Source organism: Peromyscus leucopus, chromosome 5 (genome assembly GCF_004664715.2).
Source record: "Peromyscus leucopus breed LL Stock chromosome 5, UCI_PerLeu_2.1, whole genome shotgun sequence".
Taxonomy (NCBI): Eukaryota; Metazoa; Chordata; class Mammalia; order Rodentia; family Cricetidae; genus Peromyscus; species Peromyscus leucopus.
Window position 1 is genome coordinate 65,811,384 of NC_051067.1, and position 144,179 is coordinate 65,955,562.

Here is a 144,179-nt window from a genome sequence, read left to right on the forward strand (position 1 = left end):
TGTGCCATTTCATGCAGCAGCGGTAAGAAGACTGTTGAGGGGTAGATGATTTCTGTGCCATGTCCTGAAATCCTAATAGTATTTTATTCCTGGAAGAGAATGCCACTAAAGTTATATATAAAATCTTGTGCCAGGTTTTTCCTATGCTAAAATATTGTAATTGTTTATACCAAAATCCAACTTGGCTTAGATGCTCTCATGGAAAATACAGCATTTAAAGCAAAACTCACTCCTGAAATGCATGTGGACACCAAGTCATGGGCGCACTTACGAGGGAAGGAAGGGAGTAGCTTTAGAGTAGACAGGATGAGGCTGATGTAGTTTCGCTACTGGCCCAGATGGCTGCCACCTAGCCCTTGTGTTGATGGCCGAGTTCACAGGGCTCTCAGGTAAGCCAACCTTATGCTTCTATTCACATTGCTCTCTGACTCTGTGAGGAACATTTGGTTTGAAGGCTTGAAGGTAGAAGGGTTTACAAGCTTGTTGACTGTGAGCCACTAATGTAAAAGTGCAAGGATGTAGTTAAAGAAAAAAGTCTTTATTTATGGTATGAAGTGGGATCATAATAAATAATGCCATATGCTAATGTAACAACGGCTGTTCTCATGCATTTACCATGCTTATAAATATACAAGAAAGCTGGCTTGAAGGGACAAAGGTGGAGAAGTGTATTAGCAATACAGTGAAAGTTACAGTGTTCAGGGCTCCTAGCAAACATTCTCTCCCCTACCATTGTAAAAAATACATTCCTATGCACCTGTGAACAAATGGGAAGTTCCCACATAGTTTCCATTTTTTGTAAACATGCTAGAGGTAAATTAGTTACCAAAGGACCAGGGCTGATAATTTGTTATTTATTAGTATTTCTCATGGAAAACAGATTTTAGCAATGAAAACAAAAATTAACTCTGCACATTTGGTGTGGAGGCTACTAATAATAATACAATAAAATGAACCTGAATGAAATGAGATTCCAGGCGGGTTTTTGTGACTGAGTCTCATTATAAAAATGCTATAATATTGTGTTTATAATCTGGTAAGTAACAACCAATTACCCAACTGAAGAAGTGATGAACTTTAATTAAAGCTTAATTTTGCTAGTAAATTTCATAGAAAGGATTAAAATAGGATAACCTTTAACATAAAGCTTTAGAACAAATAATTTAAACATATCTTAAACACCGAAAGTGTGTTTTTAATTGTTATTTACAGTTAATCAACAATACCAGTGTTTAGCTTAATGTTGCCAGTTGTGAATCCCCCTTTTAACACCTGTTTTTACAATCTTCCTTCTAAATACTCATGCAACTCAGTTGAGTGAAGGAGAGCGCTCTGTGGTCCACAGTAACTCAATGTATGGCCATTTGGTTTGGAGACAGCGTTTGATAGGAGTGTCATCTGTTTGGAGCATGGGGTCTTCAAAACCCATCACCACGGCAGTCCCTTCCACATACATTACCTGCCAAGAGGAAAAGCCAGCAAGGTCAGTTAACATTTGCAGCAAATTCTCATGTGGATACAGACAGCTTCACAGGCAAGTATGTTTCTGAGACCTCATTATATGGGGTTTTACTTCTAACAGTTTTGATAGGAATTATACTCAACTATAGCATCTGTAAAATAAATTTGTAAGATGGTGACACAAATTTTAATTGTTAGTTAACAGGTAAAATTTAGAATTCAAGATCAAGACTAAAAAAAAAAAAATCACAAGCCATATACTTTAGGTAAAGAAAACCTCACTTTTCAAATGACGGACAGCAGGGTTTCTTCCCCTAGAGTCCATATGGCATACTGCGTTGCCTCTGGCTGGGCTACTGAGGCAGTCAGCTGTTCCTGCTTCTCAACAGAGCTGTGCACTCTGAGAGGATCCCACCTTCCACTTTCAATGTAAGGACTGCATGTTCAGATCTGAAGATGATTGGCATGCTTGTTAATGGAATCTGCTGGCTTTGGATTTGAATGTCTTGAGTATATTTTATGAAAATCATGGAAAAAAAATCACAAAAGATATGAGAACAGACACACAAGTCATGGAAGGATGACAGAGCAAAGTAACTGTGGCAGTGATCACAGTAACTATAATTTAGTGGGAAGACACCAGAAAACATTTATTCTGTTTTTTTTTTTTTTTTTTTAAAGAATATACTTAAAATTATTTGACATACCAGTAGAACCCTAATTCACTATCAAGGATTCAGTGTGTACATTAAATGCTATGTTATTAAAAGGAGTGGCTATGGACTGTTCTCTTCTAGAGTACGTATAATTATTTTTACCCATTCAGTGGATGATACACATGATTGTAATTATGTTCTTCTAACATAAAAGCCATAAGCCATGTGACCAAGGAGCCAAAAGAAACAAGTTTTTATCAGCCTTCAACAATAGTTCCTTAAAAACACAACTGATATAGAAATAAGATGTTCTATTATAGGTCACATAATTTGGTTTATAAACTTTACTCTTTAGGGAAGTCCAAAGGCATTAAGGTGAAACACACTTTTCATATTAAAATTACAACTCATATTTCTCAATCTCAAAGCAAAAGTGCCACTTTCTAGAAAGCTGTCCAAAAGGACTATACCTCAGTAGAGGACCTGTTTCTCCAGTTGCTCACAGCATCAGAACATGAACACTGTGATCTCCTCTGTGCTCTCCACTAGTGTCTGATGCCTTGCTGGGGGCTGCGGCCCAGGCTAGTGGTGTTCCATTTCCCCTGCTATCTTGAGTGGTACCTGACTGAGTACTTGGCCCTGCTTCCAGCCCCTGCATAACTTCAGGACTCTCCACTTCTGTAAAATGACATGCATGCGCTGCTTTACGGTTGTTACTTAGTATGTCATGTTAATACTCTGTATGTCTTCATTTCTGATCTTGTGTTAGTATGTCAGACGCTTGTCACAAGCATGATTTGAAAACTTACTATATACAGGTAGCGTGGCCAAGCAGACCAAGGACAGGATTGGGAATCAGGAACTCAGTTCCAATCCCTGCTCTGTCAATGACTTGCTGTGTGACTCTGGGTGAGTCACTTAATCTCCCTGTCTCAGAGGCCTCATCTGTAAAATATGGATAATATTTGACTACCTGGCAGGGATTGTGGTAGTGAATTAATATTTAGTGATGACGAAGCTAGGCAAAACTTCCACAACTAGATGAAGTACTCATTAACACACAATAAATCATCTGGGGTTTCTTACTGATTATACTCTGTTACAGATAGCAATAAACTGGTGAAAAGATTTTTGGATATATGAAAGGTTTTGACTTATATTTTGTTATGAAAATAAAAGTAATTTTAGCTTTTTTAGTTTGGTTTTACTAAAGTAATGTATCCTCTACTTTCTGTAGCCACCCTCCAGTTTAGATCTCACAAGGTAGCATGAGGTCAAATTGGAAAGGCATCATTTCCCCACTACTGGCAATACCCACTGTGGTGTTCCTTCAGTAAATGCAGACTTGCCACAAAGACACACAAAAGTGGCATTTCATTCCAAGAGTGAAGTGCTCAGACAAAACTTTTGCTTGAATGAGGCTAGTATACGCAGACTCAGGCATCTGTGTGCCTTTCTTTGTCCATGCTTAGAGAGGAGAGGCGCAAAGCACAGGCTCTGGGCTTGGGCTACACTCGGCAAGTTTCAATCCCGGCTCTGCCATTTCCTGGCTCTGGACAAGCTGCTTCTCTGTGCTTAGGCCCCTCTGCAAAGCAGACACATACAGACAATACTGACTTCAGAAGGTCGTGCGAAACTAAACACTAAATACACCAGTAAACGTTCAATAAAGCCATTTTGGTAAATTAAAAAAATTCGCAATTAAAAGATCTCAGTGTTATCTACTTCTGCATTTAAATGGATGAGTAACCATCTTCTGTGGATTAAGCAGAACTGCTCATTCGAAAATACCTCCACAGTCTAGAGTAACACTGTGTACACAGTAGACACAGTTATTTTGTCCCAGTGAAATTCTTGCCCCATAGTTCAGTGTACAGCTTGAAGGCAGATTATGTACTAGTCAAACTGAATACAGCCAATTTTCACACATGTGTGGCATTAGAGAGACTTCTGGAACACTCTCCTTAAGTAGCAAATGCAGGGGACTCAGACATAGTCATGCACACTCAGCTGAAGACAAATTACTATGTGAATTCTCATACCTTTTCATTATAATTTGACTGCTTCAATCCATTGTAGTGGTAGACAGTAAAAGATTCTGGACCACTGGAGCCCTATTATAAATAAAGGACTATTAAGTTATCTCTTTTCATGAAGCAATTTCTAATGAGCAATGAATGTAAAAATGCAAATCTTTTAAGTCTTGATTGTTATTGGGGAATCACTTGATAAAGACAGCTTGTATAGTTAAGTGCCAGGAAAGCTGAGAAAGGAAACAGCTGCTTCTGGAAGCAGGAAGCCCCGACCTGCACAAGCTCCTTTGCACTTGCTTATGTCTCTACGTAGATGTATTCATTGCATTAAAAAAGGACAAGCTCCTAACAAGTATCTCCTAAACTACATCACTGTGAGACATTTGCTTCTCAGTGTGGAACAAAGCAACAAATACTACCTCTCCTTAAACCACAAATAAACATGCACCAGATCATCAGTTTGGTCCACAGTATTGAATCAGAAGTTTCCAGTAAAAAAATCATTTCACAGAAATCAAAACATGTTATGTCTAATAAGACTTTATTACCACTCAAAGTGCCTGGGCTCCTTGCTGATTCTCAGCAGGCAATTTTCTATTCCTACATCTTGTCTTCCTGGCCATTCTTGACATAAGGATGGACAGGAACCAAGCGGGCCAGAGTCACTCCCCAGGATCTTTTCTACTTGGTGGGAAGGGAGCTGCTGGCAAAAGACAGGCTGAGAGGATGCAGCTTTACTGTGGGAGGGAAGTGGGGCGGGGTGGGCTCTGCTCTAGGCTTGAGGCTAAGAGCAGCCCCCCTTCCCCAAGCTCACTCTTTCAGTTCCTGGGAGCTGTGCCTTCTCCTTTGAGTGTTTTTCCACTTATGCCAAGAGCAAAAAAAGATCTCCAAAACAACATAGGCCTCAAGCTGCCCTTCAGTCTGACCCCTAAGTTCTGAGTTCTGCTTCAGACAAGTATGACACATTTCTTTCTAAAATGCCCCTTTCTAAGATCTCACCCAAATCTGTGAAGTTTCCTCTGAGCACACCAGCTGGGTTTCTTACTACTCTGGGAGCTTTAAGAAAAAGCTGACTGAATTAATTTGAGACTAAACCTCATGTGACTTTATATCATTGCTTGATATTCTGGAAGACTACAATTTTTTTATATTTTACATTTGCTTTTAGCATTTCCCAACTAAAATTTAAGCTCTCACAAACTGAACTTAGGTGATCATTTCATTGATGGTGCACATGAGTCATTCTGGTTACTTAGGTGAGTAGTTTGTTCTGGATTTTCACAATTTACTTTAACTTAACAACATACACTCTCCTTACTTGAATCCTATGTGTATTCTCAAGGCGGAATAACTAACCGGCACACAGAAACACCACAAAGGCAGTGCAAAGCAGGAAGGACTTTGGTCGGGTTGCGCTCTTGGGTCCGTCATGTAACAGTTGAATGACACCAAGCATGTTTCTCAAATTTTCTAATCTTCACTACCAAAAACGGGGGGCTAACTGCACTCAGTTACAAGGCATATAGGCTATTCTCACTGCAGACGGCTGCTCCTGCTGCTCTCATGGTGAACCGGCTGCCCTGCTTAGCTTCTACCTCCTCACAATGCCATGCCCGTCCACTGCGGCGTGCTAAGTCAGCACGAAGAGGGCTGCCTTCAACATTTTCTTCCTAACTTGTTTCTGTAACTATTTCATATACTCTTACGTTAACTGAACACATTTTACTGAACTACCCTTGTGTTCATTTGTTAGGTCCAGAGCAGACTAAGGATGGTGGCAAAGTGGGCAGCCGTGACACAGGTCATACAGGGAGGTGAAGGTGGCAGAGGGGTCTGAGTTCTCACATGATGTGGGAAAGGTCTCCTGTGGGGCAGCTGTTCTAAGTCAGACCATCACTAGAGTCACCTAGAGGTGCTTCAACATTGCTGCGTTCTGTCTCCAGAGCTCCCGATTCCCTAGATCTGAAGGGAGACTTGATGGTTTGCATATCTAACTACTCATATACTACATCTTCAGAACCTTCTGCTCAAAAGGAAATGACTGCAGGGTCACATATGTTGGGTAAGGAAAGAATATAAATTCCATAGGGGCAATGAGAAAACCAGGAGTGGATGGACTTTGCTCAGAGTAACAGGGAAGTGAGCAAATAGTAAGATGGACTCAGAGCACAGTACTATAATTAGAGAGAAAGGTCTGTTTATTGTAGAATAGAAGGGAACTAGAACATTCTTCTACCATCTGAAGGAACACTATCACAAAGACAGTACCTCTTACTGGAGTCAATGGGTCATTAAACCAAATCACAAAAAGAGGACACACAATTGGGTGAGCTGGGAGGAGTTAAGGAGAGGAACTGGGGTGAATATGATCAAAACACACTGTATGAAATCCTCAAAGAATTAAAACAATATGAAAACAACATTAAGTCCTCGAGCTAATAAGTTATACTAATATTAAGCATCATCTTGCAATTAACACACATGCAGCCAAAAGAACTGGGAACTGTCTTACACTGCCCAGTTTTCAATCCCCATCCTCATATGAGTGTTTCATATTGAAAACTAACAAGCAGTATTTCTAGGAATGTCCTGGCAGCATCTTCTTGAAATAGATCACAGCCTCAAATACTGCTTCAAAACTTTATGATGCTCTAATAATCACCCACCCACTGACATATCTAAAGGAACTTTCAGAAAAGCCCAGTAGTTGGAATGCTAACACACTGGACACTACAGTCCAACAGCGCCTTCCCAATGTCAGAAGGCTGGTTTTTTTTTCCCTTTTGTTGTTTTTTTTTCATAAATTATTTGCCAAAGTTTAAAAAAGTTCAATTTACTATACTGTGATAGATAGCATTGGCTGCTTCCTGAATTTTACCGCTCACCTCATTTACTCAGAATAACCAAAAGGAACCTGTTTTCTAAACCTGCATTAACTACTAAGATTGAGTGTCAGGAATGCTGATTACTCTGTTCAAGTCAGATATCAAATTAACAAGCATATCAAAATTAAATAACTACATTTTTTTCTATAATAGTTTAACAAAATTGGCATTTCTATTGGAACAATTGATACTGCTGATATTTGATAACATGACCACGATTATTAAGCTGAATAATTCAGTTCAGTGGTTAAATGCTTCACTTCGATTAAAGAAAAGACAGTGCAGGATACAGAAATGGCTTGCCACCAATGCAGGCACAACTTAAGTGTGAGAACTAGCAGAACCCTGTTAACTGAGGCAAAGCCCAATAGGAGACACGTGCCGCTCCACTGAGAACAACTGTCCTGTTCACCCTTTGCTTCTGGAACTTAGGCTCATCACTAGGAGCTCCTCCCTTCCCCCTTGTGGCAGTGTCCTAAGACACACTAATCAACAGGTTCCTGAGAGAATGAGCGTAGAGACAGAGTGTTGTCTATTTCATGTAGTTCTAATTTTATCCATTTTAAAGGATGATACTCTCTTCTGCCACCCATCAGGACTCAGAGTATTGCATTAGTATTGGCACACTAACACAGCACACACCCAATGAGAGGGCACGTGGCTACATCAGTTCACATTCACACACTCCTCTGGGCACTGTATCATTGTACTGACACATGCATGTTTTCTAAGCACTACACTGCCATATGAGCTCATACATGTCCCTTCTGACCTCCACGTGAGAAGCCTTTAGTAAATAATGTTTTCATAGTCTTACATCTGCATTTTAGGAAAAAGGAAAAATAAGCCCTGTTCACAGACAGTCATCTCAACATAACAAATTAATATTCTCTTGGATATGTTACCTGCTCAGGAAAAAATTCTTGAAGAAATGGACCCAATAATATGATTCCTAATCCTTCTGGATCTAATTTGTTCTTCACCTGATTTACACTATAAGGAGAAAAAAAAAAAAAAAAAAAGAAAGAAAGAAAGAAAGAAAGAAAGAAAGAAAGAAAGAAAGAAAGAAAGAAAGAAAACCAGTGAATACCAAAGGAGACAAAATTCCACAAAGCGATTTCATTCTTTTGTGATTAAATTGCTGGTACAATAACACATTTAGATGTCAAAATCCTAAGAGCTGTTCTTTTTAGAACTTTAATGACAAATACACAGGAATGACTTTCAATTTGCCAAAACTTGGCTATTTTTAAATCAGAGTAATCTGTTACTATTTAAAATTTAAATTATGATGATGACTTTAGGACATTGTTCCTTATTAGGTAAAGTAATTTAAAAACCAAGGCTTATAAACTCAGCCTGTAACCTCCCAAAGGCAGATTCTCTCTGCTCCCTAGGTATGCATGAATTCAACAAGCAAATGGAGCATTTACTTTTCTAAAACTATTTTAGGCCCTAGGAGTTAGAAAGAAACAAGCCAAGAGGTACTGGGACATCAGATAATAAAAACCATTTTTCAAAATGTTACTTTGAAGAACTAAATGAGATAGATGTTTAACATCCTCGGACAACCTGACTTGCAGGCTACAGACATAAGAGCTTCAGTCTGGTAATTAAAGCGAGTGGAAAAGCCCTTGCTGGTCCAGCAGCAATCGGAAGTGAACAAGCTCTGTACCACACTTGCCCTTTGGGTGTAATTGAGGCTGGTGGAGAGTGTCATGTATGAGCAGATCAAGAAGGCAGGGAAAAGGGGGGTGCAATTTAAAGGGTTTCAAAACTGTCAGTGTTTTTTGTTTTTTGTTTTTTTTTCCTCCAATGCCAAGTTAAACTTAGCCTATTATGTAACAAGCAAAGCACCATGTTTGGGAGTTGTGGGGCATTCTGGCTGATCAACCTCCCCAGTATACTTCCCCAGTACTCAGGGTGGAGTCTCTGTGGCTCAAGCTCTTTAGGGATGGACAGCTGGAGCAGGGTCAGGCCAGGGGTACGAGGACTCCCTTCCTGGGAAGGCCTCTGTTAGATCATTCTCAGAGTTTGGTGGGTGTCTGTGTCTCTCCCTTTCTTCTACCTGTGTTTAGACTAGATCAGTTCCAGAGTTTTTGTTTGTCTACTAGAAATGAAATCTGAGCAATGTGTTCAGGGGTAAAACTGTGTTTTTTTTTTCTTTTCTTTAAAGGTTTCATGAAAGTTACAGCTGTGTGAAGTCTCTGGCCAGGTTCAGTGACACACAGCCTCAGCTCTAGAAGATGCTGGAGCATGGTCATATAGCTTCTCCAGCCCTGGCGTCATCTGAGTGCCCTATGAAAAGATCTAAGTTTCAGGGGGTCTGAGGAAGGCCGTTAGACTGTGATCTAAAACAAAGGCCATTAGACTATGATCTGAAAGACTTATTTTAACAAGTGAGACATCAATGGTAAGTGAAAAAGCAAGACCATGATAGACAGGTTTATCTGTTTTCAGATTGGACTGGGCTTTTCCCCCCTCAATTGTTATTGTTTTGTTATATAGGTTTAACACTTTTTTTTTTTTTAAAAAAGGGGTAAAAATGTATGTAATGTTTCAACTTAATGGAATAATGGAATCTTTTTTGAATGATCAAAATAACACTTCCAATTCTACTCACTACTGGAGATCTGAAAAAAGGTTCAAGGCTTTCATCAAATCTGGTAGAAGGGAGTCAGCTATGAATCCATTATCTGGAAAAATATTAAAGAGAAGTTAGAATAAGAACATTTCTGATCAGGATCTAGTGAGGAGAGGATCACATTACAGGAGTCTAAGGAGTTGAGGAACTATATATATTTTCGCTGTAGAGGTTATTATGCCTAGGTACTTCCTCAGATGAAATTTCTTAGGCACACAAAGACTTATCTCCAAGGGAAATAAAAAAAATCTACTTAAGAACTACAATTAAACCTTAAAGTTAAATTATTTTCTTTTAAAGCAGTTTCACAAACCTGAAAATGGGTAAAAATTCTTTCCACTTAAAATAACAATTCAGCAATTACATGAATCTTTAAATTGTCAGGAAGAAATCTAGTGAAAAGAATTCTTTACAACAAATTGTTTGTTCCAGTCTCATTTTATTAAAATGTAGTGATCTGGTCATATTTGGATAACTGATGGTGTGAAAACAAGAAAAAGGAAAATCTTAAACAGGACTGGTACTAATAGCTACAAAGTTCAATTTTAAAAAAGGTTCAAACTAAACACCCACACGAAAAAGCTAGAATGCACAGTGGAGGCAAATGTTGACAACGACAATTTCACAGAAAACATTTTATGACTTAATTAAAATAATAGTATAGAATTTTTTTTTTTTTTTTTTTTTTTTTTTTTTTTTTTTTTTTTTTTTTTGCACTGCCAGAGTACTCCACATCAAGTGTCAGGGTCTAGCAAGGTTAGTCTGCTCAACCTCCCCACCTCATAGGTCTAGGCCGGAACCCATATCTAATGCCCAGGCCTCATCTGGACACCCTTGGTTGTGCTGCTCCCAAATCCCAGGTTCTACATAGGAGCATGCCACCTGTCCACAAACTGTAGGTTCCTTCTATTCCATATTCCACCTAGGCAGGTCCTATTCATCTTGAACCAGGGTCTAATCAGGTGAGTTTACCTCATGGTCTGTTCCATGCACCTCTCCCAACCCCAGATCTGCCTCCCAACCCCAGATCTGCCTCCCAACTCAAGACTAAGACTAGAACTCACATCCTGTGTGCTAGCCCAGCTCCCAGGAATTCACCTGACCTCAGTCTACCTAAGCCAAATCCAACCTTCAGGCCCAATCTGGTTCACACATCCTGTGCTCTATCCTAATCTACTGTGTCCATATCAGATACAAAATTAACAAAAGAAGTCCACATACCAAGATCTCATTTGCAAAAATACAATTATGAAAGATCAATGTAGTACTTAATCTCCTAAATCCAGAAGTCCTATAGAGATGTTCTCCAAAGAGAAATAACTACATGAACTTCAGGACACAGGATTTCAAAGAAGAATCATAAACTTCATTAAAGAATTCAAGAAGCTTGCATTTAATAGCATAAAACATCCTACGACAGCTACAAGACTCCAAAAGCAAACACAAAAAAAAAAAAAAAAAAAAAAAAAAAAAAAAAAGAATCAAGAAGTTTTAAGAAGATAAAAACCAAAACAAACAAACAACCCCCAGCAAACAACCCAAAACAACAGCAACAAAAAACCAAACCCATCTCAATGAACTTGAAGACAATGAAATTCAAAGAATAAACACCTGACTAATGCCCCATCCCTCAAAACCAAATATATAAAGCTTATGGAAATAATGAAGACAATATTGGATTTGAAAACTGAATTCAATAGAGAGATAAAAACATCAAAAAGAAAACCTGAACCTGAAGTGAGGATGGAATTGAAAAGCTTAATAATCTAACTAGAAAACTCAAGGGAGAACATTAAGTAGAATGAATCCAGCAGAAGATAGAATATCAGGACTCGAAGATAGAGTAGACAAACCAGACCAAAACAAAGATTACAAAACAAAACAAAAAAACAGATACACACACACACACACACACACACACACACACACACACACACACACAAGTAACAGGCAGGAAATGTGGGATACCAAAAAAAGACTAAACCTTTCAATCATAAGAATAGAGCAGGGTGACGAATCCCAGGTCAATTGCATAGACAGGATCTTCAATGAGATTATAGAAGAAAACATCTCCAAACTAAGGAACGACAAACCCATACAGATACAAGAAGCACACAGAACAACAAATGGACAAGATGAGAAAAGAAAATCCCTAGGGCATATCATACTTAAAGAGTATTGAAAAACCGCCAATCACATAAAAAGGAAAACCTATTAGAACAACAGCTGATTTCTCAGAGGAAATTTGGAAAGCCAGAAGAGCCTGGAGCAATGCAATCCAAGTTCTAATGGACCAGGATTACAATTAACCTAATGGACCAGGAACAATTAACCAAGAAGACATTACTATGCTAAACATAAATGCATCAACTCTGGGGCAGCCAATTTCATAAAGTACACCTCTAGAGTTAAAGACAGAGATCATCATCAATCCATTAATAGTATGTGGTTTCAGTATCCTACTTTCTCCAAGAGACAGGCCATCTGATGAAAAAATAAACAGAGAAACATCAGAATCAAACAACATCATAGATCAAATAGTCTTAACAGATACCTACAGATATTCCACCAAAAAGCAAAGAATATACACTTCTACTCAGCAGTTCAGAGACAACTTCTCTAAAATAGACCTAAACCTGGGACACAAATCTTAACAAATACAGAAATATTGAAATAATTGATGAAATTCAACAAAATTTAAAAAGTTAAGCGTCAACAACTAAAATGGTGGTGTGTGTATATACACAGAATAGTATAGAAAGTGACTCAAACTCTACTGATGCCAAAATTAATGACACATGACACAAACAAAACCCCTGTAGGATAGTTAAAAATGACAGCATTTCTGAACAAGTCAGTTGCTTGTTCCCTTCCATGCACAGTGTGCAACTACTCATTCCCAAAGACTGCCTCTACTTTAAATTAGCAGCCAACATAGTCTTTTTCAGCGATTAGAGAATTAAACAAAAACAAAAACAACTTTGTCTAAAAGTCCTACTCCTGTAACAAATTTCAGATAAAGTAAGCAGTTGCTCACTCTGGATGCCTAATTTTAGTCTAGTAGTCAGGAAAGAGGCTAGGACTATACAAAGGCCTTTTATATTTGTAATCATCTTGAGCAGTAGTTTACCCTTTTCAAGATAGATTGACCTTGACTAAAATGCTCCAGATCATTTGTGAAAATTAAAAATGCATAGATTTTAATGTGAAGGGCTAGTGTAACTACAACTTGTCCAGCTACAACTAATTGGAGGTCTAAAGAATAAAGTGGCGGTACAAGTTTGCACTCCCATCAATAGTGGAGGAGTGTTCCCCTGTTCCACATCCTCTGTAACATAAGCTATCATCAGTGTTTCTGATTTTAGCCATTCTGACAGGTGTAAGATGGTATCTCAGAGTTGTTTTGATTTGCATTTCCCTGGTGACTAAGGATGCTGAGCAATCCCTTAAATATCTTTCAGTCATTTGGGATCCTTCTGTTGAGAATTCTCTGTTTAGACTGTAGCCCATTTTTAATTGGTTTGTTTGGTATTTTGCTATCTAGTTTCTTGAGTTCTTTATATATTTTGGAGATCAGCCCTCTGTCAGATGTGAGGTTGATGAAGATCTTTTTCCATTCTGTAGGCTGTTGTTTTGTCTTATTTCCTGTGTCCTTTGCCTTACAGAATCGTCTCAATTTCAGGAGGTTTCATTTATTAATTGTTGCTCTCAGTGTCTGTGCTACTCGTGTTATATTAAGCAAGTGATCTCCTGTGTCAATGCATTCTAGGCTACTTTCTACTTTCTCCTCTATCAAGTTCAGAGTAGCTGGATTTATGTTGAGGTCTTTGATTCACTTGGATCTGAGTTTTGTGCATAGTGGTAGATATTAATCTATTTTGCAACCTTCTACATGTTAACATCCAGTTATGCCAGCACCATTTGTTGAAGATGCTTTCTTTCTTTTTTCCACTGTACAGATACAGTCACTCTGGAAATCAGTATGGCGACTTCTCAGAAAATTGGGAATCAATCTACCTTAAGGCCCAATGATACCACTCTTAGGCATATACCCATGGGATACTCAATCATACCACAAGGACACTTGCTCAACTATGTTCATAGCAGCATTATTTGTAATAGCCAGAACCTGGGAGCCACCTAGATGCCCCTCAACTGAAGAATGGAAAAAGAAAATGTGGTGCATATACACAATGGAGTATTACTCAGCTGTAAAAAACAATGGTGGCATGAAATCTGCAGGCAAATGGATGGAACTAGAAAAGATCAATCTGAGGTAACCCAGACTCAGAAAGACAAACATGGTATGTACTCACTCATAAGTGGATACTAGAGGTAAAGCAAAGGATAATCAGACCATAACCCACAGCTCCAGAGAAGCTAGGAAACAAGGAGGATCCTAAGAGGGACTGATGGATCACCTTGAGAAGGGGAAACAGAGATCTCCATGAGTAAACTGGGGACTGGGGGAGGGCAATAGAGGGGAGGAGATGGGGGATGAGAACATGAGGGAACAGGATGGTCTAGCTGGGGGAGGGACGGGACGGAGTGGGAAAACAATGAAAGAGATATCTTGATAGAGACATCATGGGGTAAGGGAGAAACCTGGTGCTAGGGAAATTACAAGGAATCTACAACAATGACCCCAGATTAGACTACTAGCAATTGCTGTGGGATGGCCTGTATGTCAAATCTGTTGCTCTGATTGGTCAATAAATAAAACACTGATGGCCAGTGACCAGGCAGGAAGTAGGTTGCCAGGCAGGAAGTAGGTGGGACAAGGAGAGAGGAGAATTCTGGGAAGCGGAAGGCTGAGGAAGAGAGACACTGCCAGCTGCCGCCATGACCAGCAGCATGTGAAGATGCCGGTAAGCCACCAGCTACATGACAAGGTATAGATTTATGGAAATGGATTAATTTAAGCTATAAGAACAGTTAGCAAGAAGCCTGCCACGGCCATACAGTTTGTAAGCAATATAAGTCTCTGTGTTTACTTGGTTGGGTCTGAGCGGCTGTGGGACTGGCGGGTGACAAAGATTTGTCCTGACTGTGGGCAAGGCAGGAAAACTCTAGCTACAAATGATATTGATGTAACCAACCGTCTTATTAAATAAGAAACACAGAAACAATGTAAAAGAGAAAGCCAAGAGGTCAGAGCTCAGAGCTAAAATCTCACCCTTCCTCCTGCTGTCCCAGCTTCGCGAAAAGAGCCCTACTTCCTGTCGGTTAGTTTTTTTAAAGTATGTTGTTCTGCCTTCTCATTGGTTGTAAACCCAAACACATGACTGCCTCGTCACCGTCTGAATGTACAGCCCCCTAGGTCTTAAAGGTATATGTCTCCAATGCTGACTGTATCCCTGAACACACAGAGATCTTATGGGATTAAAGGCGTGTGCCACCACCGCCACACTCTTGCTATGGCTCTAATAGCTCTGACCCTGAACACACAGAGATCTTATGGGATTAAAGGCGTGTGCCACCACCGCCACACTCTTGCTATGGCTCTAATAGCTCTGACCCCCAGACAACTTTATTTATTAACATACAATCAAAATAATATTTCAGTACAATTAGATTACCACCACAAGCAATAGTGGAGAGGGTGCCTGAACTGGCCTACCCTGGTAATCAGATTGGTGAATACACTAACTGTCATGATAGAGCCTCCATCCAGTAACTGATGGAAGCGGATGCAGAGATCCATAACCAGGCACCAGACTGAGCTCCAAGAGTCCAGTGGAAGAGAGGGGAAAGGAAGTATATGAGCAAGGGAGGCGGGGGGATGGGTTAAAATCATGATAGGGAAATCTACAGAGACAACTGAACCAAGCTTATAGGAATTCATGGACTTTAGATTGACAGCTATGGAACCGGACAAGACCTTCTGCATATGGGAGACAGTTGTGTAGCTGGGTCTGTTTGAGGGGCCCCTGGCAGTGTGATCAGGATCTACCCCTGATGCATGAGCTAGCTTTCTGGATCCTATAACCTAAGGTGGGATACCTGGCTCACCCTTGAGGCAGGTGGAGGGGCTGGGTCCTGTCTCAACTGAATGTATTAGGCTTTACTGTCACCCACATGGGAGAACTCACCCTTTTGGAAGAGGGAATGAGGGGTGGGATGGGGCGAGGGGGTTAGGCGGGGGTGGGAGGAGTGAGAGATCTGTAGTTGGTATGTAAAATGAATAAAAGTTTTTTTTTTAAATAATAAAAAAAGAATAAAGTAACTTGTTTGAAAGCACTTTTAAAGACATTTAAGCCTGTAACCTTGCTTTGATTAATTAGAAAGATAGAGAAAAAAAATTATTTTGTTTAGTTAAGTCACAGCTATATGGAATATTCCTTTACACTGTATGAATATATGTCACTGTGATTGGTTTAATAAAGAAGTTGACTGGCCAATAGCTGAATAGGATAAAGTTAGGCGGAAGAGCCAAATTGAGACTGCTGAGAGGAAGAGGAGCAGAGCTGGAGAGTCACCAGCAGCTGCAGAGATAAGCAAGATGAGAATGCTGTACTGAGAAAAGGTACCAAGACACATAGCAAAGCAAAGATAAGAAATATGGGTTAACATAAATAAATGTAAGAGTTAGCTAGTAATAAGCTTGAGCTATTGGCCGAGCATTTACAATTAATATTACGTTTCTGAGTATTTATTTGGGAGCAGCTGCTGGCACAGGAAAATTCTTGTGCCTACACAGCTACAAGCCCAGAATCTCTAAATGTGAAACAGATTTTATTTGGCCACCAGCAGACAGGAACAGAAATCTGGAAAAGTCTCTGTGCTTATTGGCTACCACAGATCTCTACTTAATATTCAGTATCTTAGGAAGTACAATATGAAATTCTCTGTTGTCCCTGTCTGGACACTTTCACAAGTCTAGCTCCATTCTTTTAATTTTATTGTTATTTTACAATCCCAGGATAGCACATACCTGAGAGCAAAGCCTAGATCTAAATATTTTTCTCCACAAAATGATCAACAGATAAAACTGTGGACTTCCTTAAAAGTTCGTGCTTAATGGTTTGCCGCCTAATAAATTGTTCTCATTATGTTCTGAGCAGTTTTTATTATTGTCATTTCTTAATTTGTGATTTAATCATGAAACCCTGCCAAGTAATTAAAGTGGTATAATAAAGCATTGCTAAGATTAAAATTTGACAGCATTCCAAATGAGAAATTAGCAATTCAAAAATATACTTTTGATCTTATAATTTTGTTTGACATCAAAGTAAGTAGGTTTCTAAAATCCTGAAGAATCTAAAATATAGATTACTGTAATTGTTCAAGCAAAAGGAAAATCAATACCAAATTATTAGCAGCAGTCTAATGTCAACAACTTTAGAATGGCGTGAGTATTTCCATGACTTTAGCTGTAAAAAGGACATTGGTAATGTATAGAAGGGTCCAGACTGGTTGGTCTAGATCATCTAGAATCTACTCTTGGTTCTTAGAAATACATACATACATACATACATACATACATACATACATCTTGGTTCTTTGAAAGTGATGCACAGAGTTAGTTTAGAAACTTTGCAAAAAATGAGAATTATCTTCTAGGTTCATAGCAAAGTTTTTTGTGTGTGTTGGTGTGGGCGTGTACATGTATTCATGAAGGTGTGTGTAGGTCTGAGGTGGATGTTGGGTGTTTTCCTCACTCCCTCTCCACCTTACTTTTGAGGCAGGGTCTCTCACTGACAGAGCACGATGATTCAGCTTGGCTGGCTGGCAGTCTTTTAGGTTCATGGATCTTCCTGTCTCTGCATCCCCAGTAGTGGGATCACAAGCACACACCACCATGGTTAGCTTTTTATGTGGGTGCTGGGAAGCTGAGTTGAGTTCCTTATGCCAGCAAACAAATACTTCCCTAACTGAGCACCAGTCACATGCATGGCACAGTTTGTTTTAACATCTTCATGGAGGTAAAATGTTTTCTAAATTGTAATGCTACCCACAAATACCAGTGTCTATTATGTTTCGAAGATGGAATATGTAGGGGCTGGAGAGATAGCTCAGTAGTTAAGAATACTTCCTACTTTTGCAGAAAAGGTCAGGACTCCTATTGGGAGACTCATGAGTACTTGTAATTTCAGCTATAGGGCATCTGAAACACTCTTTTGGTCTCGGAGAATACCTGTATGCATGTGGTATTCTCACATACATGTGGCATACACACAGACACACATATACAAAATAAAAATAAATCTTAAAAAAAGAAAGCAGGTGCAGGATGTGGTCTCACAAAAGATGTGCTACCAGAGGTGGCTGGCCTGCCAGTAAAAAGATCACCCATTTACTGGGTTATGATTGTGAGGAATGTAATACAATCCATATCAAGTAATATAGTTCCAAGTTCTACTAAAGGAAGAAACTTACTAAGTCAAAAGGTTTTCATCTCCACATTTGTATGTGTGTTCGCTTGGCAAGGCTATCTAAACTGAAGTATTAAACAAGAACTAAGCAAGCAAAATGGGTTCTTCTTCCTCTAATAGATACTGCTGTCTATGTAGAGACTACACGATTGACTTTAATGAAGATGACTTTTCTTTTCTCGTCACTGCTCTTGCTAACTAAGCTGAAGGATTAAGCACAGACAGGAATTGTCGTTTTCGGTCTTTTCAGTCATTCACGAACCAATCTGCTCCCTGGTGAGGCAGTACCAGCAGAGGCATGAGAAAGAAGCACTGTAAGAGCAAAGGGCAGATTCTCAAGAGTAAAGAGCTTAAAGGAGAAGACAGAGAACCCAAAGACAACTGAAGCTCTTCAGAGCTCTGAAGGAAACCCTGATCTAACAACTTAGGTTTCTATGTGGTAATTTACAACAGAACTTAGGGTGTTCACGGAGAAGTTGTCTTTAAGGGAGGGAGATGCAGGGTTAAGGCACTGGTTTCCTCAGCACAGAAACAAAAGGCCATTGAGACTCCTCAGGTGACAGTAACTGTAGACAGTTAAATGATACACGTGTGAAGTTTTCAGTAGAATAAACACAGGCTCAGAAGGTGAAGGATCAGGATGATATTCTTCCACATGAAGATTTTTTTTCAATTATTTTTTATTGCGTGTGTGTGTGTGTGTGTGTGTGTGTGTGTGTGTGTGTGTGTGTGTAGGCCAGAGGTGTCAGATCCTCTGGAGCTGGAGTTACAGGGGTACTGGGAACCACACTTGTATCTTCTGCAAGAGCAGACAGTGCTGTAAGTGCTGAGCCATCTCTCTAGCCCCTCATCTGCTTATTCAGTGATCATTTGGCTCAGTTAAATAAGGAAGAATAGTACTTCAGTGAGCCCTGGCTTTTGACATCACGTATCAAAGAGAAAATCACCTTTAATTCAGGATACCAAGAAACACAATTGATCAGTGGCAGAATTTGATGGGAGCCACCACAGTCTGCTATCTTTACTGTTCTGTTTTCCATTTTTATCACTTTCCCTAAGTTTTTCGTTTTTTTTTTTTTTTTTTTTTTTTTTTTTTTTTTTTTTTTTTTTTTTTTTAATTAAGAACTGACAGTCATCTTCCATTTAGTAATCCAATCATCTTTTGAACAAAACCTGAGTATCAATATAGGATGTTTTACCTTCTGGATCGTAGGTTTGAAAAACTCTTCTGGCTTTCTCAGAAGCTGCCTCGGGGGCAACTAAAGCCATATCCTAAAAAATAAAACAAATACTGTCAATCAGCTGCAACGTCATGATATTATCAATAAACATTAGGGGTGAGGTGGAGAAATGATGGCATTTGGAGTCAGAAGTCTTTGAGTTCCAAATGTAGCACTGGTGAGTGGCCAGAGAAACCACCAACTCTCTCGGGTGCTTAATTTTACTTCTGAAGGATGGAAATGACACTAACCGCAGAAAATTGAGAGGATGCCATGCCAACATCATAAAAGCAATGAATATAAAATACAGTATGCAAAGAACCTGTGATTTGTAAGTGTACTGTATATTACTGTATATGTACAGAAATACATAACTTCAAATATCTTCTAATTGTCAACAAGTCAAAACTAAGACAGAAAATGTAACAGAACATACTCTAGTTTTTAAGGAATCAAAACTATGAGATTGTAACTATGAGACTGTTCTAATAGCAAAGACTAAAAGAGACACTCACACAGAGTAATGTAATGGCAGATACCACTTTATAAGTGGGTTGTAACACATGCATCAGGTTCTGCATGTCTAATTAACTTCCAAGGAGACATCTTATGACAGAGTTCCTCCTCTTCCCTCATAAATCAAGTTTCCCCATCACAGGGGGCATCACTGCTCATGAGAACTGCAGCACAGAGGCCCCGCGCTCTCCTGCTGTAGTCTCTCCATCACAGTGGACATCACTGCACACGTCTAAGCCATTGTGAAATCCGATTTCTGACGGACAAGAATGCAGAATTGAGGCCCTGTAGTTGATGTCTGGTCATAGCTCTTGTCTAAGCTTTTATCAAAATTTGTGTTCAGTGAGTCACCTCATCAGAGAAAAGGCATTCCTTCACACATTTCAAATCCTTGGTCAGAGCTACAAAGCAAGACCATATCAAACCAGAAAACAAAACCCAACAGTCATGAGGTATAAATATTAATATTGACAATGTTTTATGGACAAATCTTTAAAGAAAGACACTCTTAACTTCTATCTGCACCCATGCTTATCTCATTTATAGTAGAAGAACTAAAGAAGCAGTAAGCAAAATTCTTTCCTGACCCTGAGGTCTAACCTCCTCAGGATTGGACAGCATGTTCTGGTTTTATGAAAAGTCAGGAATGGGAGTCAAAACAAAGCAACCACACAAGACCTGATGTATTTTTATGTATTAAAAAAAAAAAGATGAAAAAGAGGACTTGGTATTTTGAATGATTCGGTAATATAGATATTTCCTGCTTTCTGTCCCAGACAGAGGCCTTTTATGCATTTTCTGCTATTTTGAACATATGCACACGCCATGCCTTCTTTGGTTTCACTTTTTTTTTTTTCTTCTTTTTCCTTTTTTTGGTTTTTCGAGTCAGGGTTTCTCTGCATAGTTTTGCATCTTTCCTGGAACTCATTCTGTAGCCCAGGCTGGCCTCGAACTCACAAAGATCCACCTGCCTCTGGCTCCCCAGTGCTGGGATTAAAGGCGTGCGCCACCACCGCAACTTTCAATGCTGTTCTGAATTCACGATTTAGTTCCTTACTTGCTGGATAAATGGGCTATGTCTAATCTTTTGCTATCAAAAGCAATGCATCAAGCAAATGTGAAGGTATAATTTTATGTGGGCTTAATTATATTTGGAAGAGAGATCTACAGTAGGTTACTGGGTCACAGGAAGAATGCATGTGTAATTTTGGTAGAGTAGAGACTTGTGGATTCTGTTTGCTTACTTAACTTATTTGAAACAGTGTTTTATTTTTGGACAGAGTTACAAATTCATTATGAAGCTGAGGATGATCTTGAACTTCTGGTCCTCTGGCACCCTCCTCCTGAGTGTTGGAATAACAGGTATGCACCTCTCTCCTGGTTATAACATGCTAGGATTGAATCCAGAGCTTCCTGCATGCTAGGTAAGCATCTATTCACTGAGTCATGTCACCAGCCTCTCAAACAAGATTTCTTAAAACTCACATCACCAATACAGTCTTTGCTCTGGGCTTAAGCTAGGATTGTATTCCAGCTCTCAAGATTCAGGGAGTGCCAGGCGGTGGTGGCGCACGCCTTTAATCTCAGCACTTGGGAGGCAGAGGCAGGCGGATCTCTGTGAGTTCGAGGCCAGCCTGGTCTACAGAGCACCAGAACGACAAAAAGAAACCCTGTCTTGAAACTCCCACCCCCACCCACCCCCCAAAATAAAGAAAAAGGTTCAGGGAGCAACCGTTAACACTGGAAATATTATTCCTTAGCTGTCTATATTCTACATTTATTCTAGTATAATCCTTACAATCCTTGAACTATTCCTAGCCTTCCTTCTTTCTTCAGTTCTCTTCTATGGGAGTCTGTGTAAACCTGTGGATGAATACAAGTGCAGTCCTGGCCAGGAACAGCTCAACAGTAGTGGAACCAATTGTGTTCCTATTCACCTGCTCCACTTAATCTTTTGTAGTATCAACTAGTGATGAGAAGATGAGTTTGGTGTACTTCAAAATATTCCATAGAATTTCTAAGTATTACAAAAAACTATAATCTAAATAGAGGAAGAAAAAAACAATCAGGCTTTTGTCTAAAAAACAAAACTCTTGATTTTCCAAATTCATGACTGAAGGGCATCTTCCCATGTATTTGTTCCTTTAATTTCTATCATTGATGTTTCAGTTTCCAGTGTACAGATCTTTCAACTCCTTGTTTTAATTATTCCTGGGTACTTTCTGGTAGCTATTATAAATTGAGGCTGGTCCCTTGTGTTTTCAGGCAGTCCCCTTGCTATACTTCTCAACTTCACTATATTTGTTTGCTCGTTTCAACAGTGTTTTCCTGAAGTCTGTAGTGTTTCCTATGGAAGATCATACCAACAACACAGTGACTTTGCTTTCTCTACTCCTCTTTGGGTGTCTTTTCTCAAGCCTGATTGCTCTGGCAAGGACATTCCACACTATGGTAAACATAGCAGAAGTCTTTGTTCTCTTCTACAGCTAAGGGGACAAGTTTTCAGCATTTCACTGTTGAGAATCCATGGGCTCCTTGTATATGGCCTTTGCTGTTCTGAGGTGAGTTCCTTCTATAAAAATCTTGGTGAGAGTTTTTAATCATCTAAACATACTGAATTCTGTCATATGCTTTTGCCCCTCCCCCCACATCTAATAAGATAATCATATAGTTTGTATCCTTCATTCTTTTGATGTGATATGTCACATTTATTGATTAGTATATTTTGAAACACTCTTGCATGCCAGTAACACAATGCACTTGGTCATTGTGGATGCTGTTTTATGTGCTGCTGAATTGCATGTGCTCATGTTTGTTGAGGAATTCTATGTACGTCAAGAACACTGGCTTCCTGCCTTCCCTCCATCCCTTCTATTGTCTTCCTGGTCTGGAACCTAGGCTCCTCTTCCCCCAGCCTCCCGTGTACTGGGATCACAGGTATGGACCAACCTTGCCTGACTTTTCTTGAGCTGTCATTGTCTACTTTTGAAGTCAGGGCAGTGCTGGATTCATAGAATTTGGAAGTATTCCCTCCTCTGATCTTTGAGTTTTTACTTTTTCATGAAACTAGATAGTTGTACTTGTCAAGGTCCTAAAAGGTCCACAAAAGGTCCTAAATAGCCAAGCAATCATGAGCACAAAGAACAAATGGGGACAACAGTATGGTACTGGTAAAACAGTGTGGCATAAGACAGTCATACAGAACAGAGAGCTGAGAATTAATTCTGGCATGCCTAATGATTTGAAAAAACACCATCTAGATAGATCAGGGAGTGAGGCACTTACCACCAAGGCTGAGAACCTGAATTCAATCTCATGAATTACATGGTGGGAGGAGAAAACCAACTCCTGAAAGTTTTTCTCTGACGTGTGTGTGTGCGCGCGCGCGCGCGCACACGCACACATGCATACAAAGTAATAATTTTAAAAAATAGGCAGAGAAAGGTTTCTTTAACAGTGTAGAGAAGACTGGATTTCCACCAGTAAAAAGAAGGTAATTGGACCGTTAGCTCACATCACATATGAACATTACTTAAAAGTGGATAAAACATAAATGTAAAAAATGAGAACTTGAAAACTACTAGAAGAAGACAATATAGAAAAACTAAATGACACTGGCCATGGCAGTGATTCTATAATCTCACTCAAACCCCCCAGAAACCAAAACCAACAATAGTCAAATTAGATCACATCAAATTTAAAACCCAAATATAGGATACATTTGCAAGCCCTGCATCTCAAAAAAAAAAAAGGATTACTATCCCAAATATATAAGGATTCCAACTTAGTAGTAAGAAAACAAAAACTCAACTTAAAAAGTAGGAAGGTGCACAAATAAACATCTCTCAAGACACACAAAAGGCCATGAAATTTACGAGAAAAGAAAAAAAAGCTCAGTATTATAACTCAAGAAAATGCAATTCACAGCCAGACTGGGAAATCATCTCACCACTGTCAGAAAAAGGCAAGTGTCAGCAAGGAAGTAAAAATAAGCTCTTGCTATGGTAGTTAGGAGTTAATGCAAAACAGCCAAGCCATTATGGAAAACTGTGCAGAAGTTCCTTGAAAGAACTACTTAAAATGCAGCAATCTCACTCTGGGATAACCCTAAAGATTCAAGGTAAAAGAGTTATCTATACTGTCATGTGCAGTATAGATACATGTTACAGAAAAAAGCCAAATGTCTCGCAAAAGATAAATGAATAAAAATTGTAGCACATAATGGACTACTACTCAGCCTTACAAAAAGAAATATAGTCATTTCCATCACTACACACTGGAAATGTGAAACTATTATACTGGAAATAGAACTGGAAACTATTATACTACATACTATTCAGGCATAGAAGGGCAAATATTTCTTCTTATTAAGATGTAAATTCTAAAACAACTGAATTCAGAAGTATATAGTAGAAATTTGATTACAGAATCTAGGGGTTAGGAGGACTGGAGGACTGAGATCCAAGGAGGAAGAATCAGACTGAAGGAAGGTTTCCCTTTCAGTTCTAGTACATACTATGATGAGTACAGACAGTAGACAACTGTACACTGCAAACCTGTTAAGACGGTAAATCTTAAATAGTCTCCCCAAAATATGATAAGGACTGGAGGTCATGGACACTAACTAACTTGGTCTAAGTTATTCCACATTGTGTTGACAAATTATAACATTACTTTACATTCTACAAATTTATATACCTATAAATTAACAATTTATAATGACACAGTAAAATAGTATTTTAAGTAAAAACACAAGCAGAATACTCCATTTAGGGGAATGAGCTGGTGGATAATATAAGTAAAGCATTATGTTAACACTCCTCTTAAGTGAAATCTGAGAAATGTATTCTTATTGTTTGTAAAGTTGAGGGAAGGAACACAGAAGTTTTACTGGTACAAGAAGGGTTACATTAACTCTCCAGCATTATAAGAAAAAACTTAAAGAAAACTACCTGATGTCTTGTGTCTAAATTCTAAGCATCAATAAATGCAAGCATATTCCATGCTAAGCCAGCAAGGTATTAGACTTGAACAGAAGAGCACACTGTGTTCTCTTGGTCCTGCTGGCAACCTTCTTCCCTAAGGATGCCACAGAGAAGCAAAGATCCTAGCACAGACCCATGGCTGAAGGATCCACACAGAAAACTGGGCTGCATGTTAATATTCAATGTATTTGTGCCCCAAATTTGGACAGAAATATAGAATCTTACTTCATTTTGAGTGTTTTGTAATCCTAAAGGAAAATACTTCAGGGAGGGTATCATAATTCTCAAGTTTCAAGTTTTACATCGAGGCACTAAACTAGAACTTTCACGAATAATTCTCTAAGTCTGAAGAGGACTCCATCCTTCAGATTTTCTACTTCTAACATTTTATTATAGTAAGAGCCCTTGGGCTTCACATATAGCAGATTCCCAATCTCTCCATCTACACACCCATAGTTTCTCATTTTTCTTCCCTATTTCTTACTTTGGCTCATCTATTAGTTGGTAAAGAAAGACTTAGTCTTTGCACTTTAGGTCACAGTCTAATAGATGTAAGAGAAAAATATGTTACTTAAAACATTTTCACAAATACTTAATTATCTTAACAAAATTACCTTCTAAAATGAGGACCAAATATATACACTAACCCTCAAATCTCCCATTTCAACAGTGAGTTCTAATTAAAGGAATTGTAATGATGGAATTCTATGTCACTCAAGTTATCAATTACTTGTATTTTCTTCGCCTCTAATTTAACCATTTAGGAAAAAGCTTCAATATCAGAAGCATCTGCAACTCTAAATTCTCTTAGGAGGAAAACATCATAAACACAAGAGTCGAATAAATTCAGGTACAGTTACTATCAAAGTTATTTTGTTCTAAAATGAAATCTCTATATTAGTAGGACATAATCAGATGCTTTGACCATAGCAATGTTAGGGTGAGTCATTTGTTTATAGCCCATTTACTAGTCAACAAGGATTACTGGAGTACCCAGCCTTTAAGACCATCTAGCCTCATCCCCATTTACTTAACTGGTGCTGTCCTGTAGCAGAGTAACAGGGACTAAGATGTAAAGAGAATACTCAGTATCCCACAGTTAGGAATCCGAGCATGTGTCTCTGTTCCATGCAGCATTTTATGTACTATCAGCGTAATTTTGATTGCACTAAGTCTTTTTAAAATGTAACTTTACCTCTTCTAAATGTGTGTAGAACTATAAGGCCTGTGTTGGCTAGGTACCAGTAGAGTAACTGAAGAGCTCTTTAACAATCTACTCATCACACCTTTTTTCATTATCAAGAAGAATCTGCTGCTGTAATCAAAGAACTTCCAGAAGGTCACCCAGTGCAATGACTGGACCCATAAAAAAATGCTATTTTAGCTTGCAGACATTTTATATTGCCATTTAGGTCCCTCTAAACAATAAAAGAAATACAAATATATATCTGACCTTTCAGTTTGAAGTAAAATTTACAGCCACTTTATAATCTATTTTATACTGACTCTGTCTTGTTAACTGTACTTAAAATGATTTGAAAACTATCAAGAAACAGATTTTAATTAATCATTAAATGTTCTCAAAACACACAGTATCATTTGAAGCTAGAGGTCTTTTTGTTTTAGTTTTCATTTTCTTAATAACATACAAAAGCCCCAGGGGCTGTCTCTATAACAGCCCATTGCTGTGTGGTACTTCATCCTGTTGTATCAGCAGTCAAAGTTATCAGGCTAGAAATAGCCTTTAGGGGTTCCTCTTCCATACAGCTCTAGGCTGTACATGTACAAGTGGAAGTATACACAGCAAAGGGAGGAACCATCTGAGGGATAGGAACTCCAGTACTATGAAGTCATGAACAGTGACGAGTAGCCTTTTCTCATTATTGTGCACCGGCAACCCACTTGAACCTCTTTTCAGTCTAGTCAGAAGTTTCACTTCTAATGCCCAAGGTGCCTACTTTGTAATAATTCTTCTGTGTGCCAAGATGCTACTATATTTGGACTGTCTTTAGGGAAATTTAGAAAATAATCTTTCAAGTTATCCCACTTAACATGAATACTCCAGTTAAGAATTAAAAAACAAAACAAGACAAGAATATCCAGTCACATTGCCAAAGATGTCACGGCTAGACCAAAAATGTTGGCCAAGATTCAATAAGCACACTAAGGAATGGTCATACATTAGATATGTAAGATTTTTCCTTATGTATCTTATAGGTACATAAAGTCTGTTTCCTATAATAAGCTCTATTGACTACACTCTTTTCCCTCAAATAGCCAGAGCTGTGGACTCAACTGCTGACAAGAGAAACAGACTGATCAGGATGGACAGCTTTAAGGCCCGTCTATCCAGGATGCCTCATGATTCTTTAGGCAACCAGTTGGCCTCTCTTATGACAACTGATAAGGGAGGCAGGCACTGGTCCTAGGAAGCAGGTAGACTGAGACTGAGAAGTGTTGTAGTTATCCACAACAAACAACCCCCTGCCCCCGCAGTCAGAGTAGAGCAGTACAAATGAAGCTGCCCTCCAGGCAAGGACACTGCTACTGGACCCCGGATTCCTAGTCAAAGTGGTCAAAACAAAGTCTTCCTTGTTTTGTGGTGATACACACCACCAGCAGAATCTTAAATTGCTAATGGGAATTGGCCTAAAATATGCCAAGCAGTTAGGGAGGCTTATGGTTAATACTTCATGTTTTTAATGCCAAAATAATCAAAAATGGTTAATTTGTATAGACTTCTCATCAAACTTTCAAGGAATTTCAATATTTTCAAAATTATTTGTTAAGTTTATTTCGGAAGACAGATGTTAAGACACACAAATTATGATTTAATCTAAAAAATAAATGCATGTTTTAAATCTATTCCTTTCCTGTAGTGGGTAAGTTATGAAATGTAAATAGCAGAAATAGTAAAATCTAAGACAAATGGATGGGATGACTAAACTTGGTTAAAATACAGAAGTAAATTATTACAAAATGCCCATGAATTAATCTTTATGGTTTTATCTAATAATTAAAGATATATAAAAGTGAATTTTCCTCACAACACTAAACATTAACACTATAAAGCATTTTACTTATTTTTAAATTTAAATTCAAACAGAATTGGACAAATTTAAAACACGCCAAAAAGGGATCTCTCTCACACTTATGTGCAGTGGTCTTCCTAATGCTACACAGAGCACCACCCAGAAGCCAGGCCCTGTGCATCCCACCCCAGACATAAGGAAGAGGGCCGGGGAAGGAACGGCTGCATGCTGCGTTTCTCCTTTGCATTACACTCCTCTTATGTGTATTTTCTGTTGAAATGGTAATGTGTATTCTTTTTTTTTTTTTTTTGGTTTTTCGAGACAGGGTCTCTCTGTGTAGCTTTGCGCCTTTCCTGGAACTCACTTGGTAGCCCAGGCTGGCCTCGAACTCACAGAGATCCGCCTGGCTCTGCCTCCCGAGTGCTGGGATTAAAGGCGTGCGCCACCACCACTGCCCGGCTAAGGTAATGTGTATTCTTATGCTCTTACCTGAGAGAAAAAGTACTTTCTTATAGGAAAAGTCAAAGATGAGACTACAGAGAGAGAGAGAGAGAGAGAGAGAGAGAGAGAGAGAGAGAGAGAGAGAGAGAGAGATATTTTATAACCCCAAACCAGAACAAAATCAAAGCTATAAAAATCACCCCAACCTTGAAAGGAAATTTAAAATGACTTTAAAAAGAATTTAGTCCCTGTTTCTTTGAAGACAAAACTGAGGACATAGGCTCCTACCATTTTTAAAAAATATTGAATTAGCAATGATTAGCTCACATTTAGGTTAAAATGCACAATAAAAAGATCATCTAATAATATCTAAAGTAATTTATTTTAAAATGTAAAGTTCTGTTAACAATGCAAATTAACTCCATAATTAATTCTCAAATAAAAAATTAAGAAAATGCTCCAAGTAATTCATTCTTAAACCCAATTATGAAAGAGATAGAGTCACAAGTGAAAATGACGGTTAGAAAAGAGCAAGCTAAGGGCAAATGCCCACATGCTCAGCCTGGTACTCCGTCCACACACGTGAATGAGAAGACCGGCTCTTGACTACAGACACTGTGATTCTGAGAGAACTGCACTGCTTAAGAAAGCATGGTGCAATAAGGTCCACAAAGAAAATACTGAACATCCGTTATTATTCATTAGGCAGCCTTGTTGAACAGAACTAGCTTCATGTTCAGATATGAGAGGGAAACAATTCAAAAGGACAAAGTAAAGTCTAAACATGGTTTCATAGGACTCGCTCTTGTGCAGTGAGTTTGCAAGTTCTCAACACCATCAGAGGTACCACAGAGGGATGTCTGGAGACCCATGCCCACAGGCATATTCCCTTTGGCAGATCTAAAGGTTTTGTTCTGTCAAAGCTCAGATAGCTAGCATGAAAAATTCTCCATTCAACTTAACAGGAGTTAAGTTTCTTTCTTGAAAGGCTCCATTTACTTACTGCATCTCTCCTGCCTACATCAGTCTTAGAAGGCCCTGTGGGAACTCTGCTGCCTGCCTACTCTGCAGTTCCCATAAGGCTTCTGCAGGGAGATTCGATGATATTTCCCTAAGACAAGAATCAATCTCCAATCCACATAAGGCGGCTTTAGTGAGTTTCTGTAGCAGACTCCCTGAGATACTGTGTCAGTGAAAGCAGTATCACCTTCGCTCTTAACACAGGCTCATGTTTAGTTAGACTTTTAAAAAGATCACTAGCATATCAGAAAAAATGAGTTTTAAAACACAGTGGAAAGTTCAAATTTAAAATCAGAGAAAATTCCATAAAATGTGTAATAAATTTTTAATATGGTTATGTAATGTGTTCATTTAAAATGATTAAATTCATTTTACTATTGACTCAATAAAACCAACGTGTGATAAAAATTTCTTCCAATCTTATAAACATTTCTCTCTTGTGGGTCAGAAACAGATACCAACAGCACTGCAAAGGTAAGTCCTAGGTCACTGGGCAGCTCATAGACGACATGTGACTACTGAGTTCAGTAACCAAATTGAAATCACCAACTTCCACTGGTGTGGTTAGAACTTTCAGTCAACCCAACAGTCAGCTGTTCTTATCAAAGGATAACCCCAGACAGTCAGATGATGGGTTACTTCTGAGAGGGCAGCTTTTCTGTCTACCCTCAAATCAACAGCAATCTGAAGGATGATATGTATTGTGATGCTCCTTATTTCTAACTACTCTTCAAAGAGCATTCAGGAATATTGGAATCTGAGCTCAATAAACTGTTATTTACAAGTATTAGAATTGATATGTAAAAGATACCACAACAAATTTAGGGAAACCGTAACATTTCACAAACAGTACTTGCTTTAAACGGCCCAAGGCTTAAAACTAGGCTGTGTAGCTCACAACACTGCCACAGTGTCCAGTCTACACCTCTCATGTCTTCCATGCTTCCGTTAAAACGGAATGATGATCTGACCTATGTAAAAACAGTGTTGTAAGGTGACCATTTTTAAAGAAAGAATTTCTATTTATTTTAACTTTGTGTATATTAGTGTCTGTATGTATGTTAGCATATCTCATGTGCGCTTGATGCCTGCTGAGGTCAAAAGAGGATGCTGATCCCCAGGAGCTGGAGTTTGACAGCTGTGAGCTGACATGTGAATGCTTCCCAGACCAGCCAGTCCTCTAGCTGCTGAGCCATCTTTCCAGGCCTCTTGAAACTGCTAACAATTTATTCGAGTCAATTATCGTATTCCCTCATCGCATTTACTTCAAATTTATAGTTTTTCTACTATGCACAACAAAGTATTACACGAAGCCAAGAACATTTTGATAATTCTTGGGGAAATAATAGTTCAAAGTAAGTGATAACTACCATTAGTGCAACATGTCTTCTATAATATAAAATACGGTAAATTAAATTTAAAAGACCAGAATCAAGAAACCAAAGTTCTAATTTAAAATAGGTAAATAGATATCAACTACAATGTACAAAGCTTAACTGGATTCTTGTTTGGAATTAAAAGCTAAAAAAAAAACCAACCCCCCCAAAAAAACACTTTCTGGGGTTGCTCAGCAAGTTTATTATTCACATGGTGAGATTAGGCTGGATTCTTCAGTTTGCACCACATTTCTCTGTACTGTAAAATTTACCAATATAACTATACCTGTTTTGAAATCAGAAAATAAAGATGTACTATTACAAAAATAAAACACTAAGCTATTAATTTCAAGCTAAGCCCATTATTTTGATAAGACATATAAAAAGGTGTCTAAATTAGGTTAGAAATAAGGATAGAGAACTAAATAAAATGCATAAACACAAACTATAATTTGCAATAAAACTGAAGTCTCAATGTCAAGGAGTTTTTTCTTTTTTCCTAGAAAAGGGATGGAAAAGTGGGTCAGTCTATGACTCATTAAATATATGGGTCAAGACCTTTGCGTATCTTATATGTAAATATGTGAATGCTTATTTAAAAAATATGTAACAAACAAACAGCCAAAGCCATCAATTACTTGACACTGGTATATTTTCAGTGCCATCCAAAAAAACTGTTTTTGTGAAAATTTTGGGATTTTTTAAAACATAAATTACTATAAAGATTCAATATATACACATTAGGATATCATTGACTAAAATACTTTAAATCACAAGACACCTAGAAAACTAGTGTTATTACTGAATGAAATGTTAGTTTGCCCTTTAGCTTACTTGTAGCATGTAGTTACAATTTCTGTCTTAATTTTCAGAGTGAAACACATAGCTGCCATTTCTGTTTACAAAGAGTTTAATACATAAAGCTTACATTTTCCCAATAATTTAATGACATGTATACAGAACATATAAGACAATCTAGAAATTAAAATAAGCCTCTAATTAGATGTTTAAACCAGGCTTTCAAACTACATCTGTAATGGCAATTATTTTTACTAAAGCAAAATTTAGTTCTACAGATGTCAGTCTTGCGTAATATTTATAAAATTCTTTGAGTCATTATGTTTTCAATGTTATTACCAATATCTTTTACATTATTAACTAGCTGGATACATACCCTTTCACACCATAGAGAAGGCTAAGTTTAATAGGCTATTATTTGGTATTCAGGTGTAAACTTGATTATTTTTTGCTTTCTCAGGCATGCAAAATTAGAATTGATCTTTCTCTCTTAAATATTTCTTTTAGAATAAAAATGGGGCTTGGGTCAAATGTTCTGACAGTTATTTTTTGTGCTAAATATAAATTACAAATGAACAATATTTGCAGCATGTATTATCTTTAATAGACTGTTTCCTATCAGTACCCTTGGAAGGAAATTCAATATGGAAGCAATATCCGAGCAGCTATGAGCTTAGTTCTCTATGTAGTTCTCTCTCATTGCCCCAATCTCAAGGTCACCTGCCTTGCAAATGCTAAGTAAACTCTCTGAATCATAGTGAGTACATTAAGAATAACAAAGTTATAACACCTACACAACTCATTGAACATGGATTTGAGAAGCTGGTGCCTATATAGAGCCTTTGCCCCTATGTCCTAGCATCTTTAGTAAAGGATGGTACACTGCACACTTCCAAAAGGGAAATGCAAGCACCAACCCAGCCACAAACCCTCTGATCTACAATGGTGTCCTGCCTGCAGCCTATGGTGGGGCAATGGTGGCACAAAGCTTATGTGAGTAACCAACCAATAACTGATTTGACTTAAGGCCCAGTCCATGAGAGAACCTATACCCAGCACTACTTGGGTTGCCAAGAACCAGAGACTAGATAATGCAGGGACCTAGGGTAAAACCAAGTAACACTGGTCTTACAAAAGAAAAAACAAAAACAACAAACAGTGATAAAATGACTCTTAATGACATTCTGCTATACTCATAGATCAGTGCCTTGTTCAGCCATCATCAGAGAAGCTTCCTCCTGCAGCAGATGGGAACAAATACAGACACCCACAGACATTATGTATAGAATGAGAGGCCTTTGGACACTCAGTCCTAAATAGGATGTCTCCATCAAATCTCTGCCCTCAGAACTAGGACTCCGTGGAAGAGGCAGAAAAGAGTATAAAAGCCAGAGGGGTTAGAGAACACCAAGGAAACAAGGCCCCTTAAATCAATACAGGCAAAGCTCATCTGAACTCAGGGAATGATGCAGCCCACGGCCTGCACCAGGTCCTCTGTGTACACATTATGGCTTCCAGCTTAGTGTTTTTTATGGGATTCCTGAGTATGCGAATGGGTGGGTCTCTGATTCTTGTGCCTTCTGTTGGGCTCCTTTCCTTCTGTTGGTTTGTCCAGTACAACTCTAATGTGACAGTTTTTGTTTTGTTATATTAAAAAAACAACAACAAATGATGAAAGACAATCTAACCACTAGGGTAAAGGTTAACAGCTAATCTATCATTTATACCTGTTGGGAGAGAGAGTCAGTTTTTCTAACAGTGACACTGGGTTTATCAAGCACTCCAGGGAGGGCCTCATTTTGATCAATATATAATGGACTCCATAGGGTTTTTTTTGGGGGGGGTTGTATGCTTTTATTCGGTTAGAGTTTGATGTTTTGTTTTCTTGGTTTTGTTGTACTGGGTTTTTGAAAAAGAACTTAGAGTTGAGTGGGTGTAGGGAGGGGGAAAGGATCGAGAATGACTTGGGGGAGGGGAAGAATATGATCAAAATATATTCAAATTTAAAATTATAAATAATATAACATTTTAAAAAAGAAGAGCACAGCTGTCAAGTACACATCTTTGAGGACGAATCATCAGACACACGTGTCTCCTTAGACATTTCTATAGCTTGTCTACCAAACCAAAAAGCATCATCAGTCCTGTCACTTTACCTCAGGACGCAAATCTCTCAGTCAGGTACTTGACTCCACTCTATACTATCACCTGAAACGAGTCAGAAAGGGCCCACTTTGGGGAAGACATATTTTAAAAGCAGGGGTATAGAAAACAGGGCAATGATGGGGAAAGGGTTTGAGTAGGGAATGGAATGGAGAGTAGGGCAGAAGAGGGCATGGGGGGATAATTAGAACTCATACGAAAACCCATTTTATAAGCTTCTTAAACACACACGCACAAACATGCATAAATACCAAAGGGGTTAAATTCACATTATCCTACACAGGGGATAATGTTCCAAGCTCTAGATGGCCAAATAACAAGCCTAATGCCAAATGAGGGGTGCCTCCCCTCAAGTTGTTGGTCAGAGGGTTCCCAGAGGAACAATATAGACTACTGGCAATGTTCTAGGTTCCTCACCAGAACTTGATGATGAGAGCCCATTGCTGAACATACTACATACTTTGGTCACAGAGCATGGAAAAATCAAGCTGGTACCGAGAAAGAAGTTTCTTCCCAGAAGGATAGCTTTCATAGTACTTACTGGGAGAATCTAAGTAGGCTTCTGGAGAGAAAAGTCATTAATGATCTTATGCAGCTGTAAATACGGTGAGCTACCATAATGACCAGCTTGGAAAGATACGCTCTTAAGTACAATTGTGGCACAAATGTTAGAGGTAACCAGTTGCATTCTGATTACATTTAAGGCCTGCTCCATGAGCGGAAACGGATGCCTGCTATTGTAAATCTGACCAAGAATCCATGGCTGGGAAGATTAGAGGCCTCAGGTGTCCTGTAGCAATTTTCTGAAATACAAATTTCCATCTTAGAAGTTCCTTAAGACTCAGGATATTCTAAAGACAGAATTTTTAAACATCTCAGTTTTTCAAAACTCAGATAAATTCCCATGGTATTATGGACCTGAGCTTTGTCAAGACTCATCCTCTTGAAAATTTCTGAGTGTGGAAACTTTAGCCATAGCCTCCTGCATTAGGATACATACCTCACAAAAGCAAGAACAATATCTGTTTAACACTGTTCTCACAGCAGCTGGCATAACTCCAGGCACAAACTATTCCTGGAAGACATCGGATAACTGAGCCCAGGAAGAAATGAACACACCTGCAGCCTACATATAGTGCATGAGGAATCCAACCATTTGCAGACAAGAAACAATGCTTCCTTATAGGCTGCTGACATCTATGAGCAAAGAGCAAACAGGTCTAACTCCAACCAGTAAAAACCCAGAACACGAGACACAGAGCCAGTTTTATAGAAATAATTTCATAGAACAATTTTATATAAATTTACAGTTTATTTCTAATAAACTATTGGGAAAAAACTTATGTTCTTTTGTTTCCTTGGGGTCAATTATACAGAGTGAATAAATTAACCACAAAATAATAGACAAAAATCCAAAACAAAACAAAATAATAGCCAAAATATGGCCAAAAATGATAGTTCAAAATATAGAAGCATTTTTAAAAAGATCAAACCAAAAAGTGAATGTTTTCTTTTATAATCCCAAGAACAGCAAAACTTCCAGCATTTTTATGTAGCGAAGAATATACAAATACTTCATATTTTAAAATGTCTAAAATTGGGCCCAATAAATGATTTAATTTACTATTTATGTAAGTTTCCACTGGGGCAGGAAGCCTCAGTCTGATAGCATTAGCCCTGGCTATATAATGAGACCCCAATTGCCCCCATCTCCACAAATTCACTTGTATAGTTCTATGTCAGTTTTCCTAAAGAAGAGGGTCAGAGATAAATAATTGTTTAAAAAACACATTTAGTGTAAATTTAGCCTGCTTTTCTTTTCCAGAAGTACATACTGAGGAAATGTGTGTCCAGAATCACAGTTTTCTGTTTTTGAGTTTGACTTCATCCTCCCTATTTTGAGAGGGAAATGAACAGCAAGTTTCAGACTCAAAACAATGCATCAGGATGGCCTGTATTTTCACACAGGTACACTTATGGCCTGTCCGTGTTAAAGTAACATGTACTTTAATCTAGATCTGTAAGCTGGACTTTGGCTAACACAATTAAAGCAGGAAGAAAATAAATAAAACTTGAGATTATCCGTTCAGTGAAATTTAAACAATTCTTATAGAAGCAATCTTACACTAGAAAAAGCATGCTACAAAGTCTCCTGGAATAATTAGAAAAGTGCACTTGGAGCAAGAGACCTTGAATATATATATATATATATCCCCAATAGTCCAACATTTGACAGTTTGTTCTTTTGTTTTGTTTTGTTTTTATGTTTTTTTCCGAGACAGGGTTTCTCTTGTGTAGCTTTGCGCCTTTCCTGGAACTCACTTGGTAGCCCAGGCTGGCCTCGAACTCACAGAGATCCGCCTGGCTTTGCCTCCCGAGTGCTGGGATTAAAGGCGTGCGCCACAACCGCCCGGCAACAGTTTGTTCTTAATAGCATCAGAGATGTCTAATAACTGTTTGCTGAATAATTAATGTGCCCACTGTGGTAACAAGTGCTCAGATTTACTGAACGCTTGTCTTGTGCTAGGCACTGCTCAGTATTTTAGATTCAAGGCTGACAACACTTCTAAGAACTAGGTACTACTATAAAGTCCTACTTTGAACACAGAGGAAAAGTGGCCAGGGGATGTTGGGAAGAAGTATGGCTAGGGTTTAAATGAAGGTATCTGATGGCAAAATTTCCCGACTGTGGAAAATATTATGGCTTCTTAAGAAGTAAGATTTAGAAATAGTTCTATATAAGAATTTAAAAACCAAAGTTGTTTCTTCCATATCTCAGTGATTTCTGGACAAAATAAAAAACCCAGAGCTCTGAAGTTAGCAGAGATAAAGGCATGAAGGAGTTTACTGAGATTACTCTAAATGTAGAACAAAGTAACAGTGTTGTCTGTAATGGGAAGTGATAAGATATTTTGGAAACATTGCATTTATCACTGGTTGGACTATCATCTGAACAAAGATCAAACTAAATATGGACTTACAGTATTACCTGTTGCCTCATATCATTCTGAAGAAAACAAAGTCCCTACAAGCCTACCTTGGCAAAAAACACGGTGAGGTGAGTTTCGCTGCCAACAATCCAAATAGGGAATTTTGGAGATTTCAAGTAAGAACCAACCTAGAATAAATTCAGCAAAGTAAAACAAATAAATGAAAAAATTTATGATGCCCCTTAAATATTTGTTCAGAATTATGTGAAACATAACAAAGTTATCTAATTAACATTTCTTATCCACAGGGGTTAAATGCTGAGTACAGAAGGGAACTATTCCTAAACTGACATTGCATCTTTAAACCAGAACAAAGCAATGTAGATCTTAGAGGATACACATGCATCGTGAGGACTTTAGCTCAAAAACTCAGTCTCAGATTTTGCTACATTTCCCAGATAGAAGGGTTACCTTAGGAATTTCAACTCGGCACAAAGTTAGTCATAAATTTAGAATTACTTCATAAGGTAATAATTATAAATCAATGACCAAGATAAGGGCACCCTTTTTCTTAAAGAGTTTAGGCTAATACAATAACTTCCCCTAAGAAAAAGTTTAGTCTATAAAGGACTCCTGCATGGAAAGTTCAAGGTTCTACAACATACACAGTATTTTGTTTCTGTTTTTTGAGACAGGGTTTCTCTGTACCGTTGGAGCCTGTCCTGAAACTTGATCTGTAGACCAGGTTGGTCTTGAACTCACAGAAATCTGCCCATCTCTGCCACCCAGGTGCTAGGATTAAAGGTGTGTACCACCACTGCCCAGGGCATACATAGTATCTTTAAAATAAAAAGCTATACTTACAGTTTGCCTGCAAGGTCATATATATACAAGTATGTGCCCCCCCCCAAAGGTTTTAATTCTCTATATAAGACTGTGCCAAAAACTTGCATTTTATTTGTAACTGAGATAAAAAGTGCATTTTGAACAAGTAAGACAAATTCACACAATCCATCACGTTTACCCTAATCAATTATTCCATACTTCCACGAAAACACTTCCCTTAAAATCAACTAATCTTAAAAACAACCAATCGAGTTTGCTTTCCTGTCTCCTTCAGACTGACTATAACCGGGCAACTCTAAGAAGCGACTTGTGGCACTCGGGCCATTATTCTTCCCTATTCAGCCAGCAGCCATGCTCCAGCACCACCATGGCCCTGGGGAGTTTACAAGAGAGGTGGAAGGCAGGAACTCTTGTATCCATGGGCAGAAGACTCAGTTCCTTTGTCCTGTGAAAGCAGGGACAAGTTGATGTGCTAACATGAGACAGAAAACTGGTCAAGTAGGAAGGCTTCTTTGAGGACAGCAGAGAAGGAAATGAGGGAAAAAAGGATAGCTAGTGCTCAGTTCGTGTCCATTGGGGCTGGAGAGATGAGCAACAGAGATTGCACTCTAACTGGAGCAGAGAGGTGCACAGTGGCAGGCTCTGGCCTGAACCTAAGCACCAACTACAGAGCTAGAATCACAGACAGGGAGGGGTCCTGACTCTAGACTAAGACTCTACCACACAGTGGACAGTCAAGACACTGCTTCATTTCCCTTAGAAAAAGCATGTGCATTTCACTTAAGGCAGAGGTTTAAAAAAAAAAAGTGAAAATTTATAGTAGGAACAAAGGATAAATGAATGCTGAACTAACAGTTTTTTTTTTTTTTTTTAAGGTGTATTTATTTATTATGTATACAGCATTCTGCCTGCATGTATTCAGAGGCCAGAAGAGGGCACCAGATCTCATTATAGATGGTTGTGAGCCACCATGTGGTTGCTAGGAATTGAACTCAAGACCTCTGCAAGAACAGCCAGTGCTCTTAACCTCTGAGTCATCTCTCCAGCAATTATTTTGGTGTATTTTATATTAAAAATATCAATCACTAGAGAACATAATATTATCCTTATTTTGGAACTCAAACTGATAACTCTCCAATAGTTGAACAGAGAATTACGATGTGGCCATGTAATTTCACTCCTAAGTACACAGTAATATAAAAACATATGCCTATAAAGAATGTGCAGACAAATGTTCACAGTAGCTAAATTGGTAATTATCACTCTAAAGTATTAAATCTGAACCATTAAGAATGTTAATCAATTCTTCGTGACAGAAGCTAAATTTAAAGTTTTACAATATTAAGGGGTTCTTTAAAATGTATAATTTCAAACATTCATCAGTTGATGGCTGGAAAAAAATTGACACATTATAAAACAGCGTGATTTCAACACAAAAAGGAAGGAAGAGTTCATGTTTTCCACCTTGGTTGTGGTAACAGTGAATGGGTGGAGGAGCCCATGAAGCCAGAAAGCAGAGCTGTAATGTCTAGAGCGAGGGAAGAAGGAAGTAACTGCTAGGTCAGTTTCTTTTGGGGGTGAGGAAAACCTTCCAGAATTCGATAAGGATGATGGTTGTCCAGCCTTACAAACACAGCAAAATCACGGAACTGTATACATCAACATGGTGATATTTATGATAATGTTATTTCTTATTTATTGGTGTTTCAAGACGAGGATTTCTCTATATAACAGCTCTGCCTGTCCTGGAACTCACTCTGTAGAACAGGCTGGCTTGAACTCAGAGATACACTTGCCTCTGCCTTCTGAGTGCTGGGATTAAAGGCGTGTGCCACCACCCACCTGGCTCTTTTTTTTTTTTCTTCTCCTGAGACAGGGTTTCTCTGTATAGCAGCTCTGGATGTCCTGGAACTCTGTAGACCAAGCTGGCCTTGAACTCACAGAGATCCACCTGCCTCTACCTCCTCAGTGCTAAAGGCATGTGCCACCACTGCTGGCTCTTATCTTTAAATACAGTTAAAAACACAGTTCTTTCTGTGTGTGTGTAGGAGGGTTATAAATAGGAACCACTTCATTTATGTTCCTATATGTGTTCAAAATAAGTAAAACGGTAATTTCATTATTAGAAAGCAATCTGCTACACTATCAAATGGAGAAATGTTTAGATTCATAACACTTCTGCCATTTATTTCCCTATCTGGAGACATGATATATATATATATTATATAATATATTATATATTTTTTTTTTTTTTTATTATATATATTATATATATATATATAAATATATATATATATATATACACACACACACATATATAGTTGACTGAGAACTTACATACTGAAGAACTTACATACAGCATTTTAGAAACTCACAGCTCAGTTTTGATGCCCTAGTTATTATAAACCAGTCAGTCTGCTTTAAGGACAGCTGATTAAATGCATACCGCACCATTCTTTTCACAGCCCTCACACTGCAGGATCAGCCTATTTGTCTGTATGTCAGGACCCAGACAAATAGTTACAGCCTTACAGCGTAGAGCCCACTGGAGTTATTCAAATCAGCACATCATAAAAGCATAGGGAACCCAGCTAACTCCATCCCACTTGCCATGTATAACCTGTGCCTGAAGCTCCAGCTTGCTGCTACCCTGTCCCTAGGGTGGAAGCCACTGGTGGCTCAGTTGTCAGCTCTCTTTACCTCTTATTTATAAGCAACAGTGCACTGGGGCATTAGAAGAATCCTGTAAGTCTAACACCATCAGGGAAAAGAAGGGAAAACAAATTCAACATTGGAAAAAAAAAAAAAGTATACAGCCACCAGAGTAGTCAGTCATTTCCTAGGAAATAATGTGAGAGCAACTGAGGGTGGGCTGGAAAGACAGCTCAGCTGTTAAAGGCTAGACTCACAACCAACATTGTAAGAGTAACTGAAGAAATGTCCGGAAATACATTTCCTGATACAACTTCAAACCAACCCAAGGGAAGAGTCAGCCATTCTTTTAAGAGCTGGGGCATTCTACACAGAAACAGAGAGTACTAAGGTCTACCAGGCAGGAAAATGCTGAATGTGTCTGGCAAATGACAGGCCACCGGTGTGGCTGGACACAGCAATGGAGTGGGCAACATCGACCATAACGACAGGATCCAGATGAAGACTTCACAGGCGACACAGTTATGGGGTTTAACTGAGAAATGTCCCCCTTAAGTGTGTGTATCTGAACACTTTGCCCCCAAATGGTAGTGCTGTTGGGAGTTTGCCAAAGCTTCAGGAGGTAGACCCTTGCTGAAGGATGTATATCACTGGAAGCCAGTTTTAGAGTTTATAGCCTTGGCCCACTTTCTGCTCTCTCTTCCTGTGGGTAATGATCTCTCTGCTTCTAGCTCCTCTAACAATGACATGTCTTCCTAACATGATGGACTCTCTCTCTGGAACTGTAAGTCAAAATAAATCCTTTTTCCTTAGATACTTTGGGGGTCATGGTATTTTATCACAGCAACAAAAAACTAAACAAAAAATTTAAATATTTCAGAATATAAAATCACCATAATTTGGTCACATGAAAAATAAGTGTGTGTGAAGGGGGTAGTGATCATAGGCGCACACTTTCCTACAGGAAAATGAGTATGTGTATGGATTGGGTATAGGGAAACACAGTTTGAATCTCTGATTGCCAGGCTGTCTTTGAATGACATTAATTTATATAATTAAAATGACTGAAATAAAGGTGTCACTATTGTTTATAGTTACTACTTACAAGTAAGGTTGGAATAGATCCTGCATAGTTCTTACACCTACATCATCTCTGTTTATGTGTTGTCATGAAGGAGGAATGATATCTTGACAAACAGGAGCAGGAACAGTAATGAGTGCACTCTCTTTTCTCTCTCTTCTCTCTCTCTCTCTCTCTCTCTCTCTCTCTCTCTCTCTCTCTCTCACACACACACACACACACACACACACACACACACGAGAGAGAGAGAGAGAGAGAGAGAGAGAAAGCAAGAGAGAGGACAAGATTTATGTTACTAATAATCATCACCATCAGAAACACTGTATGAAATAAACATTTAAAATAAAAACACACAAATCTTCATCATTCTTTGTCTAAGAATATGGCCTCTTTTAAGTGAGAATACGAGAGTAAACTTCATTTAAAACCACTTGCAATATTTAATGGTTATTGAGGACTGCACATTAAGGTGCCTCAAATCAAAAATGAAGGTTCAAGACAGTTCCTAATCCCAGCACACATGTTAAAACAGCTTAAAAATTTATAGTCAAACATACATATTTCCATTTTTTATATTACTTCGTTCTGTGCTCTGTCACCCATCCCCTTCACAGGAAAATGAGAATGATTAGCTGGCTTACTTTCTTAACACTTTGTCAGTTTAGGTTGGGAGTTCAGCAAGGAAGTAAGACAGTGATGAGTGGTTAACAGATGGAAGTTGAAGTTCGTTACCCAAGAATGAAAACACTGTCCACAGGATGAACACACTCAAGTCCTTGAAGACATTTACCTTACAATATCGTAACGCTTCCATCAATGTTAAGAATCCTACAGCTGCTTGTTCACGGATACCGAGAAGTTCTGCAAAAAATAAACAAAACCAAATTTAGCACTGCATTAGTATATATGAGTCTGAGTAGTGTATATGTGTGCATAAATATATTTATATTCAAACCATGCCAAAATGCTTTCTTTCACCTACAACTATCTTTAAAGCTTTGCACATATTCATTAATATACTGGTATAAAACATTACTCACATATAGATGGCCCTGACGTGGTAGTAACGGCTTTTCATAGCTAATGTACACTAAGTAGAACTATAATACATTAGGACCATAAACATAGATTAAAAAACTTTTTCTCAGGTACTACATTTCTAACATGAAAAGTATTACTATCTACAAGTAAAATCTCTTTGCAATCTTCAATAAATGTTAGGGATACTAAGAGTATAAATAAAACTATTTTAGTCTTTGGATTGCAGCAACTCTGGGGTAGAGGTAACAGCAAATGCAGAGATGGGCAGAAATGATCCTCTATAGTTAGCAAATATCTGTCTCCTTTTCCTCCGAAATGTAAGAGTAACAAAATCTTCCTATTCAAAGACAAACACATGTTGAGAACCAGGTTCTACAATTTTATTTCTAAAAGCAATTACCACCACCTAGTGTCACAACTAGATACTACATGATCTATTTCCTTGGGTTTAGCTAAATGTCTACAATGGTACATTTAAAATATCAAGCTACTAAATACAGAAAATTAGGCCTTTATAAATCTTGGTGATAAAGTATTCAGATCTGGTCAAGAATCACATGCTCAGGTATCTGGTTTAAATGATCCTTTTTTTTCCCCCCTCCTGATTTTTTTTTTTTTTTTTTTTGAGTCTCACATACTCAAGGTGCCTCAATGTACTTTGTAGCTGAGGATAGCCTTGAACTCCTGATTGTCCTGTCTCTACCTTCTAAGTTCTGGGATATAGGAATACACTACTATGACTAGCATTAGACAATAATATTTCAAATGTACTATTCTCACTCCTCCAAACAGGATATATATTTAATATGACCTTCTTAGATTAAGTTATCAATCAAAATATACCTAATTTATATTTATACCACACAGTAAGACAGTGAGGATATATTTTCATATCATTTATAGAACTTATTTGTATTAGTTTTTCTTTAAAAGTCTCATAGTCTTTACCCTTTGCTTGCAAGAAACTGGTAATTTTGTGACTATTTTGTCTTTGCCAATAATGTCTAAATTGCTGATTGAATTTTCAAAACTGCTATTTAGCTTGACAGCAAGGAAATAAAACGATTCTTTGGCCAAACGGAAATATTCAATTTTATGATTCACAAATAAAAGTTGTATATATAACATGTCCTGAATATGTATTCATTGTAGATTAGCTAAATCAAGCTAATTAATGCCCATATAAGACTTTCTAAAAAAAAAAAAAAAATCAGGAGAAAAAAATATCATCTAAACCAGACACTTGAGCATGAGATTCTTTTTTGTTACCTCTTTACATATTTATTACAATCCTGTTCAGCCAAGTTGTAAAATCAGCCTGAATACCCATCAACAGATAAATGGATGAAGAAGATGTGACCTATACACACAATGGAATTTTGTTCATCTACAAAGAAAAACAAAATTATGTTGTTTGCAAGAAAATGGATGGAATGGAAGATCATGGTGTTAACTGAAAGAGGACAAACACCAAACAAGAAATATCCTGTTTTCTTTCCTATGTGGAATTTAGGGTGTTAAGGGCATGAAAGCAAAAGAGGATTATTAGGGTTGTGTAAAGGAGTGGGGGTGGGAGGCAAAGGAAGAGATGAATATAGTCCAGCTACATCAGAGAGCACGTGATTCCTGACCAGATCTGAATACTTCATCACCAGGATTACATGAAGGCCTCATTTTCTGTATTTAGTAGCATGATATTTTAAATGTACCTTTGTAGATATTTGAAAACTAATACATACATATATACATACACACACACACACATACATACATATACATGTGCCTTACATATGTATTTTGAGGGATGACAATATTTAAAGTCTACTCTTGGCAATTTTCAAGCAGAGAACACGTCATTACCTATAGCCAGCATGTTTTACAATAGATTTCTTAAACTTATTCCTTTTAACTGAAATTTGATATTCTCTCACATTCTGCCCAACCCCTCTCCCCCACCTCATCATTATTTCACATTACCTTTTGGGGATTACTGACTGGGTATCCTAGTACTTAGGTTAATATTTTCTGTACTACCAACTGTCATCTACAACTGCTGGGGAATTTATAGGAGTCCTCATAGATTTGTCAAATTTGATGCTATTTTGAAAATCAGATAATCATCCTACATGTAGCAAACATACCCTGGGTGTCAAGCCCTATAAAAGAATGCCACAGGTGAAGATGTCTGATCACCTTAAGAGCAGTTTGGTTTGGGCAGCAAAGGACAAGTAGGAAGTAGAAAGTGCCAGGGAAGTAAAATGCTCAGATGAGGTCATGGTCACTTTCAGCAGTGGAATTCAAAGGTCTCCTTGAACAGGTGGCTTATGAAGTGAGCACAAGACTAGACAGGCAGAGGTAGGAAGGACACGTAAGTGCTCAGATACAGGAACAAGACACAGAGAGCAGTAGTATTTTGTTCGAGCCCAGGTTTATGATGGGTGGAAAAATGAACTGGGAGGAGATTATGCAGTGTCCTAAGAAAGGTTAAAAAATCCATATTTAAATATAGAAGAGGACTTTTTAAAAAAAAACAAAAAACAGTTAAAATAAAAAAAACAATAATGTACTTGAAAAGCTTGTTTATTTCACTTATAGGAAACATACTTGCAATTTCAGTTTAAAATCTATTTGTTTAAAGATGGCTCTTTCCCAAAAATACATTTAAATATTAAATTTTGTACTTATACTAGAGAGTTAAGAATGAGTAACCAGCCGGGCAGTGGTGGCAAATGTTTGCCTTTAATCCCAGCATTTGGGAGGCAGAAGCAGGAGGATCTTTGTGAGTTCAAGGACAGCCTGGTCTACAGAGCCAGTTCAGGACAGCCAAGGCTACACAAAGTAACCTTGTCTTGAAAAAACAATGAATAACTATGCCTTAATTTAAATTATATGAGGAAAAGAAAAGTGAAGATCCTTTTAAATCCACTGATGGCTACCTGCTGGATTCCTAAGAAGCTGGACTGCTACTATTGGATAATAGATTTGACAACAACAAATTCCAGGATGCCCATTTTGCATTTCTGTTGGTGCGCTAAAGCATTCTGCCAAAAAGCAATTTAGGGGAGAAAAATGGTTAGTTGGTTTATACTTCTAGGTCACAATCCATTGTTGTGGGAAGTTAGGGCAGGAACTCAAGCAGAAACCAGGGAGGAAAGTTGCATACTGCCTCACTCTCTTGAACTCCCAGGCTCATACCCAGCTAGCTTTCTTATACATACTGCCCAAGCCCTCCTGTCTAGAGATGGTTCAGTCAGTTCACAGTAGCCTGGGCCTCCTACACCAACCATCAATCAGGAGAGTCACTCACAGACACAGTCACAGGCTGTCTTAGTCACGGTTCTATTGCTGTGAGGAGACACCATAACCAAGGCAACTCCTATAAAAGAAGGCATTTAATTGGAGGCTTGCCTATAGTTCTAGAGGGTAAACAAAACTTCATGGCAGGAAGCAGACAGGCAAGGTGCTTGGCAGTAGCTGAGAGCTTTACATCCTGATCAACACAGGCAGGAGGCAGTGGGGGGTTAGGGGAGAAACAGATGGACACTAGTGTGGACTTTTGAGATCTAAAAGTCCACCTCCAATAACTTGCTTCCTCCAAGGCCACACCTACTTCAACAAGGCCATACCCCCTAACCTTCTAATCCTCTAGACCTTTCCAAACAGTTCACCAACTGGTGGCTAAGCATGCAGATCTATGCTTATATGCCATAGGGGTCATTCTCATTCAAACCATCACAGGAGCCAACTTGATTTGTACCATTCCTTAATTACCTGAAGTTCCTTCTTCCCAAGTGACTCTAGGTTGTGTCTAGCTAACAACAAAAACTAACCAGCTCACCATTTACATTTACCTTCCCAACACTGTTTGAAATATACAATTCTATTCACATTAAAAATACATATATATTTACACTACAAAATGACTGATGATCTCAAATGTAGATTAACTAGGAGATCTAACTTCATCTAGCAATCTGGCTCTAGCCAATAAAACATGTTGTTGAAAGTAACACAATTTCAGGATAGCAGCACTCTGATCTATTAATTCTGATAAATCATATTCTTAATTGTAGAGTTCTGAAATGATCATATTCCTTAGAGTTTACATTTCTATATCTCCATGTATCATTAAGTTCATGAGCATCAATTGTTCCTTACAATTAACCATTAAATAAATGTATAAAAATGATGAATGGATAAGACATAATAAAGTAAAACATTTTAAGAAAATACTAATGAATATTAGTTTAATCTGGGGATGATAGAAATACAGAATTGGTACAGGGGAAAGAGCCACCCAAGCCTAACTGAAACAGAAAATATCAAATGACTCTACATTATGGAAGTGAAAACCTTGGGACAAAAGACATCACTAAGAAAAATATATAAGAAAAGGTTGGGAGAGATTGCCTGCAGTATAAAAAACTAAAAAAGAACTTACAGTGCCCCATAAATTATAATAAAGCAACCCCTCCCCGTAAAATGGCAGATGATGAGAAGAGACAATTCCCAGAGGGCAAAATAGTTAAAATGCTTACATGTGAATAAACAACTGAGCTCAGGTTCATTAGGAAGTAGAACAAATGTCAATTAAAATACATAATCATTTGTCAAAAACTGACCAAATATTAAAGATGGACAAAGTTCAGTTATCATCCAGGATACAGAAAAAAACAGAACTCTACACTCAGAAAGATATGTTGATACATTATTAGCTGTAAGGCATATTTTAGAGATAAAGTTGCTATTAATTAACAGTTTAATAGATATTCCCCCAAAGAGTAAATCTTCTGAGTTAATGTATTAACCAGGATTTGAATTTCTAGGTATATAGCAAAGAAAGATAGAAGCACATGCTCTCTCTCACAAAGACTTGCACACAGATGTCCCTAACAGCATTATTCATAACAGACAGGTGGCCATTTCAAATGTCCAGCAATTGATGATGGATGACTATGCATGGCTCACCCACATACTGCAAAATTGCTTGTTCACTGATAAAACTCAAGCACCAGGACAGGGAAACACTGCTCAAAGTAACAAACACCAGACATCGTACAGTTCTATTTATGTTAAATGCCCAGGACATGAAAATTTATAGAAAGAGAAAGCAAATTAGCAGTTGCCAACCTGGAGTAAAGGGAGTTATGGGGAGCTAGTGCTGATGGGACTAGGATTTCTTTATAAGGCAAGCAGGCTATTTCAGATTTGATTTATTTTACATTTTGTTTGACTAGGTGGCATGCATAGTACATAGATTAGATTTCAATAAAGTTATTACTAAGAACAAGTCAATAGTTGACTAAATCTTTAATACACATCTAAATTAGAAATCAATCCTGCAGGAACATTGAATAGGACTGACTCACACACAGTGTTTCTTACCGATTTGTTTTGCAGTAGTCAAACTGGAAACCATCTACATGCTCACCCAAGGTAAACTGCTCAAGGCAAAAGACACACATGACAATTCAAACACTAATAACCTTAGTAAATAAAGGTGAAAAATGCCTTGTTTACCCTTCACTGAATATTCCCAGTCACACCTAATATCTACTTTCTCTTCTACTAACAGAGGAGTGATTACTGCTAGGTAAACAAAACAAAACAAAATCACAAGAAAGAACCCAAAAACCTAGTAGCCTTATCAGTAAGAGCCACTGTAAGTCAATCCCAATTGCCTTCTTCATTAGATTACTAAACTCAATAACAGCTCTTTACTCCTTGGGGCAGTTCATTCACACCTTTTTTGTCTTTGTACATTTTTCTATGTTCACTTAGACCCTCAGTAAACTTCCTTATCTTGAATTTTCTTAGTTGAATGAAGTCTGTTTCTTTTCCTTGTTGCATGTAATTTCTTTAAAAGAACGTGCATCTTCCAAGACTACATCACAATCACATTCCTGTTTCCGGCTGCTCTTTTAAAACTGGCTCTTTTCCCTATGAACAGCAGAGGCAACCTCTAATTATTAAAACAAAAACCACGCAGCCCATCAGAGGCCTCACTTCTATCAGCTCACCTGCAAAATCCTTGCCCAAACTGAAGAGCAAGTCCCTTATCAGGTGATTTGTATCTCAACTACCTTACTAAAGACAGACCTTACTCTTAGCCCCATTCTCCAGGAATGAGACTTCACAGCTTATTTTCCAACTCTATACTGTGGACAAGGACCTCTGGATTAACTTCTCTCTATGTGGGCAAACATCTATCTTTGAGGGTGACTAGCACTGAAATGTAGTACTAATGGCAGTATATGACAAGGATCAGGCATAGTGTAAAAATACATGTTGCCTTTAAGGGCTTTCCCATGTTTTATGTGTTGATTAATGCAGTATGTTTGATCAAAATTTTGATAATTACCTGCACTTTACCCTTACTTCTAACATGAGGAGTCCTACAAGTTCTATCTCCTGTAGACTCTACCACAGAGGTAGACTGATCTATCATTCCAAATTTTAGTATAAGTGCTGCTGAAGTGAGCACAAGGTGGGCTGATTTAGGAGGAGGATATTCTACAGAGAACAAGCAGAGGCCGTGGCATGGTTAGAAGTCCTGTTGGTTTAATCTCTGCTGTTTCACTTTGGACAAATTAATAATCACCCAAGCTTCAGTTTCTTTAGCCATATTGAGGTTAAAAAGATATATCCAAAACATACTGCTTGTAGGGAGGAAATAAACACTCTGTTCTTTTCTCCATCCTGTGCCACTTGTCTATCACTGTCTGGTACCTTTCCCACTGTTGAAGCTGTATGCCATAGCTTTCAACTCATGATTCTACTCCAATAATTCTACAACTGACAGCATCGTTTTCTTCTAGATTTTACTGTGTTATTTCTCTGCTCAATGCTTACAATGATTCCTTTTCTAATACTTACCAACTAGGAGTAAATATGGTATTTAGTAGCCTCTGTGTTTTCACTCAAGCCTATGCTGATACAGTCTTTCCTTTGACCAGGGTTCATCACAATGTTCTGGTTCTCAAACCCGGCTGCACAGCAGAATCACCGAGAAGTCTTAAGTTTTATGTCCATGTCCCAACACCTCTCCAAATGATATACACTGCTTTATGCTTTATTCAGTCTTTCTGTCTGTCTACCTGTCTAAACAATAAAATGTGTGTGCTTCCCCAAACACCCTCTCGCTCATGCTCTCCGTCCCCATTAAAATTCCAGTGTTTCTATGCCAACATAAACACAACGAGAAAAGCTTCCTCCTCCTTCAGCATTTGTATAGTTCTTATTTCAGCACGTCTCCTTTCACCACACAGCAAATACCTATGTACATGTCCTCATCCACCGAAACTATGTGGATAAGCATTTGACAGAAAATTGAGTTCTCCTACAAGCCCAGGAAGACATTACAGAACTCTTAGTATTTACAATAGCCATCTGAAGAATGTATTACTTCCACATAAAAGGAAATTAAGTAAGGGAAGTGATTTGTCTGAGTGTTTGAAAACTACTACATAATTTCTCTTTTATGTTCCATACTTCCTACCATGTTGTCTAAGCCAGAAATACACACAGTAAATGCTGAATAAATGTATGGATTTTTATTTTATGTTTAAACATATGAAAGCAGAACTGAGTTCAAGTCAACATTCCTAAAGACTGAGGGGAAAATTTAAGTACAGTTGGGCAATTTTTTTTTTTCCTGAAATAACCCTATCTTCTAACCATGGCTTAGTTTTGATCCTTAAACTGTACTTTAAAGTATCCACAGTAAAACAACAGTCCCGAACAGCAGTACTTCAAGAATCAGAAAAGAATGCATTTGCATATACCAGGAACCAAGGTACTGATGAACAAATTCTGTAAATGAGGTAAAACTCAAAATATTAAGAGCCTATGAACCTAGGGGAGGATCTGGGTTTTGTAGTATGATAACCTGAGAGAGAGAGAGAGGACAGAATGCACAGGAAATTGAACCAGGATAACTTAGTAACGAACTAAAGACTAATAGTTATGGCCACAGCAGTCAGCAGTAAGTAGCAATGATAAGGGCCGGAGGGGGATAGGTGAGAAGAGACACGTAAGCCACAGTTCCTTCTCTAGTTATTTGACATTGCAGCAGATACCTCAGAGACCAGAAACCTTTGCAGGGAGGGAGGAATCAAGGAAATTGCGCATTCCACAAGAGAGACCGGCACTTTAGCCAGCAAGATCACATGCTTCTCCATCAAAACCAGAATGGCAAGTCCTTAGGATGTGCTTGAACAGAGAGCAGAACAAGACAGAGCACTTGTGGGTCGTGCATCCAAGCAGTCAGCAAGGCTGGGCTCTTCTTCCGACTTCCCCACAAAGTGAGTTACACTGCACACATCACCTAGTATAGGAAGTCAGGCTCTTCATTTCCAAACAGCACAGTGGGAGGTTGTATTGTGTTCTGTGAATTCTGGAGTTCTGTAATTTTTACTCAAATTTTTCTTAACATTGTATTTTCTTTTTTATGAATTAGCTATATAAATTTCTAAAATTTGAGGAAAATTTAAATTAAAAGTTAAGAATCATTCATATAAATGAAAAGTAGTAACATTTTCTCAAAATGTAATATATTCTCTGTCATTTGGTAACCATTCTGTCAAAGACCAAATTAGGGCGAAAACATAAATTTGCCTATGAACAGGAACTATGAAGCTTCATGTCCTGTGATAGACATTTCAGTAAAAGGTTTATTGCAATTATTCCATAAAAGTGAAATGACTACACAAATGAATTCTGTCTGTCCAGTAAGAAACTGAAGGGGATTTAATTCATAAATGTGCATCAGTTCTGCTTAAGTGAATGGACTGGCTAGTGTGCTTTAGTTGATGTTTGTGACAACATAAGAAGCTACTGAAACCAGAAATGGAAATGTTGTTGGAAGGGTAAGTAGATGTAAAGCCATAGAAAACAAAATCTGTTCAGCATATTACAGTGTATATTAAAAGTAATATAGAAAAACATAGGATACTGTCAAAGCAAGTAATTCAATTACTTTATAATTTCCCATAACTTCCAGCACTGAATGCAGTGAATACTGTCCCTGGCAAATACCCCTATGTTACATCTACTAAGAGACAGATTACCATTTCTAAAGTTAGCACCACAGTCCCAATAACAAACCAGAGAAAACCAAAGCCTTGAGGATCGAAGCCTGACCAAGCTCATTAGGTACCAAAAATCTTTTTTTTTTTTGCTTCCAAAAAATCTACACTTTAATGTTATGGTGTCTTGGAAACCATGAAGGGTTATTCTAACAGAAAGCACTTACCTTAACATCCACATAATGTAGAGCCGTTAAATAGATGAATATCAATCTCCCATATTTTACTAAAATATTAATCATTTGAGGCCATAGCAAAGAACATACTTACGCATTCCTGAGCACTCTCTATCACCATCCCATACATTAGAAACTGCATGTCCCGTCAGTAGGAGGTTAATTAAGCTTTGGCTATCAATAAAAATTAAATATCAGTTAAAACAGACATAAAACTAGTTCTTCAAATCAAGTAATTCCTACAATAGTTTCTTAATGACTTTTCCCATTCAATCCGTTAAAACACAAAATGAGAGGAAACCTTCATTTCCCTTTTCTGGCTGGCCTTGGTGAGGGCCTTAGTGCTGAACTACAATGGCATCTATCCCATCACCACAGAAACCTAGCAACTTTAAGATGGCACAACTTTAAGTGGATAAAAATTAGTCTGTTTTTTCAGTGTTTACATTTATTTTTATATATAATAATTTTGGAATTATAATCATTTTCCCCTTCCCTTTCCTTTTTTCAACCTCTCCCATATACCTCTTTGCTCTCAAATTAATTGCCTCTTTTTAATAAATTGTTGTCACATATATTTACACACGCGCACACACGCACGCACACTTACATAAGCATGTGCGTGATTTTAGGGCTGACTACTTGGTATGGAGAACCAATTGGGACTGGAAACCTTACTACCTGGCTAGTGAAGTCATGGGTCTTGGAGAAGAACTTACAAAAGCTCACTTTACTAAATCAGCATAATCCTTAACTACATTTAAAATATTTATTCTTATACATACAATTCTCACCCCCTCAAAGAAACTTCACTTTGTAATAGATGGAGAACATCACAATAACATTTAATATGCACTCTGATAGAGGATAGGTGAATGTTAACAACTAAAGCAGACATATCTAAAAAGGACTTGTATGAGAATAGATTAATTTTCACCATTCTATTCCTATAGTAAAATAAGCTAAAAAATAGAAAAGGATTGTTTAACTCAAAAAGAAACTAGCACAGATAGGTAAGAAAATATTTATTTCTAAGTTAATGTAAGTTTAGCCTTTTTAAAGAATATATAAGTGGATATAATGGAGGCTTTGCTAAAATATCTTGACAAGATATTTGTCATAATAACAGTCATCTGTAAACAACTGGAAACCAGATGTCAACACTGGCCACACACAGCAAACACTGGCTAGAGCTGTGCAATGTCTGCAGCTCAGGGCTAGTCAAGCCCAGACTTGTATTGCCAGTACACTTTTCAGAAACTCTCCCACTCCTAAAGTCTAAAGTTCAGTAAGAGACAGCAGACTGAAACCTTTACCTGCCATGCCCGTACACAGGGTCTATCAAAGGCTCATTTGCATCTTCAATGGAATTCTTTATATTTTCAATGCCCTAAAGAAACCAAGATTTCATTAACCTCATTTTAAAACTAAAGTACAAAGTATGATCAGTTTGGAGTATATGTTAATAAAATACTATTCAAATTACCCAGACTTGAAGTGGGGATGCATTTGACATGGTAAGAAGTAGCTCCCCAAAGATTACTTTACATCTTTCATGGGCTCTATAAAGGGCAGTAAGGGACTCATAGGTAGTAAGTCTAATGTTGGTTAAAGGGACAGAGATAACAATTTACAAGAGAGAAGAGGAAATTATTTAATATGAAAGTTTAATATTTATTTAACTTCAGGCTAAACTAAATTAAAACCTAACATACCTACTAAGAAAACTAATTCTACTTTAGATCATTTCAATAAACTTAGTATAGTAAATTCATAGACTTCTGAGTTTAGATAGTGAAATAAAGTTAAATACATAAAAGATATAATAGGTAAAGAAAACGGAAAGCTTATATATATGACCATACTTTCTCCCCCAAATTGATAATATATACAGTAACAAAATATCAGTTGAGGACAGAAAGTTTCTCCTTCTTAAAAACAATTTCCTGACACATTTTCAATCTTACAAACAGGAGGCTGGAGAACCACAGGAAGAGTGAGGGAAGCACGAAGTGACATCCACAGCACTATAAAGCTAACCAGAACCACTGATTCTGTTATACTATATGCCACACCTAAGGATACAGTAGACAACCAACAATCAAAGTACTAAAAGGCTGTCTAGATACCCTAGGAAAACAAAAGGTTATGCGATCTTGACTTGTCATCCCAGGGAACAACAAAACAAAGCAGCTACAACCAAGTCAAAATGCCTGGTGGGAGCAGGCGGCAGAGTCGGGGGCTGAAGGAATTACTTCAGAGAGCAATAGCTCAGAGGGGCCCAAAGGGGGCAGCTAACACATGGACAGCTAGAACAGCTGAGGCTACAGACGATGTCAGAACCTGAGGCAAAAACACTGGGTGAGAGTGAATGGTCAAGAAAGTTCCTGAGGGTGCGGCACCTTCGCCACTGCCGCTGCCCCCTCACCTGACCTCCAAGCACTTTGGTACCTTACTTTACTTAATACAGTAACTTGCTTAATATTTGCTCCACTTCTCCTATTATTTTTTCTTTATTCTAACTATTTTATTTGTTCTCTTTCTCTTCTATTCTATGGCCACCATCCTGCTTTAGGCTTCTACTACAATACTATTTTCCTAGCTTCCTTCAGTCTAGTATTCCATTTTCCAAATCTCTTCATCACAAATTCTTATTCCAATTTCGGCATCTTTCATTCACACACACACACACACACACACACACACACACGAAAATCTTGTCATTTCTATATTTAAAAAATTGTATTGTGTTCCAATTCTGATATGAAACCTAAAGTATTATTTTTGTATTCACAAGAAACCTCTTATATAAAGGCGTGAATATCATCTTTCACAGTTGTGCCTAGGTATTTCACACTGCAGTAGGACTGAAGTATTTATGATCCCTCGAGCTGTGTTATACCCCAGTATCCCTTTCTCTTTAGACTTGCTGCTTCTACTCTTTGGTAAATTACAACTTTTCCACATGTAAAACTCCTCTCATCCATACATCCACCAAATGGTCCTTACTATAGAGTCTGTCTGTCCTTGAGTCCTTTCAACAAACTTAAGTCATATCTTCTTTCTATGCAAAATACTTTCTGCATGTAAAAAATAAAATAAATATTAAAACTAACACCCCAAAACATGACCCTAATAGAATTAATATATCATTTTTATAATAAAAAAACAGAAAAACTTTAAAAAAAAAAAAAAGGATGTCACATACCTATCAGAGTGTTAATGATAAAAACAAAAAAAAAAAAAAAAAAAAAAAACCTGATTTCAGATAAGGTATAATCAGGAGATATTCAAGGGAACCTGAAAGGCTACAAGCAATTCGAGATTGGCATTTGCAAAAAGAAGACAGGACCAGAAGCATGCATGCTGGAGTTAGTTGCAGAGAGGTGTGCTAAGAGAAAAAGCTACCCATAAAAGAAAAACAAGAAAAATTACACAGAACCCAGGAAATGATTCTTATGGAATTCTAAAATTCAGAAGGGGAGCAGCGTGAGAGAACACAGAAAGAAGGAAGAAGCTATTAAAGAAAAAAAAATGAGACGTTATATGAAAAAAAAAAAAAAAAAAAAAAAACTAGCACAAGGATTAACAACTAAATCCAGAAAAGAGGGGTCAGAAAGAGTTTCTACAGGGGCTAAAGGTCAAGTGCTAGATATTGCTAAGATCAAAGAAAACTCAAATTAAGAAGAACTGATATCTCATGATTAGAACAGTGTCAATCACCTCTGTGGTCCACAAGGGCAGAGGGGAGGAAAGTGTGAACGTGGTTAAAGAATGAATGGAGGCAGGATCAACCTCCGTACTGGCAGCAAGATTCTTAAGCATGGGTGTACAAACAGCGGCCACACAGCATCTAACAGCAGGAAAAACAGCACTAAGCTGAGACAGTAAATTGTCTTAAACAAACCTTCGTCAGTAATACAGAATAGAGAAAAAGCAAGACTCCAAATTTGTTTCCCCACATTGAATACTGGTCCAAGACAGCATCTTTTAATTCTGATACAGTTCTGAATGATCTTTTTCTGGGGGGAAGAAGAATTAAGTATTAGTATCCTGATTACTCCATTCATAAATGGAAAAATTTTAAATTCTTATTCATTACAACATACACACAGGAGATATTTAGGAAGTATCTTCGAGTTCTAAAAACAAATTTAGCCCAGGAGAGCAAAAACTACGTGGACAACTGCTACCATTTATGAGCAGTCCACTCAGACAGCCTGAGTCTGGCACCACTGCCTCAGACTATGCAATTATTCAGACAACGGACTGGTCCTTTTCAAAGAGGGGTCAGCAACAAGAACACTATCATTTAAAGCCTGGAAGTTTCTTCAACAAACATCCGAGGGCCACATTTGTGGCTTCTTTTAAAAGAAATTAATGTTAAATTTCAAAATGCCACCTGTAATTCTGTCAACACAGCAGCCTTCCTTTGATTTTATGACAAAATCTTTAAATGTTCAGATAAAATATGGGCAGTTTTAATGAAAATTACAGGAAGCATATTTTGGTAGATAAATAATCCTAGTATTTGTCTCACTGCAAATGATTTTACATTCATCCAGAACAAAAAAACTGATAATGATGAAGAGGTATTTAGTTTTTTAAAAAGTATACTTGGATAGTTAGTTACTTTAGGACTTAGAATTACATACATGTATAAATTGTTTTTAAATTTGAAAGCAAATTAATGCTCAAACCAGGTATTTTAAGCTCATGTTTCAGTAGAGAAGAACTATGTAAATCTAAGGCCCTTTCCACAGTATGAACAGACTTAAAATGGCAATGGGTCCACAAGGTAAGTATTTTAAATGTTTCAATGTTACTTACTGAATTAATGCATGAAATCGCTCAAAGCCAAGCTCTTCGACAGCCAAGGCAGCTATACATAAAAGACACTTTTCAGCACTACACATGGCAAATAAACGACACAAGATACACACAGCAGGCTGAAAACACTTCACGCAATCAAAATATTCCCTATTTCTACTCCCTTGCAATTCTTAGTTTACTCTCAACTTTACAGTAACAGGAATTTACAGTTCATCATCTTACTTACTAAGGTTATAGCTGAACTAGATACAGTACTGAGAATATAGAAAGGTTACTAAGTAACCAACATCTCTGTACAATTCAATTACTGCCAGGAGAACATGCAATGCAAAACAGGAACTACTGCCTGTTTGTCCCACATTGTCATGTGTCCCGAACTTTAAAATAATCCCGCAGTTTACAAGAGAAGTAACTATCAGCACTGACCTTTTTCAGTATAAAATCCTTAGGCTTAATGCTCACTTATTAAACAAATGTGTATAAAAGGCATAGCACTGAAACCACAGGTTCAAGGACAGATTTGAGTTTGTTTCCTCATTTATTCATGCAATCATATACAAGTTTTCAATAACTGTTAAGATTATATTAATAAAGTACAAGTTTTAAAATTTTTTAAAGAAATCAAAGAAAGCCTTTACACCGAAGATGACATTTACTAAGGCTTCACTAAGTGGTGGACACTCTTGTGAGCACAGGCCTGACCTTACTTAGTGGCCACGGCCTCTTCATCTCTGGTTGTAGAAGGAAGCTGAGGTCCACACAAGAACCCTAAGAGCACCAAGCTCTAACCAGCATTGGAAGGTAGACTCAGTTCTATCCAAGACTCTTGGCTTCCAAAAGATAAAGTCTTTAAAAGCCAATCAAAATGCCCACTTTCTTGCAATGAGCAATTTCATGAAGCAAAGAGTAGTACATCTCACACAAATTTTTACTACTGTTTAAGGAAACTGATTATGAAATCAGAATTAAAAAATTTTACTTATAATTTAAAATTGCACATTATACTAGTTTTATATAGCCTAATTTTAACCTTCCAATGTTTCAAATGGCTTTCTAAAATCTTTAGAAGTCCAAATGGATTAATTTACCTTTTGGTTTATGTGGGAAACAAACTGAAATTGAACCTAAGAATATACTACTACAAACAAATGTGCATTACTAAAAAGCAAAAAATATTCACACCACAGAAGCCAATGGAATTAATGCTTGTACACAATGTAAAATCAATGAGAGGGGGAAATACTTCACTTTTAAATTATGAAGGTAAATAATTCTATTTAACCTCTTTCAAATTATACTGTTTTATAATGCCTGCTTATGCTGCACTGGAAAGTTGACATAAAGAAAGTTCTTTAAAAAGGCAAGCCAAAATAAATAAAGCTTAGTTGCAGAAACAATGGAAAATATGACATAAGAGGATGAACATAACTGGGAATAAAGAAAAACAGGGAAAACAGATTGTTATATGGAATAAATATTTCAATGTAAGTTCAGTTCAACTGTCAGTATCTAAGATAAATTCTCAAATTTTCAGCTAGTAAAATGTTTTAAATCTATATGAAATTAAAAGTATATTTCAAATATGTTTTTATGTCATGTTTATTTTTACAGTGAAGTATTAAGTAAACTACAAAAGTCTACAGCATGTCTTTTTTTGGGGGGAGGGAGTCAATATAACACACTCATCTAAATTACTTAGGTAACTGACTGCAATGAGGCCCTTCACTCTAGAGCTTTCTAACCCATTAGTATGGCCATGCACCACTTCCTTCACAGTAAGCACATGGATGCAATAAAATCCAAATGAAAATGCTATCAATGAGCTTAAACTCTTTGAATAGTTTAAGTATCTCTCTCTCAAAATTCAGTATCTTACATGGAATTGTTAACATGCTTACATGCCATACAGTAAAATTTACAAAACATTTAAAAATTAGTCTTAAATGATGTTTTATTGTTATCCTTTTGAGTAGTTTCCATTTGTTTTTAAATTTCATAATGAGCTCCAAAATAAATTTTTTGAAAGGCAATGTTCTAAAGTCCTGAAAAGAAGCATTACATAACTGTTTTAAGTTTTTAAAATTATTCCTCACAAATGTGTTATTAAAATTTGCCAACCACAAGCCATTCTAATTGCAGAGGTAGGGAAAAATGATAGTGAAAATACTGGGATAGTTCAGCTCTGGGAAGGCAACACTGCCTCACAATGATTCTCTACGGAGAGTGGTACACGTCACACACATTCAAGTGTTTACCTTCTAGCATGAGGTAGATAAGCTTTGCAAAACCATGCTATACGGAAGGCAGTGAGTACACTGCAGTATGGATGGACTCATCACTTATTCAGTCTATAGATTTGAGACTACTAATTATCAAAAACTACCTTCTAGCAACATTATTCCTCCAAAGCAAATCAAACAAACAACTCGTATCTATTTTCCCTACCACGAGAAGTCTCTAATTTATTAGCTCATTTTGGCAATATTTAAGACACTTTAAGAATGTCCAAGTGTATAATTTTTTGTGGTTGTTGTTTTGTTTTTCCAAGACAGGGTTTCTTTGTGTATCCCTGGCTGTCTTGGAACTAGCTCTGTAGACCAGGCTGGCCTCAAACTCACAGATATCTGCCTGCCTCTGCCTCCCAAGTGCTGGGACTAAAGGGGTGCACAATTTTTATGAACAAGAATAGACATTATTTGGATTATTTAAAAGAAAGAAACTATAGTCAAGATATAGAAAACTTAAGACATAAATAAAACAAAACTAAAATTACCTTGGTCTAGATATATATAACAATATCCGAAATTTCAGGAGCAAAGAAACAGTGTATAAATAAGAAAATGTCTCCATCTTTGTTCTAGAAAGCAACTAAGTATATCTAAACATTTAATGGCACAAAAAGCCCTTCTCGTCTAAAGAAGAGTAATGCAGACCTAAATCTATAGCATACAGATGTAAATTCTTTAGATGTTTAATATCAAAGTTTTAATGCTCAAAGGAGATTTCATCAAGTAAAAGTTAACTAGAATTATTTTTAAAATGCTTAAAAGATAAATGTAACTCCTTTTGTAAAAATGCATTGTCCTATTGTCCTATAATATTTAAACTAATGGAAAGGGAAACAAATATTAAAGATTACTAATTAAACTTAGGATAGAAAAAGTTATAAAAACTTAAACTATTTTCTCTTCAAACTTTTCAATAGTTTTACTAAAACAGAAGGACAAGAAATGACTTCACAAAATAAAAACATATCTTACAAGAATGCTCCACTTGGCAACTAGACTGTGCAGGACTCCCAGCAACACTAGCCGTTTCCTCGGTTGTCCTTCCTCTTAACCATGAAACCAAGCAGTAGGATCCAGAGCTGTCACAAGCACTTTCTAAAATATCACATAAGGTATGACAGAGGAGCTCCTTCTGCTCTTCCTCTAAAAATAATCAAAGTATAAGTTATAATGGTTTGTCTGAAAAAGAAAATCCAGTCATGAAAAATAGTAAGAATGCCTTGGCTTAATAATAAAAATCAAGTGTTTTATAAGAATGAGGAAAATCCATATATAACCAGAAGACTAAAAAACCCATATATAACCAACCAGGAGACTAAAAAATGCAGAATTTAACATTATGAGAAATAATATGCTAATTATCTCTGTATTGAGCACCTGAGTGCTCAGGTTCCCTTTACTGCAGAATCAAGTATAATGAACAACAGGGTCCCTGGAGACCTTTGTTCTCTTCATCTTCTGAATCTAATGTCTGATCAATTTACAGGAATAAGAGCAAGGTTATAAGACACCATTAGCACACAAAAACCACAATCCATTACGATAGCAGAAGCAACCACTGTTATGCTGAATAAACCAGAAGCCACTACACCATTCCATAGCAAGCCTTGGATGGCACATGCAAGGCCATCTCCTCCAGAACCCGAGTAGCCCTCCTCCTCTCTAGTGGTGCCCCTCTCCAGATGCACTATCACACTCCAACTTCCAAATGAAGGCTGTATAACAAAACCCTGTATCACATTTTATGATAAAAGAGGCTTCTGTCTTTTCTAATGCAAAGTTCTGTATAGTCAGTAACAGTTCCATGCACTTTGCATCAGAGCCTTCATGACATTATGGCAATGCTTTCCAAATTTGTCAAAGTGACTGTATTTTTGAGGAAGAAATGTTTTCTGCAATTAAAAGTCAGGTTAATAACTGACTCTCAGAAAGTTTCCTTACTGAATTTGTGCATTTCATATTAACACTAAATATATATGACCGGGACACCTTTAACTCTTCAGTTCAAAATTATGAGGCGATTCTATGGTCATATGTTAGAATGGAAGCTATTGTGTTCTTATATACAATATTGGCACTGTAATATCCTGCCTTCTTCTAGAAGTGACTATGAGGCTCACAAGAAATTCTGCAACTAAGGAAAATCTTTGTAAATTGTCAAGTGGAATGAAAATGTTTGTTATCAGGCACTATCCTGTACCTATGTAATACAAGCTGAAATACCATGACAGCTTTATTGCAATATAATTACTTTCAGTGTTCCCACTATAATAAAAGATATAGGAGTAAAAGGAGAATGTTGAGTTCTTAGTCAGAGCCCAATAAGGCAAACAAGAAAAGAAAAAAAAAAAAAAGAAATAGAGACAGGGAGGGAGACCAAAAACAGCAAACAGACATGGTGGAGGAAGAATGTAATCCTGGCAATAAGCAGTTCAAGTAGAAGGCTCTTGAGTCTGAAGATAGCCCGGCCTACAGAGCAAGTTCCAGGCTAGCCCTGTTATTTATCAAGATCCCATCAAACAACACACACCAGAGCATATGGCTCTTCTTTATGGGTATATTATCATCTAAAAGTTAAGAGAAACAGCCATTTTAGCAAGAGGCCAAGTGTTTTCCCTTACTTATAATACCCTGTCTTCCTTCTCGTATTAAAAATCTGAAATGCACACTGAAACAAAGTCACTGTTTATGAAACTTCCTGAAACATTCAAGAAATGCTACCCCACCAATGTTTCCTACTGAAGACAATCTTTTTTTTTAATTGAATTACTAACAATAAATGCTGCGTAGCCCAGGTTTAGAAGAGAAGATGAAGGAAAAACTTGAAAGCCAGCTATCATACCTGAGCAATCCCGCCAGGACGACTTCTCAGATGAAAACAGAAGCTTCTTCAAAAGAAATGCCTTTACACAATTAAAGCAGTGGTTAGAATTCATTGTAGTCACATCTCATGCTGCTCTCTTACTTTTCAAAATGGAAAAAATTAACACCACCTTTCTGTTCTTTTGAGCGGTTTTATTGAAACTTCAAATAGTCTTCCCCCATATTCAAAAGTCAGTGTATATAGTTATTCACTTAATATAAACTTTACCCCAGAGTTACAGATTACCCACCTCAGATACATACTTTCTAATAAGCAGAGAATTAATTTACATAATAAATAGGTAACTAGAAATTATAGCAATTTAGTGTTCTGTTCACACAGTGAAGGGTTACAGGAACATGTCTACAGTTCTCTTGGATTTCTGGGGTAGGAAACATCTAAATACAACAATGGTTGTTTCCTCTTAGCTCTGATCTGTTATAGAAAGAATACCACTACTGGCCAACTTGGGAAATTAGCAAGACCCTATCTCAAGCTAAAATCCAAAAGTACTGTGGATGAGGCTCAGTAGTAGAGCACTTGTATACCATGGTGAGATTATGAGTTAGATGCTCAAGACTATGGAAAGAAGAAAGAAAGAGTGAGAGGAGGGAAGGGATAACCCAACTATCAATCACTTCTCACAAGAATTCATCGTTTCATGATTTGAGTCATCAAGTTATATGATTCAAAAGAAAAACAAATTGGTCCTTAATCTTTTCTGTCATAGAAATCTGTGGGATATAGGACAGTGCCTCCTTAAGGTACAGTGCAGTTGACTTGTTTAAATCAGACTCTTGGGCTCCACGTGTTGAATATGAATCTGTGTAGGGCAAGTCTAAGAAACACGGGTATTATAGGCCTCTTCATATGCTTCGAGAAAGCAGGATGGAGACTGCTTTTAGTCAGAAGGACCTAAGCTTGAGTCTTGATTAACTACCCTAATAATCAAAAGTGCTAGTACAAACTTTGAAAGATTTCAGTAAGAAAATGTATGCAATGGATTCAGCATACTACCTGGCACTTAACAAGCCATCAATTCAAAGAATTTTACCACCCACAACAGTAAAGTTCTACTGTACCTAAATAGAAATAAAGCAAACACTATCATCAAATATATACTATCATCCAAAATCAACAGAAATTGACTACCTTGTGTCATTATCTATAGTACAAACTTGGGAGGTAAAGCAGGAATAATACTACTAATATTACTAATACTAATACCACCACTAATACTACTGCTGTTGGCATATAATATTTCCTTCATTCTTTCCTCATAATTGGTTTCGTAAGAAGGAATTATAATGCTTATATTAAGATGTGCACTTTCTGTTTTTCATAGAAATTAATAGCCATAATCACTACTTTTATAAAGCTCCTAAGATTTACCTGTTATTTCCTCATTTAAATTTTATTACAATATATTAGGTTGGTTGCAACTTTTGCTACCATAAATGAGTTTCTTCATGGAAAAAATGTTTTCCATATGAAGGGTTATTTTTAAAGAGAAACTCACAGAAGTATACTATTGCATCAAGACTCTATATTGTCATGGCTTTAGCCATTGTCTAAACACCTTCCCAGAATCTTAGTGAAATCTGTACTAGACAGCAATATGAGAGAGTGCCAGTACATCCCACCCACATATGGCTTGACAATATTATATCTAGAGAGTTTCAAAAAAAGAAAAAGAAATAGAATCAAGCTCCAGTTTGCTCTTCACTGGCTCACACTCAGCAAATGCCTTTATGCTCTTATTGTCTAGCATCACTCTACCTGTTAACAACTACTCTGGGATGCCATCTTACCACTGGGGATGGAGTGTTTTTCTTACCCAGCTTGTACTAATTCCCCATGTAAGACAAGACAATATCCTTGCTAATAATGTTTACTGAAACTATTTTCTGAGCTTAAAGAAATCCTTTTCTTGGAGCATTAGTACATTAATATTTGGATTTCTTATGGTTCAAGGATATATTTGGCATATGGTAGGAGATGATCTAAAATCATGTCCCTCAACTTGTCATATTGGTGGTATTTATACAATTTCATTTTATTTCACCACCTATGACAGTTCCTTTATGACAGTATGTGATAAATTCTTGGTAAATTCTTATTTAATAAATGAATTATCTGTTTAATGCTATTCCTATGTACATTTTTTAGAAGCATCATGTTCTAAACTTAATAGTTCAAAGGGGTTACTGTTAATATTTTGACTTACTCTTAACAATTTAATTTTGATATTTAAGCTGAAACACTAATATAAATAAAATAATTGTATTGATTGAAAATATTGTTATGTTTCTCACACTGAACCAATGCCTCAAAGGTCTATAACAAGGCGGTCAGGATTTTAATGTTAAAGTTATCCTTTGTTTATTTTTTTACATACAATGACTTTTAAATGCTGTAGCCTATCTTCTACCTAACTATATTTGTGGACCTTCAATCTTACAGTACTATTACTGACCAGAGACTATTTCCAAATCTAACACACATGAAGAGCCTAGGATCTTCAAATTTAAACAAGATTCTGACTGCTACCTGAAATTTGCCTCAGCTACTCAGAAAAATAGATATAATAACTACTAGTAGTATATCATATAGTGTTATATAAATAGTATATCTAATCACACAGAATATATAAATGTACTATAGCTATTGTTATACTTAAATTTCCACTGTATATACTTAACAATTCTGAAGTAAGATTCAGACACTAAAATTTTTCTTAATAATTTCACCAATGTGAAAAAAAAGCTTTATTCTTTGAAGAAATAAAAACAAGATGGTCTATAAAGATGTTAGAATAACTCAGTGGAGACTGCTTTTCCTTTTTTTTTTTAACTTTTTTGAGCTTTATTTTATGTGTATGAATGTTTTGTCTGCATTTTGGTATGTGTACCATGTATATACCTGGGTCCTCTGCAAGAGCAACCAGTGTTTTAAACCATTGAGCCATCTCTCTATTCCTGAGATGGCTTTTCTTTTAGAGAAACACATTTTAATTGAGTGATGTTAGCATATGGAGGATAAAGTTGGCAATTGATGTCTTATGTAACCAAGAGTTTAGAAATGTCTCCTTCATGTCCAGTGGGCAATTTGTATCATTTTTTTTTTTTTTAAGATTTATTTGTTATGTATACAATGTTCTGCTTCTGCTTGCACATATCTTTTCAGACCAGAAGAGGGCACCAAATCTCATTCTAGATGGCTGTGAGCCACCATGTGGTTGCTGGGAATTGAACTCAGGACCTCTGGAAGAACAGCCAGTGCTCTTAACCTCTGAGCCATCTCTCCAGCCCGTATCATTTCTTAATAAACAAACATTTTCAAGTATGAACAGCAATACAAACAAACAGCTCTGAGGTTACACTGATTGTTGATTCTAGCAATTTAACAGTTTAGAGCACTATTCGGTTCTGAAATTCAAAAACATTAAGATTTAACACTAATTTAATACTACAAAATGGGCCTCCATCTGTAATTCCTAATCTTCTGAAAATTGGGGTATACCTCTTATTTTTCCTTGAAAACAGTCAAAATGCTACTCCTGTAAAGATTCACTCATTCTCTGAACTCACTGTTATTTTGGAGAGTTACAGCTCCATGTGTTAAGAGTTGTTAGATGGCCATATTGGGTTGTCCTATGGGGTACAGACATCAGAAAACAAACGCAAGTGCTAAACTTTTGAACATGACCCTTATCTAAGGAGTTGGTAAAGTAGTCTATGTTACCTGAACAGGTGCAATAACAGCACAGGGGCCACCTTCAAACTGTTCTAATGCAGATCCCTCTGATTCACTAAACACAAACCCTAAAAATGAAAGCAAGTAGCAAGGATTAAAAATAATTCCAGTAGCATCTATAAAAGAATTGTTCGGGTACTTAGCTTTGAGATCATGTTTTACAACAGCAAAATATCTACAGTTATCGGAGAGAATGACTCTTCTTTTAAGAGACCAAGAGGATTCTTTGGAAAACGTTATGCAACTGCTACCTCTCCTCCAAAATATTTATAAAATCCCCTCCACCCAGGCTTGCTTCTCTCTCTCTCTCTCTCTCTCTCTCTCTCTCTCTCTCTCTCTCTCTCTCTCTCTCTCTCACACACACACACACACACACACACACACACACACACACACACACACACACAATTTCACACCCAGGGACCACTCTACAAAGGCAAAGTGGACTTGAATAGGAGGACATTAAATTTACTTTTATTTCTCTCTTGGTCTGAAGATGAAAATGAGCTCATGCATGCCAAGCACACACTCAGCACTAAGCTATACCTCCAACCTCTACATCTTACTTTTAGATCATTTAATTTGCTTGAAGGAAGACTAGAAATCCAAACACTTTTCCAGACAGTATTTTTGTTGTTGTTCATTTCAATCTTTTGTTTGTTTGTTTGTTTAAAATAATTTAGTTAATAATAGCAGTAGGCTAGGCAGCATTTGCCTACTTCATTTCCATCTTTGGGTCACATTCAGTAATTTAAAAACTAAGTGGCACGATAGTTAGCAAGTGTTCACACACTGGCTCTACCTTATATTTATTTATTTATTTTTAATTTTTTTGTTTGTTTTTGGAGACAGGGTTTCTCTGTGTAGCTTTGTGCCTTTCCTGGAACTCACTCTGTAACCCAGACTGGCCTGGAACTCACAGATATCCGCCTGGCTCTGCCTCTGAGTACTGAGATTAAAGGTGTTCTACCCCTACACTCCACCTTGGCTCTACCTTATTTTAAATATTACTAATCAGCATTAACTGATAGTAGCTAAAGTTATGCAGAGGGCCCTGAGACAGAAGTCAGGAAAATCCACTAGAAACTCTAGAAAAAAATCATTTCATCTCCTTGAGCCTCAGTGGTCTTATTTTTAAAACGTTCACGTTCAACTTCAGTGTGCTACAGATCTAGGGAATTTTACTAATGGCTAAATTCAGCAGCCTAGCAAACACAGTGGGTTTGTTTATATTTCATACACACTAGATCTTATACCTGCAATTCCGAATATATGCAAGACTGCTCCAATCTCTGATAATCCAGCTGAAGAGACATATAAATAGGTAATACTAAAGACCATGCTAATTTACCAGAAGAATGAAGGACACTGTGGGTGTCCTGGGTGCAGAAAGGAACAACTTACTCAGCCTGAGTCAAATCTTAACAGATGAATTGGGGGTGTGCCTGGGAGCAAGGATAGGTAAATGACGTTCAGGCAAAGGAAACATCAGTATTAAAAGACAAAGAGCTGTGAGGGCAGGGAAAGGTGACAGAGCAAAGGGAAACTGAAGGCAGCCGAGGGCAGGCGGGGCAGGCAGAAGTGGCAAACAGGCAGAAGGGGCAGAAGAGGAGCACACCACAGAGACCTGCATGAGCTCGAGGGAGCTCTGTCCTCGCGGAACTACACCGTCTTCTTCATTTTTGAAGGATGGAAATAGAAAAGCTCTTTCAAGAGCCCATTAGAGATGGAACTGACCTAATAAAAGCTTCTTTCCTATGGAGAAGAGAGCTATTTTCAGATGGTACTTCTCAAGTGAAATGAAAGTTTGATTACTATATATAAATGGAGTGTGCTTGATATAGAGAATAGATAGAGATACAGAGAAATGAGAGTTGTCTCGGAAGTTTCTACAGAAAACATAACCAAACAAAACAAGCTGAGGACCTGGAGCTGCCTCAGCAGCCTCTCCTTTAGCCTCTCTTCCAAACAGCACCTAATGTGGATTTCAGAGTTTTGAAAAACATAAGTGATCCCAGCAAGAATCCGCCCCACACCCTCTCGTTCTTGACCGCTCAGCCCCACACCAGCCATCTCTATGCAACAGCTATCTTTCTCACCTCAGTCGCCTCAGCTCACATTATGTGCTCACTTTCAATTCCTGGCTGCACCCAGATCACTCTCTCCCACATTCACTGTTGATTCCTCCAGGATACTCTTAAAGACTCATCTAATTTTCCAGAGTCACCTAAAACCACGAGCATCAACTCTGAAGAAACTTGGTCTCTTGCATTTGGTCCCTCTTGTTTATTCCCAGTCTTACTGAAGCACCTCTTAAATGCCGATGATCCCCAAGGCCTGGCCTCGAAACTATGCCTTTTCCTTTCTGTATGTTCTCTCTGATAATATGCAGAATTTTATCTGCACCTAACAATTTCATCTTTCTCAACTTCCATTACTGATTATAATCCACAAATATAAACCAGACATGCAGAATCTAAAGTCTTTATGTGGTCCTACACAGTGGATTTGTGTCTCTCTGTTGAGATTTTTCCAGGTCTTCAAACATCCCTGCCTCCACCTCTTCCACCATGCCTTTGTGCATAATGCACATTCTGTCTGAAACATGTGCTAACCCTTTCTAAAGGAAGTGACATTTTTTTTTAATGCTTCCTCCTTCCTTTGGGCTCAAGGCTCCAAAACATACCTTGGATGTGTCCATTTCTACCCTGTATCTAGTCTGTCTTATGGTTTAAACCGCTTTCCCCTTTATCCCCACATCTGGCATATTGATAAAAGTTCCCAACCACACCTTCTAGCTCTTCATCTGCTTAACCCTCCTATTCATCAGGATTGCCCGGAGAGTATTTCAGAAACGGAAACAAGCTTTGCTCACAAAAAAACTTTCTATGGCTTCCCACTGCAAGTAGAATAAAACCTTAACTCCCTTTTCTGGTCTAAAAACATGGGAGGATCGATCAATTCAATGGACCTCTATTTTACATTTACTTTGCTTAGCTACAGAATCCTTATTAATACTTGCTCTTCTCTCCAGAGAAAATGCTTCCTTCTACTCTGCTCTTCATATTTTTTCAGGATTCAATTTAGATGTTAACTCCATAGAGACTTCCTCAAACCTGTCTAAGCAGTCTACCATCCCTGAGCAGAAGCAGCATTCCTCATAATCTACATGTCAATTTGTTATACAGGTATCATGTCTTTAATTAATGGCTGTTTTTCACCAAATGCTGTATAGCCACTACTTATTAACCTCTTGCTGAATTTCTGAAAGGGAAGACAATAAGGGGTGTTTGGAAAGATGTAAAACAGCCATTACTACCATCTAGAAGTAGGAGATACTGGACCTCAGGGCCTGATTTGGGACTATAGATAGCAACCGCAATCATCTGAAACAGGTCAGTTTAAGCGAATGCCAACATGTACCGCAAAGATGATAAAGCTGAGAACACTGAAACTTGGGTAGCGGCTGTGTCAGCAATGCAGGATAACAGCTTAGAAAAACAGGCAAGACAAATACAGCAGCTGAGGTTCTAGAAAAGAACAATTAGATACAAGAGTAGTCAGCTGTGCCAAATGCTAAGCCATAAAATGCTGGATCAAGCATGCCACTGAAAGTACTACAAAAGAAAACTCAGAGCTAGTGAGAGAGGAAGACTTTAAGTGATAGAGGGAGAAACAGCAAAAGAAAACTATTTGTTGCACAAGTTTCACAGAAGGAAAAAGGATGGCAACATGAGGAATTAGTTTGACACTTGATGTTAGCCAAAAGAATGAAGGCCATGAACTAGAAAATGGCACATGCTTTTAATCCCAGCACTTGGGAAGCAGAGGCAGGTGAACTCTGAGTTTGAGCCCAACCTGGGTCTACTCAGTGAGTTCCGGGCAGCCAGGGCTACATGGTGAGACCCTGTCTCAAAACAAACCAACAAACAAATAAATAAATGGGAGTTGATTCAATGACTGATACAGGGGGAAAACGAAGTTCAAGACCTTCAAGTCATACAAGAGAGCTGAAAAAGTACAGCATGGCAATAGTGACTACCAACCAGACAGGTTCTCACATATGCACCCCGCCCCACAGACTTTTTATAGTACTAGAAACTGGTGCAAAGGACCCACCTGAAGTTAAAATAGTTTTCACAATCTGCCAAGACACAATATGCCACAGTCCTGATAATGCTGTATGCTTTCATGTTGAGCTCCTTAATTTTTAAGAGTATAACAGGCTCCTGAGCTCAGAAAACATGAAAGCTGGTGACCTAAGAGATACAAATCTTAGAAGATTTCTAAACAACAAAAGAAAGTGAAGCCACTGACTGGAATCAAGGGAACGAAGAAAGGTGAGAACTGAGGATCTCTCTGGATGCTAGTTCTGAAAAGCACGGTTAGCCGACAAGGATGGAGAGAGAAGTGAGGACTCAGCTAAGGTGTGATGACTGTGCTGATGGCAGTCACAGGTTTATCCAGCACACAACACACTGGAGTCTATGATAACAACACATGGAGATCTGGAAGTAGGTAAGATGGATGGGAAAACTTAATGAGGAAAGTGACACCTAAGAGTGCAGGTGATCGAATTAAGACAACTAAATTTCAGGTTTAAACTGGGAATGAGAAGTGAAGCCGAGAGTCTGGGCCAAGTCAGTAGCCATACCATCCAGAATCCACCAGTCCTTCACCCTCTCTTCTGCTAAGCAGGGTCGGGCCTTGTCAGTACTTTGGTAAGAGAGGTGACGCCAAGACACCTCCACTGTTTGCCCAAGGAGAATAAGGAAGGAACTCTGGTACTGCATGCAAGTACAGAGAAGCAACAAAGTTCTACCAGTCTTTCAGTTCTTATAATAATAATGAATTAGGAATGGATTTTAGCCTTCCTTAAAAATTTCACCAATATTCAAAGAAGAAGTAAAAACACCATTAAAAATCTTACTGATATAATACAACTATCAAGATCCACGGGTGTTGCTTACAGTTATGATCACATCAGTGAGCTGTTTTTACTTCTCTCCTTGATTACGAGTTTGTTAATGTACAGCTACTTTTATTGTCAAGTGCTTTCATTCAAATTATTTCCTAGATTAAAATGAAATTTATCACAAAAGGTCAATTTTTCTGATTAAACCTAAAATTATTCACCTAATAACTAATTTGATAGATACAGTTTTGTAACATATTTCACAGTGAAGACACACTCAGTTTCATGTTTTATAGGGCCTAATTTAAATGTGAGCCATGACCCTTTTTTGCAAATTTTCAGGTTTCTATTCTCAAGTCTTGTCTGTACACATTCGCATCCCTCCAACCAACTGGATAAGCAAGGCCTCTAAAATCTTAACCAGTGTAAAATCAAGGGCACAGATGTGGTTAGATTACTATAGATGGTCTGGGTTAAGTCAAATATCTGACTTGAGCCTATTTTCCTTAGCTAATAATGTTAGAACAGAGATGTTTATCCTCTGCTATCTTGCAGGGCTGTAGCAACAGTTAAATAAGGTTTCAAAAACCTGTACAAGATGACACCATAGTACAGATATTTCAAATTTCAAATATTTCAAAGTACCAAGTAATTAACCTTCTTATGTGTTTTCAAATTATGATTTTTTTAAAATTACCTATGAGTTAAGTTGTAATTTAGTTATGCTACAGAAAGGAAAACCTAAGTTCAAACTTTGACCCAAATGATCAGATAATGAATTATTTGTGTGTATAGTGTGTGTGTGTGTGTGTGTGTGTGTGTGTGTGTGTGTAGCTGTGAGAGGACAATTTGCAGAAGTTGACTCTCTCCTTTAAGCATGTAGGTTCTGAGGATCAAACTCAGGTGGTCAGGCTTAGGTAGCAAGTACCTTTCCTTACTGAGCTATCTTGTTCATCCATTCTACATTTTTAAATGATCCTTTACTTTTCATAAGTTAAAAATCTCACTTTCTATATTATTTAATAGAGACTGTCCCTTATTCCTGAAAACCCCCCAAATCTAATTTTAATCAAATACAGCCCTGCCATATTACAAAAAGACAAAACCCACATTAAGCTGCTGTATCGAGTATCTCTCGTTTCAGAACACCTTCAGGTGAAACGATTAAACAACGTGATGTTTGGAGGAAGGGACAGAGCAGTTCCTGAGCTTCTGAGATCTAAACTGAGTGCAGGAAAACACAGGCCCCAAATGCTTCACAAGAGATGTTTTGGAAAGCTACACTACCCATGAAGAACACTGAGAATGAGAAAAGGCACTGGCCCTTTGCAGGGAGTCTGCCAAACACTGCGTTACGAAATCAACGCTGAAAATTGGACTCCTAGCTCGTCAAATGTTCCCATGATCAATACTACTTCTGTCAGACAGAGAAGACACCAATTTGGGTTCTGCTGGGACATGGTCAATCCGCTGGCTTCCTCTGTCTCCAATGCTACTATCCTGATCTACACCACTTCTCTTCCCGGACTACAGAGACCATCTGATCTTAATCAGTCTCACCACTGTCTCCCCTCAACCACAGCAATCAAATCAACCTTCTAAAAACAGAGCCTGTATCTTCTTGCTCCAAAACTTCCGGGGACTCCTGTTTCATTCAGCATGAGGGCCAATGTCCTTATAATGGCTAGAAAGCCTTATAAGACTATATTCCTTTGAAAGCGTTTATTTCCCTCCCCTTCGTACTGCCCCTCTGCAGCCACACTGATCTCCTTCCTGTTCCCCGATTAACAGGCGGAGAACATTTGGCACTAAGACTTTTACAGGGGTGGTGCCCTCTGTCTGGAACACTTTCTTCAGAGGCCTGCAGGACTGGCTCCAGGCGCTGCAAGTGTTTCCGGAACTCTCTGTCCCTTCACCTAATAACCACTGCAGGCACCTGATATTTGCTCTACTAGCCCAGGCTTCAGCTGCAAGGGCTAGGGACACCAGTGTGGTTTACAGGAAGAAAAAAGAGTAAGTGGTACTAAGGAACTAAAAAGCGGGGGAGGCGTTTTTAAAAGGTAGGCAAATGAACAGGAGAAAACCAAAACAGAAAACAAATTTTCAAACTAAAAACAGTCAGCCTAGACCGACAAGATATGGCATGTCTTTTATCCCAGCACCCAGGAGGTCAAGGCAGGTGGATCTCATTGAGTTCAGGGACAGACAAACTACATGGTGAGACCTTGTTTCAAAAACAAAATGAAATTCAAACCTTTTAGTAAAAGGCTTATTGCCTTTAAAAAAAATTGGAGAGATGGCACAGTGGCTAAAAGCACTAATTGCTTGTGAAGCACACCTGGGTTCAATTCCCAGCATCCATATGCAGGCTCACAGCCGTCCATAACTTTGGTTCCAGGGAATCCAATGCCCTCTTCGGGCCTCTTGGGGCACAAAGCATGCATGTGTGTGCATGAGCATATATGGAAGCAAAGCATTCATACACATATTTTTAAGTAAAAAAAAAAATCAAATAAATCTTTATATAAGGATTGCTAAAAAAAATCAAAACAATCGTAACAAAAAATGAACAACTATGTGCTACTTTATTGGCTTATTTTAACAAGCAAAGTAAGTTGGCTAAAGTAATTTTGTAAATGGAATCTCTCTAGATATAACTGTTTTACACTAACCATTTTACACCTGTATCTTATTTTCAGAAGGCTGAGGCTGCAGTTGTCAATTCAATGCAGTTATCGACCACAAAAATCAAGCCGCCTTACTAATGTGCCCTGTGCCTGCCTCCATAATCCCAAATGACCACCACAGCAACATTTAGCAATGGCCTCTAAGAGTAATTCTGAGCACCATTAGACTGGCAGAGGAAGTGCTGTGATCCACATTCCTTTTAAAATGCAACAAACAATCTCAGACACCATCTCAAAACCAGAGATACTTGAGGCCAAGTAACAATTTGTAGCGAGCAACACTATGTTTCCATTCAGAGCACCACACCTAACTACAAAATTACAACATAAAACTGCTTTCTGGCTTTAGTCACTTGGATCTCTGCCTCACCTCACCCCGCTCCACCCCCCAAAAAATCCAAACACTGATCACATAAAACTGACTTGGAGACAGGAGGTGTAAAGATCCTGACAAGTGGCACCCTTTAGGAGTCACACACCGCAGTCCACCAGGGCCCCTCACCCCTCCACCCCTGCAGCAAGTCAGGCCAGAGCTGCAGAGGCACTTGGGCTCTTTGGTAAACACTTTCCTATCCAAATTTTCCCCATTAACAGACATTTAGAGCAGTTGTTCTCAACCTGTGGGTCTCGACCCCCGGGCCCGAGGTGGGGGATGGGGTGGAGTGGGGGTGAGGTTTGCATATCAGATATCCTGCATAGCGCATATTTACATTGCGATTCATAACAGTAACAAAACTACAGTTATGAAGTAGCAACGAACTACTTTTATGGTTGGGGTATCATCACATCATGAAGAACTCTATTAAAGGATCGCGCATTAGGAAGGGCATGGGTACTAGGACCGAGCTTGGGGTAACCGGGCCTAACGGGGCGGGGGGTACTTGAGGTGCAGGAGCCAGGTTACTGTAACCAAGTCCGGGTACCAGAACTGAGTGCGGAGTCCCGAGGGGGCCAGAGCAGGGGGTACAGTGATCAAGCTCCGATACAGGGAAAGAGTGCGAGTACCCCAGGGACTGGAGCTGTGGGTGGTGCTAGGACCAAACGCCGGTACAGGGACAGAGTGCGGGGAGCGGAGGGGTGGAGGCTGGGGTCCTGGGACCAAGGGCCGGCATAAGGAACGAGCGCGGATACTAGAGCGACTGAAGCTGGGGTACCAAGCCCGAATACAGGGAAAGAGTGAGGGTACCAGAAGAGCTGGAGCTGAGGTCCTGAGACCAAGCCGGGCTACCGGGACAGAACGTGGGTGCCCAAGTGCCTAGAGCGGGGGTACTGGGACCAAGCACGGGTCCTGGTAGAAAAGGGCACTGGGGCCAAGCGCCAGGTACCCGAGGTGGTGGAGCGGGGGTACTGGAAGCGAGCGGGGCGTCTCGGGCCGACTCCCTGAGCCCTGGCAGAGCGGCTGGGACGGTGAGCCCTGTCCCGGTACCTTGCGTCCAGCGGCAGAAGATGGTGTCCGACAGCCCGGGGCTGCTCTTGGTGCCCCACACCAGCTCCAGCAGCTCTTTGGTCTCTTCGGACATGATGGGGACTGGGCAAGAGGGTCTTTGCTTCCCGGACTCCGGCCCCGGAACATAGGGAAGGGGAGAGTCGAGAAAGGGGCGGCGGAACGGCGACCCGGAGGCAGGGCGAGACGAGGGACTCACGCCGCCGCCAGCACAGACCGCGCCTGTCAAGCCGGGCGAAGCCGCAACCTAGAGTTTCCCGTACCGGAAGTGGCCGGACTTCCGACTTCCTTTAGCTCCGCCCCCCGCGGAGCACCGGGGAATCTCTTCCGCGGAAGCAGGACTGGGTAGAATTTAGAGATCGAGAGAGCTGGGAGTCTACCCCCAACTTTGGGAACTGTACGGATTCGGGGTGGTTGGACTGCCCTGCCAGGGGACTGAGAGAGCCCCTCCTCTCCTGGGCTCTGCTCTACTTTTTGTAGCAGGCTTTGAGGCCGTCGCTCTACTACCTGGCCCTTATAATCTAGAATAATTTACAGAACTAGAATTATAAAATGAGAGCTATGTCCTTGAGTTGGAAGCTGCTTTCCACTGTCCCTTGATAAACCATGTAAAATCCAACCAACTCATTACCTGGTTACACCTGTAAATGCATTCGTGTATTAAAAATAACTACGGGTGTAACGCACATCACAGAGCTAGCTGGAAGTAAGCTGACCTAAAGTAAGCTGACTGTAAATGGCACAGATTTCATCTCCCACGTTTTGAGACACATATGTTGGCAGCTCTTGAGATTAAAGACCAGGGTTTCATTAAAGGATTAGCATTCCGTGAAATTTAGTATAAATTATTTGTGACATTTAAAAAAAGATTATTTTCATTGGTTGGCTTTGCCGTATAAATGGAAAGGGCAAATAGTGCATTTTAAAAGTTTGTGCGGTTTGGGTTCTTTTTTTGTTTGTTTGTTTGTTTTGGGAATGAAGTATTTCATAGTTATTTGAAGGTCGGATTCTGAGTCATGAAAACCCGGGACTCTTTTGTGATGATTATCAAGTTAGCTTCTCTCTACTTTGCCTTATTTTCCCTAAACGAGGCATTACCATACAGTTCACATGCTGTAAGGGATAAAAGAAAGATGTGTGTGAAGGATTCAGATACTTTCTGGCACATGGAAAGGGACAGAAAACAAGGGATGTTTTATTAAACATTTTGTGGGAATTTGATGCAACGCTGATGTTTATGTACTTTTTCACTCAAATTTTAGGCAATTTACTCTTGAATGATAAATTCAAGTTGCATAGCTCACTGATTTCAAAATATGTTTTTTTAAAAAAAAACATTGCTCTTGTACTAGCTAGTTAAGATAAATAAACTCTTATTTAAAGTCACCCAGTTTGAAAAAAAAAAGGCTTTCTAATTTATAATTTTTTCCTTACTTAAACATTCTTCCCTGTAGTTCCAGGGGATGGCTAAAAATGCCTGTTGTTGCCTTGGCCTTCATAACTTTTAAAAAATAGTCTTTCAGATTCCTTTCATCCTCTTTTTTAAAAAAAATTACATTCATTTACTTGTATGTGTATGAATGCACACACACACACATGAACTCATGGGTTCATAAGCATTGATACACATGTAGAGGTAAGAGGAAAACTTGTAGTAATAGGTTCTCTCATTCAGCCATGTGTTGAAAGTTTCAGGCTTGACAGCAAACTCATTAATCCACTGTGCTGTCTTGTTGGCCCTAGAGTTTCCTTTATCCTATTCTTATATATTGAATCTTAGCTATTTTGTAAAGTCTTGTTATTTTATATAAAACTTTCTTCAGTTATTACAGTCTAGACTAACAATAACGTGAAATTTCACAGTACATTCATCTATAACTCCCTTTGATCATGGTTGTTAATCTTACAATTACAGAGAATTATTTTTTTCTTAAAGTACAGATGCATAAAGTCTTATAATAAGATAAGCATCAATCAAAAGAATGAAATTTATTTATACTGGAAGTTAGAACTTAAATTTACTTCCTGTATAAGCCAACATTTTAACTTTACCAACTCTTAAGACATAACATATCTCAAAGGGAAGATGTAGCTTAAATCCAAATTTCACTTACAAATTATACATTTTAATATATAATATATATAATTCAATACCATATTTTTCCAATAACACAGAAATGGTTGTTATAGATTTGATTACCTCTGTACCAATACAGAGAGAAAAGTCTATATTTTAAAAGTATGTTTTTGGTAAATTTAAATATATATATTGTTATAGATTATTATTTTAAGATGTGTTACATTTGTTTATGCTGTGTAACATCTGTTTAATGATACAAAGATGTATTGCATTCTTTTATGTTGCATTTGGTTAACTCCGTGAAGCTGTGTTACTGTGCCTCTCTAAAACACCTGATAGTTTAATAAAGAGCTGAATGACCAATAGCAAGGCAGGAGAAAGGATAGGTGGGGCTGGCAGGCAGAGAGAATAAATAGAAGGAGAAATCAGGGAGGTAAAGAAGAAAGAGCAAGAAAACAAAGAGAGGAAGATGCTAGGGGCCAGCCACCCAGCCATATAGCCAGTCGTGGAGTAAGAGAGAAAATAAGAGATACAGAAGTAAGAAAAGGAAAAAGCCCAGAAGCAAAAGGTAGATGGGATAAGTTAAGAAAGCTGGAAAGAAACAAGCCAAGCTAAGACCAGACATTTATAATTAAGAATAAGCCTCCATGAGTGATTTATTTGGGAGCTGGGTGGTGGGGCCCCAAAAGAGCAAAAACAAATACCAATATATATTTAATTTCATACATGAATACTGTATGTCTTAGTTGCTTATCTATTGCTGTGATAAAGCATGATGACCAAAGCAACTTGAAAAAGAATGTGTTTAATTGGGCTTACACTTGCAGAGGGTTAGTGTCTGTGATGGTGGAATGAAGGAATGGCAGCAGAAACAGCTGAGACAGCACATCTCAAACTGCAATCAGGAAACAGAGAGCACACTGGGAATGATATTCGTCCTTTGAAACTTCAAAGACCTCCCCCTGTAACACACTTCTTCTAAAAGGCCAGACTTCCTAATCCTTCCCGTACATTTTAACCAATTGAGCACTAAGTATTCAAACACAGGGCCCTATGGGAACCATTCTCATACAAAGTATACAGCATATTTAAATGATTTTTACCACTCCCTCTCCCTTTCAAGCTCCTCCCATGGCCTCTTGACTTCCTTTCAAATTCATGACTCCTTTATTATTGTAATATACACACCCTAATGAATCTATTTAGTGTTGTATTTAAATACATGTGTGTAGTTGGACTTTTTCGTTAGGACCATCAGCTCCCCAATAATGACATGGAGACTTATTATTAATTATGAAAGCTCAGCCAATAGCTTGGGCTTGTTTCTAACTAGCTCTTACAAGTTAAATTAACTTTTTTTTTTTTTTTTTTTTTGGTTTTTCGAGACAGGGTTTCTCTGTGTAGCTTTGCACCTTTCCTGAAACTCGCTTTGGAGACCAGGCTGGCCTCGAACTCACAGAGATCCGCCTGCCTCTACCTCCCGAGTGTTGGGATTAAAGGCGTGCGCCACCACCGCCCGGCAAATTAACGTATTTTTATTAATTTACTTTTTGCTTAGGAGCTTTATTATCTCATCTCTGTACTGCTCATCTTGCTTGCTCTCTACCCTTCTTCCCAGCATCCTCTGTGCCTAGAAATCCTGCCTACCTATTGGCCATTCAGCTTACTAAACCAATCAGAGTGACATATCTTCACAGTGTACAAAACGATTATTCCACAACACATGTATTTAGAATTGACTACTTGGAATTGGATAACTTGTTCCTGAAGAAAACGGATTCCCCCTCTTTCAAGAGTTATTGATTTGCCTAAAGGTCTTCATGTAGGAGTGGGACCATGTGAAACTTCCCAGGTCCCCATCATCATGTCAGCTGGCCATTATGCAGATCTTTTGTAGCCAAGTATATCACTGTGATTGCATGGGTAGAACTTCCCCACTGTGTCTATAAAATGCTGTCTAACATCAGACAGCCTGATCTGTCCCTTATAGTTCTTCTGTCCCCACCCCCACCCCACTCCACCATCCCCCTCCCTGTGATTTTCCCTAAGCATGAGGAATATGTGTCTGGTTGCAGATGTATCTATTGTGGTTGGGCACTCTACGGTCACTTATTCTCCTTGTTGTGACCTGTTACAGATCTGTGTATTAATTTTCATCTATTGGAAAAAAAGCTTCTTTGATGAGAAGAGCTACACTTATCTATGGGTATAAGGATAAGTATTTAAAATATAGTTAGAAATTATTTTACAAAAATGTCAGTAATAGATTCTCTTCTAGAGTCTATGACCTCACCAATGTTTACAGTCCCAGGTGTGAATTCCCTCCTATTGAGGGAGCCTTAAGTCTAATTCTTCAGCTGTTGTTTACCCTGAAGACAATGTGCCACTATTGCACCATTAGGGATATCTTGTTAAGGCGAATCATTGTTATCATGTGTAGGATTTAAAGGACTATTTATAGGGCTATTGGTTGAGTTTCTTCCTTGGAAACTTGCATAGCACTTTCTGATACTCTGAGAGCTAGTCTTCAGGGAGGAGGTTTGCAGGTCAGTTCCAGTTCAGTTCTTCTCAGGCTAGCATCTGAAGTGTGTGGTGTTTTCAGCAGTATGGTCTTACTTTCAGGAGGTAATCCCAGAGCAATAACAATAGCCAATATTGTTTGAGGAGTCTCTTGGACTCCTGTGAGTAACAAAAGAGGGTTTCCCATGCCTGGCATTTGGGTTTTTGTTAAGTCGTCCAAGGCTCTTGTGGGAGCATTGTCACCCTGTGTGATAGCTTCTTTTAACACACACACATGCACACACCCCTATATCTTGTAAAGTGCTGCCTAATTTTTCTCTAGCAGTTTTTGTGTAAAAGTGTGTTTTGAGAAAAGGAAAATACCTTGAACTGTGATTTTTCATCTGTACTAAAGGAGGCAGATCTCACCAGACACTGATTAATGTCCTTGTCACTTCTTTTATTCTGTATCTAGTATTTTCAGTGTTCTACATTTTTTAATTAGCAGTTCATATTTTAGCAAGTAATGTTGAATTAATGTTAAATTATGTATTGGCTTAATTATTCTTTAACTACAACATTTAAATTGTGTACTTTTTTTACAATAGAAATACAAATTTTTATTTATTCAAAATTTTCACATTCAATAATTTTATACTAATAAATATGGACCATCTCATGGCAAGGTTATTGCTCATTGTAACTCCCTAACCCTGTTTAATTGCTTTCCTCCTCTTTCTCCTAAGTTTCTTTCAAATGAAAGGAGCAGTTTCACTTTCTGTTTGTTCCTAGTGACCATAAGAAGAACAATTTTCCAATGGGAGTCCTTATCTCCTAAGTTAGTACATTTCGTTACACTAAAATAAAAGGGAAAATTTCAAAAAACCTACACTGCAATACAATAATAAATCCTATACAGGTCTCATCCTCACATCATTGACGAAGCTTACTCATACACTCTCTGCCTTCCAGTATAACCAGAAATCTTAACAAAGTAATGAATTTTCCTTTGCATCACCCTAAACTCTGCTCAGCTCTATTTTTACACTGAGTACATGAGACCCCTTTCACATCCTTCATGGTCACATTCGAGTATGGCATCATTTTGCCAGCATTTCCTACCAACGTGATTATATGGTAGAACAGAAATGTTACCATTAGCTGCTAACCAGTGAATTTAAGCAAGTTGTTTAATTGCAATGCTCCAGGAATAGCAAGTGTGCTCAGCATTAAAGGAACACATTTGAGTCACTATCTTTCTAGAACAGTTTATGTTCTGGAAAAGACTGTTAGAGCATCAGCGGAATAACAGAATAAACCTTAGAGTGGAAGTAGAAACTCTAAACCCACCAGCTGTGGTATTGGTTATGTCAGTTCGCTGTCTGTCCTCTGCTTTCTTCACCTGTAAGTTAAAGACTACGTTTAGATAACATCTCAAATTCTCATCCAATCAAGATCTTACAACTTATATCATTCTAAAAATTGCCTGCCTTCAACATTAAAGCATATGGAAAAAGAATGTTGAGAAATAATATGGGATAAATTGTTGTGATATGTAATAGTGAACATTGGATGTAAAAATGGAAATCAAAAATACCCTTCTTATACAACCTATTGATTTAGAAAAACAACATAAAGGACCAAAGGTGAAATAAGAATTATTTCTTCATTTCAATCAGAGGAAACCAGAAAAATTCAAGCTGGAGAGAATTTTGACTAAAGAATGGGAAATGGCTGCCAAGATGTTTTAGCAGTAAAAATGCTTTGTAGCTGGAGAATTTTTCTCTAGCTCCCTCCATGTCCCGCCAGTCCTGGAACCCACTTATAAAATAAACACATAGACTCTTACATTATTTAAACTGCTTGGCCATTAGCTCAGGCCTATCATTGTCTAGCTCTTACTCTTTTTTTTTAAATTTATTTTATTTTACAATACCATTCAGTTCTACATATCAGCCACAGGTTCCCCTATTTTCCCCCCTCCCACTCCCTCCCCTTACCCCCAGCCCACCCCCCATTCCCACCTCCTCCAGGGCAAATCCTCCCCCGAGGACTGTAATCAACCTGGTAGACTCAGTCCAGGCAGTACCAGTCCCTTCCTCCCAGACTGAGCCAAGTGTCCCTGCATAAGCTCCAGGTTTCAAACAGCCAACTCATGCAATGAGCACAGGACTTGGTCCCACTGCCTAGTTGCCTCCCAAACTGATCAAGTCAATCAACTGTCTCACCTATTCAGAGGGCCTAATCCAGCTGGGGGCCCCTCAGCCTTTGGTTCATAGTTAATGTGTTTCCATTCATTTGGCTTTTTTTCAATAATTGAGTAAAACCGAAATTTATTATAAGCCACAGTCGTCCTAGGGACCGCCATGTTATATATATATATATATATATATATATATATATATATATATATATATATATATATAGCCTCCATGGTTCTATGAGTTGTGGTCTGATTGTTCTTTATTTTGTATCTAGAATCCACTTATGAGTGAGGACATACCATGACTGTCTTTCTGGGTTTGGGTTACCTCACTCAGGATGATTTTTTCTAGTTCCATCCATTTGCCTGCAAATTTCATGCTTTCATTGTTTTTCTCTGCTGAGTAGTACTCCATTGTGTATATGTATCACATTTTTTTCATCCATTCTTCCATTGACGGGCATCTAGGTTGTTTCCAGGTTCTGGCTATTACAAATAGTGCTGCTATGAACATAGCTGAGCATGTATCTTTATGGTATGAATCAGCATTCCTTGGGTATATGCCCAAGAGTGGGATGGCTGGATCTTGAGGTAGTTTGATTCCTAATTTTCTGAAAAACCGCCATACTGATTTCCACAGTGGTTGTACAAGTTTACATTCCCACCAACAGTGGAGGAGTGTTCCCTTTGCTCCACATCCTCGCCAACATTGACTGTCATTGGTGTTTTTGATCATAGCCATTCTGACAGGTGTAAGGTGTTATCTCAGAGTCGTCTTGATTTGCATTTCTCTGATGATTAAGGATGTTGAGCATTTCTTTAAATGTCTTTCAGCCATTTGTAGTTCTTGTTTTGTGAATTCTCTGTTTAGCTCTTTAGCCCATTTTTTAATTGGACTGTTCAGTATTTTGATGTCTAGTTTCTTGAGTTCTTTATATACTGTGGAGATCAATCCTCTGTCAGATGTGGGGTTGGTGAAGATCTTTTCCCATTCTGTTGGTTGTCTTTTTGTCTTATTGACTGTGTCTTTTGTCATTTATTAATTGTTGTGCTCAGGGTCTGTGCTGTTGGTGTTTTATTTAGGAAATGGTCTCGGGTGCCAATGCATTCAAGAGTGCTTCCTACTTTCTTTTCTATCAAGTTTAGTTTAACTGGATTTATGTTCAGGTCTTTGATCCACTTGGACTTGAGTTTTGTGCATGGTGACAGATATGGATCTATTTGTAATCTTTTACATATTGAGATCCAGTTATGCCAGCACCATTTGTTGAAGATACTTTCTTTTTTCCATTGTATAGTTTTGGCTCCTTTGTCAAAAACCAGGTGTTCGTATGTGCATGGATTAATGTCAGGGTCTTCATTTCAATTCCATTGGTCTGTATGTCGGTGTTTATACCAGCACCATAGCTCTTACTCTTATATTAAGCCCATTTCTACTAATCTTTACTTTTCCACATGGCTTGTGGCTTACCAGTACTTTACATCTTCCTTGTCCTGGCTGTGGTTCCAGGCAGTCCCTCCTTTCCTTCCTCTTTCCTCAATTCTCCTCTCTGTTAGTCCTGCCTATACTTCCAGTCTGGCTATTGGTCAATCAGTGTTTATTTATATATAGAGTAATCCACAGCAATGCTTGCCTGCAACCATGATGAATCGTGGGTCTCATGTGAATGACAGAACTGACTTCACATATATGTTGTATCATGCATACCTCTACACACATCATGTATGTATACAATAATATTTTAAAAGGAAAAGTTTTATATATATGTATATGCATATATGTGCATATATTTATAATGAGATAGTATATATGCCTTTTAGGTATGAAATATTGTGGAAAAATTCTAATTTTTCTGTAACTAGGAAGATACAAATTAGGAACCGAACTGTCTCTCTCTCTGAATTCTATGTATCTAAAGCCTAACCATGAAGGCACTGGGAGAAGAGACATTTCAATAGATAATTCAGGTTCAATGAGGTCATAGAATTGGGCCTTTATTCAATAGGATGAGCATCCTATTTGCTGTAAATAAACACCAGAATACATATATTTATTTACTTATTCTCTCTTTATCCTTTCTCCTCTTTCTTCTCCCTCACCTTTCACCATTCACGGAGAGAAAGCCATGTAACTACATTATGCAGTCAGCCACCAATGATCCAAAAGGGAAGTCTCACTGTGAGCCAGCAGTTCTTAAGCTGTGGGACATGACCAATTTGTGGGTCAAATGACCCTTTTATGGGAGTCACCTAAGATCATCAGAAAACACAGATATTTACATTATGATTCATAAAAGTAGCAAATTACAGTTATGAAGTAGCAACAAAAATAATTGTATGGTTGGGGGCCATCAAAACACGAGGAACTGTATTAAAGGGTTGCAGCATTAGGAAGGGTGAGAACCACTACGTAAGACAATACCTAGAGCTGTTTAATGTTAGAAATCTGGCTTCCAGAACTGAAAAAAGAAAATAACGTCTGCATAAGCCATCTAGCCTGAAATATTTCATTAGGGCATCACTAGCTGATCACTACAGGGGTTAGGATCTTAAAAAAATATAGGGCACTGTCTTAAATAAAAATAGCAGCAGCTAATATTTATTGCTTTAGGACTATGCAGGTCAGTACTGAGCTCTTATATATATATTACAATACATAACTCTCACACCCTGTGATGTAGGTTACTAGATCTCTTGCAAGGATAAGTACTTTGCCCTGGGTCACGCAATAAATGAAAAAAAAAATCAGGATATAAACTCAGGACAGAGCATGAAATGATGAACTGTTTTAAGACAGAGGCTTGATTTCAGAGCCTATCCCCTTCTTCCTTAATATTGCTTGGTTCTTAATATAAACTTTATTTAAAAAGTACCAGGAGCTTGGGAAGAGTCTTGAGTAACAGCTGAGAAGACCATGTTTGTATTTTATAATGCTGCCTGGCAGGGAGAAGTGCAGACAATGAATTAGGAGAAGAGTCTGAACATTGCTACACCACTCGGGACGCAACTGCAGTGGTCTGGGAGAAAAGCTTTGTGTTAGAGCCATATCAGTGCTGAGTCTAGGTAGTAGCAAATCCCACAGGCAGCATTCTGGAAGCAGAATGGGTGAACTTGGTAGATTAACTAACAAGTTGAGACATAACTCTACCCGAACATACTACTAGCATCTCTGTTGACAGAAGTGGAGCTGAACTGCAAATGGGGATGGAAGTGACGAGTCTGCCTGATTTTCTGTGGGGAAACAGGACTGAGCAACTAGGTCTTTGACATCTAAAACTCCAGTATTACTGAAACCATAATGCAAAAGCTGGGGTTTACAATGGGCCTCTTTGCTCTGTAAGTCAGCTGGGGGATCTATGAGCACAGCGTGAAGCTATTACTCTAGTAATACTGGAGAAAGTAAAGGAAAATAGAAGGCTGAAGAGGTATGGAGTCAGTGTATCCGCAGAGCTGGGCACGCTGAATTCTGCGGGCTTTATGACATACTGATTGGAAAGGCTCAAGCCTGCAGGTGGACTACCCATTGGTCTGAATCTTTGGGGGAGTATTGCCAGGTCAAGTGTGAGAATTTCATCTAAACTATATATGTCTATGCACAGACTTCTATGTATTATATGTAATCTTAGGTAGCTAATGATCCCTTATGACGTTCTCCGACATTCTTAGTGTTGTTTTACACTCCTCCCTCCTGATTCATCTCCTTCCCCACTCCATAGTTAAGGCATCAAGTCCCCCCTCTCCCCATCATTGTACCATGTTATTCCTTCCCTATTGTTCTTCACACATCCCCCATGATCCCCTGCATAAACCAGCCTGGAACAAGGACGACAGCCAATAGACATGCTAGCAATGCTTATTTGTCAACATAAACTTTATTTAAAAAAATCACAAGAGTTTGAGAAGAGCTCTGATCCATGACAGGAGAAGACCATATTTATATTTTATAATGCTACCAGACAGGACGAAATGAAGACAGTGAAAGCTCACAAGGCCACAATCCTAGACAAAGAACTAAGAAATGCTGAGGGCAGGAGGAATAGTCTTCCCCAGGGAAAAGCCCTGCAATTCAATACCAATAGTCAGCCCTGAGAAATAACATCATATGGACTGAGAGGGTTGTATTAATGTCTTGAGGAATATGTATATATGTGTATACGAATATGTACATACATGGAAGGGTGTGCTAATAGGCCATGAATCTGAGAGAGAGAGAGAGAGAGAGAGAGAGAGAGAGAGAGAGAGAGAGAGAGAGAGAGAGAGATGAGAGGTGTTAGATATTTTTCTCCTCTAACAAATTCCAAAAATTTAAAATATTATTATTATACTTTTAAAAAGACAGATTAGTTTCCTTTTCTTTTCCATCCTCCAAAGGCTTCCTGCAGCTCTCGGCTTCTCGCTTTCTCCTCTGCTAGTTCAGTGACATCAGTGTTCATTTGTTCCCTACTCCAAATGTATCTGATGACATTCTACCCCACACAATGCTGATGGTAGAACATGGGGTTTGGGGAAATTGATTTAGTAATGAGGGTAGCACTCTCCTGCTTGGGATTGGCGTCCTCATGAAAGAGGACCCAAGAACTTGCTCTTCCTTTTCATGCAACCATACACTACTGCCACATATGAATCAGAAATAGGCCTTAATAATTAGACCACATTGGTCAGTGCCTTGATCTTGTTCTTTCCAGTCTCCACAGCCAGATTCAATAGGTTTCTGTTGTTTATAAGCCACTCAGTTTAGGTATTTTGTTATAGCACAAAGATAACTAGAAAAGGGAGCTGAGGCTCTTTAAGCTCACATTCTTCTAGCCTTTCCTGCTGTTGTCCACTTCATTCCTAAGGACTCTTGATGTGATTACAATAGAATTAAAATTACACCATAGCTTGACTATGTTAGCACCTCTTCTGTACTCTTTCTAAGATTTATCTTTAATTATGGGTAGTTGTGCACGTGTGGGGGGGGTACACGAATGTGAGTGAGTGTAGGTACCTGCAGAGAAGAGACAACCCCTGAATCTAGAGTTATAAGTGGTTGTTAGCTACCTGGTGTGGGTGCTTGGAATCAAACCGGCCTTCTGCAGTACATGCCCTTCACCACTAAGCCGCCCCTTGAGGCTCTGTCTTCTGAGTTTCTATAGTTCATTAGCCTTCAGTGTTCAGGGTCTTCCTCTCCCACTATTTTTCATGCTTTTTTTCTGGGAATTGTCTCTCTATAAGTCCCTCACATCTCATTCTCTCTGGGCAGGTTAGGGATGCATTATATATATGTGGAACTGAGCTGCATAGTAACACAGCCTTCCATGGTCTGGTGGAGGAATACTGATTTCAGATAGGCACAGTCTCTGAACCTGGATGGACTTGGACAGCCAGAAGGTAATGTTCTTCAAGCTTTGAGCTAAGTCAGCAACAGTTCACATGGGAACAAATACTAGCTTTCTAATTGGGAGTCTTTCCCCAGCTCTGCTCGTGTGTCTTACTTCTATTGAGTAGGAGCTTACTACAGTTTGGACTTTCAATGTCCCAATGGCCAAGATGGTGCTTTGGGGATGTAGTGGAACCTTAAGGAAATAGGCTTAGTTGGACATTCTTAGGTCACCATGACAATGTGTGTTCTTGAAGAGGACTGTAGGACTCCAAACCCTCCCTCCCTCCCTTCCTGTATAAAGTGAGTGGCTTTTCTCTGGATTCCACCATGGTATGTTATTCTGTCACGGACAATAGACCAGTCAACATGCATGGAAATCTCTTAAACATCCAGCTAAAACACTTTCTCTTTTTAAGTTGATTTCACATTTATTTGTTTGTTTCAGTGAAAAGCTAACACAGGACTGTCCACATTTTCTTGACTCAAAGTTGGTGCTGGACTACTGCATGAAAAACTAGAAGTATGTGATCATTAACTCCCTGGTTCAGTGAATTGACCATGACCTTTGTTCAAAGAATGCCATGTTTGCCAAAGGATGAATGAATGCCCTCTGCATTGGGACCTTCTCTGCCACACATTCTGCAGCATTATGAAGAAGCTCTAATTGGGATCAGAGCCTGGACAGATGGACATAGACCTGGCTCACTTTAGTGTCACCTTAGGCCAGCAATAGTAAGGCACAAGGTTACTGCTGTCCTTTCGTGTGTTTAGGTTGGAAATACATTATTTTTGCTAGCTTTCTACCACCCCAATGAAATCTGTGAAGTAAAAAATTTATAAATGGGGGAAGATTTATGTTTCCCAGTTCGGAAGTTTCTGTCCAGGATCACTTAGCTGCATTATTTGAGGCCTGTAGTGAGGCAGAATGCCATCGTGGGAACACACAGTAGGGCAAAGGTGCTAACCTCATGGCAGCAGAAGTAGAGAGAGAGAGAAACAGAGACAGAGACAGAGAGAGGCAGTAAGTGAAGGAGGGAGGGAGGAAGGAGGAAGAGGGAGGGAGGGAGGTAAAGAAGAGGACATTTTCATAATTTCAATGACAAAGTTCATGATTTTCATCAATTTATGGGAAAATCAGCCATTTCAGTTTTAATATTTCCCTCAATCATACTATTTAATGTCCATTTTTAGAAATAAAAGGATGATTTATTGTGTTTATTCATTTCATCTTCCATGTATCAATCTCATTCATAGTTTCTATTTCTTTGTCTACATTGTTTCTAGAGTCTTTCTTTAAGTCTCTGCTTGGTTCTTTTTATTCCCACTTTTAACCAATTCACAGAATTTCAAATCTCAATAAATGTTTAGGTGATACAAGTTTTATCTAATTGTTTTTTTGACTGTGCCTGAGAATTTATGATGTTTCCTGACTTACTTGTGATGAAATGTGTTCTTGTTAGCTTTGCAAACATTTTTAGATAGAAAGCTCCTCTTCAGTGGAACTTTCTTCAGGATTCTGTCATCGGAGTTTCAAAAGGCCATATCCTGTAAGTTTCCTCAGGACAGTTGAGGAAAATTCAACATATTGATTTATTGCTTTGCCTTTTGTTTTTAGTGTGTCTCTGTGGTGTGTGTATGTGTGCATACGTGTGTGTGTGTGTGTGTGTGTGTGTGTGTTTCTATATGTATAGGCACACATGGAGTCCTACAGTCAACCTCAAGTGTCCTTTCTCTGTGAGACCCATCCCTCTTGTTTTCTGAGACTGGAACTTGGGGTCACCAATTTGACCAGGCTGGATGGCCAGCAAGACACAGGAATCATCCTGTCTGTGTCTCCTCAATACTGGGATCTCAAGACTATGTCACAATACCCAGCTTGGGTTAAACTTGAATCCTCATGCTTGAGTGGCAAACACTTTTAGGACTGATCTACCTCTCTAGTCTTATTGCTCTGCTTCTGAAGTCCTTCAATGACTTTGCCTATGAAGATATTCTTTAGTTTTTAAAAATATAAGTATACAAGAGTATATTCATTATTTTATAAAAGTTAATTAAAAATGTATTTACTGGTTATTTACTCAGTCCATCATGTTTCCAATAAATAAACAAATCAATGCTTCAAAAATACGATCTGCAGAACTTCAATGTTCAACCCAACCTTATTATATGTTGTATTTTTAATCAATGTTGGTGTTGAGGAGATAGATTAGTCATTAAAGTACTTGTCACAAAAAAATGACAACCTGAGTTGGATCCCCAGAACCCAGATGCCTGTAACCCCAGCACAGTGTGCATGGGGGCGAAGAGACAGGGATTCCAGAGCTTGCTGGATCTGACCTCAAAAGATAAGGTGGAGAGTGATAGATAATGACTCCTGATATTGTTCCTTGGCTTCTACAACACACACACACACACACACACACACACACACACACACACACACACACACACACACTACAAATACACATCAATGTCACCAATGATTTTCTTCCATGGCTTACATTTAAAAGCATGAAGGGAGACTAATCTTAATTATATATTGTCTTGTGCTCATACAATGATGGGTCCTCAAAATATCCTGTGCAGTTCTACAGAAGGTCAGGGTCAAAGTGGCATCTGAGTGAATCAATGACTGGGTAACTGTCTCATTATGTCATCTGCCCAGCTGTCAAAGACCTATGCTCTATCTTTAGACGTTTAATTTCAGTAGCATGTGGTCTTGTCATTTAGGTCAATTCTGCGATCCCAACAACAGGTGGTGCCATTGGATTATAATTTGAATTCTGTGAAGGGGGAAAATGGAGCAGTCATCTTTATAACACATCACCTTTTAAAGATGTTATTTAACCTTTTACAGTTATTACCATTGTAACAAGATTGGATTTTAGAGTTTTGAAAATATATGTGGTTAAATTATATTGTGAAATAATTGTGTTTTTCCAATACATAATTCTAGAAACTGTAGGACATATAAATGTTATTTTGTCTAAAGAAAAATTAATAGCCCTCAAATAGATTTTAGTAGCTTTTAAGTAATCTGATATTTGCTTTAGTATTTTAGGTCATGATAATTCTCATTGTTTTCTTATGATTTTTAAAATATTGCTGTGTATTAGAAGAAAATTCTATTTTTTTTCCATTCTGAGGAAACAAAGATCTATTCAATGTATATTTACATTTCTTCTTTTACAAATGCTATTAAGTATAATATTGATCTTAGATCTGCTGACAACTTTTTGTAGCTACACTGTGGAGAAGGATTTCATGTTGCTGCAAGTCATACAGGGACAGCTTGGGACTGTTGACCCCATCTACCCTGTCATAAAGAGAACACAGAAAAAAAAAGTACACCAGCTCTATCCTGCTCAGAGCTCTGTGCTCCATCCCTATATAAACTGGAGATGAAGTTTGTTCAAGGATGGTTTTCAAAGCCACAGTGTGAAAACAGAAGGTAGTAAGGAGTTGCACAAGTCACCAATAGGGAGATTATGTTGAGGCTCTTGTGATTATTATTCTTGGGAATTTCAGAAACCACTAGCTCTTCCACACTAATTAGTACTGTGCTGTTGATTTGGATGATCTGAAAAACCATCACTAAAAACAATACAGTTCTTTAGCAAGCCCAGAACTGTCAACAGTACAAACACCAAGGCATGAACTCAAATGATTTTAGGAGCATTTGGATCAACTAGATGAACAAATCAGCATATGAAAAATTCAGTCCCCAAACAGTTGGCCAAAATGCATTTAGGATCAGAAACCCAAGTTATGGGCCATACATTCAATAATGCATTTATCAACACATTGGACACATTCTATTAATAAAATGTGTGATATTCTTAAAATCGCTGTCTTCAACTTTGCTGAATTTATTTTCAAATTTTCTTATTACTGAACTGTTTGAAAATCCTTGTTTCACAGTTGGATTTTCATAAGTTACACTCACAGGAAACATTAGAGCACTTACTAAAGGTCTTTCTAAGTCACGTACTCTTCTTGTTAGACAGTGTGCACGAGCAGATTAAATTTTAACTGTGATTTACTATGCTTATTTTCTGACATTAAGTAAGATTTTTGTTGTTTTTTTTTTTTGAGACAGGGTTCCTCTGTGTAACTATCTTGGAACTTACTTTATAGACAAGACTGGCCTCGAGCTCAGAGGTCTGCCTGCCTCTGCCTCCCAAGTGCTACGATTAAAGTATGCACTACCATGCCTGCCTGGCTTCAAATGTCATTTGGATTATGACAGTGACAATGGAGATTATGTTTTTCTCTCTATGAACCATGCCACAGTACTGTTCTGTCTTCACTGGAATGAAATACAGGAGCAGAATCTCTTTGGCTTTCAGATCTGGATTTTTTTTCTAATAGACTTGATATGTAAGGGGTGTGGAATACACTTTTATTCAACATAAAGAGAATGAAAGAAAATTCCAGAAAACTTGTTAACATTCAATTCTTATGCATCATTGTACTCTTAATTTGCAGTCCCTAGTCCATCCTGCATGGGGTGATAGAATCATCTACCTGGGACTGGAGACATGGCTCACTGGGTAAGACTACTCACTGTGAAAGCATAGGAATCTGAGTTAGAAACCATATAAAATGCCAGACACGGCTGCATGCACCTGTAACCCCTCCCTGCATGTGGGGCTGAGGCAGGTTCAGCCATCCTATGGGAAACAGTGTGCTTCTGCTTTAGCAAAAGACTCTGCCTCAAGGCAACAAGGCAGAGTGATAGAGGAAGACAGTCAATATCCCACTCTGGCCTCTGTATGTGCACACTCAGGCACATGCAGCCACACACTTATTTGCAACTCTCTCTCTCTCTCTCTCTCTCTCTCTCTCTCTCTCTCTCTCTCTCCATATATATCCTGTAATTATTCTAAATTGGGTCAAACTTTTAAGTTTTTTTTTTTCTCAGTAGTAGAAAGCATCTTTTTTTGTGAAAAAATTTGGCTCATTTTTTCTTTTACACATAACAATTGAGCAAAGTGCTCATAGATATCATGCACACATTACATTTAATAATGAGTTTATGTAACATAAGCAGTAGATGGAAAGAGGGAGCTTCACTTGTTGCGTTTGAAGGTCATAGAAGGATTATGGATCTACAAGGATGACAATTTGACTGCACCAGAAAATAATCTAGGAAATAAATCTCAGGGCATTGTCAGGACTGCTTTGTTTAGGAAAAAAGTTATAAGAATAGGAAATATCTTTTAAAGAATAGGGCGAATTTTCAACACGTAGGAAAAAATAAGGCAGGACATGACACACAAGAGGTGCATGCAGGGCAAGGGTTACAAATAAGTGAAAAATATTACAAGAAGAAACATAGGCACTAGAAGTGAGAAAGAGGTGTAGAGTGAACTCAGCATTGGAGTGGGCCAATTCAAACCGTCCTTCTAGATGCAGATGAAAGATTCAAGCGATGAATAAAACAGTGTTAGATGAGTAGACAAAGAATAAAGAATGAAAGTAAAGGTAATTGACTAGAGTAAGCTTTCTAAAGAGAGAAAAAGAAGGCGTGGAGTTGGATGAGTGGGAGGTGTGGAGGATCTGGGAAGAGACTAGGGAGGGAAACCATGATCAGAATATATGCATGAAAAATTATTTTCAGTAAGATTTCTTAAAATATCTAGAAAGGTACATAAATGAATTCTTGTTGGCTTATTATAGGCAGTATAGTTATACTAAGTACTTATCATCATGTATTATCGAAAACTTTATTTAAACAATTGGCTGCATCAATGATTTTGTCTACAAGTCATGGGAAAACATCAATGTGAAGTGGCTTAAACTATTAAGAATGTAGTTTGATTGTAAAGCAAGAAGAACAGAAATAATTGATTAGATCAGAATGAGTTAATCCAATGACTCAAAAATGTAATTAAAAAATAAATGTCCCCTTTCCTCTTTTGGGGGATGCATGTTTTAAAGGTCTTTTTTTGTGTGTGTGGGTGTGTGTATGAATGTTCACCTGAATGGATGTATCTATACCACATAGGGCCTTTTGCCTTTAGAAGCCAAGAGAGATCACTAGATTCAACTAGAACTGTAGTTATTAATGATTATGAGATGCCATGTTGGTGTTGGTAGCCAACCCTGGACCATGCATAAAAGAAGCAAGTGCTCCTAACCACTGGGCTGTCCCTCCAGTCCCAGAGGTAAGTGTTTTAAGACAGGGTTTCACACTGAATCTGAGAATGACTTGCAACTCACAATGTAGCCAAGGCCTCACTATCCTGGTGATGATCCTCCTTCTGAGTCCTGAGATTACAGACATGAGCTACCATGCCTTGAGCTCTATTCTACCAATCTGTGATCTGGTGTATATAACATATGTTCAGTAGCTATTTCTTATCACAGAATGATGGACACTTCCTCCTTCAGATCTAGTGTGGTGAAGAGAACACCACCCCCTCAGCTTGTGAACAAATATTCTTCCTTTTAATTTGGGTAATTTAGTTTAGATAACCAGTCTTAACTCTTGCCAGAGATTCTCTATTCTGTGATTGGCTTAGGCTTGAGACTAAGAACCAGTATGTCAGAAGAGATCTGTGATTGTGACAACTGAGGTGTATAAACGAGAAACTACCTGGAGCCCAGGCCAGTTGATTCAAACATGATGCTGCTACAGAATGGCTGTGGGGTCCTGCCCCACCAGGAACTTAGGCCACTCTGAAGAGGTGGCTTGGAACTGAGGAAAGGTAAGTGCGCCGCTGGCTGGTTTCCCAGATTTCCTCTTACCAGGAGACAATCAGATGCAGTGGTAAGTCAAGCAAGAGCTTGTTTATTGTTAGGCAGTAAGCCTTTTTTATAGCCAAAAAAACCCAGAACCCTAGGAGGGGGGTGAAGGAACCAACCAATCATTTTAAAGGTTACGCTAAACTCATTTTTGTTGTTGTTTATGAGTTATTTATGCACTGACATCATCTCCTGATCTTAGTATCTTATCACAGCATAAACAACTTGAGCTAACTTCCTTTGCACCATTTGCATCTAATCTCCATACAAACAACCTAAGCTAACTTCCTCTCCACACCATCCTTGTATCCATTCTCAGTGCAAACAACTTAAGCTAACTTCCTCTCAGCACCATCCTTTGTATCCACTCTCTGTGTAAACAACTTAAGCTAACTTCCTTTTGGTGCCATCTTTGTAGCTCATGTATGACCCCCAAACGGTGGCAGAGTGGGTTTTGGGAAGACAATCACTGTCCCAATACAGTTCATCAAGTACAGTTTTGAGACAACTAATACTGCAAGGACATGATATTTTTCAATGTTGGCATAAGTTTATAATGGATAGTCATGTGGAGGTGTGTTCCTTCTCTTGTTTTGTTTATTTTTTCCAGAGTTTTTATTATGAGGGGTAGTTTTAACTTTGCAAGGGCATAATTTTAGATATTCTTCTGAAGAAAGGTTTGAACACACACAAGAGAGAGGTAATACCAGTTATACAGTTTTAACCTCCATAACTGCCTGTCTGCTTGGCTGTGAGGCTGTATGGCACACAGCAGCTCTCTCAGAGCCTAGCTTCAATTTTAAAGTTAACTAATTGATTAATTAATTATTTTCTTGTGTGTGTGTGTGCCTGCATGAGTTTATGTGTACTATTTGCTTGTTTCTGCAGTAGAGGAAAAGCTATGGATATCAACAGAATTAACAAAAATCCGATTAAAACAAGAGAAACCTCTTGACGAGGAGGAGTGATAGCTCATCTACCAATGTGACAACTGCAAGTTGTAAGGAAAAATCAACCAACAAGGGTCAGAGCAGGGTTGTGATTTTTATCTTCACAGGAATATAGAAATACCTGTCTTCAAGAGAAATCAAAAGGTCTTGGACACCCAGATGTCTACAGCAGAAGGGAAAAACCTATTGGTACCAATATACTCTATGGGGTAATGTCTCACTGCCTAACATCAATATCTTTTTAATTCTAGAAAAGTTGTGGCTTTAGGGTTGGAATATGGCTCTCTCCTTCTCTAAACTCAAGCATGTTGCTAAAAGAAAAAATTAAGAGATTCTGTCTCATATCAGAAGAGCTTCCTGGTGTGGGACAGAAGAAAGCCAACAATCTAGGGACCATTGTTGTCAAGATTCTATTTCTTTCCATGCTTATTCTTGATTCTTTGGAATCCTTCCTCACATGTCATGTCATTCTAACATCCAAAATTTCCATTTTGATATTAATAATGTTTAAGCTTTCCACAGGGAACAACAAATTCTCCTAACCGTGATCTCTGAAGCCTCCAGAAGAAAGATGGGGCCCCACAACAATGATTCTACCTTGCCCATAATGGTGCCGTTGAACCAAAAACACCACTCAGTGATCAGCTTTGGACTGCAAACTCTTCAGGACAGGTCCAAGATGAGATGGTCCATCATATTACACCTCTAACCAGAATCTCAGATAATCTTTACTCTGAGACTGGCTATAGACTCTACAGCTAGTCCTATTGAGACTTAACCATTTAGCTTTCGTATAGGATCCCACAGATATACCATCACCTCCTAAACAGCAGGAGCAATTTTAAGAAAAAAAAAAACACCCCTTCTCCCAAAGGTTTTATTTTTCTCAGGCTTATGCATAAATTGTTATAGGGCTAGGAGTGGAACAGTAAAATTTAGACTCAGGATTCTCTTAAGAAAGAAAAAAGGGGAATAGATAGGCATAGGATATTAAGGTAGATTATTGTATCTGCTAGTAAACTAATTTAGCAAACTATCAACCTTAGATAATTTGCACTAATGGATTTTTGTATATTGATACAAATGTGATCTATTTTTCTATTCCTATTTAAGATAATTTATATTTTGATGCAAATTCAAAACTATAATTGTCATATTGTATGCATGTTCCTACTCCTATCTGAAATATTTTGTATATTGATACAAATGTAAAATTATGTTTGTCATACTATCTCTATGTTCTACCTCTGTTTAGGATATTTTGTATATTGACACATATTAAGGATATTGTTGTTATATTGCATTGTACATTTCTACCTCCATTTAAGATATTTTGTATATGTCACAATTTTGATGTCATTGTCCTTATACTGTACATCTGTTTACAGATTGTTTACCTTGTTAATGTAAAGCCTCACTCTTTAGCTTATTTAGGTAGATAAGACTTACAGATTAATAGTCAACCATGCTAGTCATATCTATAGTCATGTCAGTTAGGTTTTCGAGATTTACAGAAACATATATCAGATGGATAGGTAATCTTCAAATACTTCATAGACCTAGAGAATATGGCATTTAAAATATTTTGATAACTTAGAATTCTGTTGACATGAGACATGCTTGCTTGTGGCTGCACTATGTTTGGAAGTTTGTCTTCTTGGCATAAAATGGCCTGCTGGGCAAAGAACTGCCCTTGTCTCAACTGCTGACAGTATGCATGCTGTCCTTTCCAGACAAGCAAGACACAAGGAAAAGTGACTACTGAACTTTGCCAAGACAGGGTAATATGGTCTTTCAAAATTCCTGCTTCTGATAATGGTCTGTCAGATTTTTCTAGGCCTGTAGCCAAAAATTGGATGCCCCCACAGTGGTGAGAAACTTTAGGTGACTGTCCAGACTGCCAGCTGTCTCTGTCTATTCTCTCAATTTTTTGAAAATTGCTTGATTGCACTTCCTGTTTTCTCAGTATTATTATGTTCCTTCTCAGGTCTTTGATGGGGTTGAAGACTAGATAGTTACAGCTATAATCTTCTTATATCTTAGCTAGGAACATTTTAGATACTAAAGTTATGTTCTTTAGGATAGGACAGCTATTGGAATAATCTCTGTAACATGCCATTTACCTATGATCTGGACATTTCTGGAATTTAGTATATGTTTCTTGTTTGATATTGTTCTTGCTGGTTGTATTTCTATTTTTGTCTGTGTTATTACCTTTCCCCTCTCCTGGACAATATTTGGCAATCATTCCTATTGTATATGGTTTTATATTAGGTTAGATAAAAGGGGGAGATGTAGTGGATACCTGTTCTATCTATCCATGACCTTGCAGTACATGCCCCTAGTGCGTGGCCTGGGGCTACTATTAAAATCTGAGATGCATGCACGCCACTCTCTTCTCTCCCTTTTGGGCTTGGATGATGCAGATTGACTCAGGGAGCTGGAGCAGTGGAGGCCAGTACCTTAGCCTTACAGGACCCTGCAACATTTCTATCCTGTTCAGTGAGTTTTTTTTTCATAATGAATTCCTTTACTCTTTAAGCAGACCCCAGTGGATTTCTTGTTATTGCTGGCATGTGGATATGTCATCTCAGTTTACCATTTGTGAAATTTTCCTGTATCATCTGTGTTCTTCTTGCTATTAGTCAGGAGGTTCTCAGTGCTGGTCACTGGCAAGTGCCAGCTCCTCAATCCCTTACCCACTTCTTTCAGAGACTAGCTCTGATACCACTGCTGTTTTGAGTTGTTTTCTGGGAAGCAGGCTTTGATACTGATTTAGAGTGTAGGACTTTCTTTGCTTTTCTTTCAGGGATTTTTTTTTGCATATGCCTCTTTTTGGTGTAGCCAGTTTGCTCTGGGAATTCCCTGTCTCCACAGATCCTGTTTGCCCTTCCCCAGCTCTTAGAATACAGGCTCATGTCACATGACTGACTTTTATTTAAAAAGATGGGTGCAAGAATATGAACTCATGCTCTCATGCTTCCACACCAAGCACTCAACTGACCAAGTCATTTTTTTTCAGACTGTACAAAATATATTTTTAACTACGGCATAAAACAGAGATTAATAACAACATGTTAATAAAAACTAACTGCTTAGAATACTTTTTTCTATAACTTCTAAGATAAATTACAAACACTAGCATCAGGGAATATTGACTTCGGTATTTATTATTAAATGAAAAGGTACAAGCAGAAGCCAACTAAAAATAGCATTCAAGAAGTGCTAATAAACTCATGTAATTAGATATACCCAAGAGCTATGGGGAAAGTTATAGAGCTAAAAGTGGAAAGAAGAGAACTAAAAGCTCTGAGGAGAAACGCTGATTTGTTTTGAAGGAACATATCAAGCATGTGGTAGGAACTCTAACAGATGGGTGGCCAAAAGAGAAAGAGGGGAAGTGTGTTGGAGCAGTGTTCTCAGATGCGTTTTACTAAAAGATGTACAAGCAAGTTCTGCCAAGAGTTCTAGCACAGACTGGTCCATCTACATCAATAAAGCCCAATCGTGTGCATTCAGGGCAGTGGTGTGGCCATAGACTCTATATCAGGTAATGTGCTATTCTTGAAGGAACTCTCTAAGCATAAATATCACACCTGTATCTTATTGGATTATTTAGAGATGTTTCCTAAAATGTCATAGTTAAATGATATACCTTGTATTTAATATTCTCTAAAAAAATCAGCAAAAAGAGAGGTGATACATTGAAAATTAGATTGTAGAAAAACCTTTCATCTACAGTGCTGTCCTGCCTGCAAACTATGCTATGGCGGTGGAGGCACAAAGCCTGTGGGAGTAACCAACCAATACCTGACTTAAGGCACACTCCATGAGATGGAATCCATATCTGACACTGTTTTAGTGACCAAGAACAGGAGACTAAGTTGTTGTAGAATATTATTTTAAGGTGCATTACTTTTGTTTGTGTTGCATTTGTTTAACTCTGTGAAACTGTCTAAAACACTTGATGCTCTAATAAAGATCTGAACAGCCAAGAGCAAGGCAGGAGAAAGGACAGGTGGGGTTGGTAGGCAGAGAACATAAATAGGAGAACTCTGGGAGGAAAGGAAATCTAGCAGCCAGAGAAGGGGGACATCAGGGGATAGCCACCCAGCTATGCAGTAAGCCCCAGAGTAAGAGTAAGATTTACAGAAGTAAGAGAACAGGAAAAGATGGGATAATTTAAAGTTAAGGAAAGCTGGCAAGAAACAAGCCAAGCTACTGTTGGACATTGATAATTAATAGTAAGCCTCTGTGAGTGATTTATTTGGAAGCTAGGTGATGGGTCCCCCCAAAGAGTAAAAAACAAACAACACTAGATAGCTCAGAAACCTAGGGTAAAATCAATCATTACTGGTCTTAAAAAAAAGTGGTGACAAATGACCCCTAATGACATTGTGCTGTACTCATTGATCAGTGACTTATTCAGCTATCATCAGAGAAACTTCCTCCTACAGAAGATGGGGACAAATGCAGAGACCCACAGCCAGCCAGCCACCCCCTCTCTCTCACACATGAGAGAGAGAGAGAGAGAGAGAGAGAGAGAGAGAGAGAGAGAGAGAGATCCCTCCTCCCCCAGAGCTCAGGGAACCCCATGGAAGAGGAGGTGGAAAGAGTGCAGGAGCCAGAGGGAAAGGAGGACACCAGGGCCCTCAAATCAACTGAGCAAGGCACATATGAGCTCACTGAGACTAGAGCAGCTGCACAGGACGTGTAGGCATCAGCACCAGGTCCTCTGCGTATATAGTATGGCTTGTAGTTTAGTGTTTTTATAGGACTCTGGAGTGTGAGAGTGAGTGGGTCTCTAATTCTTGTGCCTGTTGTTGGGGTTCTTTTCCTTTTGTTGGTTTGCTTTGCCCAACTTTGATGTGATGTTTTTTGTTTTTTTATATTTTGTTTTGTTACAATTTGTTAGAAGCCCGTTCTTTTCTAATGAGAGACAGAAAGGAGGTGGATCTGGATGGGAGGGGAGGTGGAGAGGATCTGGGTGGGGTCGAAGGAGTGGACAGTGTAATCAGGATTTACATTGAATGAGAAAAGAATCTATTTTCAATAAAATGGGACGGACAATCATTTTCAAAGTCTCAACTAAATTAGGGGTTCCCTGTGTTTAGAATTCACTCAACCTTTCTATATGTTTAAAGGCTTCCAGTATGAAAAAGTAAAACCCTACCCACAATAAAAATAACAAGGTTATGGACACAAGAGAGGCAGTTTCTATCACTAGAGAGTGGATGACTAGTAGAACAGACTTCCACTTGTGTTATCATAGTAGGAAATTATATGTGAGAGAATTCTTTCTATGTAGCTAGCATATCCATAAGCCTAAAAACCACCATAGCAAACCATAAATTGTAGCACAATATCATTTATAATATAGATCTTAGTGTTTTGAAAATGATAATAAATATTAGATTTATCACTATATTTTGACAATGATGCATATCAGGAAATCGATTAATAAAATTTACTTCATCAGTAGATCAAAGAAGAAGGAGGAGGAGGAAGAAGAGGAGGAGGAGGAAGAGGAGGAGGAGGAGAAGAAGAAGAAGGAGGGAACTCTAGATCTGTTGAAAGGCACTTGAACAAGATTGTGCTAGTGAGCTTGAAAAAGGCAAAGGTTGGGTTGGACTCACAGTTCTTGAGTCTGTAGTAGAATGGCCCTGTTGCTTTGGGTGGAAAGGCCTTGTTGAGGCAGCCCATCAGAGGTCTTGAGGTAGATCAAACCCACTCACATCAGGGATCAGAAGAAATTAGGGAGATGGTGATGGGTTCCTTCTCTACTTGGAGGGCAAACCCCATAACCCAATGTTTTCTGCTAGGGCCCTCATCTTGAAGCTTCTACCACCTCTGGGTAGAGCTACACTGTAGGCCAAGCTATTGGGGATACTAAAGAAAAGTTCAACCTTCCTTTTCACATTAAATGACCCCAGGCAGAATAGTCAAATTTGTTGACATAAACAGGATGGTCCAACTGTCAAACAATATCTTCCCGAGAAGACTAGGAGGAGAATTCACTGAATGGTTGTACACTCTTGGAACTCAAGGGGAATTTGTGTGTGTGTGTGTGTGTGTGTGTGTGTGTGTGTGTGTGTGTGTGTGTAGATGCATGTGCGTGAATGTGTGTTAAGGTCAGAGGTCAAACATGGGTGTTGCTTAACAGGAAGCATTTTACTTTGTCTTTTGAGACAGGATCTCTCACTAGGACCAGGTACCCACTGACTGGGCCACTCTGGTTGGCCAGCAAGTCACAGGGTGCCTTCCATCTCTGCATCCCCAGCAGTGGGGTTATAGAGTGGTCTACGGTATTGGTATCTGGCTTTTTAAGTGGGTTCTGTCAACAACCTTGTGTCCTCAAGTTTACATGGCAAATACTTTATGGACTGAGCTATTTCCCCAGCCAAGAAGAATTTCTAATTCTACAACCAGAGACAAAAATGTAAACATAAAGATTGCTCCGTTATAACAACAGAAAATTTAAAACAAACGTCATTAAAGCAACCTATTAAAATCTGAACATCAAATAACACACCAGGAAGTATATGTGTGACACCTAAGCTAAGCAAGCAAGTGACATTTTTATATTTATGATAACATTTACAATAATGATGTAAGCTATGTATCCTCATAAAAAATAAGTTCAGAATATAAATGTGCAATTACAACTATAAAAGAAATGAAGTAACTCATGTGTGGATAAATATTGTCCTGTTCTAGTGACTAAAATGCTGAATCTTAAAGCAAGATACTCATCTGTACTTCCAGTGGGCTATTAAATAGATGTGGCTATTTTTCATAATTTGTTGTATATTTTGGGAGCAAATTGGCAATGTTTCTCAAAGGCCTTAAAAATGTACATACTCTTTCATCCAGCATATGGGATGCTATAAATTTATCCTGAGGAAAAATTATGAAGAAGTGTTCAGATATATGTACAAACATTGTTTATGAGAGCAAGAAGTGCATAAGAATGGGGATTCTTTAAGTAAATTATGGAGCATTTATCAATATAGAACTAATTATTAGAATAATTAATGTAGATGACATAGATACATTTCTTAATATAAAATATTTCTGATTTATTATAGAATGAGAAAATGCAGTTTACTAAACATGTGAATGCTTGCCCCCTCTGCATGAGTGTGTGTGTGTGGTGGTATTGTGTTCCCCAAAATATCTGGGGTCAGAGAACAGAAAAGCCACTAGTTAGGCAGTGATAGCACACACCTTTAATCCTAGCATTCCAGAGGCAGAAATCCATCTGAGATCTCTGTGAGTTCAAGGCCACATTGGAAACAGCCAGGCATGATGACTCACGCCTTTAATCCCAGGAAGCGAGCCTTTAATCCCAGGGAGTGGTGGTAGAAAGCAGAAAGGTATATAAGGTGTGAGGACCAGAAACTAGAAGCATTTGGCTGGTTAAGCATGTGGCTGGTTAAGCATTTGGCCTGGTTAAGCTTTTTTCAGGCTTTGGAGCAGCAGTTCAGCTGAGACCCATTCTGGATGAGGACTCAGAGGCCTCCAGTCTGAGGAGACAGGATCAGCTGAGGATCCAGCAAGGTGAGGTAGCTGTGGCTTGTTCTGTATCTCTGGTCTTCCAGCTTCACCCCAATACCTGGCTCACAGGTTTGATTTTATTAATAAGAACTTTTAAGATTCCTGCTACGTGTGTGTGTGTGTGTGTGTGTGTGTGTGTGTGTGAGAGAGAGAGAGAGAGAGAGAGAGAGAGAGAGAGAGAGAGAGAGTGAGAGAGAAACAGGGACTTGTGTGTGCTTATAAATGATGAGGCAAACCAAGAAAAACAAAAGCAAAAACAAAAAAGCCAACCGACTAACCAACCAAACAGACAATCAGGTATTTATTATAAAAATCAAGAGATACCCCAAGGATTCCAATACCACCTAGAAATGTTAAAACAAAGACTAACCCATGATATTAAATCATTGTCAACATTCTTCAGCTTTCATCCCTCTCTCTGTTTAATTCCATGATCCATGTGGTGGATTATGCTGACACAAGAATTGTAGGTTCATATATTACAATGAGCTACATCCAGAAACCACTTGGCATTCTGTAAACTATAGTTTTAAATTCCTGGAGAGACCTGGGCCAAGGACATACAAATATATGCCTACCAAGTCAGGGCCTAAGGAACAGAGTTCTGTCATTGCAAACATGACTGCTAAACATCCATTAGACTTGGGAAGTTTACTCTGTGACTAGTAAAGAGGAGGATGAGCATGGCAAGACGCGGGTCCCACATGTAAACATATTAATATACAGTTGGGCTGGCTGGTAGTCTTAATTCACATGAAGAGTGACATTGAAATCTTTATTTTGGTGTATTTGACATAAGTTTCCTTAATCTTTTATTTCCTGGGGTTAGTAGTGTTCAGGGTGATCAGGGAACACACTATGTAACTTACCTGGAGTCCTTGTTTGCTTTCGATGACTTTGATAAACACCAAGTCTTAGTCTCCAAGTGCTGGGACCGAAGGCATGTGTCACCATATTGAAAACTTACAGAAAATATTCTTCTGTCTTTGTCTCTGCCTCTGTCTGTCTGTCTGTCTTTCTTTCTGTCTGTCTTTCTCTGTCTGTCATTCTGTCTGTCTGTCTCTCTCTGTATCTGTCTCTCTTATTTTATCTCTAATCTGGTTTCATTCTTTTGTGCTAAAACATTGACCAAAAGCAACTTGTGGCTGAAAGGGTTTCTTTAGTTTACACTTCCTGGTCACAGTCCACTGTGGAGGGAAGTCAGAGAAGGCAATCAAGGCAGGAACCTGGAGATAGAAAGGATAGAAAAGAACTGTGTGCTGACTCACTCTCACGCTCATGCTTAGCTTGCTATCTTATACAGCTCAGGCCCAGATGCCTAGAGTTGGTGCCACCCACAGTGGGCTGGCACCATAACAAACCTCATTAAGATAGACTCTCACAGACATGGCCACAGGCCATAATCCCTCAGATGATCAGTGCTTCTCAACCTTCTTAATGCTGCGACCCTTTAATACAGTTTCTCATGTTCTGGTGACTCCCAACCATAAAATTATTTTGTTGCTACTTCATAACTGTAATTCTGCTACTGTTATGAACCATAATGCAAATATCTGCTATACAGGACATCTGATATGTGACCTCCAGTGGGGTCACGACTCATAAGTTGAGAACCACTGCTCTAGATTATCTATACTTTCTTTACAGTTTTCCATTTTTTTACTCCATATCCCAGATCTACTTTATTCTTTTTCATTGTCCCTTCCTATGTAAACCATTCAAGCTATATTTGTCCTTACTCCCATTAGTAACTTACTCCCTTAGACTAACATTCAGTGTAGTAAGCACCAAACATTTTGCAGATAGACATGGAGTTACAGATGTTGTGTTTATCCAAACCATGTATGATTCACTTACACCTATGTGGAAAAAAGATGAAAAGATATAAAACAAAACTTTAACATTGCTTAGCAACAGAAGGTGAAATTATGGAGCATTTTAAAACTGACTATATTGTTCTCGTTTGCTTTTCCTAGTTTTTGTCTTCTCATCAGTCTTTTGGAAAATTTCATATTAATTACTTATTTCTTAAGTGGCACATAAAATTGTACACACTTATGGGTACCCTGTTTTTTTCTTTTCATTATTAACATTATTAGTTTGTTTAGATAAAATGAGGTGGATTGTGTTGTGATACTTCATACACACATATCATTCCACTTTGCTCTTTTTCAGCCCATGTGTTATTTCAATACAAGGATAGTATGTCTATCTGCTCACATTAAAAAAATCTTTGTGAAAAAAATACTCAAAATCCCTTCTTCCATCTTTTTTGAAGGACATTGTACATCAGGATTATCTTTTGGGATACTACTGTAAATTCAACACTAGAAATTATTTATTCTAAATTAAAATAAGTATGTATGTATTGTTAAATTAAAAATATATGTGATGCAGAGGACAAACAAATACTTTTCTTGTGCAAGTCATTCTCTTTAATATTGATAACATATTATTTCATCCTAAGCATATTAAAACCTCTAAACCACAAATTTGTTTTCTATGATGTCTTAACACAGCACTTGACATACAGTAGTGGTTTATAAATAACTACATTTAGAAGAGCACAAGAACACATGAATATAAAAACAAAAGTTAACATTGTGGGTTACATGGAATGTAACTTTAGTAACATTACATGGAATGTTACTAAACCAGGAAGACCTGTAATTGTCATACAGCCAAGGCTAATTATTTCTTTCAATTATAGAAAAGCCTAGCGTAATCAATAAAGGAAATTGGTTTCTTTTCTTTTAATAAAAAAATATCCATTGTGTGTGTGGTTTTGGGGGGAGGGGTATGTGCACATGAGTGCAGGTGCCCATGGAAGCCAGAGGTATCTAATCCCCCCCCCCCCGAGCTGAAGTTACAGGTGGTAGTAAGCCAACCAATGTTGGAGCTGGTAATCGAACCCAGGTCCTCTATAAGAGTTCTATGTTCTTCAGAGAGGGAGAACAAGGAATAGGAGACCATGGTAAATGAAGACCGCATGAGAAAAGGAAGAAACAAAGTGCTAAAGAGGCCCACAGAAATCCACAAAGATACCCCCACAAAAGACTGCTGGCAATGGTCGAGAGACAGCCGGGACTGACCTACTCTGGTGATGGGATGGCCAAACACCCTAATAGTTGTGCCAGAAACTCCATCCAAGGACTGAGGAATCTGGATGCAGACATCCATGACTCGGCCCCGAGTGGAGCACTGGGAGTCTAATTAGCGAGAAAGAGGAGGGTTTATATGAGCAAGAATTGTTGAGACCAAGGTTGGATACAGCACAGGGACAAATAGCCAAACGAATGGAAACACATGAACTATAAACCAAAGGCTGAGGGGCCCCAACTGGATCAGGCCCTCTGAATAGGTGAGACAGTTGATTGGCTTGATCTGTTTGGGAGGCATCTAGGCAGTGGTACCAGATCCTGGGCTCATTGCATGAGTTAGCTGTTTGAAACCTGGGGCTTATGCAGGGACGCTTGGCTCAATCTGGGAGGAGGGGACTAGACTTGCCTGGACTGAATCTACCAGGTCGATCTCAGTCCTCGGGGGAGGCTTTGCCCTGGAGAAGGTGGAATGGGGGTGGGCTGGGGGGAAGGGGAGGGGGCAGGAAGGGGGAGAACAAGGGAATCTGTGGCTGATATGTAGAACTGAATGGTATTGTAAAATAAAATAAAATTAAATTTAAAAAAAAAAGAGTTCTATGTTCTTTCCATCACTGAACTGTCTCTCCAGTCCATGAAACTTATTACAAGCAGGAAGTAATTCCATCATTGCATAAAATTCTAACAATCAATAGGGGTTGAATGACAGTGTAACAAAATCTACTATGTTATTACATAATGAACTATGATATATTTTTGAACTACACATACTTATACACACACACAAGCTTATCTACACATATACATCTCTTTCTGTGTACACATGTACATATAAATGCATATACTTACACATATAAACAGTACATATGTGCTACATATAGGATTCACAATACTAGAGTGACAAAAATATTGAAAGAAAAGCCTTTGTGAACTCTTGCTTGTTGTTATATTCCTTGTAACCATCACCAAAGGCACATTTGTCAAAAGCTTAGTTCTTAGCTTGGTGCTGTTGGGATGCAGAACTCTCAGAACTTGGGTCTAGTGGATGGTACTCTTGTTACTGGGGATAGTGGGTACCAACCTCTCCCCTCTAACTTGCTAGCCACGAGGTAAGTGGTCTTGCACTAAGAGTTGTTCTAGCTGTGGTGTGCTGTCTAGCCACAGATCAAAAGCAAAGGAGCCAGGTGATCATAGGTTAACACTTTCAATAGCTGTGAGCCAAAATAAACCTTTCTTCAAGGTGGATGATTCTGTTACTAGTTATGATATCAGAGGTTTGAACACACACATCATTAAAAGCTTACCTTATTATTTTATTTAGACTTTATATACACTAATTGATGTGGGAAATATTGAAGGACTTGGGCACATTCCAAGGAAACATGTTTGACAGTTGCTTACCCCTCATTTCTTTCCATTCATTTTATCTAGTAACTGTTCATTCTTCCTTGAGTCAGGTTGTTAAACAATGGCTACTAAGATACAAGAATAGTTTTTCTACTTTATTCCTCCCATATTCACATGTCTAGGGTGTATGTGTACATGTGTGAATGTTTTGTATGTAGGGGTGTGGGTGAACATGCAAGTGGAGGCTGGAGGTTGATATGGGGGATCACCCTCTCTCACTCTTCCGACTGCATTCATGGAGTCAGTGGCTCAGTATAAGGGGAGCTTGCTAACATGGCTAGCCTCATTAGCCACCTTGTTCTGGGGATTCCATATTTCTGTCTTCAGGAGCTAGAATTATAGGCAAGTTGCCATGTTCACCTTGCCTTTATGCAGGTTCTGGGGATCTGGATGCCTCCTGTCCTCACATTTGCGCAAGTGTGTTAATTATGGAGCCAATCTTCCTCACTCTAATTTTTCTACTCTTGACTCTAGCTGGCTGTTATGATACCATCCTGTCAGAGCCTTAGGATATATAGTTCACCTTCTTTTCCATGAGAAAGCATTAGCTGCTAGGCATTAGTGAATAAAGTTTTTGTTTGAGAGTGTTCTGTAACTTTCCTTCTAAAATAAGGGAATGAAGTAAAAACAAAACATGGTTAAGAAGCTTATTGACCTAATGAGAACTCTGATATAGTGTGATTGGCCATGATAATTTATATATGCTATTTTCTTTTTTTATTAAAAATATATGTTTTAGCAATATGTTCTGATAACAGTTTCCCTTCCACCAATTCCTCTGAAATCCTCCCCCTCCCCTCCCATCAGAATCCACATCTTTACTCTCTCTTAGTAGAAAATAAGTATTTATCTAAAGAATAATAAGATAAGATAAAAACAAACAGAAGAAAAATAGGCAATGAAAAAGTACAAGAAACGTATACAGATGCAGAGACACACATGGCTGTATACACAGCAATCCCATAAGAATACACAACTGGAATCCATAATATAAATACAAAGGATACTTTCAATATGTCCAAATTTCATGGGCAAAATGCAAGATCGGGCCATATAACCAAGAAAAGCATTCACAAGCCAGCTCACAGGTTCCTCCTAGAAAAAGCAGAAGCTGCTTGACCCGTGTAGAGACTCCACCAAAGTCAACTGTAGAAACTTGGACTTTGTTGATAGACTAAATGAACTGATTTTTAATCTTGAAGACTATTATTTAATTCTTCAAAGCTCCATAAAGCATTTTATTGATTAATTTGCCTAATTTTCCAACAGATCCAAAATCTTTGCTTTACAGGGAAATTTAGACTTCAATGTTTTATGCATGTTGATCAAAATGATCTAATTATTATATTTTTAAGATAAGAAGTCAACTTTTCAACGTGCAAAATTGCACACAGGGTTTTATTGCACAGAAATTGGCTTGGCATTTGTGAATGCCAACTGACTGAGAGGCATTCTTGGAACAAGTAAATTAGCCCTTAAATTGTAGAAAATCCATTCTATAATATTATATCAGAAAATAGCATTTTGTTTTTACACAATCCAATGGGCTTTAAGTTTTTAGGCGATTTCGGAAAAGGGGAAGGAGTAGATTCTCCATGACTCTCCAAGATCACAGGAGTATGTGTATGAGACTCAGCAAAGTGCCTAGATAGCCTGCCTCTTCCCCCATATCGTGCACTTGGGGTCTTCACTGTACTTATACTTATAAACAGTCGAATGTGATTGACAGAAACATTTCAGATTGATAAGCACCCTTTCACAAGTGTGAAAACATTTGTGCACTAGAAGCTACAGGGACGGTCTTTATCTGGAAGGCTTTTGAGTCTGTATAGTTGGAACCTTAAGGTGTAGTAAACAGTGTTGGGACAACAGTGGTGACAGAAAAGGACAATTGCCCTAAACAATTTGAATATAAAGAAAAAAGGGCAAATGGGTTCAAAAGAGACAAAAAGTAAATTTGATTACTCACCATAAGACATTATAATATCTGGTTGGGAGATTACTAAAGTTCCTACATGGAGACTGCAGTTGTATTTGAAGACTGGAGAAGGTGTGGCTTTCCAACACACTCCAGGCTTGAAGTGGGGTCTACGAGAAGGTGCCTTTCTCGCCACCCTATCACCCAGGTCCACTACAGTTTATGTACGTAGTAAGTAGGCACTCAAAACAAACTTCTTTCTGAGAAATTCAGATGTTCCATGAATTAATCCATTGGTGTAAAATTTCCCACTATCTTGCAATATCATTTAGAGACATGAAGCTGTGCATCTTAAGTTATTAACCACATTTTCATCATTGCTCCATCCTATATAGAAAAACTGGCCCGTCTTCTCAGCAGTCAGGAACTTTGAAAGTTCAGACTTCTTCTTTTTCTCTCTCTGGATTTTGACAGAAAACTCTATTCTGTGAGGAGATGAGTTGAGGTAAAACTTCAAATAGACTCTCATGAGTCACTCATGTGTCTGGGAGCAGAAGGAACAGGATGGATACACAACATAGAGAAAGGAATGGAAAGAGCCATTTGATCTTCTCACCTTAATCGGGAAATAATTCTTCCTCCACATGTTTACACTTTAAAACAATATATTTTCCCGATAAGAAGTGACTTCATGATGAGTCACTTCTAGGACACATAAGACTTGATTTTCTAAATGCTTAGCACTGGTAGTTAGCACAGATCCAGCACTGACATTTAAAGATTATTCTGAGCTAACTCTTTAAAGCACGAGGACTATGTATGTAGACTGGTATACATCTACATGATAATTCATGTCAACCATGCACTTACTACAAAATCTCAAATGCTTCCCCACATAAATCAGTTCCGAGACCTTAGAAACTCACTCATTAAAATTTACTTGCGATTCCTGTAACCTTTTCTCAGGAAGCAACAGCAGGCATAAAAGGTGCAGGGTTTTTATTTTATTTTTTTTAATGTGTGCAAAGCTTCGACTCTGATCTATAAAGGAAATTCTTTGTGAGTAGTTGAAAAGTCTGGCAGAGGGTGGGTGGGAAGCTCAAACTTTTGGAAGTGTGACACAGTAGATTATGATAAATTAGAAATTTGTCACAGAGGGCTGATGGAAGAGATGCCAGGCTGAGTCAGATTTCCTGGTTCCTTTGGGAAGGTAAAATTGTATTAACACGTTTGGCCACTAGGTTTATCAAATTCTCACCTCCCGACGCAGGACCACTAATAGTCTGCAGACGTTGTAGATGGCATTGCACTGTTTGTTGCTACCCATGATGCTAAATCTAGCTTTCTGATGTTTGCAGAAATCTTGTATCTTTTTCTTGCTGAATAATGAACGATCACTGTGTGATCAATTACAGAATAAAATAAAAACACAGCATGGCATGCAAGGCCACTGCCATTTGGATCTTACTGTCTCTTGCTTCTGCTCACCTAGCTCCTGTGTTAAGATTCAAACACGTGTCTCCCTCCTTGTGCCACTATTGTGTTTATGTATAGGTATTACACCAATCACCATCTGAGTGACTATGATTTGCCAGTGTTTCCAAAAATAGCATTTGTACATAGCTGGAGTTGTTAAATTAATAAATGCATGCTCTGCCTTTAAAACAAACCATAACTGCCAACTAAATAATCTGCTTGACATGTGCAACATGAAATCTAAGAAAGATTTCACCAACTTTGTGATTTCATCGTCTTTGTGCCATCTGGTTCTCTTTGAGTATGGGGGAGTCTCTACATGGGATTCAATGCCATCTCCATTTCAAGGATAAAGAAATAACTATAGGTTATTTTGTATTAACAAGGGAAATTGCCTGGGTGGGTGTGACCTTGTAGAGAAGCACTGTGCAAGCAAAGTTTAGCTGGTGAGAAACAGTCAGAGAAGAAAAGTCGAAGAGGTGGGAGCAGATGCTCCTCTGGCGGTTTTCTGCCTAGTAAGGATGCCATCAGTCAAGATTGTCCCTTGACAACCAGAAAAAAAAAAACCTGTTAACTCCTGTAGTGGGATTTTCCACCCACCTGCATAGGTTTGAGCATGATGCCTTCCAGATCCCCCAAGTACCAAACAGAGCTGCTGACACCTTGATTTCAGTCTTCGGAGACGTGAAGCACCTCAGTCTTATCACTCCAGACTTTTGATCTCACAAACTGTAACAAAACAAATGAGCATTTAAAGTGTTTAAAGCTGCTGTTTGTAGTAACTCGCTTCACAACGAAGGACTGTTTCTACAGTTATTCTGCAATTTCGTTAAATAAGTTCCATGAACAGGGCTTGCTCTCCTTTTGATAATTTACTAGTCTCTTTAGTGTATAATTGCTCCTAAGTCAGATTGATGCTTGTTAACTGGATTAGCATATTTAATCATTTCCAAATTGTTACTGTTTATAGTTCATGTCTCAGACTCTGTGCTGGGTCCAGGCTGACATTCAGACCTTGGTGTGTCTTAAAATAGCAGAGATATAGGGACAGAAATGAGTATATGTTAAAGATGAACATGACAGCTTTAAAGTTGGAATGCCCTAAAATTGTAGGGGAAGGTATGTGCATTCTAAATTAATATTCTGCTTGATTTTTTATTAAATATGTCCCAACTTTCAAATTTTTAAAACTTAAAAAATTTTTCTCTTCTATACATACAAATTCTATTTGTTACATTCAAAAGAATGTTTGCTAACTTTTATTTATCTTTTCTAATGTCTTTATGCTTTGATTATTAGGTTAACTAGCCAATCATAAGGTAAGAAATATAACTACTATGAATTTTGTAGCATCTGATTTTCTAAGAAAACATTAATAAGGCATGTTTTTTATTGAAGTGATGATTTGATTTGAAAGGGATTAAATACCAGCATCTTGATAACCTAAATGCAATGTGATTAAAAGGCTGAGCCTACATCACTTTTAAAACCTCTGAACTAGTGTTGTTGGTTGTTTTCTTACTCTTTTGTCTCTTTTGGGGGCCTGCCACCCAGGTCCCAAATAAATACATGGAGGCTTCTTATTACTTATGAATGCCCAGCCTTAGCTTGGCTTGTTTCTTGCTAGCTTTTCCTAACTTAAATTATCCCATCTATATTTTGCCTCTGGGTTTTTACCTTTCTCAATTTCTGTGTATCTTTTCTTTCTTATTCTGTGTCTGGCTGTGTGACTGTGTGGCTGTGTGGCTGGTCCCATCTTTTTTTGCTCCTCTATCTCCCTCCCAGGTTTCTCCTATTTATTCTCTCTGCCTGCCAGCACCGCCTATCCTTTCTCCTGCCTTGCTATTGGCCATTCAGCTTTTCATTAGAACAATCAGATGTTCTAGACAAAGTATCACAGCTTCACAGAGTTAAACAAATGCAATATAAAAAAATGCAATGCAAATTCGAATCATTAAACAAATGTTCCACAGCAGAAACAAATGTAACACATCTTTAACTAATGTACTACAACAGACTAGATTTACAGGCAAACTATGACAGTGGCTGTTTGTAATGGTGGTGATGGTACTCACTAAGTACTCAAGAGCCTTGTTGCACAGTGACTTGTGAGAGATCAGGGGATGTGCTGAAGGTTAGAATATGTATGGATTCTAGGTGAGAGCTAAGATCTACTAATATGTGGAGATCTGACCATGGAGTAGGCTAGACAGACATCTGTGCTGTAACCAGGTATAGGTTGAGCTAAACATCAATCAAAAGGCAAGACCAAGAAGACACTTTTACTACAACTTTATTAAGGGTGGCTGCAGTGAATAGTTTTATGTAGTTTATTGATCAGAAATGGAGGATGAGCTTTTTATAGGACATGCCACATCGTAGGGTTGGCATCGGGGGAATGTAGTAGGAAAGTGTTGGGATTTGTGAAGTAGTGACTTCGACCGATGGCCTTTGTACTTTGCCAACCGGTCTTACCCATAGGTGTTGAAGTAACAGTGAACCAGTATGATGAGAAGGGTGGCCAGAAATAAGTTCTCCAGCTATGTGCACACATCAGTCTATAAATGGACTAGAATCAAGTAAGTACTTTAGAGCTTATAGGAGCAAGCCCAAACCACAAAGAACACATGGGACCTAGCAAGTTATGGTGGTGGCCAGCCAGAGAAGTTAGTATGGTAGATGTTGAAACTTGAGGCAGACCTTGGAAAAGATGACATCACTTTTTTTTCTGCAAGGAGACATGTGACAGAAAAGGCGCCAGTGAGAAGGATGCATTTTTGAAATCAGGACCCTGTATAGGGATGTGATCGGAGAGAAAAGCCCATCTGGTGGAGAGAATAAAATTCCAGCAGAGAGAGGTTTTAGAGTTGATCTAATAGACAACAGGGAACAGTTTCCATTTGTCAAACAGGTGGTGCTAATGAATTGCGGGTACTTAGGAGTCAATCAACCGCTCAGCAACAAGTTGGCAGCTAAGAAGTTTTAATTTATTAAGGAGTGCTTGCGTTGGAGAAGCAAGTCCCAGTGGGCTTGATAACAGTCGCTCAGGGGCCACTGCCGCCAGTGAAGATTGCGAAGCCCCTCTTGTGGTACTTATGGTTTCCTGCTTTGAGATCAGAAACGTTATTATTTTTTTCAAGCTCACAGGATGAGTCTTATTTATGTGCACATAGCTCTATTCTAGGTAGTTAGAAAATGTACTCACTAACAGATTTTGCATTTTTCCCCCAGGGAATTTCAGTTGGATTATATGGGAGGGGGGAGGATCCAGCCTTGGCGAGGAAATCCTGGACTCTAATGAGCTTCGTTTAGGCAACTTGACAGGTAACATGCGAGGTCTTTAAATGTATCCTCCAATTGATCGTGTATTGTATTTTCTTTCACTAACTAATTTCTGAATTACAGCCCCCATGAAAACGAGCACTTATAAAATTATGTATTCCCAGAAAAATGGAATAATAGGGAATGTTTTATAATGAAATGTGTCTTTTTATCATTTCATATCAATGGAGGTGTTTCCTCCTTTTCACCACTAGAGGGAGGAATAACTCTGACTATAAATAGCTCTTTTCTTCCACTAGAAATAACGTCACATCTAACACCATCATACCCTTGAACTTGTAATTAATATACAGGAAGTGTAATGTTGTGTATTTTCTTTCATAATTTAAACTTGAGAATTAATAAATGGTCTATGTTCTTTGTTCTAAACTTCATTGTGTGAGTTACTTCTCCAGCTCAATGGATTGCATTACGGTTATGTGTGGCCCTTTGCTGGCCTCTCCCTTTCCTTAACCCGTCCACCTCTCTAAGATCACCTATGACTATCATCTGTCTGAATGTTATCCTCCTTGTTTTCTTGAGACTCTCTGGTCTTCTGACCTTCTAAACTGCATGCCTAGTTTCATTGTTCAACGCTACTGCTATCATATATTCATTGAAAGAATAAATGGATTTCAATATTCTATTAGATATTTCATCAGAGGTTCCAGATGAAATACAGAATTCCAAATGAGCAATTCTTTTTTAGTACAGGTATATACCTTGAAATATTTGAGACATGCTTATGTGAACTTTTGTTTACTTAGAATTCATATTTGACTGGACATTTGCATCTTTGATGAACCTGCTAATGGATTATAAGCACGTTGACTTCGGAGGCTTGTCTTGTTCCTATTCATGATTACAGAATGCTGTGTCAGTTCATTGTGGTTGCTCAATAAATCCAAGGGTCCAGTTGTGACATGGGACTAAGTCATTTTTGAATGCAGTATCTTCTTTTGAATCATTAGCATTAATATTGCATTAATGTGTTGGTAGTGATTTTGTATTTATTCTAAAAAAGAAAATCCCTGCAAGAAAGAAAGCATTGTGTACCAAGTAGAAATTTAAGGATTTAAATATAAAAATTGGAGGGAACATCAAAAGATATTTAAGTGCCTTGAAATATCTCTCTGAGTTGTTAAGAAACATTATGCAAGTTAAGAATTTTTTTTTTTGCAAAATGATTATGGATCCTCTACAAGAAAAAAAGTTTGTTTTTAAAAGATGTGTCATGTATGAAATTAAGACAAAAATTATAAAAAGACGCTACCAGTACTATTCATTGTTAAGAATAATGAGTTTATTTTGTTACTTTGGCACAAGTGGAAGTAAGAGGAAAACATTGCCAAAGTACTGCCCTTTTTGAATAAATACATCCCATATACTTATTTTTAAATATCTGGAACTCAGTGGTTAGGAGTGCCTGTTGCTATTCCAGAGGACTGGTGCTTGGTTCTCAGCACACTGGACATGACTTGTAACTGCATATAACTTCAAATCTGGGGGATCTGATGCTCTCTTCTGCCTCTGTAGGCACCTATACCTACACATGTTCCAGCACACTCATTTTTCAATTAAAATAAATAAATACAAATAAAAGAACAACAGCCTACAGTGGACAATACACACACAAAATTGTAAGTGACTCTAATCAGAAGACAATATGGACCTCAGTTTTGACAAAGAAATACAATTTGTACCAATATGTAGGGTTTTTTTCTCCCTTAGTTAGATAAGAATTTGGAAACTGTAAGGAACTTATTTGATGTTGGTGGTACTTCATAGACTATTGGCACACCCATTCTAGAAAATACCTTGGTGACAGTTATTTTAGCTGGTCGAGACCTGTGTCTTCCACCATGCTGGGCCCTCTTCTGCAAATGGTCTCATGGACCCATAGTCCTCTGAGGAGGAGGCCTGTATTTATTGTGTGAAGCCTGGCAAGAGAGACTCCTCTCCTCCACCCTGTTTCCAAGTAAGAGCTGAGGTAGATGGAAAGTTTAGAGGCTACAAAGTACCATTTCTGTCTATCCCACCCCTAGAGGTGGATCCAGGGAAAGAACAAAGGGCACATGAGAAAGTAAGCCTCTGTGAGGCATGTCAAGGGCTTCAGAACTGCTACAAACATCAGGGACAACACAGTGCTTCTGCTATCCCCCCCTCCTACTTGGATGGGCTGAGGAGGTTAATTACCTCAGGTTTTGTTGTTGTTTGTTTGTTTTTCGAGACAGGGCTTCTCTCTTTAAGAGTTCTGGCTGTTCTGGAACTCACTCTATAGAACAGGCTGGCCTCAAACTCACAGAGATTCATCTGCCTCTGCCTCCCGAGTGCTGAGATTAAAGGCATGCACCACCACCATCTGACTTCCCACAGTTTTTTAAATAGATACATTTTGCTCTCAGAGAATGAGGTCCATCCTGCCCATTTCTTAACCATATCTTGTGTGTATTATTTAACTTAAAGATATTTAAATGTGCACTTTCAAGAAAATAATTTTAAATGAGTAAAATTTCAATGTAAACAAAATTAGGAACAATGATCCAAAATTGAACATCTCACCATGGCGACTATTTTTTTTCTTAAACATGTGCAATTTTGTAGACCTTTGGGCCTTCCAACACTTTCCATGTTCTTCCAATTTATATAACTGATTCGTTGTACTTTATTACAATAGGATAATGTATTTCAACATTATTCCTTGTGATCATTAAATATTTAAAATAACAGGTATCTGGTTTCTACCTGTTCAAAATGAACCCAGATGTTCACCTGCTGCAAAGGTGCCAGATTTCTTCTTTCATAGATTTAACTTGGAAGAATAAATTTGGAACAATTCTGTAGGGACTACTGGTCACAGATGGCTGAGTGATAATAAATCCTCAGGTGGAGATGGAGCCCTTCTGGCTTGCAGCACCTGAACTGATTTTAATAATTTAAAATACTCTATATGCATCATCCAACTGAACAAAAGGTATTTCTTATTTTTTATATAAGATAAACAATTGGTTTGTGCCACTTTAATTTTTAGGAAGCAGACTCAATATGTAGCTTAGGTTGGCTCTGAACTCCCAATCCCCCTGCCTCATCCCCCCAGTTCTGAGGGTATATGTGTGATCAGATGATCGTTCTGACACCCTTATGTTGGTTTGACTTTATATGTTAGCATCTCTTCTAGGAACTCCCTCCCTCCATCTAAATTGTGACAGATCTGAGTATCTTTTAGCTTTATAACAATTCTGATGGCATATTAACCCATGTGCCTGTGTGAGTGTTTCATAAAGGACCATATAAAAGACGGTGCCAAGGAATACAGACATTCATAGTGGGAGGGGGAGGGAGAGAGAGGGAGAGAGGGAGGGAGGGAGGCAATAATAGAGGGAATTTGATCACCCCAGAACCATTGGAAAGGGTGGAGATAGGGATAGTTCATCTTAAAAGGGAATACATTTCTCAATGCAGTAAAATCTTCTTGCATCATTTTTTTTTAAAAAAAAAATAATGTGGAGGAGAGAATGCTCCAACTGAGTCATTGTGGCTTGCTTGTCTGCAATGTGCAATGGTTTTTCAAATGCTATAGCATCTTAGTGTACCATCTTCAATTTAAATTTGAGTAAATTGTGCTTTAGTTCTATGGAAATTCTCTTCATCGTCCGTATTGGACTTAAGTAGATAACAACTTTCACATTTCTGGCTAAAGAGAATATTGATGTCTAAATAAATCTGAGAATGGGAGATTTTATATATATTGATTTTATCACATCACAGATTTGAAGTATACTTTTGATTCCTAAAATTGGCACACTGGCATAGCAAGTAAACCTGTAAAAATATGTGTGTATAGAATAGAAAGCATAGCTTTGTTTTCCGACAAAGACACCATAGCCATCCAACAGGAAAGTCTAGTCAGTGGGCCATTGACTGAAACTAATAGCTTAAAATCAGGTGACCCAAGGCTAAAGAGATAGCTCATCAGTTTAAGAGCCCTGGCTGCTCTTCCAGGAGACTGGGATCCCATTTCTGGCATCCAAAGGGCAGCTCATAATCCTCTGTTACTCCAATTCCAGTTCTGGGGGGATCAAGCACCCTCTGCTGGCCTGTGAGTGCACCAGGCATGCACACAGTGCACATATACACAGGCAAAACACTCTTAACACATGAAAAAAAAAAACCCTAAAATGTAGCAGACCATGTACAAAAATGATAAAGCTCAACTATTATGGTATTCTAATGAACATGTCACATCTTTACATAGTATAGAATATTAAACTTGAAAATGTGAAGTTGTAAGGAAAATATTAGTGTGGTCAGCCAATGTGTTTTATGTGAATAAATGAATAACTTTCAGTGAAAAAGCATATTGTCATTTCAGTCATTTGTGCCATAGGTGGGTGAAATTTTGTTACAGATAGGACTGACTAGATTTCACTAAAAAGAAACTCATTTAGTATCAATAGACTTTACTCAGAACGTCACTACTTTTACATGGTTAAAAGTAAACAGAACACTAAATGTTTTAACTAAGTAGTTATGGAAACTAATTTAAAAATTAAAAGAGTAGACCTTTTCAGAGAGAGTAAGACTTATTCAAGTCAGCACACCAGCTGGGTGTGTTTCAGAATTCACCGTGTCCTAATGAAACATTCTGAAAAGAGGAAGTTAAAGACTGTATCCACAGTTTCCCACTTAGAGGTGGAGACCAAAATCTTGGGCTCTGGAATCTGATCTCCTGCATCTGTGGGATCAGTTCTCTCCATGTGCCTTCCAGGGATCAAAGTCAAGTCCTCAAGCTTCTTGGCAGGTGTCTTTAGCCTCTGAGCCATCTAACTGGGCCCTGGTTTCGAATGTCTGAATCCCGATTCTATATTCTGAGTAGTCGGTCACAGGAGCCAAAGACCACTAAGCATCCCTGTGCTTCAATGCTCTTATTTGTGGGAGGGACATTCTCAGATAACTTCAAAACAAGGTCAAATAGAACTTTTAAAGTCTATCTGTATACTCTTAAATAGTACGTAGCATGTTGTAATGCTCCATTATCTATTATTAATTTAAATTGAATGCCACTTTATTCACTGACTTATGTGACTATGTAGCTTATTTAATACTAGCATATTTCTGTTTAACACAAAAATTTGTTCAGTGTTTCACCTAAACCTGAAAGTTTAATGAATACATTCGTGCAATAACTTTTTATTGACCCTCTAGTCAATATTAGGTACAGTGATAACTATTGATAAGAAACATACTAACAGAGACCACGTAGCAGCTACAGTGAAGCTTTAGGTCAGGCAGACAAGGATGAGCCTCCAAGGCAGGTTCTATGATAATACAGTTGGGTTTGAATGTCATAAATGGTCAATCTCTAGTTTATGAACAAATCAAGCTCTAAGACTGTAAGTCTTATAGGTTTCCAAATTACTAATCATGCCTGTCTTATTCTTTTTTTTTTTTTTTCTTTTTTTTTTTTTTTTTTTTTTTTGAGACAGGGTTTCTCTGTGTAGTTTTGGCGCCTGTCCTGAATCTCTTCCTGTAGACCAGGCTGGCCTCTAACTCGAAGAGATCTGCCTGGCTCTGCCTCGCAGAGATCTGCCTGGCTCTGCCTCCCGAATGCTGGGATTAAAGGTGTGCGCCACCGCCGCCGCCGCCGCCGCCACCGCCACCACCACCACCACCTGGTCCTGTCTTATTCTTAGAGAGTCGTATAAAGTATAAAACTCTGGGTCAGTATTTCTGAATTGTATAGAGAAGAACAAAAGACACCAGGGCATACGGCAGATGTGTCACTTAAGAAGTGTGGCAATGTGAGATTCTGCATGCCAGTCCTTCCTTCTCTACTCCCTCCGAAATGCCTGGACCTTACCACGTTCTTGATGGGAGAGCCCCTTAGTGATAGAGCAGGATTTGAAGACAAGGCATCTCCAGATCGCTGCCTTACTTCCCATTTCTCTTAGGGTCCCTTCTAGTCAACTTCTTTTTTTTTTTTTTCTAGTCAACTTCTTATGCACAGTTTTATGAATGGAAATAAGATTTACTTGTTTGATTATTCTTACTGAAACAATTTGTCTGTTCACAGTAATATGTGGAGCTTTTGTGGGCCTGTTCATGTTCTGTAAGCTTCTGCTTGCATTTTTTTCATGTGTTATGCCTCCATTGGATCTTAGATATTATTTAATGGCTGGGTGTCAGAAATCGCAGGATTGTTTTCAGAAACAATATAGAGAAGAAGATATCATCTTCCTCCACAGAGGGCCTTATATTTATTTATTTTTGATTTTATTATTATTATTGTGTGTGTGTATTTGTAGTGCAGGCATCCATGTGCTACACGTTCATATGGAGATCATACTCAGGTCACCAGGCTTGTGTGGTGGGCATTTTCATTTACCTGGCCATCTCCAGCCCCAAAAGTGCTCTGGGTGGGCTTTTCTCTATCCCTGGGAGCTATGCCATCAGAGATCATTTCAGACAAATTTCAGAGTGTAACATACTCTCAACATAGGCTTGATTTCCTGGCAGGGTCCTCCTGTCTGCATCTCACCCTCACTCTTGACATAAAGGTTCCAAAGAAAAGCAAGTCCTTTCTCCTCAGTACTCCCTCCCACTGAAGTGCTTTCTCCCAGTCTGTCTGTCTGTCCTCACTCCTCCTCCCTTTGTCCAGCTGGGCTGTTCAGTTCAGGTATGGTCTGTCCTCCCCATAACCATTAGAGTCATTGTTCTTTCCAGGGGAGAAGTGTGCTTGAAAGCAAGGTGGAGGAGGAGGAAGGGCAGAGGGGAGCAAAGAGGACAGAGTGAGAAAGGGACATGCAAGGCAAATTCCTGATCCTGAAGAAGCCGGAGCACCTGTGGAAACTGGGTCCTGGGATGCTAGAAAGATGATCCTACACATTGAAGGAAGCAGAAGGTGTGCATTATTCCGAAGCTCTTGAAGGAACAGTAAACCATGTCCCCTGCTCCATTGAGTAACCAGCACAGGGAATAGATTAGGTATCTCTGCAAACCCTGTGATGAATGTCAAGTGAACTGAGATCCACAGAAGCAGAGGAGGATGGGGAACGTGCCCAGTGCTTTTGGTTTAGTTTCAGACTTTGCTGTGATCTGAACTCTTCTCTCTAACATTGATTGATTCCTAACCTCCACGGTTGGGCTGTTAAGAGGAGGGGCCCTGGGAGGAGATGAAGTCATGGTGACTGTGTCGCATGAGTGGGGTAAACACCCCTTTTAAACTGCGCTTTTGCTCCCAGTGTGAACACAGTGTTGGTATCTTCTTTCATGTGAGAATTCTGCCTTTGAAGACAGAAAAAATCATTTTTCATCAAACACTGTATCTGCTGATGCCTCCAGATGGGCAAGAAACAAAATTCTATTGTTTATAAATTACCCAGTCTGGTCTCTCATAGCAGCAAAAATGGGCTAGCCCAGATGAAAACTCAGGTTATCTTTCTCTGATCCAGAGCCTGGCAAGCAACCGCTGTTCTGATCCCTACCTGTAAAAGTTGACGCAGCTGTTCCAGCACCAACATCAATGGAATGATGAGTGTCTGCTCTTTAATCACAATTGTTTGAGTTTCGTCCATGTGGTAACATTATAAGTAGTTTATTTATTTTTTCAATGTTGAATAGCGTCCCCTGACACTAACATACCATAATATGTTCCCCCATGCTGTTGCTTCTGGATTTGGGCTTTTGGGACTGACTTTACTACTGCTATTTTTTTTTTTTTGTGCCTAAATACCCAAAGATAAAATTGTTGAAATGTAGCAAGGAACTTTAACTTTATGTGAAATTGCCAAAGGGTTGCTCTGTCTTACATTTCCAGTGCATGAGGGTCGGCTTTTATTTTTCGGTATGATGTGTGTGTGGTTACTGGTGCCACACTTATGGGGGCCAGAGGGCAGTTTCAGGTGTTGTTCCTCAGGAGCTATCTACCCCTGCACTTTCCCAGTCCCCAGCTCCAGACAGAATCTCTCACCAGCCTGGAGCTCAACAAGTAGGCTGAGCTAGCTGGTCTTAGAGCCCCAAAGATATACCTATCTCTGTCTCCGCAGCATTGGGATTGCAGGTGTACAATGCTATGAACTTCCTGCACCCAGGAAAAGCAAGCATTTTTCCAACTGAGCTGTCCTCCTGCCCATGAATAATGTATTTTTCTTTCCTTCATACCATAGGGTATTGGCAGTCTTCAATTTTGGCTGTTTCTTCAAAGCTTCTACATTTTGAGGCTAAGAATGGGGATCTCATTGTTTTTAATATCCCTTTCCGCTCATGACTAATGATTCTCAGAAACTTTTCTTTGCTTATTGATTATTGGTGTATTTTAGTGACATTTTCAAATTTTTTGTTCCTTTTAAATCCATATGGATCACGTTTTTTTCTAGTTTATTTGTTGGAATTCTTTAGTAATTCCTGGTTATCAGTTTTATTCAGATATTTGCACTAAAACTGTGTTTTACAGCCAAAGGATTCTCTTCTCAGTTTTTTAATGTACAGTTTCCTGATTTCTTAATGCCTTTTGATGAATAGACACTTTAAATTTTAAATTGTACTTAGGTTATTTTTGTCATTAATGCTTTTAATATTTCAATAATATTTTCTGTTATTGGCTGTGGATATATTGTTTTATAAACACAAAAATATTATATAAATACATAAAATATAAAGTAGTACTTTATAGTTTCAGATTTTATATCTATGATTCAACTCAGATTAATTTTTTTTGTGGAGTGACAATTATTCTGTTCTTGGCAACTTTGAAATGATATATAATCTTGTGTAAAGTCAATCGATCCTCTTTCCATGGGTATATGTAGTCGCGTTCTAATTTTCCCCTTGTATGTTGGTGCATTGGACTGTCCTTGTGTTTAATATATAGCTTCTGCAAAAGAAGAAAGCAGTTAAGGTGGGGGAGATAGGAGCCAGCCCTTTAAATTCCCTGGAAATCAATAGTCAGACAAGTGGCTTACAATACCGTGGGAGCTCTAACCACAGTGGCCGCCTGCCTGTGCGTGTGTCTGCTCTGTCACCAGAAGTGTAATTGATAGTGCAATTCCAGGTCCCCTATATTTGCAGGTGGGACCATGTTTGCAGCCACAAGCTTGGTACAGATCGCTCTGGGAACGCAAGCAGAGGTTTCTTTCTTGGTGCTAGGGGTCGAGTAGCTACTACTGAGCCAAGAGCTGACATGACAAAACTCACCTCAGCTCATTCTCTGAGATGTTTCTCAGAAGTTGCCGGATTCAGTGGATTCCAGAGATTCAACGTGGTTTCAGCAGTGAGACCTGTCTGCCCCTGCCATGGTCGTCCAATGGAGAGAGCAGTTTCTAGGGCTTCTTGCTGTCCAGTCTTCTCAGAATTGTGTCTTAATTTTAATGAAAATTCTTTTTTGTTTGTAATAGAGTAAGAATGTTTTTATATTTACTTTTTAAACTTTTTTCAAGTATAAAAATTAAAAGAATTTAGTGTAACAATCACTATTATATATTCCATGTAAACATTAATTTATCTAATTTTCATGATAAAGTTAGAAGACAGGTACTGTTGTTCATGTAGGAAACATTATAGGAAAACTCATAGACTTTGGTATTGATTTGTTATGTTCTTTACTAGGTCAAGAAAATATCTTTCTATGCCAAATGGGTAATGTGGTCTCAACAAACATATAGCTGAAAATAATACATTAAATTAAGGTCTCCCTGTATTCTTAAAACAAATCTTCTTTAGTTTTGGTGTTTTAATTGCTTGAATTTGTCCTTGTGCCATTTGTATATTTTAGGTAAGTTTTCTGAAAGTGTCAAATTCCTTTGAAGATTTATTTTGATGTGTGTGTGTTATGCCTGCAGGTGCCAATAGAGAACAGAAGAAGGCATGTAATCCCCTGGAGCTGGAGTTATACCTGACTTGGATGCTAGGAACAAAACTCAGGTCTCTTAGAAGCACAGCGTGTGCTCTTAACCACTGGCCATCTTTCCAGCCCCTAACACTTTGGATCAAAACTACATTGATAATAATGAATGGGATGGTGACTCTTTCTAGTCATGTTTTATTATTTTTGTTAGGAACTATAATTTCAGTAAATACTTTTGCTCACCTTGCTACTTCAGTTTCCAGGCAAAATGCAAAGTTTAATGGGTTATTTAACAGATTACCTTGTGCTCCTTAAATCACATTAATATTAAATAGTATTCATGAGTATTAATAATACACATATCAATATTCAACATAATATTGCAATATATTTTGCTCCTCTCATGGAACTTCTGTTGTGGTATATCCTGGGAGTAGGGAAAGCCCCCCCCCCCAAATCCAGAGCCTTGAAGGATAAAGACCATATTACTTTCAAACTTCTTAGTACTTTAAAATGTGATGGCTAGTAAAATTTTACTGTATACATTTCATTTATTTATTCCCTCTCTCTCTCTCCCCCCTTTCTCCCTCTCTCTGTGTGTGCATGTGTATTTGTCGGTGTGATTTTCAGAGGACAATTTGCAGGAATTGATTCTCTCATTCCACCATGTGGGTTCTGGAGATCAAAGTTATGGCATTGGTTTGCTGGCAAGCACCTTAAGCCTGGAGCCATCTCACTGGCTCTCACTTATATCTGTTGATTAGGTCGGCTACTGTAAAAGATAGATTTTTTTCCTTTTAATAGTGGGTAGGTTTTCCCTGGAATATGACTCTATATTTCTTAAACAACTAGATTTAAGAACAGCAAGTAAAACCCAAATAGAGAAGAATTCTGATTGTAGAAAATTGGCTCCTTGTCCACAGCATAACTACCTAGTATCAGGCAGCCTGTTACTTGCTCCTTACTCCTCATATTTTGAACAGCATAGAAAGTACTTGGTTGGCAACATGGCTCAGTGGGTAAAAGTGCTTGCTGCCTACAACCCATGTGAAAGTGTAAAGAGAGCACAGACTGCATACAGTTGTCCTCTGACCTCCTCCATACATACACCACAGCATTGGTGTATATTGGTGAACCGACACCACCCCCCCCTCCATGAAAAGAAATATTGAAGAATCCAAAAGACACACAGCTATTAGTCACATCACCTTAGGGGCATCTTTGAATGGCCTTTATTATTTAAGATGAAAATTTCAATGCCAACTAATGAAATACTAAACATGAGTGTATTAATTGGGAGATATACTCTATATTTGACAAAAAAAAAAAAACCCTGCTACTTGTATTCCTTGAACCAGAGCCTCTGTAGTCTACATAGTTAAATCTGATCTTCATATAATATATGCCTCCTGTAGATGGAGAAGATGTTCCTATTCATGCTGGTATAGCTCCTTTGGATTATGATTTCCAGTGTCACATTTTTTAAAATAAAATGTTTTAATTTTCTTTCATTGGAACACAGCAAGCTTTATTTTTAGGACTGAAGATTTAATTCCAACAGGATATGTTTAGAACGTTCATGTACTGGCTTTCTGAAAACATCGAGTTTCATCTTATTATGAAAAGTGTAAACAGGTTATAGCTCAGAAACAGGTGCTGTAGGCCTCAGCTCTCTGAACTTCACAGAGATGTCTTCCAGCTGCGCACAGCGGGCTGCTCACATGTGATTTTAAATCACAGTGAATTAGAGTCCCTACTTTCTCCCTTTTCTTCCCTCTCGTTGTTAACTGACAGTACACCATGTAAGTTGCATTCATATGGAAAATGGAAAGCATCCCCTTCCCAATTTTTGTCAACACATTTCCACAGGAAGCCATATGTCTAACTAAGAAAAGCAGATTTTTCCATGCAAAATTTTTATGAATGCAATATGAAATGTGGTTTAGTGTAAGTATATGTATATGAAAGTGTATGTATTTTGAAAATTAACATTTGACAAAGCATCTATTCTGCACAATGCATGTTATCAAGGCATAAGAATACACTTGTGAGCACGACAAACAAGATCCTATTCCGGAGTGAGGAAGATGAGAAACCGATGTACAACATAGCAACAAACAATTTGAATATTTTCAGTTAGTTAAAACAGCCTTGGAGAAAACAATATAACGTCCTCAAGAATGGAATCATTATAGGAGCATGGCAGAGTGTGAGCTGCTTGGAATGAAGACACAGTATTTTAAAAAGTCTCATAATTGTAAAGAGTTTTAAAGAAATTGATTGTAACCATGACCCTAGGCTTACTGCTTGGCCATTCAAAGTCAATGATTCAAGGACAAGCAGCTGGGTCAGCAGTGAACACTTGTTTGGAAATCTAGCAAATTGAAGATTACAGACCAGCTGGGATTAGACCATCTTCCCCAGGTGGTACAGACACAAAGGCTGTACAGGGATTTGTAAGAAAATGTAATCATTCAGGTGGGCATCAAGGGTGTCACAAATGTGTATTGGAGTCAGACTTTCTGAGGCATGGGCTCCTTTTATCAGTAGTTCACTGAGATGTTCTATATTTTGTGAATCTAGAGAAACATGGATGAGAAGTTAATGATTGAGAATAATTAATTCTTCACTTAATAATGATGATAGAAAATGTCTCCTTTCTCCAGAGAACTGGAAGATAGCAAACTGCTACTTTCCCTTGGTGGACCAGGAGACTTAGAAAACAGGCCATTTCTGCTAGAAGATAGGGAGACATAACATTTACTACACAGCTTTTTAAACCTGTTAGGTGACTTCAAAGATGTCTTCTATGGAAAAGCTAGTGAGAAACGACCAACATATTGCCCAGCAGTGTGACTTCCAAGACTAGTTATTTTAAAAGGTCTGTTAGAAGCATGCTTAATGAACTCTATGTTATTTTAAATTGGATCTAATGGTCATTTCATAGTTAAATTTCCCTTACTTGTTCACCACATATCCTATATATAGCTGGCTACCATTAGCATTATCGAACCAGGGGTCAGACAGTTCATCTGGTTGTCATAGGTCACAAAACTCTCATTTGATCAAAAGTCACTTCATAACACAGAAGCTTAGGTAATTGTTTTGAGGAATATTCAGCTTCCTAGGATATTGTCACATTTCTTTCTTACAGCATCTTTTAACTTATAACACAATGCCTTGCATTTTCTGTTCCCTGGAATTTGGTCCTAAAATCTTGATTATGCTAAGTAAACACCATGGTAGACTGCATGAAAAATGATGTGGATGCCACACTTCATAATATCAGGAAATGTTCCATTTGCCCTGTGATGACTGAAAAGCACTCAAACATTGGCCAGAGTGTTAGAAATCACCTTCTTCCTCACTGGGCATTAACACTTCCCTTTACAAGCATGAGATGATGCATGTGGTGTCCTTTGGCATCGTGTATACAATTCCCAATCAACCACTCATGTCAGGGCCCTAAAACCAATTTGTAATTGTTGCCTGAATATATAATTTCATTAGCTATTACAAAATAATGATTCCTTTCTAATTAATTCTTTCTGTCATTAGGATTAACTGGAAGCATTCCATCATGAACCGGCATCATTTGGTTACTGTGAAAGGCAGTTCCCATGGACAGATAGAGATCCCTGTGTTTAGTTTTCCTCTGGTTTCCATGAAAATTGGTTGGTAATTCAGCATTAAAGACGTTGCTGAGGCTATCTCCAGATGTTTCATTTTTTTAAATTATTATCATGGAGCCATGGATTTTAACTGGTTCTATGTTTTCCTGAACAGTCAGCAACCATGTCATTATATTATTCTTAAACAGCACATTTTTCTTTTGCCAATAAAAAAAACCTTCACTAAACCTTTTCAACAAAGTAGGAGGATATAAAATTAACTTAGAAAATTCTGTAGCCTTCCTATATGCCGATAAGAAACATGTTGCGAAAGAAGGCGTGGAAACAATACCATTCAAAATTGCCTTAAAAATACACCAGAATAACTTAGACAAGGAAGCAAGTGGCCTCTATAACGAAAACTTTAAAACACTCAAGAGAGAAATTAAATTAAATTAAAACACTAGAAGATGGAAGGACCTCTCTCATTCTTGGATTGGAGGAATCAATTTTGTGAAAATGGCCATATTACCAACAGCAGTATGCAGAGTCAATGCAGTCCCTATCAAAGCTCTAACACCATTCTTCAAAGATGAAGAAACAATCTTTCAAATTTGTTAGAAGCACAGAAAAGCTTAGCTAGCCAAACCTTGAGCAAAATGAGTAATGCTGGAGTTATCACCATACCTGATTTCAAGTAACACTACAAAACCACAGTAACTAAAAACAGCATGTCACAGTCACAAAAATAGGCATGTAGATCCAGGAACCAGAGCAGAAAACCAAGGCATAAACATATGCAGCACTAGCAGTTAGGTTTTCATAAAGATGCTGAAAACATCCACTGGAGAAAAGACAGCTTTTGTAATAGATGGTCCTGGTAAAACTGGATATCCAGGAGGAAAAGATAGATGTGCTCAAAATACATTTCACACACATATTAAATTCTCAAAGAGTAGATAAAAAGAAGAAAATTTCCTCAGGGGTATTCACGTGTGAAGAAATGAAACTAGATCTTTATCTCTCACATTCCACAAAACCCAACTCCAAATGGATCAGAAAACCTCAATGTAAGACCCAAAACTGAAAATTCTAGATGAAAAGGTAGTGAAAACATGTCAGAATAGAAGCATAGGGAAGAAATTTCTGAGTTGGACTCTAGTAGCTCATGGAATAAAGCTACTTATCAACAAATGAGACATTGTGAAATTAAAAAGCCACCTGGATCCCAGGCATCAAACTCCAGTTATTAGGCTTGGCTTCAGGCACTTTTACCTTCTGAGTCATCTTGCCACCCATAACAGAATTTAACCAGACAAGTTCTTGCCCAGTAATATCATTAAAATATTGAGCAAACATACAAAATAGACCTCATTACAGTCAACTATCTTTTCAGCTCATTCCCAGCCCACTGCCCTGTTTTTATAAATAAAATTTCATCGAAGCAGACGTATTATTTTATTTAGAATTATCTAGGGCTACTTTTGCATAGAAGTAAATTTGAGTAGCATTGGCAGGGACTCTACATTATACAAAACCTAAAATCTTTATTATCTATCCTTTTGCAGAAAGGTTTGCTGACCATAAATGTTGGGGATATAGCTCAATTTCAAAGTGTTTACTTAGCATGTGCAAGGTCTAGGTTTGATGTTATGGGAAAGGACAACCCTACTGGTTCCCTGGTTGTGACCATGAGAGATAGGATTTCAAGTAAAAATGTTTTTATTTTTTATTTCTTTGGTATAGTTTTACAGGTTGATCTTTTCTTTTAAACTGTGTTACTTAGTGCTGCTTAGGAGCAGAAATGTGTATATGTTTCATAATGCCTGGGTACACAGTTGAGCATAGAGTAGGCATTTTGTAAATATATGATTGGTTTAGCAACTAAAAATATGTCTTCTTATATGGTGATCTCTCTCTCTCTCTCTCTCTCTCTCTCTCTCTCTCTCTGTGTGTGTGTGTGTGTGTATGTATGTGTCAAATGTACACATGTATTTAATGCATTGGAGTGCTAGGTGAATACAATGGATATATGAACATACTCAGTAACTGTTATGAGGGTCCATTACCTGTATTACTCATGTTAGATTGCAGGAATGACCTTACCTTTCTACCTACATGCAGTTTAGAGAGGGAATGATTTCTTTTACCAACTCACTGAACAAAATGTTATTTGTAAGAAGACTAGATGAAATGCCTTTTTTTGTCTTTAGGATGAACCTCCAGTGTTGAAAAGGCATCTGCCTTTTGGGGACAGACGTGAAGGTCAACATCTGTGGTTCTTGAGAGCTTTTGCTCAGTTCAAGATTAAAAAAAGAGATTAAAATTAGAACAAGTCCATATTGGAAAGAGCAATGAAATGTTGTCCACAATTTAAGACTGTGAAGGGCTATCACTGATCCTAGGTTGAGGAATTATTGGAAGAGGATAACTTCTATTCACTTTAAACAACTCACTTAACTTCTCTATGTGCTACATGCCCACCAAATTTATACATGGCTCATCTCGTTTGAATTCAGAATAAGGGAGAGCTGTGTCCCTTTGAAGCAGGATTGTTGGAGCAGTGTGGCTTTGTCTGTATTGCTTTTCATGGGTACAACTTGTGTCAGATTGCTTGGCAAAGTGATAGCCAATCATCTGTCTCGGGATGTTTAGCTTGTTTTCACATCTTGGCTCTTATGAGTAGTGCTCAAGGTTTCAAGATCTCCATTTCAGTTCTCTAGACAATGAGAAGATGAGATTTCTGAGTCACATGGCAGTCCTGTTCTCAAGTGCTTGAGGAAACTCCACAGTGTTTTTCATGGCAGCTTAATCACGTGGCAACCCCACCAACATCAAGCGCACAATGGCTCTCAATGCCCTCCATAGCACTTGTTATTTCTCTAATATTGCTTTGTTCATTTGAATGTTTTTTGAGAGAGTAGATCCCATGCCAGTTATTCTTAGTCTAATTAAATAAAAATTAAAAAGAAACTTACAAAGTGGGTGTCTATCATTATGATATATATATATATATATATATATATATATATATATATATATATATATATCTCAAGGGATATTTGGCTTTTGGGGGAAAAAGGACTACACAGTTTAGGTTCCAGTTTTGAAATAGTGATATCTGTATGGCATTTAAAACATATTAAGTAAACACAATTTCTGTGACATAGTAAATTATTTCATGTATATTATTCATAAATAATATAACACTGTAAAATGAATACTTAAAGAAATATAGTCCCATTAAAATAATGTACCATTAGCCCAAGTTTATGCAGTTAGCAAGATTTGCCATAGCTGTAAATTATTTCAAAATTGACTGCAATGTTCCATAAATTTAATGTGTGGATAATTGGGCAAGGAGCCTATTAGCAAAACAAGAGAAGTACAGAGCAGATTTGTTTACTTTCCCTAAGTTAGGATTAAAAAATATGTAGCTAATCTATGTTACACATTTTTTTAGACTTCTGATCTACTTCATACACATTAACATTTCTTCAAAATTATATTTGAGTTCTATACACATCTATATGGACTTGGTGCATATGAGTATATAGTTGGCCTTCTGTGTTGGTGGCACAAACAGAAATTTAGCAAGTGCGTATTGAAAAAAAAATTTAAATTGCTTCTGTACTGACCATATATAGATATTTCATTCTTGTCATTATTCTTAAAAGATTTAGTATTTACTACTTACAGTTTATTTAAATTTTATAGATATTTTATGTGCTCCAGCATATTCAAAATGTATGGGGATATGTGTCTAGGTTAAATGAAAATGCTTTAATTTTTCCTAACATAATATTTTTATTGTTTATTTGGGAATTTCACATCATGCACCTGGAACATACTCACTTACAAGTCCTCCCATGTCCCTTCCCCAATCCTTGTGACCTACTCCCACCCCCCCCCCGCCAAAAAAAAGGAAGAAAGAAAAAAGAATAAACAACCCAAAACCAAGTCCATTTGTGTTGTCGCTGGAGTATGGTCAAACTCCCAGTGGCCAGCCCCCTAAAGAAAACTGAGTCCTTCCCCACCTGCACCCTGCCTGAGGCCATGAGCTGTACAGAGCTGTACAGCTGTACCTCAGGATCCTTATCACAATGTTAAGAGTTCTCTTTGTTGGCTTCCTTTTTTGGCTGTTACTTTTGGGGTGGGGGTTGGGGTGGGAGTAGGAGTTGCCACAGAAGTCTTTTATGTTCTCTTTCTTGACTGTGTGTCTACAATCATCAGTTCCACTACAAAAGTAGCTTCCTTGCCCTTTACTGTCAGCGGGAGCATGAATCCTGGGCTTCTGCATGGTTTCTGGCATCAGCGTGGACCAGGAACATCCATATGGTCTCCACTATCAGCATGTGCCAAGGACCTCTACTTGGTCTACTGTGGCAGCGCCACTTGGAAGACATCAGCACGGCCCTCTGCGGAAGCACAGGCTATGGATCAGCACGGCCTCTGGGAGAAGTACAGACCACGGAGGAGTTTTGTGGAGGTCCAATCCGGTAAATGAACCATTCTTCATTTTGAGAATCCTGCCATTGCTCAGAGCCACGGCTATTGTGGGGCTGGGCACTTGTTTAGGGGCTGAGTCTGCCCAAGTTCCAGGCTTCTGCACATGACCCTGCCGACCCTAATGGGTAAGGACATGTTCCTCTATCAACTGCAGCCTTCATTCACACCTGTCACAGCTGCCAGGTCTCTAGTTCTCTCTCCACTGTGCATGCACTTGCCTGTTCTTTCATCTTTCCCACCTCTCTATTATATGTTAGTTTGTAACAGTGGCATTAGAAGCTGGAATGTGTCACACAGTATTTTTTTTTTTTTTTGCCCAGTTTTATATGCAAATGTTCATTGCAACAAGTCCTTGGTCTCGTTCAAGGTTTCTGGTTTCTGACACACCATCAATACTGGACCATCACTGAGACTCTTCTCAGATATCCTGCTATTGCCCAGAGTCATGGAGATCCTTGCAGCTTTTGTTCTGTAGGACCAATACCTTCATGAGATCCATCAGCTCATACATAGGTGGGGTACATGTTGGGGTGGATGACTCAAAGTGCCAGATCTGAGCCTGGATGGTAGATGAAATGGTTAGGTTGGAATCTGTACCCCCGGTATATCATGGCACATTAAAAAGAATTACTTTTAGCCGGGCGGTGGTGGCACACGCCTTTAATCCCAGCACTCGGGAGGCAGAGCCAGGCGGATCTCTGTGAGTTCGAGGCCAGCCTGGGCTACCAAGTGAGTTCCAGGAAAGGCGCAAAGCTACACAGAGAAACCCTGTCTCGAAAAACCAAAAAAAAAAAAAAAAAAAAAGAATTACTTTTTAATTTTATTAAAAAAATTATTTTCATTTTCATTTTTAGATGTATGGGGGGAAGTTAAAGCATGTAAGTGCAGTGCCCACAGAGACTGGAAGGAGTCATATTCTTTTTTTTTTTCTCTCTTTCTTCTTTTTTTTTTTTTAAATTTTATTTTACAATACTATTCAGTTCTACATAACAGCCACAGATTCCCTTGTTCTCCCCCTTCCTGCCCCCCTCCCCTTCCCCCCAGCCCACCCCCCATTCCCACCTCCTCCAGATCAAGGCCACCCCTGAGGACTGAGATCGACCTGATAGACTCAGTCCAGGCAGGTCCAGTCCCCTCCTCCCAGATTGAGCCAAGCGTCCCTGCATAAGTCCCTGGTTTCAAACAGCTATCTCATGCATTGAGCCCAGGACCCGGTCCCACTGCCTGGATGCCTCCCAAACAGATCAAGCCAATCAACTGTCTCACCTATTCAGAGGGCCTGATCCAGTTGGGGGCCCCTCAGCCTTTGGTTCATAGTTCATGTGTTTCCATTCGTTTGGCTATTTGTCACTGTGCTTTATCCAACCTTGGTTTCAACAATTCTCGCTCATATAAATCCTCCTCTTTCTCGCTAAGTAGACTCCCAGCGTTCCACTCGGGGCCTAGCCGTGGATGTCTGCATCCAGATTCCTCAGTCCTTGGATGGGGTTTCTGGCACAACTATTAGGGTGTTTGGCCATCCCATCACCAGAGTAGGTCAGTCCCGGCTGTCTCTCGGCCATTGCCAGCAGTCTTTTGTGGGGGTATCTTTGTGGATTTCTGTGGGCCTCTTTAGCTCTTTGTTTCTTCCTTTTTTCATGTGGTCTTCATTTACAATAGTCTCCTATTCCTTGTTCTCCCTCTCTGTTCTTGATCCAGCTGGGATCTCCCACTCTCTTCCCTTGACCCTCGCCGTTCATTGCTCCCACTCATGTTCAGGCTGTTCATGTAGATCTCATCCATTTCTCCGTCATTGGGTGATCCCCGTGTCTTTCTTGGGGTCCCGTTTTCCAGGTAGCCTCACTGATGATGTGAGTAGCAGTCCAGTCATCCTTGTTCCACATCTAGTATCCTGGAAGGAGTCATATTCTTATAGCAAGAGTTAGAAGTTGTTGTGAGCTTTCTGATGGTGGTTTTAGGAGCTGAACTCTGATCCTCTGCAAGAGCAGTTTGCACTCTTAACTGCTGCACTATCTCTCTAATCATTATACAAGGAAGTTAAGTTTCTATAGACTGGTTATGATGGGGTGCCTGGAGCCAATAACCCACTCTACTGGTGGACAGCTGCATATTCATACAGATACAGTGTGTAAATATAGACATGGAATATGTGTGTGTCCACACATTCATTTTAAGGACTTTTAAGATAGTGAATGTGTATATATGTAGGTAAAAGTCTCAGCTCATTGAGATTTATTTGCCTTTTATACTGTTGGTTTCTAAGTCTCAGATCTTAGAAACCCCAAGCAGATCATGATTTTTTTTTTTTTTTCTGTTCTGGGACTGCAGCTCCTGGGGTAGCTTCAGTTTGATGAAATCTGTCATTGATAAAAGAGAGTTCAAGCTTCTCTAAACCAATTAAAATGTTTTTGCCTCGGGAGGTAAATAAAAGCACATGATAGAACTAACAGAGTGGAGAGTGGTAATCGCTAGACTAGCCCAGTACTGAACAATATTGAACACTGTAACAATAACATCTAATAAATCATCTTGAAAGGTACATTGGCTATATTTTTTCAAGGTCAAATAAAGTATGCCCATGAGTATCCAAAGGTTCCCTGCATTTTTTATGGTTTATTTTAGAGATTATTGACTGTTTCTTCTAGAGCAAACTTGAAATTCTCTTAATATATGAGAAGTTATCAGAATTCTCAAAACCTGACCTATTATATTTAAGTACATTGTGAACTGAGATACAAATTGATTTAGAGATTTATTAATATGTAAATCCACTTAGGCTCCTACTTAAATAAATAAAATCCAAAAGTTGAAGATATTTGCATTTTTCCGACCACACAAGATTTTTTAATGTGCAAAGCAAAGTACTGCTATTACCAATTTTATTTTTAAAATATCATCTTTCTATCCACTTTCAGATAAAGGAACTTTTAGAATGCTTCTACAATAAAGTTAATATTAATATTTTACCCCTAACTTATAGTGTTGCCCTTTAAAATCAGAATTTGTCCTCATCTATGATTCCAGAATCAAAAGACATTAACTTTGCGTGAGGAAATGAGTGTTGTGATTTTAAAGAACCACATGTGATTATTCAGTTATTTGTGTATCTCTCATCCAATTATTTATTTAGCTATCCACTCATCAGCTGCTCATCTTTCCACCTTGTCTTTTCATCTATCCAGATGGTCATTTACTCACCCATTCTTCCTCTCAGTCATCCTTCCCTTCCTCCTCCTCCTCTCCCTCCTTTTCCTACCTGCCTTGTCCTCACCCCTCCTCTTGTCTTCCTTCCCTCTCATCTGTCTGTCAAATATTTTCAGTTCTTTCTATGCCAGACATTTACTCTTCTTAAAGATGATTTTGGTAAGACAAGATGGTTTTGATGAAACAGAAGAACACTCTAATGGCAACAGTAAATTTTGAAGACAGCACACAGAACAAATGCAGTGAATCTCTTTCATATTTGTTGGGAAGCTTATGTGTTTGAGAGCCAGTGTGCTCACACTGCAGAGTTAGCTTTGATAGCTCAGGGTAACCTGTTAGAACTTTTGGTCATTGGGTACTGAATTACACTTAGAAAAATGATCTCCACAGTAAGGTGATTATTGATAAAGACAATGGTGTTATTCTGTGAAAGCTAACAGCAGCATTTTTGGTACTTTCACTACAAATAAGTGATCAGTGTCTGAGGAGACAGATATACCTACCTTGATTTGAACATCCTATAATTTAATACATGTATTGAAATGTCACATGGTACCTCCCAAGTAGGTATAGTTTTGATGTGACATTAAATTAAGATCAAACAACCCATTGATCATAAAAGTCTTGATTCCCTCACTTGTTTGCCAGCAATGAGTCTTATCATTTTTATCCTTGCTAATTTAAATGGAAAGATTTTTCTCTGCCCACACAAATCATTTTTGATATTATACATGATGTTAATGTCCAGTGCCTACCTGGGGTCAGTTGCCTGTGTTTGCATTCTGATATTTTCTTATCTTTACAGGTTGTATTTTCTGCTGATTGAAAGGGGATTAATTGTGTTCTAAGGGAACTAACTTGTCATCATTTTTATTGTAAATAGAGTGAATTCTGAACTTTCATATATATATTAATTTTATGGAATAAATTTTTTCCTGAATAAATGATGTATGTTTTATTGTATATATACTTGATTTTTTAAAGTGTTGTAGGGAACTCAATGCATGTTTATATAACTAAAATGCTATTTCTTTATTCTGTGCTTTAAAAAATAACCTAAAAGTTAATTAGGATTTAACGATCTTCCACAAGGATATAGAACAATTTCAGAACAGCTAAAAATAAGATTTATATTGCATTTCATTAAAGAGGACCAAAGGACACTTGGGTAGTAAATTTCTTTTATGGCATTGAACTTTAAAAAATTAAATAAAATAAATAAAATGGAAATGAAAAGTTTCTGTCGCTCCCTGTGACCTCTTCCAAAGGAGCAGTTGCAAAACCCAAGCCCCATGTTTTCAGTCTTTTGATGATATTTTGACAGTGAATCTTCTCAAGAAATTCCTTTCTCACAGGGCAGTGGTGACACACGCCTTTAATCCCAGCACTTGGGAGGCAGAGGCAGGTGGATCTCTGAGTTTGAGGCCAGCCTGGTCTACAGAGTGAGTTACAGAACAGGCTCCAAAGCCACACAGAGAAAGCTTGTCTCAAAAAAAAAGTTCCTTTTCCTGCAACGAAAAGACAAATATATGACTCCAAAATTTGTTTGCATGTTTATGTGTGTGGTGTGTGAACTTGTATATGAGTGCTCTTGTGTTTGGGCATGTGCGTATCTAAGTGTAAATGTGTATGTATGTGTGGAAGGGTCAGAGGTCAACATCTATTGTCTTCCTTGACTCTGCTTCTTGTTTTATATATTGAGGCAGGGATCCTAAACTGAAAGCAGAGCATGCCCATTCAGCATGTGTAGCTCATCAGCTTGCCCTGTGACATGTTCCCACCCCACCCCCAACTCCCCTGCTCCCATCTCTACCTCCTGAACTCTGGGAATACTGGTTGGCATCCACACCCACCTGGCTTCTACATGAGTGCTGTAGATCCAAATTCATCAAGTGTGTTACCCACTACTCTGTTCTCCTAGCCCATGATTAAAATGTTAAGCTTCTCAAATTGATCCCTGATTTTTCATCCATGGTACATATTTCTATTATTAAGCATATTGGCTGGTGTTTTTCCTAACATCACTTCGTTGAATGTACAGGCCCAGACTTTATTTCATACAAGTGAGAAATTATTTTCTTGGCCTGAGATGGAATCATAATTTCATCTCTCAGAAGAATTGGAGAAATGTGTCTAGTTCTGCAAGGTGCTTGAACTGTTGCTGAATTTCCTGTAACTATAAGCATCCTTGGCAGGTGATCTCTGTCTGGAACCCTAGGCAATGACTAAGCAGAGACTTCAGTAGTACATTGGGAATTCTAAGGAAGTCAAAGGGAACGTGAAGAGCTCTAGTTAGGACCTTAGAGTAAGAAATGCTGTGTGAAATGACCTGTGTGGATGTTTATGTGTGTGCAGGTGTGCATATGTGAACACCTCAGGCGGTGATCTTATGTGGCCATCCTCCTTACATCTGATATTTCCTCACTGGTATGTATTTATTAATTAATTTTTGGTGCTGGGAATCAAGCGCATTTTTTTGTATACTAGGTAAACACTCCACCAATGAACCAACAAACTATATCATTAACCATCTCACCAATATTTTAGTTATATAAAATAATATAACATTAGGGGAATATAAGGCTTTGATGTTAAGTATGACACATTTGATAAAAACTGTGTGATCCTTCCAATTTAATCTGTATTACACTCTTACATTAAGTATATTAACAGATTATTTTAACTGAGCCTTTTTTTAAAAAAAACAATTCTATGTAAACTACAAATCCACATCCTCAGTGTTATTTTATTAGGTATCTAGAAGGCATATTCTTTGATGTTTTAAATTCCACTAAAGCTATCTGAAAAGTCAATAGGCTAATTTTTATCTGAATTTGTCTTTAGGACAGTAACAACCTCTATTTATCACTGGAAATTATTAAGCTCATTTCTGCCATAGGGCTGAGTAGTATTGTCAAATTTAGCACAGAAGTTCCCACCCAATTCCAGATGCCTCAAAATGTTAGGAAATATTCTTACTAAGGCAGACAATATGACTCAGAGGGATAAGGACACTTGTCACCAAGCTGACAGCCTGAGTTCAATCCTCAGTACCCATATGATGAAGGAGAGAAGTGAGTCCCACAGATTGTCTTCTGAAGTCTACACATGTGCCATAGCACTCTTTACGTTCCAGTCCCTACTTAAGTAAATTTATTAAAAAGTAACTTCATCAAAACAGATTATTTTCCTCTTAAAAGTTTCTTTGATTAGGCCATGTACATTAAACCAATAACAAAATCCCCAACTGGGACTGGAGAGATGGCTTAGTGATTAAGAGAGTGTACCACTCTTTTTTTAATCTTACCTATTTTTATTTTGTGTGCATTGGTGTTTTGGATGTCAGACCCCCTGAAACAGGAGATACAGACAGTTGTGAGCTGTCATGTGGGTGCTGGGAATTGAACCCAGGTCCTCTGGAAGAGCAGTTGGTGCATTAACCATTGAGCCATCTCTCCAGCCCTACTTTTTTTTTTTAAATTTAATTTAATTTTATTTTACAATACAATTCAGTTCTACATATCAGCCACGGATTCCCTTGTTCTCCCCCCTCCCGCACCCTCCCCTTCCCCCCAACCTATTCCCCATTTCAGCCTCCTCCAGGGCAAAGCCTACCCCAAGGACTGAGATCAACCTGGTAGACTCAGTCCAGGCAAGTCCAGTCCCCTCCTCCCAGGCTGAGCCAAGCGACCCTGCATAAGCACCAGGTTTCAAACAGCCAACTCATGCAATGAGCACAGGACCCAGTCCCACTGCCTGGATGCCTCCCAAACAGATCAAGCTGATCGACTGTCTCACCCATTCAGAGGGCCTGATCCAGTTGGGGGCCCCTCAGCCATTGGTTCATAGTTCATGTGTTTCCATTCATTTGGCTATTTGTCCCTGTGCTTTATCCAACCTTGGTCTCAACAATTCTTGCTCATATAAACCCTCCTCTTTCTAGCTAATTGGACTCTCGGAGCTCTACGCGGGGCCTAGCCATGGATCTCTGCATCCAGTTCCTTCAGTCATTGGACCAGCTTTCTAGCACGACAATTAGGGTGTTTGGCCATCCCATCACCAGAGTAGGTCAGTCCCGGCTGTCTCTCGGCCATTGCCAGCAGTCTTTTGTGGGGTTATCTTTGTGGATTTCTGTGGGCCTCTCTAGAACTTTGCTTCTTCCTATTCTCATGTGGTCTTCATTTACCATAGTCTCCTATTCCTTGTTCTCCCTCTCTGTTCTTGATCCAGCTGGGATCTCCTGCTCCCGCAAGCTCTCTTTCCCTTGACACTCACCCTTCATTACCCCCACTCATGTCCAGGCTGTTCATGTAGATCTCATCCATTTCTCCATCATTGGGTGATCCCCGTGTCTTTCTTGGGGTCCTGTTTTCCAGGTAGCCTCCCTGGTGATGTGAGTAGCAGTCCAGTCATTCATGTTCCACATCTAGTATCCTCCTATGGGTGAGTACATACCATATTTGTCTTTCTGAGTCTGGGTTACCTCACTCAGGATGATTTTTTCTAGATCCATCTATTTGCCTGCAAACTTCATGATGTCATTGTTTTTCTCTGCTGAGTAGTATTCTATTGTGTATGTGTACCACATTTTATTTATCCATTCTTCATTTGAAGGGCATCTAGGTTGTTTCCAGGTTTTGGCTATTACGAACAATGCTGATATGAACATAGCTGAGCAAGTGCTCTTGTGGTATGATTGAGCATTCCTTGGGTATATGCCCAAGAGTGGTATAGCAGGATCTTGTGGGAGACTGATTCCCAATTTTCTAAGAAAGCACCATATTGATTTCCAAAGTGGTTGTACAAGCTTGCATTCCCACCAGCAGTGGAGGAGAGTTCCCCTAGCTCCACATCCTCTCCAGCATAAGGTGTCTTCAGTGTTTTTGATCTTAGCCATTCTGACAGACATAAGGTAGTATCTCAGAGTTGTTTTGATTTGCATTTCCCCGATGATTAGGGATGTTGAGCAATTCCTTAAATGTCTTTCAGCCATTTGAGTTTCCTCTGTTGAGAAATTTCTGTTTAGTTCTATAGCCCATTTCTTAATTGGACTGTTGGGCATTTTGATGTCTAATTTCTTGAGTTCCTTATATATTTTGGACATCAGTCCTCTGTCAGATGGGTTGGTAAAGACCTTTACCCATTCTATAGGCTGTCGCTTTGCCTTGTTGACCATATCCTTTGCTCTACAAAAGCTTCTCAGTTTCAGGAGGTCCCATTGATTGGTTGTTTCTCTCAGTGTCTGTGCTACTGGTGTTATATTTAGGAAGTGATCTCCTATGCCAATGTGTTCAAGACTACTTCCTACTTTCTCTTCTAGCAGGTTCAGGTTCAGCTGGATTTATGTTGACATCCTTGATCCACTTGGACTTAAGTTTTGTGTACGGTGATAGATTTGGATCTATTTGCAGCCTTCTACATGTTGATATCCAGTTATGCCAGTACCATTTGTTGAAGATGCTTTCTTTTTTCCATTGTACACTTTTGGCTTCTTTGTCAAAAATTATATGTTCATAGGTGTGCGGATTAATGTCAGGGTCTTCAATTTGATTCCACATGGTCCACATGTCAGTTTTTATGCCAATACCAAGTTGTTTTTATTACTGTAGCTCTATAGTAGAGCTTGAAGTCAGGGATTGTGATGCCTCCAGAGGCTGTTTTATTTTACAAGATTCTTTTGGCTATCCTGTTTTTTTTTTTCCATATGCAGTTGAGTAATATCCTTTCCAGGTCTGTGAAGAAATGTGTTCGTATTTTGATGGGGATTGCATTGAATCTGTAGATTGCTTTTGGTAAAATTGTCATTTTTACTATGTTAGTCTGCCTATCCATGAGCATGGGAGATCTTTCCATTTTCTGACATCTTCAATTTCTTTTTTCAGGGACTTAAAGTTCTTGTCATATAGGTCCTTCACTTGCTTGGTTAGTGTTACCCCAATGTATTTTATGTCATTTGTGCTATTGTAAAGGGTGATGTATCTCTGATTTCCTTCTCAACCTCTTTGTCAATTGTATATAGGAGGGCTACTGATTTTTTTGAGTTGATCTTGTATCCTGCTATGTTGCTGAAGGTGTTTATAAGCTGTATCAGTTCCTTGGTTGAATCTTTGGGGTCACTCAAGTATACTATCATGTCATCTTCAAATAGGGAAAGTTTGACTTCTCCTTTCCAATTTGTATCCCCTTAATCTCTTCATGTTGTCTTATTGCTCTGGCTAGAACTTCAAGTACTATATTGAATAAGTATGGGGAGAGTGGACAGCCTTGCCTCGTTCCTGATTTTAGTGTAATTACTTTGAGTTTCTTTCCACTTAATTTGATGTGGATATTGGCTTGCTATAAATTGCCTTTATTATGTTTAGGTATGTTCCCTGTATTCCTGATCGCTCCAAGACCTTTATCATGAAGGGGTGTTGGATTTTCAGCATCTAGTGAGATGATCATGTGGTGTTTTCCTTTGCGTTTGTTTATATGGTGTATTACATTGACGGACTTTCGTATGTTGAACCACCCTTGCATTCCTGGGATGAAGCCTACTTGATCATGGTGGATAATTGTTTTGATGTGTTCTTGGAGTCTGTTTGCCAGTATTTTATTGTGTATTTTTGCATCAATGTTCATGAGGGAGATCGGTCTGTAGTTCTCTTTCTTTGTTGTATCCTTGTTTGGTTTAGGAATCAAGGTAATTGTAGCCTCATAGAAGGAGTTTGGTAATGCTCCTTCTGTTTCTATTGTGTGGAACAATTTAGAGAGTATTGGTATTAACTCTTCTTTGAACATCTGGTAGAATTCTGCACTGAAACTATCTGGTCCTGGGCTTTTTTTGGTTGGGAGATTTTAATGACTGTTTCTATTTCCTTGGGGGCTATTGGACTATTTAAATAGTTTGTCTGGTCTTGATTTAACTTAGGTATGTGGTACCTATCCAGAAACGTATCCATTTCTTTTACGTTTTCCAGTTTTGTGGAGTAGAGGTTTTTGAAGTATGACCTGATGATTCTCTGGATTTCCTCATTGTCAGTTGTTATGTCCCCCTATTCATTTCTGATTTTGTTGATTTGGATTCTCTCTCTCTTTCTTTTGGTTAGTTTGGAATGGGTTTGTCTATCTTGTTGATTTTCTCAAAGAACCAACTCTTTGTTTCATTAATTTTTGTATTGTTCTATTTGTTTCTATTTTATTGATTTCAGCTCTCACTTTGATAATTTCCTGGCGTCTATTCTTCCTGGGAGACTTTGCTTCTTCTTGTTCTAGAGCTTTCAGGTGTGATGTTAAGTCACTAGTGTGAGATTTCTCCAACTTCTTTATGTGGGCATTTAGTGCTATGAATTTCCCTCTTAGCACTGCTTTCATAGTGTCCCATAAGTTTGGGTATGTGGTGTTTCCTTTTTCTTTGATCTCTAGGAAGTCTTTAATTTCTTTCTTTATTTCTTCTTTAACCCATTGGTTATTCAGTTGAGCATTATTCAGTTTCCATGAGGTTGTAGGTTTTTTGTAGTTTTTGTTGTTATTGAAATCTAACTTTAAACCTGTGATAGAACACAGGAAGTTATTCCAATTGTTTTGTATATGTTGAGATTTGCTTTGTGGCCAAGTATGTGGTCAATTTTAGAGAAAGTTCCATGGGGTGCTGAGAAGAAGGTATATTCTTTTTTGTTAGGATGGAATGTCCTGTAGATATTGATTAAGTCCATTTGAGTCATGACATCAGTTATGTCCTTTATTTTTCCATTAAGATTTGGGAGATCTGTTCAGTGGTGAAAGTGGGGTGCTGAAGTCTCCCACTATTAATATGTGGGGTTTTATATGTGGTTTAAGCTTTAGTAATGTTTCTTTTACATATGTGGGTGCCCTTGTGTTTGGGACATAAATGTTCAGAATTGAAACTTCATCTTGGTGGATCTTTCCTGTGACGAGGATGCAATGCCCTTCTTGATTTCTTTTGATTGATTTTAGTTTGAAGTCTATTTTGCTGGATACCAGGGTGGCTACACCTGCTTGTTTCTTAAGACCGTTTGATTGGAAAGTCTTTTCCCAGCCTTTTATTCTTAGGTAGTATCTATCTTTGAATTTGAGATGTGTTTCTTGTATGCAGCAGAAAGATGGGTCCTGCTTTCGTATCCATTCTGTAAGCCTATGTCTTTTTATAGGTGAATTAAGTCCATTGACATTAAGGGATATTAATGACCAGTAATTGTTCAGTCCTGTTATTTTTTGGTGGTAGTGTGCGTGTACTTCTCTTCTTTGGGGTTTACTGCTGTGGTTTTATCTATTGCCTGTGTTTTCGAGGGTGTATCTGTATCCTTAGGTTTGAATTTTCCTTCTAGTGCTTTCTGTGGGGCTGGGTTTGTGGATAAGTATTGTTTAAATCTGGCTTTGTCTTGGAATGTCTTTTTTACTCTGTCTATGATGATTGAAAATTTTGCTGGGTATATTAGTCTAGGCTGGCATCCATAGTCTGTTAGTGTCTGCATTACATCTGTCCAGGTCCTTCTGGTTTTCAAAGTCTCCATTGAGAAATCGGGTGTTATTCTGATGGGTTTGCCTTTATAAGTCATTTGGCCTTTTTCCTTTGCTGCTCTTAATATTCTTTCTTTATTCTATAGGTTTAGTTGTTTAATTATTATGTGGTGGGGAGACTTTTTTGGGGGTCTAGTCTGTTAGGTGTTCTATAGGCTTCTTGTATCTTCATATGCATTTCCTTCTTTATGTTGGGAAAGTTTTCTTCTATGATCTTGTTGAATATATTTTCTGTGCCTTTGAGTTGGTATTCTCCTTCTTCTATCCCTAGTATTCATAGGTTTGGTCTTTTCATGGTGTCCCAAATTTCTTGGACATTTTGGTTCATGACTTTGTTGGCTTTACTGTTTTCTTTGACTGATGAATCTATTTCTTCTACCGTATCTTCAATGCCAGACATCCTCTCTTCCATCTCTTGCATTCTGTTGGTTATACTTGCATCTGAAGCTCCCGATCGTTTACTCAGATTTTCTATTTCCAGCATTCCCTCTGTTTGTGTCTTCTTCATTTTTTCTATTTCCCTTTTCAGGTCTTGGACTGTTTCCTTCATTTGTTTCATTTCTTTTTCATGATTTTCTTTCAGTGTTTTATTGTTTTCCTTCAGGACTTTATTGTTTTCTTCTATTTTATTTGTCCTTTCCTCTAGTTTTTTATAGCATTCTTCCCATTGTTTTGTCTTTTCCTCTATATAAGCCTCTACCTTCTTCATGATGTTATTCACAAGGCTGTTTTCTTCTGCTTCTTACAATTTTTGATGTTTAGGTCTAGATGTTGGAGGAGGGCTAGGTTCTGGTGATGCTGTATTGCTCTTCATTTTGTTGTATGTACTTCTGCCATTTTGTTGTATGTACTTCTGTCCATCTCCTTGTGGCTCGTTCTTGGTCTTATCAGTGCACTGGGTTCAGACAGAGCTGACAGATTCAGGAAGTCTCTCTCTCTTGTCCAGATGGGACCTCTCTTGTCCAAATGGGAACTCGGGGCAGGATGGGAACTCTTGTCCAGAGGGGAAGTCCGGGGCAGGATGTGAGCTCTTGTCTAGACAGGAAGTTGGGGGCAGGACGGGCACTCTTGTCCAGAAGGGAAGTTCAGGGCAGGATGGGAGCTGGGGGCCGGTCTCTAAGTCTCAGGTAGTGGCTGGGGTCTTGGGCGGATGGGCATGGGGGCAGGGTGTGGAGATTGCAGGGTCTGCTGGGGGGGTCTTAGAGAAGGGGAGCCTTCCCAGTAGGGCTAGAAGGGAACCTGCCCAGTGGCCAGAACCTGGGGTCAAGTTGGGCAGGTTTCCCTGGAGTGGCTGGTGCCCAGGGATAGGGTCTAGGCTGAGCCCAGACACTCAACTCTGGTCCAGAAGGGTAGTCAGGGGCAGGATGGGAACTGGGGGCCGGTCTTAGAGTCTCAGGAAGTGGCTGGGGTCTGGGGCAGATGGGCGGGGGTGGGGGGGTGGGGGTGGGGTGGGGTAGGGCGTGGAGATTGCAGGGTCTGCCAGAGGTCTTGGAGAAGGGGAGCATTCCCGGTAGGTCCAGCCCCACTTTTACACTTTTACAGAGGACTGGAGTTCAGTTCCCAGCACCCATGCTTGATAGATCACAGCTGCCTCTATCTCCAGTTCCAGGGGATCTGTTCCACCCTCTTCTGACCTATACAGGCATTGCATCTTGTTCTTATAACCCACA

General features: G+C 38.5%; 1 protein-coding gene across 6 annotated transcripts; it reads right to left on the reverse strand.

Annotated features, from left to right (window-relative positions):
• Window positions 1-517: 517 nt before the first annotated feature.
• On the reverse strand, window positions 518-74,480 carry Mindy3 (MINDY lysine 48 deubiquitinase 3). 6 transcript variants are annotated; one of them, XR_003734627.2, is made up of 16 exons: window positions 74,186-74,480; window positions 65,146-65,225; window positions 61,381-61,441; window positions 59,511-59,681; window positions 56,248-56,299; window positions 55,325-55,439; window positions 52,734-52,807; window positions 51,512-51,591; window positions 41,905-41,975; window positions 36,643-36,723; window positions 19,254-19,326; window positions 9,659-9,731; window positions 7,941-8,028; window positions 4,160-4,231; window positions 2,927-3,062; window positions 1,371-1,459 (listed from the first exon to the last, which is right to left on the reverse strand). XR_003734627.2 is itself a non-coding variant. In XM_028870526.2 (15 exons), the coding sequence occupies exons 1-15, from the start codon at window positions 74,277-74,279 to the stop codon at window positions 1,310-1,312; spliced, it is 1,335 nt and encodes a 444-aa protein (XP_028726359.1). In that variant the 5' UTR covers window positions 74,280-74,480; the 3' UTR covers window positions 518-1,309. The 6 variants fall into 6 exon arrangements, 5 of the variants coding, with proteins under 5 accessions (XP_028726359.1, XP_028726362.1, XP_028726360.1 ...); XM_028870526.2 differs by lacking the exon at window positions 2,927-3,062 and having other exon boundaries at window positions 518-1,459; XM_028870529.2 differs by lacking the exons at window positions 2,927-3,062; window positions 36,643-36,723 and having other exon boundaries at window positions 518-1,459.
• Window positions 74,481-144,179: the final 69,699 nt, after the last annotated feature.

Coding starts and splice junctions, on each gene's coding strand:
- Mindy3 (XM_028870526.2), bottom strand. CDS start 74,279: ATGTCCGAAGAGACCAAAGAGCTGCTGGAGCTGGTGTGGGGCACCAAG. Junction 56,300..59,510: donor TTGCCAAGTGGAGCATTCTT/GTAAGATATGTT, acceptor TTTTATGTATAG/CTGCCTTGGCTGTCGAAGAG. Junction 55,440..56,247: donor CGATTTCATGCATTAATTCA/GTAAGTAACATT, acceptor TCTTCCCCCCAG/AAAAAGATCATTCAGAACTG.